Source organism: Nyctereutes procyonoides, unplaced genomic scaffold (assembly GCF_905146905.1).
Source record: "Nyctereutes procyonoides isolate TBG_1078 unplaced genomic scaffold, NYPRO_anot_genome, whole genome shotgun sequence".
In the NCBI taxonomy this organism is placed as follows: Eukaryota; Metazoa; Chordata; class Mammalia; order Carnivora; family Canidae; genus Nyctereutes; species Nyctereutes procyonoides.
The window spans coordinates 5,188,106-5,324,500 of NW_026575124.1; the positions used below are offsets into that span (position 1 = coordinate 5,188,106).

Here is a 136,395-nt window from a genome sequence, read left to right on the forward strand (position 1 = left end):
ACTAGAATGTGTTAGATATAAAAGTATCTAGTTTTTCTCCCTTCTGTTTTCTCTTTTTAACTGAAGGCAAAAAAAAAAAAAAAGACCATTTGAAAAAGGACCTAGGAAATAGGGATAAGACTTCTAAGGGCAGAAGATATCCATTTGATTACAACTTCTACTTTTAATTATAAGTCTAAATATACCTGAACTAATCAGTAAACTAGCAACAAAAACCAAGGTAATAATTTTAAAATTAACTAGCTGAAAAAAAAATTACAGCTTAAAAGGAACAAATTTTGGCTTGTTATAAATTGGGTCTTGGTTCAGTTTAAGCACCAAGTATGTGACTATCTACTAGATGCATAGAACCTGGCTAGTGGTATATGGTTCAGCAAATATAAAGCAGCATGTGATTCTGACTTCTCTTGGGAAGGGTGTGGTATGGTTGAGGTTGGATGCCTGGAAGATTTAAATGTGGTGAGAATTAAGAATTATATTTAAAAAAAAAAGCTAGAAAGGAATTTCAGTGGTTGAAGGGCAAGGGGTGGCATTTTAAAACGAACAGTGAAAAAGAATAAGGTATATTTAAGATGGGAGTAAACTGACTTCTACAGAGTTAAGAAGAGGGATTTGGAGACATGCTCCAAACTCACTTATAAAAACTATAGGTTTTGTGTTTTTTTAAAGTAGGCTCCACACCCAACGTGGGGCTTGAACTCAGATCCTGAGATCAAGAGTTGCAACGCTCTACCCCTGAGCCAGCCAGGCGCCCCCCAAAACCGTATCGTTTAAGCATGAAAGAGTTGTACAAAACCGACTGAAGAAGGATAATCTAATGGTCATATGGTACATGACTTGGGGCAGGAGAAAAATAATTGGAGGATAAAGAATCTGGTTAAGGAATAGCATAGCCCACGTGGTAGCTGTATTTCCTCTATTAATAAGGGAAGTAGGCAAATAAGGCTTCTAGCCTTTGGTTGACAAATGAGGATATGAAAACAAGGGAAAAAAAATCCAATGAAGCTTGTCATAGGAAAAGTATTCTTTATTTAAATAAATAAAAACATGTTAAGATGCCAACAATGACTGGAGTTGTTACCTAAAATATGACAGTTAAGATTTCACCAAAGGGGAAAAAAAATAAAGATTTCACCAACGTTTTTAAAGAAAAATAAATTTTCTGTCTGCTGGCTCTTTTATCCACAGCTTCTCCATCAGTTTTTCTGACCTACAGGTAGAAAGACAACATTAGGGTAGTGTCATTTTGAAAATGTTTTTATGGAAGACCTAAGCTTGATATGCGTTAGTTGCATTTCCAATAGAATTCTGGAGAGCTCTTTCTCTGCCAGTCTGACTTAAAGCCACTGGGACTTTCCCTGCTTTCTGTTATGGGGGAAGAAGGACTTTTTTTTTTTTTTAAGATTTTATTCATTTATTCATGAGAGACACGCAGAGAGAGGCAGGCTGCGAGGAGCCTGATGTGGGACTCGATCTCGGGACTCCAGGATCACCTCGTAGGCTGAAGGCAGGCACCAAACCACTGAGCCACCCAGGGAGAAGGACTTAAAGTAGAAAATATGGTTTACTTTTTTAAAGAATAAAAGTATGTCTAAGCATCTTTGAAGACCTAGAATACATTAGTGATATTAGTTAAAACTATGTGACTATTGTAGAACCATGATTTTAGATTAAAAATGTTACCCTACCTTTTCTCCAGGACTTAACATTGTTAGGATGTTTATCATCCATAGTCTCTTTTTTTATGTCTCTTGAGTCACTGTCGGAGATGACCAAAAAAGGAAAGTTGGGGACCAGAACTAGAAATTTAGTTTAGATAACCAGTTCTAGGAGATTAAAATTACTTTATAAAAAATGGTGGATATTAAATGCCAGGTAGAAATTACTGATTTTGTACAAGTTTCTGTTTTATATAGTTCCTTTGTCTTTTTTCTAATTTTAATTTTATTTAAATTATTATATATATATATTTTTATATATAGTTCCTTTGTACTTCCCTCCCCGCTGTGTGATGGGTTACTCCATTGATGGAGTTACCCTAGATATGCCCTTCAAGCTTGTTAGGTTGGGGATCCTTGTTAGGTTGTTTCATGCATAACTGTACGGATTCTTTTCCCTTCAAAATTTTATGAACTTTATAAAGGGTTTTTTATTCTTTGAAAATCTTACCTAGAATTGAGAACTTTGTGGAATCAAGGCCTTAGTGGATTAAAGTCCTAAGAGAGGAGACTTCGGGAGGGAATGGAAGTACTTAGAGCCCATGAATATAGGTCTTTTAAAATTTATAATGAAATTTAGGCATCTGCCATGCCTATGACTTAGGGACCATCTCACCTTAAGAGTCAACCTTTTTTTTTTTTTTAAAGATTTTATTTATTTATTCATGATAGTCACACAGAGAGAGAGAGAGGCAGAGACACAGGCAGAGGGAGAAGCAGGCTCCATGCAGGGAGCCCGACGTGGGATTCAATCCTGGGTCTCCAGGATCGTGCCCTGGGCCAAAGGCAGGCACTAAACCGCTGTGCCACCCAGGGATCCCTCAACCTTTTTTTTTTAAGAGTCAACCTTAAAGGTGTTTTGGCCTCTATTCCAATAACTTCTGTAAGATGATTTATCTTACCTTTCACAGACCAGCATTTTTGGAGCAAATGTCTTAAGAACAAATGAAGTAGAATGATGTGTGTTATCTAGAAAGAAGAAGAGAGGATGGAGACGTGATACAAGTACTAAGCATTTTTATATTTTTGCAGAGAAACCCATTGGCAGCAGAGATTCGAATCTCCCTTCCATAGTTGTTGCTGGGAATTGGCTGCTTTGCCAGGGGCTGCTTTCCCACCAACCTGACTTTAGGTAGGGTCATATGACAAGTTTTTGCCAATGGAATGTGACTGGAAGTATTTCTTCTGGGCCAAGATGCTTAAGGGACCCCTGTACCTCCATCTCTTTCTGTGGCAGCTTGGGAAGCCAAGTGTGGATTTTTAAAAGATTCAAAAAAAAATCTTTTTTAAAAGGAAAGGGAACAGATATTGCTAAGATTCTTAATTTTTTAAAAATATTTTATTTATTTATTCTTGAGAGAGAGGGAGAGAGAGAGACACAGGCAGAGGGAGAAGCAGGCTCCATGTAGGAAGCCTGATGTGAGACTCGATCCCAGGACTCCAGGATCACGCCCTGGGCCAAAGGCAGACGCTCAACCACTGAGCCACCCAGGTGTCCCAAGATAAGATTCTTTAAATGATTATAAATTATTTTAGGTTTTAATTAGGCTCCTTTTTACTGGGTCGCCTCTCCAGGAACAGATGAAATTCTCAGATTTATTTGATTGTTTTGAATGTTTCTGTGGGAGGAGTATTAAGACTTAATTTATCCAGGACTATAGTACTTAATTAGCTACAAAGGGCTTAGGGTCGAAGCTTTCACTTATGACTGTGTTCACTGATTCACTCTTGCTCACCTATGTTCCAGACACCGGGGTCAAAAATCTGATTGGCAGTATTAGAAAGTTTTTTATTTGGTTCCAGACTTGGAGAAATGAACTTTGGAAGATTAAATGGCTCTGAAATGAAGCAGATCAGAAGTTAGAGAAGCAGGGTAGAAACTTCCTTTTGTTTTTCATTCCTCTCATTTGGCTAAGATTTCCGTAGTTAGGAAATGTGAAGGACAGGGGGCGATAGCACTTGATGCCACTTATCTGCCCCTCAAATAAAAAATAAAAAAAAAAAAAAACAAAAAACACTTACCATCGTCTACAGCAGTTCTGTTGATACAGTTAACCTCATGTTCCTTGAGCCTTTTGATGGGGACCACATGGCAAGCATTATATTTGCAGTTAGCCATATTTTTAGCTATCTTTCGGATTTTTCTAAAAGAAAAAAAGCTCATTAAATGGCTATTATACAATGCCTGTGTTCCACCCTCCATTCCCTTCTGGAAATGCTTAAGACAAACCATTTCCAACATTAAGAACTGCTAAGTGCTATGTATGGTCAGAAGCTTGTTCTTTTTTTTTTTTTTTTAATCTTTAACATTTTCTGAGCTTATTTTTCTCCCTCCAGTGAGTTAACATTTTTTTAAAAAAGATTTTATTTATTTATTTATTCATGAGAGACACAGAGAGAGAGGCAGAGACACAGGCAGAGGGAGAAGCAGGCTCTATGTAAGGAGCCTGATGTGGGACTTGATCCCGGGTCTCCAGGATCACACCCTGGGCCGAAGGCAAGACGCTCAACCGCTGAGCCAACCAGGGACCTCCAACATTTTTTTTTTTATAAGGAAAACTTACCTTTCTACATGATGCCAGGTGGTACTGTAACCTGCTGGCTGGCATCCTGTGGTTTGGGTCATAAGGACATATTTCCAAGGCTTCTGTCTCCATGAGGCCTAAATAGTAGGAACCGTGGGTTGGCAAAGAAAATATTGACATTTAACATCAGGTAGTTTTGACACAGGCCTACTACTGTTTTCAAAAGAAGAGTGAGAGGTGTGGGTATCTCACCATGAAGGTTTTGGATGACTAAAGCAGTAGCCTAGTCAGTTAGATAATAGGAGAACTGCTTATATGCCTTGGAAAACCAAAACTTAACCTTTGTACATATATTTTAGTCTAATAGGTTGTTTTGGATAGAATTCTTTGCCCCCAGATAGAGTATGGAGCAGGCGAGGCTCCTTGGAAAGCTCACAGTACTGGGGCAAGATGAAATTCAACGCTATCAGCTTGAGTGTTGAGAAAGCAAGACTGGGGCAGCTGTTTCCTTCCCCGTTCAGCATTGCTCCTTCTCCTCTCTTTGCCAAATGTGTCTAAATTAAGCTCTTTACTAGACAAGGATGCTCCTTGTCAGATCAGCATAGCCACTTTTGGGGAGAGGGGATCGGAAGAATGAACAGTAGTACCATGTTTGAGTCCAGGCTACCTTATAATTATCTGAGCACGCCAGTCTGAAGTCTCTAAAGTTGTAGGTATTAACATATGAAGACTCCCAGAAGTGAACTAAGAATACACCATCTCGAATCTGCCACATTTTCCTGCCAATAGGAGGCCTACTTTCCCTTATGGCTAGCTGTCTTTAGCTATCCTAGCAGACATTCACTTCAAGGACTCCCAAGTTTCCAGGCAACAGCTACAGCTGAGATTTCTGCCGAGCAGGGACAGCATAGTCTGATGGGGGGGGGGGGGAAGATCAAGGCAGACTGGCATAAGCACTAAGGATAGAAAAGTGCCTAGAATAGCCCATTTCAATTCTGCTTTGCATCATGCCTAGGGCATAGACAAAGGGCACAGAGCTAGACTGTTAAATGTCAGATTTTCCTGAGGGCATTTAGATGATTAAGTCCAGGGATTTAGACTCAGGTATCTTTTAAGAACACAAGCCAGGGTGGCTCTTTAAAGCTCCCACTGCATATTAATGATAATAGTAGAGCCGCAAGTGCTTGTTATTAAAGTGAATTGGCTTTCTGGAAAATAAAGGTTGCCGTATAATCCAATGTTGCGTAGGTATCTTTAGATTCCTAAAGATAATGGAAGAAGAGCTTTCATGCCGAAATGTTGTCATCAAATAACCCCAAACCCCTCTTTTAGCCAGCAGCCGAGGAAAGTATGAAGTGTGGTCAGACTGGTAAGGCTGGGCTTAATAAACAAAGAGCGCTTCAGAACAGGCAGCAAGAATTGACGGCCTTGGGTCACTCACCTAATTATCTGTAGCTGGATGTCCCAGGTGGAAGGCCAAGACTATCACGGAGGCCGTTTGGTTTAATACGTGTTAGAATTATATGGTCTCATTCATTTGGGGAATATGAAAAATAGTGAAAGGGAATAAAGGGGAAAGGAGAAAAAATGAGTGGGAAATATCAGAAAGGGAGACGGAACATGAAGACTCCTAACTCCGGGAAACGAGCTAGGGGTGGTGGAAGGGGAGGAGGGCGGGGGGAGGGTGGGGGTGACTGGGTGACGGGCACTGAGGGGGGCACTTGACGGGATGAGCAGTGGGTGTTATTCTGTATGTTGGCAAATTGAACACCAATAAAAAATAAATTCATAAAAAAATAATACGTGTTAGACTTGGCAAGAGCATCCTAGCCTTGATGCTACCTTGACAGTTGAACCCCGTCTAAAGTCTCTTGAGACCTACCTTATTCTTGAAGCGGCGTCTCTCAAGAATTTAAAAAGAAGTGTCTGGATCTGAAGGGGCAAACCCTTCTGTAGGTCAAAACGAGGCCAACAGCCAACGTTTGGGGAGGGGGCAAGCAGCGTACCTTTGTCAAGTGATGTGAGTCCACTTTCTGCTCAAGCTACTCAATTCCTCTTCTCCCACCATATGGTCTGTGGTTTCTCAGAGGCTTGGAAGTTCCTGATGTCACAGTCAAGTCTTGAAGTGGTGTTTCAGTCTTGGTTGTGGGTGAGAGTCCCGGGGTAGTTTTAAAGTGACTGGTTTTCCGGGACTAGTGGATCAGAATCTTCACAAATGGGGTCTGGCCAACTGTAGCTTTAAAAGAGTTCCACAGGGATCCCTGGGTGGCGCAGCGGTTTGGCGCCTGCCTTTGGCCCGGGGCGCGATCCTGGAGACCCGGGATCGAATCCCACGTCGGGCTCCCGGTGCATGGAGCCTGCTTCTCCCTCTGCCTGTGTCTCTGCCTCTCTCTCTCTCTCTGTGACTATCATAAATAAATAAATGTTAAAAAAAAAATTTAAAAGAGTTCCACAGGGGATTCTGATTTGTGGCCAGGGTTACTAGGCCCCGCTCGCTCGGGGGCAGTTCGGCCGTCCTCGGGAGGTTCCTTCCAGTTTCCGGGAAGAACTGCTGCGTGATCTTTCCAGTGAAGTTTCTCTAAGGACTACCCGTTGGAATGATTAGTCCCGTCTTGAACCTGGCCTTTTCCTTTATGGGGTGCCAAGTAGAATTTCAGAGGAAGTGCATTAGCTCACAACATACTAAAAACAAACAAACAAACAAAAAAAACCCCCAAATTTTACTTTAGTTCTGGCATTCTGAATCCAGTGTACCAGGCCTCGAGCTGAATGTTTATAAACGCCGGATCATGTGACCACTTCTGCAGGTGTACGGGGGATTCCCACTGTTTTAAAGTTTTTTTTTATTATTTATTTATTTATGATAGTCACAGGGAGAGGGAGAGAGAGGCAGAGACACAGGCAGAGGGAGAAGCAGGCTCCATGCACCGGGAGCCCGACGTGGGATTCGATCCCGGGTCTCCAGGATCGCGCCCTGGGCCAAAGGCAGGCGCCAAACCGCTGCGCCACCCAGGGATCCCCCCACTGTTTTATAGGTTAGGAGACCAACTCAGTGGTGATAGACAATCCTACAGTTACAAAGCTAGCACAGGTTTGAGTAGCTTTATTAATATTATTTGATGTAATACATGTAAAGCTCTTAAAGTACCCGGTACATAGTAAATAGGCCATCGCTTCGTATGTAGGTAAGTTATTTAATACAGTAGCTGCATGTGATAGGAACCATTATCAATATCCTCTTCATTTTGCAGGCAGGGAAACTGGATCAGAGCTGCCAAGTGATAGAGTTGGGATGTGGACTCAAGCTTTCTGGCTCCAGACCTGGGCTCTTTGCCTTTAAGTCCTAAGGCCTAGTGCACTGGACTCAACAGTATTCAAGCACAAAATTCTGCCTGATGGCAAAATGTAGGCTCTTCCCACAGAACAAGTATAAGGAAATGAGTGTTTCCAGGCTCCAGCAATCTTACGGTCCAGCTGAGGTGACAGTATAATACGAAACAGGCATGGAAAGGCGGGGCCTAATGGTAGGGACCAAGTCCTGTTGGAGCTCACAAGGGCCAGGCTTTGGACTCTTTGAACCAGATCCAGATGATTGGCTAGGATTTGGGTCAGCAAGAGGGAAAGCATGCACGAGTGAGGAAAGTCTACGTTCACAGTAGACTAGGTTGGTCTCCGCTGGGTTGGGAAGGATGTATTAGGGAACAGGAGAAAACTAGATCAGCTTCGTGGGGAGAGTCTTCAACAAAAGTTTCAGCAGGGGATCCCTGGGTGGCGCAGCGGTTTGGCGCCTGCCTTTGGCCCAGGGCGCGATCCTGGAGACCCGGGATCGAATCCCACGTCGGGCTCCCGGTGCATGGAGCCTGCTTCTCCCTCTGCCTATGTCTCTGCCTCTCTCTCTCTCTCTCTCTCTCTCTCTGTGACTATCATAAATAAATAAGAATTAAAAAAAAATTTAAAAAAAAGTTTCAGCAGGATAAGAAATGCAAGAGAAAACGACCCCGTAGAACTACACTAACCTGCACGAAGGCTGCTGCTGTACTACCGCTCCGCCTCCTACGTGTGGGTTTCTCACCGCCTGCTCCTACTCTCCCCCATCAACGTGGAAGACCAACAGAAACCCCACAGATGCCTCTAGTAGGACCTGAGTTCCTTTGATAACAGCAGGTGATTCAAATCCTTGAGGCCAATACCACCTATGGCAGGCCTCTAGCTTTCTCGGGGCTCTATCCGGTGAATAAACTGGAAGGCAGATTCCATTCTCCAAACGTGTAAAGTTTCCGTTAGAGGTGTTTGAAATTTTTGACTGTTAAGCACTGCCTTCTTCTTGCTTCTGTAAAAGATACGTTCTCTTGGGAACAAACATGAAGTTCTGTGTATAATGACGCTAATCAGCTCCCCCCATCCCTCCACTCCAGGATTTACGGGGACAATGTAAGAGCCCTGGATATGGAAAATGAGGATGGTTGGAAAGCTGAGAAAAGGTATCAGAAAGGAAGTAGATACGAAGACAACTCAATGTAGAATTTTTCTGAGGACCTTCTGCTTTTTGCCTTGAAAGAAGCCTGAAAGTGAGTTTGTTTTCTTAAATTAGGGAGCTAAGGCCCAGTTGGGATGACAGGAATATATTAGTGCTAAAATTCATTCAGTCAAGGGGACGCCTGGGTGGCTCAGCGATTGAGCGTCTGCCTTTGGCCCAGGGCGTGATCCTGGGATCGAGTCCCCCATCGGGCTCCCTGCATGGAGCCTGCTTCTCCCTCTGCCCGTGTCTCTACCTCTCTGTCTGTGTCTCTCATGTATAAATAAATGAAATCTTAAAATAAATAAATAAACTAAGCAGAAGAATTCATTAAAAAAGATTTAAAAAGGAAAAAGATCATGCCCTGAGCCAAAGGCAGACGCTCAACTGCTGAGCCACCCAGGCATCCCTAAATAAAGTCTTAAAAAAAGAATATGATGTTCTATATAATATTTGACATTAGATGGGATGGTGAGGCAAGAGTTGGGGTTTAATCTGGGCTCTGAAAGATGAATAGGCCTAAGGTTCAGCTCCGAATAACAGGTATTCTAGATGGGGATATATAAAAGAGGAAGTAGTTATAAAGGTGTATGGGACCGGGGTGGTCTACACATTTTTGTCTGGTGTTGAGCTTTTTATAGGACACGAGTGAAGGGTTAAGGCCAAAAAGGTTGGTACCAGACTGTGGAAGAGCCTTGAAAGCCTGTCCCTCTCCCCTGCCTCCACCCACTTCACAGTCTTACCAATAGTGCTGCACAGCTAGAAAGAGGAAGTGTCTCCTGCTGAGTGTGCAAGAGGAAGCACAAGAAGATTCTGAAGGCCTGTGAGCCGTAATGACTGCTTTCACCCATGAGCCAATTGTAGAGGCAACAGGAAGACCAGCGCACCAACCAGGCTGGGTCCCTCCGCCCAGGGGGTGTCACCACCCAAGCTGAAAGTGTTTGGGGAGATTAGGCATCGCTGTCCGGATACTCCTCTCTCTCGGTGGCCATCATGTCTTTGACCTCTGCCTACCAGCATAAATTGGCAGAGAAGCTCACCATCCTGAATGATCGAGGTCAGGGGGTTCTCATCCGCATGTATAACATCAAGAAGGTAAGCACGGGCAGCTGGACTGGTACCACTTATTCCAGCAACAGCAGGGCAGGGGACCCTGAGGCCTGCAGTTCCAGGGGTTAGACTCCCCCATCTTTCCCCGATGGTTTAACTGACCTTCTATCACTTGGATTATATGGGCCGTCCGGTGCTGGGAGGCAGAAGGGGAGGGTTTTTTTAAGGGCTTCCCCCTTCTAGTAATGATTCTTGCCCCAGCAAGAGCACCTGCTTTCTGCTGGGTGTGTGGGGGTAGGAAATAATTTTGTTCTGAGGCCCTCAAATAAAGGTCTGGGGTGTAGAATTCTGGGTTTCGTTGTTTATTGCGGATCCTCCATACTCTGAAGATATTCAAAGTTGGGTCTATGGCAAAAAACTTTTCCATGGAAGTACTTCCCTAGAAGGAAAAAATAGATATGATATTTCAATAAAATATGGGTAGGTGCCTTCTGAAGTACTTAGAGTCCGAGAGTTCATGCTGCAGTCCTGTGTGTTTGCTTGGGATGGGAATTGTGGAATTGAGAGAGGCTGGGGGACAAGAGTCGGGCTAGGGGGCGAGGGGCTGGGCCTAGAGAAGTAAAGAGAGAGAGATGGGCAGGAGTGTGGAGTTTCTGGAAGAGAAAATAAGGAGAGGGAACTTTTGTGCATTTTGTAATAAAATAAATCACCAGGAACATGGTTTCACTGGCTCCATGTCCCCCACAAACACCCTTTGGGATGGGATACTTACATATGGACAATAATTGTGACACGCTCACCCGTGAAGTCTAACTCCTAGGCAGCTGCTTTTCTCACTCCTTCCGGCTTCGGCTGAGGGGTGGGGAGAGAGCTTCCTCTTTGCACTGGGGCCGAGCAGACGCTGAACTCTTCTCGGAAAGACAAGATACCCAGGTTGTTCAGCTCTACTGATAGTTGGCTTCGCGTCCTGAAGCTTGTTCCTCACCTACCGCTATGCTTTCATAATGAATTCCCAGACTCCCTTTCTGTAAGAGAGACTATTTGAGAATGGATGCTGCAGGAAGGAGTACGTTTGGAGGGGCAGGAGGAAGGGTTGAAATATCATGTGCTTTATTGGTGCAGACTTGTTCAGACCCCAAATCTAAGCCACCTTTCTTACTGGAAAAGTCCATGGAATCTTCTCTCAAGTACATCAACAAGAAATTTCCCAACATAGATGTCCGAAACAGCACGGTGAGAACATGGTCCCCACTCCCCACCCCCTTTCTCTGAAATAACTCTATGCTTGGGTAGTGTAAACGCTCCCCTTTTGACTGCTTTTCTTTGAGATTGGCAGGGGACAGGGTAGTTTTCTTGGGGTCACCCACGGGGCTTCAGGTCCTTGTAGTCTTGAGAATTCTGAGGTGAGCTGGGATTCTCGCAGGGTAAGCTAGGGCAAAGCATCGCCCCTTTCTCCATTGCAAGATTCTTGAGAACGCTTTGTTCTTGTAGAGGAAGACGGCTTGATCAACCCAGCAGGGTGTGTATATTTTACCATTGTTCCTTTTTCCCATTCAATGTTTCCTTGCTAATTAACTTAGTCATGCATTTCATGGAATATCCCTTGTTTCTCCCCGATTAAATGTTAGCCCTAGATTTCTTACCATTGTACCTGTAGCATCTTCTCACTCTGCTTCCTTTGATGTTAATATAAATGAGAAGCCTCTTTGACTGAAAGGGACCTCGAAATTTCCTCTCATCTAGCACTGATCTAGTCAGAACCACATGCAACATTCTTTCTAGAGAATCTCCTTTGTTTAAGGCCTTCAGAGCATTAGACGTCTTCCAACTTTGTCAGTGTATTTCAAGCCTCTTCGAGAATGTTTTAGGTATAACTCCTGTTCTTCTTGGGTTATTTAGATCGATTGTCTTCTTATTCTGTGTTTTAAAATTTTGGTTTTGTGTTTCTCTCAGCAACATTTAGGACCAGTACATCGGGAAAAAGCCGAGATAATTAGATTCCTCACCAACTACTACCAGTCATTTGTAGATGTCATGGAATTTCGGGTGAGTTCTCTCTAGCCCAGGACCCCAATGTAGGCATTCTCCTTCAGATGCTTCTTTATTAGATGTTAATTTTAAAAAAGATTTTATTTATTTATTTAGAGCACATGAGTTGGAGGGATGGACAGAGGGAGAGGGAGAGAGAACCTCAAGCAAGAGCCCAATGTGGGGTTCTATCTCATGACCCTGAGATCATGACCTGAGTTGAAACTGAGTTGGGTGCTTAACTGATTGAGCCACCCGGGCGCCCTTCTATAGCTACTTTCTTTGTGATTATCATGGGGGTCATGCGTAACATTCTAATGTTATAACAAGAATGTACTCTTAAAAACAAAAATAATATACTCTGTTGCGTTAAGGTAGTGACAAGTTGGGATCCCTGGGTGGCTCAGCGGTTGAGTGTCTGCCTTCGGCTCAGATCATGATACTGGGGTCCTTGGATCGAGTCTCACGTCGGGCTCCCTGCGTGGAGCCAGTTTCTCCCTCTGCTTGTGTCTCTGTCTCTCTCTCTCTCTCTGTCTCTCATGAATAAATAAATAAAACCTTAAAAAAAAAGATAGTGACAAGTTGAGGGGCACCTTGGTGGCACAGTCGTGCACACATATTCTCTCAATAAATAAATACATACATACATACATAAAGTGACAAGTTGATAATTGATGTATCCAATATATAGAGGCTTGGTTACAAGTTCAGAGTACATGCCTATAAATGAATATCGTCACAGCTCTGAAAGATGATAATATTTATGTTAATTGGCATGGAAAATGTTCTTCATATGTTCTTTCATGTAAAAGCAAATTATAATACAGTAAGACATAAGATGTCCCTAATTTGTATATTTACCTGGACAAACATACATTTAAAGAAAATTTGGACTTCTGATTGGTGGGATTTTGAGTGGTTTTAAAAATGAATTAAAATTATGCCTGTTTGTATTTTCTAATTTTCTGCAATGAACATGTATTGTTTATGCATTTAAGAAATAACACAAATTATTAAAAAAAAAGAAATAACACAAATTTTACCCATCTGAGCAATTGAAGCTTGTGATAGTATCATAGTGTTTCTTCAGATGGAGCCAGACTGTGGAGCCCTGGTTTGGGTGCCCTGTGTCTGCCAGAGGGGGCTAACCCAAGCCATTCTGTACACAATGGAAAGAGAAGTGGGGCCATGGAAAAGTGTGAAATCTAAAGGAGGGTCAGGTCAGAAATGATTAATCTTGGAATTGAGGGTAGGGTTTAGGAAGAAGGTAGGCGCTAGTGGAGGTGGTTGAAAGAATGCTGGATGCATATAAAGAAGCGTCTCACTAGTGAGAGTTGGGGTCCAAAGGGGATTTTAGAGACTGCTGGTTGCTGCGTTGGTAAAGTTCTGAGCCCAAGGTGTATCCTATGGTTCATTTAGGGCAAGAGGGATAATAGAGACCCTGAGGTGTTGTACACTGTAAAGTAGGTAGACTCTGAATCAGACACATTTGGTTTCAAATCTCCGCTTTACCACTTACCAGATAAATGACTTTAGACAAGAATCTCTTCGAATCCCTGTTTCTTTATCTATAAAATGGGGAAATAAGATTTACTATGTGAGGTATTTGTGAGAATTAAATGAGATAATACTTGGAAAACAAGCTAGCTCAGTCTTTAGCATATAGTAAGATTAGAGTCCAACAAATGTTAACTCCATTCCCCTCTGATTCTTACCTTTAAGAGGATAAGACTTGTGTAGTGACATTGGGTGAGTGGCTTAAAGCAAACCTCAGCTATGACCTGTGGGAATTGGGTTGCAGGAAGGAGTTCTAGAAAGGCCCTTCTAGCAAATGAGGCAACATAGAACTAGATAGAGGTTTAGAAGTCATGTAGTATAGAGGGAAAAATCATGGTCTCCATGTTCTTTTTTTTTTTTTTTAAGATTTTATTTATTGGGATCCCTGGGTGGCGCAGCGGTTTGGCGCCTGCCTTTGGCCCAGGGCGCGATCCTGGAGACCCGGGATCGAATCTCACGTCGGGCTCCCGGTGCATGGAGCATGCTTCTCCCTCTGCCTGTGTCTCTGCCTCTCTCTCTATCTGTGTGACTGTCATAAAAAAAAAAAGATTTTATTTATTTATTCATGAGAGACACAGAGAGAGGGGCACAGACACAGGGAGAAGCAGGCTCCATGCAGGGAGCCTATGTGGGACTCGATCTGGGGTCTCCAGGATCACGCCCTGGGGGCGCTAAACCACTGGGTCTCCATGTTCTACTTCTGGTACTATCGCTTACTAGTCTGTGATCATGGGCAAGCATCTTAATTGCTCTTATCCTTGGTTTTCCCTTGTGTTAATTTAAATAAGGCCTTTTGGGGAAGTTAATGTGGAAACATTTTTCCCCCATTTTAAAAAGTTTAACAGATGTATGCGCCTGTGTAACAACCGCCACAATGAAAGTATAGAAAATTTCTATCACCCCAAATGTTCCCTGAGCCTTTTTTTCCCTAGTCTTTCCTATCTCCCCAACCTCTGGCCCCAGGCAACCACTAATGTACTTTCCAGATTAAATTTATCTTCTTTTTTCTAGAGGTTCATATAGTTAAAATTTTTACAGTATGCATTCCTTTATGTCTGGCTTCTTTCACTCAGTATAATGTTTTTGATATTTATCTATGCTGTTTCATGTAAATGTGATTCATTTCCTATTTTTGTTGAGTACCATTCCATTGTATGGATATAATTTATCCATTTACCTCTTGATAGACATTGGTTGTGTCCATTATGCATATTTTTGGCCATTATGCACAAGATGCTATAAATATTTGAGTCCAAATAATTGTGGGAACGTATTTTTCATTTCACTTGGGTAAATAATTTAAAGTTGAATTGCTAAATCAAATGGTATGTATATATTTAATTTTATAAGAAACTGCCAAACTTTTTTCCAAAGTCATGGTTCCATTTTCTCCTCCTATCGCCAATATACTAGGGTTCCGGTTGTTGCACATGCTCATCAGCACTTAACTAATACCAGACTTAAATTTTAGCCATTCTCATGGTGTATGGTGGTATCTTATTGTTGTTTTAATTTGCATTTCCCGGGTACTCCGGGTGGCTCAGCAGTTTGCTGCCTGCCTTCAGCCCAGGGCGTGATCCTGGAGACTGGGGATCGAGTCCCGTGTCTGGCTCCCTGCATGGAGCCTGCTTCTCTTCTCCCTCTGCCTGTGTCTCTGCCTCTCTCTCTCTGTGTGTGTCTCTCATTAATAAATAAATTTAAAAAAATTTGCATTTCCCTGATGACTAATCTTGTTAAACATCTTTCCATTTGCCTATTGGCCATTTGTATATCTGTTATTGTAAAATAACTGCTCAAGTCTTTGGCAACATATTTTTAAAATAAAAATGTACGTACTCTCATCTAGCAGCTCTACCTTTGTAGAGATGAAAGTACCAATAATGGTACAAATAGGGAACAAAGGATAGACCAGGAATTTGGAACAAAGCAGATGTCCATCAGTGAGAAAAAAGCTGAATGAATTGGCCATACTATGGGATATAATGTGGCCATTAAAAAGAAGTGCAAAAAAATATATAAATAAATAAATAAAAAGAAATGCATTAGTGTCCTACCAGATGACTTTGAGAACTTTCAGCAGGTAAGGTTGACTGAGAAAAGCAAAATGGCAAGAAGAGCACAGTATTATCTTAATTTTGTAACATGAATGTTGATAAAAAAAAAAACCTGTCTCTCTAGCTCTGTTTTTTTCCCCTTTCTCTATCTGAATAGGATTAGATAAATAGGAGGAAAATTAAGAAAGGCCATACTGGAAAAAAAAAAAAAAAAGAACGAAAGAAAGGCCATACTGGTTTGTTAAACTGGTTTACTTGGGGGTTGGTACAGGATGGAGGGTGGATGCTAATGTCAGAGAGAGGGAGGTGTCCACAATAAAACTGCATATTTGTTTAGGTAAAATTATGTATGAAAAGAAAAAGGCTCCCTATCCCTGGAATGAGGGTTAAATGAAATCTATACAAATTACCTAGTAAGCAGTTAGTATATAGTAGGTGGTCAGTAAATAGAAACATAGAAAGTTGAGTAGTATTGTCATTTGTTAATAATTAATTTTTGAGGGGATCCCTGGGTGGCTCAGCGGTGTAGCACCTGCCTTTGGCCCAGGGCGAGACCCCGGGGTCCCGGGATTGAGTCCCACATTGGGATCCCTGCCTAGAGCCTGCTTCTCCCTCTGCTTGTGTCTCTGCCTCTCTCTGTGTCTCTCATGAATAAATAAATAAAATCTTTAAAAAAATTAATTTTTGAGAATAGGAGATGGAATCCAAGAACAAAATTTGAGATTCATCAATAAAAATGGGTCTGATTTCTGGCATCTTAGAAAGAACCTATGAGAGGATGCAGAGAAGGGGGAACCCCTCTTACACTGCTGGTGGGAACACAGGCTGGTACAGCCACTCTGGAGGACAGTGTGGAGGTTCCTCAAAAAGTTAAAAATAGAGCTGCCCTATGACCCAGCAATTGCGCTACTTGGTATTTATCCCAAAGATACAAATGTAGTTGATTTGAAGGGCCACCTGCACCCTAATGTTTATAGCAGCAATGTCCACCATAGCCAAATTATGGAAAGACCCTGGATGTCCATCGACAGATGAATGGATAAAGAAGATGTGGTGTACGCACACGCACACGCACACACTCACAATGGTATATTACTCAGCCCATCAAAAAATCTTGGTATTTGCAACAATGTGGATGGAACTAAATAAAAAGACAATTATCATATAATTTCACTCCCATGTGGAATTTAAGAAACAGAACAGAAGAGCATGGAGGAAGGGAAGGAAAAATAAAACAAGATGAAATCAGAGAGGGAGACAAACCATGAGACTCTTAACCAGAGAAACGAACTGAGGGTTGTTGGAGAGGAGGGGGTGAAGGGGTGGGGTAAAGAGGGCATGTGGTGTAATGAGCTTGGGGTGTTATATACAGCTGATGAATCACTGAACTCTACCTCTGAAACTAATAGTACACTCTATGTTAATTAATTGAATTTAAATAAAAATGAAATAAAAAGAGCCTATCAGATGATCTTTCGTTTTGTAGCCTTTTTTGTAGAGGAAGGGGACACCGGGATGATAAATCAGAGAGAGCCTGCATAGTATAGTAGTGACTTGTGCCTATGGAAGCATGAGATTTGGTGGGGTCAGCTTGATTGGGGTCCCCTGCTGGCTTTCTGAGAAGGAACTCCCTCTATTCAGCACTGCTTCCCTTCTGTTATTCGGTGGCTTTCTAGGACCTGTAAGGGAGAGAACTCTTCCCCTAAAATTCTGGGAGTACATGTCATTTTCTCTTTATTCTTTATTCATTCTCATTTTCAATTCTTCCCCCAGGATCATGTATATGAACTTCTCAACACCATTGACGCCTGCCAGTGCCATTTTGATATTGTAAGAATCTTTGCGATTCTCTTCTATCCTCGGAGCCATAGCAGAGGTCTTGGTCGGGACAAGTGTGGGTTTGGGAAGGGACTGGAGGAATGGCTATTCCTTCAGGAATATAATATTATATGATAATATAATATACTGTATTATTCATTCTAGGATTGTAATTCTTTTGTATCAAGCACTGAAGTTAAAGTGTATTTATGTGTTGATTTAGCAGTATGATCTGGTATAAAAAATCACACAAAGATGTTCTTATTCCACTTCTAACCTCTAAATGCTACCATATGGGAAATCCCTGGGTGGCTCAGCGGTTCAGCGCCTGCCTTTGGCCCAGGGCGTGATCCTGGAGTCCCGGGATCGAGTCCCAAATCGGGCTCCCTGCATGGAGCCTGCTTCTCCCTCTGCCTGTGTCTCTGCCTCTCTCTCTCCTCTGTGTCTTTCATGAATAAATAAAATATTAAAAAAAATGCTACCAGGGATCCCTGGGTGGCGCAGCGGTTTGGCGCCTGCCTTTGGCCCAGGGCGCGATCCTGGAGACCCCGGATCGAATCCCACGTCGGGCTCCCGGTGCATGGAGCCTGCTTCTCCCTCTGCCTGTGTCTCTGCCTCTCTCTCTCTCTCTCTCTGTGTGACTATCATAAATAAATAAAAAAATAAAAAAATGTTAAAAAATGCTACCATATTTCCTGGGCTTTTTATACCTTGAGCTCACTTTTAACCCCTGACTGTTGTTCCAGTTTTCTCCTTCTAACTTTTCCATCCTGCCAGTTCCTCCTTCTAAAGAGACCGTTTCAGAGTCTATTTGGCTCTATCTGGAATGGTTGGTGAAATAGGGCTTAATTGGCCTTGCTGTTCTTGGGTTCATGTTTTCATATTTTCCTTGTAGAATCTCAACTTTGACTTCACTCAGAGTTACCTGGACTTGATTGTGACTTACACCTCAGTTATTTTACTTCTGTCACGGATCGAGGACCGACGAGTACTCATTGGCATGTACAACTGTGCCCACGAGATGCTGCATGGGCACAGGTGAGTTAAGGGGATATAGGAGATGAAGAATCTCATACGTGGTGGTATGAGGTCCAAGGTGGACACAAAGGAGTTAGAAGTCGTGTTTTCCCATTTGAGAGCCGATCGTCTACATGGTAACCCAGGCAAAATAAAAAACTCAAAATCCTTGCAGTGGCGTACAAACAAGAACGCTGCACTTTTACATACAGTTAACTCTTGAATGTCTGCTGGTGGATTATCCAGTTGGCGTTGTCTCTGATCAGTTTTTAATCCTTGGGCTGGCTTCCACTATGCTTTTCAGGTTATTGCAAAAGGAAAAGAAAGTTTCGTTTGTTTGTTTGTTTTAGTACTGGTAGGAATAATAGTAGCAAGGTAAAGCCGTTAGAGGCAAGTAATGTATGAAAATTCATTTGAAGCCAAATATAAATGGATTTTGGATTATCTGAAATTCTGTATCCCTCCATCAGTGGAAATAAAAGTGTTTAAGGGCTGAAAAAAATGAAGGCCAGGGGGATCGGAGTAAGCTAGGAAACATTGTTGTATGTATGATGTGTATTCCCATGTGTCTGCGTGAACACCTTGGCATTTGCCTTACCCATTAGCTTTGAATGTATATGTATCTTTTTGGGTTGTGTACAAATTTGGGTCTAGCCATATTACTTGAATTACGACTAATCAACATGAATTTATAGAGCACCTATTATGTGTTCAACACTATTTTGGGTGCTCACAAGGAAGAAACGTTCATGGACCTGCCCCAAATAATATTGTTCTATCTCATGGTTTAATGTACTTGGGCCTGGAGTGGGTTATCTATATATGTAGTTCACAGTTCAGTATGCTTATCTTTGGAGGTGGAGGCGAATGCCAGGCCACGCACACGTCTTTATCCTACACGCAAACCTGAGGGTTTACATCATGGTTATGGGAGATCTGTAACTCTTCTTTCCTGTGCTTTCTCCTAGTGACCCCAGTTTTGCGCGTCTGGGGCAGATGATCTTAGAATATGACCACCCTCTGAAGAAGCTGACAGAAGAGTTTGGGCCTCACACAAAGGCAAGTTCCCTGGGAGAGTGGAGAATTCCTCTGGTGGAAGTGTATTGTCCTCATCATTGACACTAAGGATTCATTTGCTTCTCCCCCACAGGCTGTGAGCGAAGCCCTCCTCTCTTTGCATTTCCTTTTCGTCCGGAGGAACCAGGGCGCTGAGCAGTGGCGCAGTGCCCAGCTTCTGAGTCTCATCAGTACCCCTCCGGCTATGATTAACCCTGCTAATTCAGACACAGTACGTTCCCTCTCCTCTTGTCAGTGATGGCGTTCTCTTTGCCAAGGCCATCTCTGTAGATAGAGGGTGCTTCTCTCAGGAAATACCACCTCTAAGAGTGCTTTTAGCTTCCAGGATGTGCCTCTAAGTTGATCACCTCTTGTAGGTAAAAAATCATGGTTGGGTTGGAGCTTTTGTTTGGACCAGGATTAGTGTGTGCCTTCCTATAGAAAGCAATTAATAAATGGTCATGGAGTGAATGGATAGATGAAAGTGAGTCATTAGACACTATTCAGCCTAGCAGGAACGTAAACATACTTGTCGATTAATCAACACATATTTTTGTTCTATGACTATGGGCTCAATATCCATGCTTAAAGAATTTTAGAGTCTCTTAGGGAATACATGCCATATAGGCATAAAAATACAAGGGATGGTACCAGATGAATGAAAAATGCCAAATGAGTGATTTCTACTTTAAGTGGTAAAGGAATCCAAAGGAGGGAGAAATCGTAAAAAAAAAAAAAAAAAAAAAAAAAAAAGGGAGGGAGAAATCGTGAGGATGTTTTGAGTATTGATTTTCTGAACTATTGAAGAGAAGTTACGTTAAGCCTTTTATTTGTCCTGACTTCCAGCCCAAGCTCCTTTTCCTTTTTCTCAGCTGAATTCATTTTTCCTCGCCCCACTTCCAATTGCCTCATCTCCGTTATGGGCAGGTTCCCCAGCTCCTGGCTGATCAAAGTGCCCTGATCCAGCCCAATAAAATAAAAGTTGGTTTGAGTACTTGACTCCCTTGCCTAGACTGCCTTAGTCTTTAGGGGAAGACCAAGTTCAGTAACTGCTTGACCATCTCTGCCTCTCTTCCCCCAGATGGCCTGTGAGTACCTGTCTGTGGAAGTGATGGAGCGCTGGATTATCAGTAAGTTTTATGGGATCAGGGGAAATAGATATAGCAGCATGTCACATGGATAGAAAATTCTAAGTCTTCTTCTGCACTGTTTTGCCCGCCTGCAGTTGGGTTTCTCCTTTGTCACGGGTGCCTCAACTCCAACAGCCAGTGCCAGAAGCTGTGGAAGCTGTGTCTGCAGGGCTCCCTGTACATCACCCTCATCCGAGAGGATGTGCTACAAGTACACAAGGTCACCGAGGACTTGTTTAGCAGCTGGAAAGGGTGAGACACGAGAGCCAACTGATCTTATTTTGAGATTTTTAAGGGGTTTTGAGGTAAGACAGAAATTAAGGGAAGAAAACATTTTCAGGAGGAAGTATCGGTTATTTATGTTAGATGACATTGACAGGTCAAGGAGAATGAGGACTGACAAACGTTCCTTGGGTTCGGCTATAAAGATGGTCTTGTGGGCAGCTTCAGTTGAGTGGTGAGGTTGAAAGCCGGGTTGTGGTGGGTTTGGAAGCAAGTGGGAGATAACGAATTTAATAAATACCTCTTTTAAGAAGTTTGTGATGGGAAGAATAGAGAGACAACTACAAAGAGAGGGAGGTGTCGAGTTGAGGACGGGGTCAGATACTTTTATTATTTTTTTTTATGGTTGTAAACTAAAATCCAAAAATGTACAAAGTGGAAGCTGACTACAGTCTCATCTCCCTGAATAATTTGGTGTGTGTCCTCCAATGCTTGTGTGTATACATAAACATGTAAAGGTGTGCTTGTATTTTCGACTTTATATAAGCGATTAAAACTATTTTATTTACTTATTCATGAGAGACACACACACAGAGGCAGGGACACAGGCAGAGGGAGAAGCAGGCTCTTTGCAGGAGCCTAATGCGGGACTCGATCCCGGGACCCGGGGTCACAACCTGAGCCGAAGGCAGCCGCCCAGCCGCTGAGCAAAACCGCATGATTATTGCTGTTAAGGAGTGGAAGGCCTTGTTTGAAGAGCGTTCAGTTCCCCAACTCTAAGAACAACAACTAGCATGTGAGATGTGTAGTGTAGTGAGTTCTTTGGCAGAAATGATCTAATTTGATCCTCCTCAAGTAACTTCATGTTACTAAGGTATCAGTATATTCTTTTGATAGATGAGAAAATGGGGCTCAATCTCAATGTCACTCAGTTAATATGGAATTAGGAAATAATTCCAGATTTCTTGGCTCTTACTCCTGTTGCTCTCCATCGTACCATGCAGAGGTTGAAATAATTATCCCCCAGGAATGCCATGGAGATGAATCCTGATTTAATTAAGATACTTTCCAAGTCTAGATTTCTTTGATTCTGTGCCAAGTTCAGTAAGGGGGTGGTCTGGAAAAGGGAAAAGACAGGTTATGAAGTTGAACTAATGCAGTGGCAATAGTGATCCTGGGCAGGAGGAGACAGATATAAGCAACATGGGGAGCACGCGGAGCCTAAGGTAATGTGGGAGCTTTGAGCGCGGATCACTAATAGAAGAAAAGAGGTATGGTCAGGACAGTCAACTATTCCAGCCAAACAGAGAACAATGAAAAGGCCATTTGATGATTCAGCCATGCACACTGACCTTAGAGCAGCTTTTGGGGTCAAAGGCCTTGAGGGACTCAGGGGTCAGTGAAAGGTGGGGAAGTAAAAAGAATGAGGTGTCTCTCTGGAGGAGTTTAGTGGTTATAGGAGAATGGGACAGCTCAGTAGATTGTCAGGGTCAAGTGAGGAGGCTTTGAATTCATGTGTTGGGAAAAGAGAATAAACCAATGGAGAGGGAGAGATTAAAGTGACAAAGAGATAACTGATAAAGGAAAATTCTAAGAGGAGATAGGTGGGATCCAAGGTAGAGCTGCAATAACTACTGGGACTTAAGAGCAAGGCCTGTGTCATTTATGCGCTGCCCCTTTTATTTCCCTCAAACCTGGAAGAGTGCTTTGGCCTGACAGTGTCAAGGCAGGAGCACAAGACGACAAGTCCAGTCCCAGTTTTCCCGTCGAGGCCCTGTGTAACCTGGGGCTAGTCGTTTTTCTTCCTCAGATAGTACTTCCGTCATCTGCACAATCGCGAGGAGAACCAGAGAATCTCTAAGCTCTGTGAGTCTCTTCTTAATGGGCCAGCGTGAGAAGTTGGGTTCGTAAAGATCCTGGTAGAGAGGGCTGCTGCCCGTGCTTCCCATACATAGGCTGTAGTGTGGAATCTCTCAGGACTGGGAAAGTGGGACAGAGCCTCTAACGGGTGGTGTGGCCAACCCTGCTGTGCTTGTGTCGATCTCCAGGTATGGCAAGAGAGTGGCAGACATAAAGGAAAGCAAGGAACATGTAATTGCGAACAGGTAAAGGTGGGGAATGGGTTCCCCAAGACGGGATGAAATAGGAATCTCTCCTGACCTTTGTTCTCACCCAAGCCACCCTAGTGTCTGTAGAGCTTTCTTGCTTTTCAACCCAAGAACTTGCTGTTGCCCCACAGATTCTTAGGTTTTCTTACCAAGTCTAATTGCAGCAATGAACCTTCGTCCTCCCTGATGCCCCTTCCTAAATGCCTTAGGAGGATTTTTAAGGATGGGAGAGGCATTGCTCTCTAGTTTTCCCTTTCTTTCCTCAGTGGCCAGTTTCACTGTCAACGGCGCCAGTTCCTGCGGATGGCAGTGAAGGAGCTGGAGACTGTGCTAACTGATGAGCCAGGACTACTGGGTCCCAAGGCAAGAGGAAGATGTGTGGGCTGGGGGCTGGTGACCAGTGATAAAAGACTATGTCGGGGGAGTGACTTGGCATTCATGAGTTTTTGCATTTCTGACTCTTCCGTGATCTCATTGTGTATGGATAAGCGGATTCCCTTGAGTCTCCTTGGAGCACCACAAAACTCGTTGGATATCTTTTTTGGGCACTATCAGGGGGTAGTATATCGTAGCCATTTGTGTCCTCGTCTTATCCTCTATTTGAGCGTGAACTAATTGAAGGGAGAGCTTGCTTTTTTCCTTTCAAACCACATAAATGCCTAGTAAATATTTCTAAGATTTAACAGGCATGAAAAGGTATTGGCTGTGAGCTAATGTGAACATGTATACATGTCTGATTCTGTTTCACATGTTTTTTTTTTTTTTGTGGGTCTCTGTTTATTATCGGACACTATTGCTGGTGTGGCTACACAATTGCATCTCTATGCATATTATCGTGATAGTTCTCTGTGCTTTGAAATCTGCTTTTCAAGTTGAAAATTCTCATAGTCCCCGTCTTCTCCTTAGGCCCTTTATGTTTTCATGGCCCTGTCCTTCATTCGTGATGAGGTCACCTGGCTGGTTCGCCACACAGAAAACGTCACCAAGACAAAGACTCCTGAGGACTATGCTGACTCGTTAGTACTCGACGTGGTTTAGAATCTTGACCTTAGATGGATGGGGGGGAAGGGACAGGGAGACATCAAATGACCTCAGGAGGCTTCCCCGTCAGCTCCGCTGTCACTGCCTTTGTCTCAGTTGGTATTTCTAGCCTCATAATCTCCCTGTTCTCATCCTCTCTTTGCAGGACCATTGCAGAACTGCTTTTCTTGTTGGAGGAAATTAGGGCTCTGGTCCGAAGACACATCAAAGTGATACAGCAGTACCACCTTCAGTACCTGGCTAGATTTGATGCTCTTGTGCTGAGCGACATCATTCAAGTAAGTTCAATGGACCCTTGGGGGCCACTCTGGCTGAGTCTCATACTCTGTAGATTGTGTGTCAAAAAGCATGGTTTTGGGATCCCTGGGTGGCTCAGCGGTTTGGTGCCTGCCTTCGGCCCAGGGCGTGATCCTGGGGTCCCGGGATCGAGTCCCACGTCGGGCTCCCTGCATGGAGCCTGCTTCTCCCTCTGCCTGTGTCTCTGCCTCTCTCTCTGTGTCTCTCATGAATAAATAAATAAAATCTTTAAAAAAAAAGCACAATTTTCCTCTCTACGTTTGCTAAAAGGGAAAAAGAAAGACAATCTCCACAGTCTTTTTAAAAAATTCCTCCTACATGAAGCTACATAGAAATAGAAGAGAAAAAGAAAGAGAAATTGGGTGTTAACACGGCAGGGAAGCCAGGGAGTTCCCTGCATCGCTCGCTTAGCTCTTTCTCTCTGTTTGTGGCACTTGGCAGTTCTTTGTACCTTCATGCGCTGAGTGAGCCATGTGGTCCTCATCTCTACCCGCTTGATGGCGACTCCCAACTCTTTTCTAGAACCTGTCTGTGTGTCCCGAGGAGGAGTCCATTATAATGTCCTCATTCGTCAGTACTCTCTCCTCTCTGAATCTCAAACAAGGTAATTGGAGGGAATGGAGGAGGAAAGGTCTTTTAAGGGTCTATCTAAGGGTGAACATCTCTTGTTCTAGAAATACCGATCTTGAGCCCGGGAATGGGGGAAGGTGACTTTGAAAAGGACCTGCCATTCTGTGAAGCTGGATGTAGGGTGCTGTTTTATTATTTTCTTTTAAACTTCTGCTTTTCTTGCAGTTGATAGTGGAGAGAAATTTGAATTCTCTGGACTGAGGCTGGACTGGTTCCGTCTACAGGTAGGGCTGTTCCTGTTAATGGTCTCCCATTCTGAAGGTTCTTCATCCCCGGCAGTCCCTTCTCTTTTTATTTCCTAATCTCTCCTGATTCAACATGGAAAACTGCTACTTGGCAGGACAAACCCTAGCCGAACTGTAGCTCCAAGGCTCGCAGTCCTTTTCATTTATCTTGCTCTTCTCCACCCTTTTCCTAACTCCAACCATAGGCATATACCAGTGTGGCTAAGGCTCCCCTGCACCTGCACGAGAACCCTGACTTAGCCAAGGTGATGAATCTCATTGTCTTTCACTCCCGAATGCTGGACTCTGTAGAGAAACTACTGGTGGAAACTTCTGACTTGTCTACTTTTTGGTATGTCCTTATTCAGAGCTCTTTATCATTTGACCCAATCTCTTCCCAGGTCTCTGTGGAGAATGGCAGTTCCTTCCTGCAGATGGGAAAATCTTGTTTTCTTTGAGACCTCCGTAGAGGCAGATGCTCCGACTCACTCATTCCACGTTCTACCAAGTGATAGGACTCTGAAGTTGATTTCCTTTCGTTTTGACTTTCTTTAGGATAATTATCTGGGATAATTCATCAGTGTATCTTTTGCCACATTATCATCTTTGGAGCTTTCTTCAGCTTCTTTGTATTCTTGGGACCTTGTGAATTAAGAGAGACACAGAAAATGTGGAGTTTTCGTGGAAAGAGCTGAGAGTAATTGAGAGAGCTGGAGAATAGGGCCTTTGGAGAATGAAGCTTAGTTTGTCTTCCTCAGGTATCATTATCATTCAGCATTTATCAAGTGACCACTGTCGTACATAACTCTATCCTTTGGGAGATCAAACAAACGACACAGCATGTTGGCTCTGCTCTCTGCATTCAGTACAGGTGGGGAAATACAAGATTCATATGTGAAAAGGACACCGACATGTTAATTTCAAGCATAGGAAAGCATATAAAGGGTGCATGGTGTTGAGCAGATACAGGATTAAGGAAAGATTAGTATCATGGGATTAACCTGAGAAAGTTTTCTGGATCCTGAGTGGTTGAATTTTAGGAGAGATATGAATTGATATTACTGAAGGACTTCTTTTTTTTTTTTAATTTTTTTTAATTTATTTATTTATTTATGATAGTCACACAGAATGAGAGAGAGAGAGAGGCAGAGACATAGGCAGAGGGAGAAGCAGGCTCCATGCACCGGGAACCCGACGTGGGATTCGATCCCGGGTCTCCAGGACCGCGCCCTGGGCCAAAGGCAGGCGCCAAACTGCTGCGCCACCCAGGGATCCCTACTGAAGGACTTCTAAATTCGGAAGAATGGCCCAAATCATGCAGAGATTCTGAGGAAAGAACAGCAAATTTTGTACAAGAGAGAGGAAGAAGATTAGCACTAAACTGCTGTGGGGTCCAACATAAAAGTCTAAAAGGGTTAAGTTTCTTGGCTTCCTGTCTACTTTAAGAGTAGAGAAATATGGGGCACTTGGCTGGCTAAGTTGGTAGAGCAGATGACTCTTGATCTGGGGTTCACAAGTTTAAGCCCTGTGTTGGGCATAGAGCTTACTTTAAAAACAAAAAAAAAAAAAACAAACAAACAAAAAAAGGAGTAGGGAAATGAAGAAGGGCAGGGTGAAGAGCAACAAATATTTGTTGAAAGAATGAATATCCTTTCCACCTCAAAGGTACTAGCTCCTAAACCCTGGTTCTGAGTCTCCTTCCCCCTTTTCTTTTTTTCTTTTTCTTTCCCCTTTTCCGCAGCTTCCATCTCCGTACCTTTGAGAAGATGTTTACCATGACCCTGGAGGAGCCTACCATGTTGCGTTATGCCATTGCTTTCCCCCTGATTTGTGCTCATTTTGTCCACTGCACTCATGAGATGTGCCCAGAGGAGGTGGGTACCTTGAACTCTAACCCTGCCATCTGTCTAATCACATCTCGTCCTTGTTCCCCCAAACACAATTCCAAGCGCTGGTTTTGGTCATAAGAAGGATTCATAGATATATGAGATGTGTCCCTGGATGTCATGGCTTGATATAGAATGCGTCCTCTCTCTGGGCCTCCGTTTCTTCTTCTGTAGAAGGAGTGGTAGCTCAGGCCAGGGGATCAGAGCAGAAAATGGGGAAGAAGTGGCTTTCTTGGTGATGACCGTTCCTTCCTTGCTCCCCCTTCCCAAAGTACCCCCACCTGAAAAACCACAGCCTTCATCACTGCAACTCCTTCCTGGAAGAGTTGGCCAAGCAGACCAGCAACTGCGTCCTGGAGATCTGTGCTGAACAACGAAATCTGAGCGAGCAGGTAGGCTCAAAAAAAACCAAAAAACAAAAAACAAAACAAAACAAAAACCACCAAAAGCCTTCGGTCTCTGTTTCTGTTCCCCTCTGTTGACCTTGTCTTCCTCTCAAAAGCCAAGTTCTCTAACCCTTTCTCTCAAGTAGGGCTAGGGCTTTGTGTACTCGAGTTTATGGTAGGTTTTATTTTGTTTTTTCTTGGTGTAGTTCCATCAGTCTTTACTCCCTCGGGACTAGATAGAGGTGTCTAAAAATACTCTTATTTGAACAGCTGCACACCAGCAAAAACAATGCTCTCGTTGGAAGAGTTCTGAGAGATGGGTTAACTTTCTAATTTATTTCTCCTCCTTTCTCTGCCCTGTGTACACATACTTAGGACAGTGGCCCCCTGTGTTACCCGTCTTGTCTCACCTTTCTGCCCATCTGCACGCTAATCTGTGGCTATGTGAACATTTCCAGGCAGCCCCTCTGTAATTTATTTTATTTTATTTTATTTTATTTTATTTTATTTTATTTTATTTTATTTTATTTTATTTTATTTTATTTTATTTTATTTTATTTTATTTATTTATTTATTTATTTTTGGCTGGTATCATAAATTTATTTTTTGTTGGTGTTCAATTTGTCAACATACAGAATAACACCCCATTTTTGAAATTTAAATTCAATTCGCCAACATATAGTACAATACCCAGTGCTCATCCCATCTAGTGCCCTCCTCAGTGCCCGTCACTCCTCTGTGTTTATCCTCAGGGCTGCTTTCTTGTCCGTCGTCTGCGTATTTTCCCCTCTCTCCCTTCCTTCGACTGACTCACGGCCCCTGGTCATGATCAGCTCAATCTAAATCTCAGAAAATTTGAAAACGAGGAGCTATTTCTGCTGTTGCCCTGGAGTCTTTTAGGTTTCCTAGACTACCCACCCTTCCTGGGTTTGAGTCAGGCTTTGTAGCAACTTTGGTAGAAGGATGAGCCAGGTTGTGTGTGTGTTGTGTGTACATATGGACAGTTAATTTTATTACTTATGTAAACTTTCCATCTTCTCATAGGTAATGTGTGGATGAAAATAGTTTCTTCATGGAGGTAGCATAGAGCTGAAATGAAGTCGAGCATGTTAAATATTCAATGCATGATTCTCAAAGATGTTAACTGTTCTATTATTTGGTACTTACTGGGCACTAAGCTCGGGGCTGGGTTTTGGGATGGGCCCCAGAAGGAAATTACAAAATCCCTGCCCTTGGGGAACGCCCTGATTTAAGGGAAAAAATGCAATAAAAATACACGTTAGAAAGAAACTTAAGTAATGGATGCAAAGAAGATAGATAAGCAAGTATGATTATGAGTATAGTCATCACTCAATTTGAATACCTACTATGTGCAAGAGACGCAGTTAAAGAGATTTGCTCAGTGCTGTATCAGGGATGACTAAGATACGCTGTGAGTAATTGTTTTCACACACACCCGAACTTTTGCAACCAAGTGAGTATTACCCCCTCCAAAGTCATCATTTCCAATAAATATTTGGTGATGTTGACATTATTAATGGAGTTACGTCTTTTGGAACTAATTCTAGAATCCACCACAGACATCTTGGCATAATTTCAGGGTTGACATATCATAGTGTCACGTCTTTTAGTGTGATTGTGAAGTAACAAAACCCGTTTTCTCACAGCTCTTAGGCTGTTCTGAGAGTGATTCCCCACGGGGAGTTTCCAGACGTGGCTCTGTACATGCTCAGCAGCACGGGATGAAACGGAGAGAATTCTAAGATGATTACCTTGAAGGAGACACCTGAATACATGATATTCTATTTACATTATCTGTGCAGCTGACCCAGTATCTTGGTGAAGAGAAGGGAGGGAGAATTGGTGTTGAACCTAACTAGCAAGAAATATGCTATCTTATGAAAAAGAAAAGAAGTAGAGAGAGAGAGAGAGAGAGAGAGAGAGAGCTGGCCATATGGTGAGCTTTGAGTCTTTGGAGGGCTGTATGGGCCGCTGACTCTATGGGACACAATAGGTGAGAATGTAGATGGGTGTTCCATAGAAGCAAAAACCAACTGTCTTCCCAGGTTGGAAGACCCTAGAAAGTGCAGTTGAGTGGAGCTCTTAGATCCCAACCTCTACTTGAATGTTTCCATCAGGAAAGACTCTCAGGATGTAGGTAGGGACTTGATGATCTGATCCACAAAAGACACTGCCATTTGGAGACTTTGAGCCCTAACCATGAGGGGTATTTAGTGAAACCTGAAAGAACTGAGTGTAATTCAGATGGGCCCCCATTAGAGAAAGAGATGCTGGGATCCCTGGGTGGCGCAGCGGTTTGGCGCCTGCCTTTGGCCCAGGGCACGATCCTGGGGACCCGGGATCGGATCCCACGTCGGGCTCCCGGTGCATGGAGCCTGCTTCTCCCTCTGCCTGTGTCTCTGCCTCTCTCTCTCTCTCTCTCTCTCTCTCTCTCTCTCTCTCTGTGACTATCATAAATAAATAAAAAAAATTAAATTAAAAAAATAAAAATAGAGAAAGAGATGCTGGAAGGAACGAGAGGGAAAGGTAGGAAAATTAAAGAATGGACAACACTGGAGGGCCTGTTGGGTGGGCTTCTTGTCAGTTTTAGGAATGACTCCCGATTCTCTACTCGCTTGTGTTTGTTCCTAAAGCTTCTACCTAAACACTGTGCCACTACCATCAGCAAGGCCAAGAATAAGAAAATGAAGCAGAAGCAGACTCCCAGGAAAGGAGAGCCCGAGAGGGACAAGCCAGGAGCTGAGAGTCACCGGAAGAACCGCAGCATTGTCACCAAGTGAGGACTGGGGCCCTTGAGGGCCAGGGGGGCAGTCCTCAAAGAAGGGAGAGCAGGGAAGAGGGAAGGTGGTGCACAGCAGGAGGACGTGGAGGTGGTGGTGGGGAACGACAGCTACGGAAAAGCACGTGCAGGTGAATTTTCTCCTTTGCCTTTGAAGGCGGCACAGTGTGTGCTGGCCTAGTAGTCCTAGAAGAGCAAAGGTCTGGGGGCCGTGGGCCTGATGAGTCCCTCCCAGGTACTAGCAGGCAGTGCCAGAACCGTAATCAAGGCTCATTTTACTTTCTCCGCGTCCTAGCATGGACAAGCTACACTTACACTTGACGGAATTGGCGCTGACAATGAGTCACGTGCACAGCTTCTCCGTGTTTGAACACACCATCTTCCCTTCTGAGTATCTCAGCAGCCACCTGGAGGCCAGGCTCAACAGGTATCACCCTTTCCTTGTCTTCGACGTTGGCCTCGGACGTTGGCTCTGAAAGCCGGGTCCTGTTAGGTTCTTCTTGGTGGTCATTCTGATGCGGTCCATCTGGTGTAGGCCTCAAGTGTCTTTATTAAAATCCAATTAGGGGATCCCTGGGTGGCGCAGCAGTTTGGCGCCTGCCTTTGGCCCAGGGCGCGATCCTGGCGACCCGGGATCGAATCCCACGTCGGGCTCCCGGTGCATGGAGCCTGCTTCTCCCTCTGCCTGTGTCTCTGCCTCTCTCTCTCTCTGTGTGACTATCATAAATAAATAAAAAAATTAAAAAAAATCCAATTAGAAAAAGGGTCCCAAGCTTCTACACGGGGTTTAGGTGGGGGACAACCAGAATTGATCACCACCGGCTCAACAGAGTGAGCAGGGCTTTTGCAGTCAGCAGACCTGTGTTGACAGCCTGGCCCTGGGCTAAGACCCTGGAGCAGGGATCGACTTGTCTGAGCCTCAGTTTCTGATCCCGTAAATGAGGATGATGATACGTACCTCACGGTGACAACTACCTGTGGCTGAGAATTGGAATAGAATTAAAGGTGATGAATAACGAGGACAACGTTCCTGGCGTGTGTAGGCTTTGATAAAATAGATTCCCTTCCTTCCACTGTGCCTCTCTTTCCATTGCTCCCAGAAGGAGGAGGAACATCCCTGATATTGGAGTTGGATGCTGTAGTCAGCAATTAGGGGAACGAAGGGAAGAATTGTTTCGAACAATCCCCTAGTCTGCTATGTTTTGTTTTTGCGATATGTAATATATTCACTCGAGCTGCCAGGGAAGGCCTGCTTGAGGAAGCAGACATTTGAATAATGAAGGAAGCGAGGAAGCCAGGTCTGCGACTATCCGGGAAAGAGCATTCTAGGTAGAGGAACTAGCCAGTGCAAAGGTTTCCGAGGTGGGAGCCTGCCTGGAATGCCCAGGGGACACAGGGGAGGCCGGTGAGGCTGGAGCAGAATGAGCCAGGGGCAGATGGGGCGGCTGTGGGGTTAGAGAGGTTGGGGGAGTGGCAGACTGTGCAGGTGTTTCTGTGTCATTGTGAGCACTTTGATTTTTATTCTGAGTGAGATGGGGGGGTGGGGGGTGGGGATGGGGACACCTGCGCAGGAACGGGGAACGCACCTACCTTCTAGGGTTGCTATGAGACTTAAAGGAGATATTGCATGTACTTAAATCCTAGCACAGCGCCGGGAACACAGTGCAGATATGCTGTTACTGTGTCTAATATGATTGTGATTGTGATTTTTTTTTATCACCCAGAGCCATTGTGTGGCTGGCTGGCTACAACGCCGCAACCCAGGAGATTGCAAGGCCTTCTGAGCTGTTGGCAGGAGTCAAGGCGTATATCAGTTTCATACAGTCGCTGGCCCAGTTCGTGGGTGCCGATGTTTCTAGAGTCATCCGCAATGCCCTCCTCCAGCAGACACAGCCACTGGATTCGTGCGGGGAACAGACGATCACCACGCTCTACACAAACTGGTCAGTGTTGCTTGTCCTCTTCCACCGCCTTTGTTAGCACTTTTTCCTTTATATGGTCAGAACTCGGGTCCAGGCGTTTCAGCTCCCAGGGTCACCCCCAAACGGGCTTGTTTCTGCTCGACAACTGGCGCAGTAAGTGGGGGCAAGCCCAGATCCCCTTTATGTCCATGGAGGATCTTCTGTGTAACTCCATTCCTCTTTTATTTATTTTATTTTATTTATTTATTTTTAAAAAATATTTTATTTATTTATTCATGAGAGACACGGAGAGAGGCAGAGACACAGGCAGAGGGAGAAGCAGGCTCCGTGCAGGGAGCCCGACGTGGGACTCGATCCCGAGTCTCCAGGGTCACGCCCTGGGCTGAAGGCGGCGCTAAACCGCTGAGCCACCCGGGCTGCCCTCTTATTTTTTTTTTTTTTAAAGATTTATTTATTTTAGAGAGAGCTGGAGTGCTTGCATGTGAGTGGGGAGGGGCGGAGGGAGGAGAAGGGGAGGGTCCCAGGGACACCCTGCTGAGTGGGAGCCCCGTGCAGGCCTTGCGCCCCCCCCCCCCCCCCCCAGACCAGGACCTGAGCTGGAGCCAGAGTCAGCTTAGCGGCCTGAGCCACCCGGGCGGCCCTGACCTTTGTCCCTGGATCGCTGGTTCTTAGTCGCCCTTTCCTGGATTCTCCGTGTTTAGTTTCAGTGCTCTCTCTTCCTCTCTCTGGAGTTCTCCGATCTCTCATTTTGCCCGGCTCCTCTCCTGAGGACGGTGCCTGTGACCCCTGCGACACCGGATCTGCAGGGCGGCTCACCTGTGACCGCAGCTCGGGGCCAGCAGGGTGGCTCCATGGGCCGGGCCTGCTCTCTGGAGTCCGAGGAGGCGAGGAGGCGGGAGTGGGCAGCCTTGGAGGCCCGAAGGCGGGAGAGGCTGGACTCCTGCCTCCCCGAGCCACTGGGTGGCGTCCTGATCCCGTGTCAGCTCCTCGGTGGCAGCAGCGGCCGAAGGGCCGGTGGGCTGGGGCCTGGGCTGGTTGCAGATGCCCAGGGGGGGAGGTCAGGAGGTCGGAGGTCGGGCCTCGAGGCCTGGCGCTGGGCCTCCGCGGCCTCCGCCACCTCCGCCCCAGTCACTGCCCGCCGACGCCTTCCTTTTAATGTAAAATCTTCCAGTTTCAGAATGTTGACAACAAGTTCAAATTAAAAGAGGAAACCGGCCTGACGTCGGTGGCTGGCTTTGGCCCGTGGGTGGCGGGACTCGTGGGAGGCCGAGGTCGGGGTCGGGCAGTGTCTGGACACCGGGTTGCCTCCCGGGCCTCATCGGGGCCGTCGAGGCTCAGCGGCTCTCAGACGGGCCCGTCAGGAGGGGTGTTTCCTCGGCCGCTTGGGCTCGGCTTCCCTGGCGGGGAGGCCGGGGCGAGGGCCGGGGCGAGGGCCGGGAAGGGTGGGGGCCGGGGCGTGCCCGCTGTGCCCTGCCGCCCGGGGAGGCACCTGCTCGCGGGGCAGCGCCGTCCCGGTCCGCCCGCTGGTGCCGAGCCGGTAGCCCGGGGGTTCATAGGGGGTTTTCCCGTCTCGAGTCCCCCCACCCCCCGCAGCCTTGGCAGAGCGTGTGCCCTGAGCCGGGCGGCCGCTAACGCCGGGGCCGCCCCGGCCCTCCCGCAGGTACCTGGAGGGTCTGCTTAGACAGGCCAGCAGCGGGACCATCACCCTGGCCCCAGCCATGCAGGCCTTCGTCAGCCTGCCCAGAGAGGGGGAGCAGAACTTCAGCGCCGAGGAGTTCTCCGACGTCTCTGGTGAGCCCAGCGCCGGGGCCCTGTCAGGGAGCTGCGCCTTGGCCCTGCCGCGGGCTCTCGGCCGCCAACGCGCCTGAGCTCTCCCGACTGCCCGGGGCTCGTGCCCGCGCCCTCCGCAGCCCTGTGGCAGGCCGTGCTGGGGACGGCGCGGGCTCGGGGGTGACAGCCAAGCTGAGGACTGGCCGGGGGTGGCAGGGGCACTCAGGTCCCGGAAAGGGTTTGTTTTTATTTATTTTATTTTATTTTATTTTTATTTATTTATTTTTTTAGGGTTTGTTTTTAGAAGGGTGGTAAGGAGTTACTTTCTATTTCCACACAGAATAAAGAGTGAGGCATACAATGAAGGATAAAGGATACGTGTGGGCAGCCCCGGTGGTGCAGCGGTTTAGCGCCGCCTGTAGCCCGGGCTGTGACCCCGGGGTCCCGGGATCGAGTCCCGTGTCAGGCTCCCCTCATGGAGCCTACTTCTACCTCTGCTTGTGTCTCTGCCTCTCTCTCTCTCTCTCTAAATAAATAAAATCTTAAAAAAAAATAGGATAAAGGATACATGTAAAGAGAGCATTCTGATATTTGGAATTACTAAGTACTGGTCTAGTATCAGGGCCTCTTCTTTCCTTTTTTTTTTTTTTTGGTCTTTAAAAAATTTTTATTTAAATTCAATTTACCAACATATAGTATGATGCCCCATGATCACCTCCCCATGTGGCATCTTCCTTCTTAGGGATATTTTATTTTATTATTTTATTTTACTATTTTATTTTATTTTATTATTTTATTTTATATTTTATTTTATATTTTATTTTATTATTTTATTATATTATATTATTTTATTTTATTATTTTATTATTTTATTTTATATTTTATTTTTTATTTTATATTTTTTATTTTATTTTATTTTATTTTATTTTATTTTATTTTATTATTTTATATTTTATTTTATTTTATTTTATTTTATTTTATTTTATTTTATTTTATTTTATTTTTTTATTTTATTTTATTTTATTTTAATTTCTTTAAGGCATACATTTTAGGGCTCTTTAGCCAGAGCTTGAATTGCTAATGTGCACCAGTGACGATAAAATAATAGCTGACATTCACTGTGGGCTGAGTTCTGAACGTTCACACGCATTAATTCCTTTAATCTTCACAATGGCTTTGAGATAGGCGCTCCCATTACCCCCGGTTTACAGATGAGGAGGCCGAGACACAGAGTGGTGAAGGAGCTTGCCTGAGGTCACACAGGCCGTAAATGGTGGGACCGGGATTTCAGCTCAAGGTAGTTAAATTCTGGAACCTGGGTGCTTGACCGTATGCATGCGGCTTCCCAGTGTGTACACGGGCTTCCGTGTCTCAAGGCCTGCCGGCAAGGTTCATGGAGAGAATGGGTTGGGGAGTCGTTCTTTTTGTTTTAAAGAGGGCCGGCAGCCATACAGATCCTTTTTATTTATTTATTTTTAAGATTTTATTTATTTATTCACGAGAGACATGCACAGAGAGAGGCAGAGACACAGACAGAGGGAGAAGCAGGCCCCATGCAGGGAGCCCTACTCGGGACTCGATCCCGGGACCCCGGGGTCACGCCCTGGGCTGAAGGCGGCGCTCAACCGCTGAGCCCCCCAGGGATCCCCGAGACCCTTTTTAATGGATTTGTTTCACTGACTGCCGGATGACCTGGGGTACTGCGTCCTCCTTCCTCTCACCTCCATATAAACCAGGGCTTCTGCGTGTGTCTGGGCAGGTGGGGGATGCCTCCACGACCCTGCCGCCTCCGCTCTTCCCCTGCCCTGCTGCCTGCCTGGTGGTGGTGCAGGTGGTGGGCGCTGTTATGAGGGAGCCCACGGCCCTGTGGTCCAGCTCCGTCTCCTTCTTACCCTCCTCATTCCGACTCCCTCCTAAGCTGACCCTACTCTTTGCCTGTTGGAGGTTTCAGATGTCCCCTCTCATCAACTCCACCCACAAACTGTAGGCAGCATCTAAAATCAGCTTTAGGTCTTGCTGACAACTGATTAGCAGCAGGAGGGAAGGCTGGTTCCCCCTGCTACCACCCCCACCCCAATTTCCCTGAGTTACCATGGTGATGGGGCAATGCTACTGTAAAAATAGATAGATGGAAAGAGAAGGATGCCCCAGGGTTACTAGCCTGGATTTGAGAAGACTCGAGCGAGGGGGTTTGGTGGATCCCAACTGGGGGCTCATGTCTCTTCCCTCTGGAGCACGCAGTTCGCCTCCTCCTCTTCTCTGCCGGCCATTTTAGCATCAGCAAGTTGACCCGGTGCAAAGTGTTGTTTCTAGCGCTCAGCTCAGTTGTTCCTACTGTAAATAGGAGAGGCCGAAAATGTGTAGGGTTTCGTCCAGACAGGGCTCTGACCAGTTCCACTTCCTCCGTCCTGGGTGGAGGCAGAGATCCACTGGGCCTGCCTTCAAGGACTAGAGGGTGAACCTTGATTTCTTTCCTCTCTGAACTCTTACTGTGTTTTATTTTTTAAAAATATTTTATTTATTTATTCACGAGACACACACACAGAGAGAGAGAGAGAGAGGCAGAGACACAGGCGGAGGGAGAAGCAGGCTCCATGCAGGGAGCCCGACACAGGACTCGATCCCGGGTCTCCAGGATCACGCCCTCGGCCGAAGGCGGTGCTAGACCGCTGGGCCACCCGGGCTGCCCATGGCTGGTGTTTCTAAGGGGATTTCCCCAGGCAGGTTTCACTCAATTCACACAGGAGCAGAAGCAGGATGGGTAGGGACGGGTCAGGCATCCAGGCGGACCAGAGGAAGAAGGATTCAGAGGAAACAACACCTGGGATTCTGGGGACGCGTGTTGATTATGAAAAAGAAAAGGTAGCTGGAGGAGAGGAAGATTTGGACAGTGAGGAGAGCGGAGGGGGAGCATAGAGGACGCCCGACCTCAGATGAGGGACCAGTTGTGGTATCTACGGTAAGGGGTGGCAGGACCTTGCGCCGGGCAGGGGTCGGGTCCCAGCCCTGGGCTTGGTTAAGTGACCTTGGGCGAGCTTCACTCTCCTGTGTCTGGTGAACCAGAACGATGTGCCTGTGCCGTAGGCCTCGGGGGCTGTTAAGGGTTATCGTACCAATAGCCCTTTCGTCGTAAATACCCCAAGTTTTTAAGGGAGGTACCTTATCTCAGGATGGTACCTTATTTATGTACCAACTCTGAAGAATTCAGGGCAGATCGTACTTTCTTCGCTCTACAGAGAAGTAACTTGAGGCCCAGCAAGGGTCAGCGCCTCCAGGCCCGACCTGTCCTGGAGGTCGCACAGCTAGCCCGCGAGAGCAACACCCAGGCGCCGCCCAAGGGCGCTCGGGGGCGCACAGACGCCGGCAGAGCGCAGAGGAGATGCCGTCTGCAGACGTCTGTGCGCAGCAGCCGGGAGGTCGTCCGGCCCACGGGCGGGCCAGACCCGCCACCCGAGTGGACCCCAGGCCACTTTTGCCCCCCAGCTTCCCAGTTCCTCTCCTTGATGGAGGACACCGCGCGCGTTCGCTTACCCCGCGCCTGTCGCCCCCCGCCCGCCCCGGGACGTCTGTAACTCTCTTGCAGAGATGCGGGCCTTGGCGGAGCTCTTGGGCCCCTATGGCATGAAGTTCCTGAGCGAGAACCTGATGTGGCACGTGACCTCTCAGATTGTGGAGCTGAAGGTACCGTGGGAGCTGGGCCCGGGAGAGGGGTACGGGCAGGAGACGGGGGCAGGCCGGGGTGGGGCCGGGGCGACCGCGACTTGGTCTCTTCCTGCGTCATGTCTCCGGGTGCCGCTGCAGAAGCTGGTGGTGGAAAACATGGACGTGCTCGTTCAGATCCGATCCAACTTCAGCAGGGCGGACCTGATGGCTTCCCTGCTGCCCCAGCTGACAGGTGAGCACCTCCCTGACAGGAGAGGAAGCTGCGGAGCGGCCCTGCGGATGACGGGTGACGGGGGTTCGCGGGAAGAGGGGGGCGGTTAGGCTGGGTCTGCAGGAGCGAACCCATCGCTGTGGCCCTAACGTCTACTTTCCTAATCCTCTTCGTTCTCCTCAGGGGCTGATAACGTGCTGAAGCGCATGACCATCATTGGGGTCATCCTCACGTTCAGGGCCATGGCCCAGGAGGGACTTCGGGAGGTGAGCCGGGGGGTCGGGGCTGCCCCGGGATCAGACGCCTGCGAGGGCAGGCTTGGGATGAGACGTGGTAGAAACACACGGTGAACACTGGGGGGAAAGAAGGAGCTTGGTGTGGTGGAGGTCCTGCAAGGGCTGTGGGGCACGATGAGTGGAGGACCCCGGAGGCATGGCGAGAGGGGCAGTGTGGGAGGCTGGCTGGGTCCCTCTAAGTCCAGGCCCCCCTTTTAAAAAAGATTGTATTTATTTATTCACAAGATACACGCACAGAGAGAGGCAGGGACACAGGCAGAGGGGGAAGCAGGTTGCCTGCAGGGAGCCCGATGCAGGACTCGATCCGGGGACCCCGGGGTCACGCCCTGGGTTGAAGGTGATGCTCAACCGCTGAGCCACCCCGGGCCCCAAGTCCAGGCCCTTTTTATGTCCGTGTCCATCTATCTCTGAAGGTACTGGCACCTCCCTGGGGACCCACGCGTCTTCTCTCTCTTGCAGGTGTTCTCCTCCCACTGCCCGTTCCTTATGGGTCCCATTGAGTGCCTGAAGGAGTTTGTCACCGCGGACACAGACATCAAGGTACGGGGCCGTGTGAAGTACAATCCCCTCGGGAGATCTGTGTCCTCAAAGAGGACGTGGCCAGGATCTTGTAAGGGGAGGGGACGGGGGCTCTGAGGAAGACTGTAGGGAGCTGAGCCAGCCTTTGAATAGGGACGCACCGGCGGAGATTTTGTGGAGCGAGAGCGCTGGTCAGATAATATTCCTGGAGAGCGAGCGAGCGAGGGCCGCGCGGGGGAGACTCGGGGGTGGAGAGCCGGGCACCGGGCTGAGCTGCGGGAGCTGGGGAGCCGCTCCCGGGACAGGCGGAGATCTAGGCTGGTGTCCGTCGGTGTCCACCTCGAGTGGGCACAGGATACCCAACCTCGTGCAAACACGGCCCCTCCTCGAGCAGGAGCTTAGGCCCTTCTTTGTAAAAAGATTTATTGCTTCCGTCCCCAGCCACCCTGCCTGCCCTCAGTTTCCCTTTCCTGGCGTTTCCTTTCTCTTGGTTCTGAAACCTTTGGGCGCCTCCGTGTCGCCCGGCTCAGGCCCCCAGTCGCTGCAGAGATGGAGAACGGACCAGAGGCTTCTGCGGGCTCCCAGGAAAAGGGCCATCTCCCTGCCGCCCACGTCCCGCCCGGGGACGGGGCCTTCCAACGCGAGGGCCGGCCGCTTGTCTTACAGTGGGTCCCTCTCGGGGACAGAGGTCTGAGAGTAGCAGGGAGTCGGCTGGCAGGGGGCATGGAGTTAGATGTCGAGGAAAACGTCCTTCCCCTTGAGATCAGAAGAGTCGTGACATCTCCCCTCTGTCTGCCCGGCGGAGCGGCCCTTGAAGCCGGTGGGTTTGGTGTTGCCCGTGGGGTTGAACCGGGCTTTCTGACAGCCGCTGAGGCTGGGCCGCGCTGCGGGCTGTCGGGGGCTCCCGGCGCCACTGAGTGTTAGGATCAGCTCAGCAGGTGGGAGCAGAGAAGGGAGGATGCGGCCTGTCCGGCCTGTCCGCCTGTCCGGCAGATTCTGTTAGGCCTCAGGGGGTGCGCCGATTAGGGAAACAGAGAATAGGACTCCCTGCAGTCATCCCTCCCTTCCTCCGGAACACCCAGGCTGTGCACGGGTCCCCATCTCCCCCGCCGTGGTTGCCCTGAGCACGGAGACTTAAATAAAGGGCAGAGCAGGGCCCGGCGAGGCTTTGCCGTCTGTGGGTGGACTGGTGCGGCCGTAGGGCACGTGGCATGAGACACCCCACTCGGTTGTCTACTCTTGAAACAACGGTCCTTGTTCTCTCGGAACATTGTTTTTTTTTTTTTTAATAATTTACTTATTTATTTTAGAGGGGCGGGAGGGGCAGAGGGAGTGACCACGCGTCCAGCGGACTGAGCTCCGCGCTGAGCTCGGAGCCCAACTTGGAACTCGATCTCACGACCCTGAGATCACGCCCCGGGCCAAAAGCAAGAGTGGGATGCTCACCTGACTGCACCACCCAGGTGCTCCGTCTCTCAGAACATTTCAAAGTGATTTAAAAAAAAAAAATTTCACGTGAGGTCTAAATGTTTGGCATGGGAGTAGGGGTGCGGGGCTATTTCCCGGGAACCTGATTTTAAGTACGACAAGAGAGTCAAGTATCCGTCAATAAATACTGATCGAATGCCTTCTATGTGCTTAGCCTTGTGTTAGAAACTAAGAGGAGTGGGGCGCCTGGGGGCTCAGTCGGTTAAGCACCTGCCTTCAGCTCAGGTCACGATCCCAGGTCCTGGGATCCAGCCCTGCATGGAGCTCCCTCTCCCTCTGCCCCTCTCCCTGCTCTCGCTCTAACTCTCTCTCAAATAAATAAATAAAATACGTAAAAAAAAAAAAAAAAGAAACATCCAAGAGGAGAAAAAGAAGTACACATGTTCTGGCTTTGAGATAAAGGAAGAGGGTAAAGGCATGACGTCTATTGGTCCGTTACGGACCGAGTGTGTAGGGTACATGTGGTCTAATTTAATCTCCACGACAGCTCTGGGAGGTATTATTATCCCAGTTTTACAGATGAGAAAACTGAGGCTCAAAGAGGCGAAGCAGCTTTTAGCCAAGGCCACACATCTAGAAAGGGGCAGTGCTGGGATTTGAACCCAGATCTTCTCACTCCAAGGCCTTTTTCTCCCCTCAGAAGCCGGGAGGTTTTATTTTATTTTTTATTTTTTATTTTTATTTATTTATTTTTTAAAAAAGATTTTATTTATTTTTTTAAATTTTTATTTATTTATGATAGTCACAGAGAGAGAGAGAGAGAGAGAGAGAGAGGCAGAGACACAGGCAGAGGGAGAAGCAGGCTCCATGCACCGGGAGCCCGACGTGGGATTCGATCCCGGGTCTCCAGGATCTCGCCCTGGGCCAAAGGCAGGCGCTAAACCGCTGCGCCACCCAGGGATCCCTATTTTTTTTATTTTATTTTATTTTATTTTATTTTATTTTATTTTATTTTATTTTATTTTATTTTATTTTATTTTATTTTATTTTATTTATTTTATTTTATTTTATTTTATTTTATTTTATTTTATTTTATTTTATTTTATTTTATTTTATTTTATTTCATTTCATTTCATTTCATTTCATTTCATTTCATATTATTTATTTATTTATTTATTTACTTACTTATTTATTTATTTATTTATTTATTTATTTATGGAGGCTTTAAAGGGTCGTTTTCTAGGCGGTGAGATAAGCTGTAGGTCTCGCCTGCTGTCGGAAAAGAGAGCTGCCAATACCAGGCCTGTGTGTGATCCATGCGAACCCCCCGGTAGAGAGGTAGAGACGGGTTGGGCCCGAGGATTCAAGGAGGGCTTCACAGACGTCCTGAGATTTGAGTTAAGCCTCGAGGGATGGGTGTCCCTATAAGCGGAGGACAGGACGGGAGGAGAGCACATGCCCCGAGGCGTGGAAGTGAGGCCGGAGTCACCGCTGCATGGATTGTAGGAAGCACTTGGGGAAAGGAGATTGAGGAAGTCACTCCGTCCTGTGGAGCATCGAGCGAGCGTCTGACGCCAGACGACAGCACCTGTGCTTTCCCCCGTAGGCAAGGGAGAGCCGGGAAAGGATCCCTAGAACACCAGAGCGCACGCCCGAAGCTTAAGATCTGGGTCCAGGGATCCCAACGCCCAGGCGCCTCTCCGGGGAGCCCTCTCCAGGATGCGGTTTTCCCCTCTCCTAGGTGACCCTGAGTATCTTCGAGCTGGCCTCTGCTGCAGGAGTGGGCTGCGACATTGACCCGGCCCTGGTGGCTGCCATCGCCAACCTGAAAGCCGGTAAAATTGAGGAAAGCGGGCGGGGGAGGGCTCGGGCCGTATTTTCAGGTGGGAAGACGTCGATTTGGGGTCGTCAATTCAGAGGGTACAAGCGGGGAGCTAAAGAAAGACCTAAAGTGTGGTCCCCGAGCCCCAGGCAATTTAGAGTCGCAGCCAGGTCGTGAGGGGCTGACCTGTCAGTCTGCTAAAAAATGCGAACTCTCTGACACGCAACCAGTACCCAGAGGGACGCAGAGTCTAGAAGGGGAAATCAGAGGAATGCAGATGAAGCGGCGGGAGCCCCGCAGCGTGTCCGTGTCCGGGCTCTCCCCTCCCGTAGGTGGGGGCTCGGTCGTTGGGCATCTGTCTGCCTGTGGCTCAGGTGATGGTCCCGGGGTCCTGGGATCGAGCCCCACGCTGGGCTCCGGCGAGGCGGGGAGCCTGCTTCTCCGTCTCCCTTCCCCTCTGCCCTCCCCCCACTCGTGTTCTCACTCTGCTCTCTCTTACGTAAATAAAAAATCTTAACAACAACAGAAAAAGGTAAGAACCACCTTGACACTGTTGGCTTCTTTGTGCGGCCTCCCGTTTTCTCTCACTTTTCCCGTTTTCCTCCCCATACTCGGAGCGGGATGACACCAGGGGCTGGTATTCAGCCCTCTCAACGTGGCCAGACTGGCCCTTCTCTCTTGCTCCGGGGGGACGCCTGCCTCTCCCTGCTGCCTCCCCCCCTTCCCCCCTGCAGGCCGCCTGCCTGTCCTCGGGCCACACGTCGGCTAAGAGCTCTGCTCCAGGGGCCGGAGGAGGCCTCGATGGGCCTCTCGGACACAGGCCGGTCCTGGCCCCTGAGCAGGAAGGGCTCAGGACCCTCGGGCAGTCCTGGGAACGGAGCTGCGCGGGCCCGGGCCTCACTGTCTGTCCTCTCCCGTCCTACCAGATACATCATCCCCCGAGGAGGAGTATAAGGTGGCCTGCCTGCTCTTGGTCTTCCTGGCCGCTTCGCTCCCGCTCCTGGCCACCGACCCCGCTTCCTTCTACAGCATCGAGAAGGACGGTACGTAGGCCGGCAGCGCAGCGCTTGCAGCCCTTGGAGGGACCCGTGTGCTTCTCCCAGGCTCCTGGGGCCGGGGGATGCGATGGAAACCTCTGCCGGGAGGAGCCAGACTTCTGACTCAGGTGTAGTTTTGTTTCAAAAGACACTTGAGAATGAACTATTGGGGATCCCCGGGGGGCTCAGCAGTTTAGCACCTGCCTTGGGTCCAGGGTGTGATCCTGGAGGCCCGGGATCAAGTCCCACATTGGGCTCCCTGCATGGAGCCTGCTTCTCCCTCTGCCTGTGTCTCTGTCTCTGTCTCTGTCTGTCTCTCTCTCTCTCTTTCTCTCTCTCTCTGTGTCTATCATGAATAAATAAATAAAATATTTAAAAAAAAAAGAGAATGAACTATCCGCAAAATTCAATCCCGGTGGAATTTTTTAAGGATCATCCTTCTCCTAATATCCAAATATCGCCTCATATTTCTTAGGGATCTCATTCCCCACATGCCTCCTCGTCCTTTTGGTGTCAAACAGCCGGCGGGGGTGGGCGGGGGGTCTCAGGGGTCTGAGGGTTCCAGCCGGGGCCAGCCCGGCGCGGCTCACGTGTCCCCTTCGCTTCTCCCCGCTTCTGTCAATCATGACCCAGGTTACAACAACAACATTCACTGCTTGACCAAAGCCATCATCCAGGTGTCCGCTGCCCTCTTCACGCTCTACAACAAGAACATCGAGACGCACCTCAAGGAGTTTCTGGTGGTGAGTGTGGCCCCGGGCTACATGACTTAAGTCCCCAGACGCGCGGTTGCTGGGCGCCCCGGAGGCCAACCTGTCACCTAATTCATTCCGTGAGGGAGGGGCCACCCTGTGAAGGGCTGGAGGTGTCAGCCTCCACCTGATCACCTAGAGCGTTGGACTGAGTCCGTGAATCGTGAGTTGTGGTTCTGGATCTGCCAGTAAGAGCTTGTGGGACCTCTGAAGAGCCAAACTTCGGGGGCCTCGTTTTGCCCATTTATTCAATAGGGAGGTGACGCCGAATCTGCGATTCATTACCTTGGGGTGCCGTAGGATATCCTATAGGGAGCTTGTTGAAATACAGACTCCTGGGATCCCTGGGTGGCGCAGTGGTTTGGCGCCTGCCTTTGGCCCAGGGCGCGATCCTGGAGACCCGGGATCGAATCCCACGTCGGGCTCCCGGTGCATGGAGCCTGCTTCTCCCTCTGCCTGTGTCTCTGCCTCTCTCTCTCTCTGTCTCTGTGTGTATGACTATCATAAATAAATAAAAATTAAAAAAAAAAAAAAGAAAAGAAATACAGACTCCTGATCCTTGAGCCAGATGTGCAAGGTTGGAATGTTCCGCGGTGAGCCCAGGCCTCGGTTTTCTTTTTTTTTTATTTTTATTTTTATTTTTTTTATTTATATATGAGAGAGAGAGAGAGAGAGAGAGAGAGGTGCAGAGACACAGGCAGAGGGAGAAGCAGGCTCCATGCACCGGGAGCCCGACGTGGGACTCGATCCCGGGTCTCCAGGATCGCGCCCTGGGCCAAAGGCAGGCGCTAAACCGCTGCGCCACCCAGGGATCCCCTCTGTTTTCTTTTTAAAACAATTAATTTAAAAATAAAAATGAATTATTGTTTATTTTTATTAAGAGACTGAGACCTGAGATCAAGAGTCAGACGCTTAATCGACTGAGCCCCCCAGGCGCCCCCACTCCTCTGTTTTTAATAAGGTCTCCAGGGGATCTGATGCACAGTCAAGTCGGAGACGCCAAGAGCCTATAAGGCCCTTTCCAGCTTTGTCCTTGTTTATTTATTTTAAATATTTTATTTATTTGTCCATGAGAGACACAGAGAGAGACATAGAGGCAGAGACACAGGCAGAGGGAGAAGCAGGCTCCATGCAGGGAACCCGACGCGGGACTCGATCCCAGGACCCCGGGGTCACGCAACCGCTGAGCCACCCGGGCGCCCCCCCCCCCCCCCCGCCCCGCTTTCCGCCTTTAATCCTGACCTAAAAACATCAAACTTTTTTTTTTTTTTCACATTTTTCCAACTTGAGCATAAATCAGAATCACCTGGGGGATTTCTGACTCAGTAGATTTGACGTGCTCGGCTGGAAAATTTGCATTTCCAAGTCCCCAGTGATGTTGCTGCCTCCGTCCTGGGATCTCCCTTTGAGAACACCCGTCTCCGTTCCTAGGACTGGAGCTTGTAACCCACCTACCGTAGGTCACGTCCAATTTGTTTGAGGAAAGGATTGTTTTAGGAGCCATTTTTAGCCAAAGTCTGACTCCCTGGAACTATCACCATTGATCTTAGTTTTGCCTCTGGAAAAACGCAGCGTAAGTAATCTCTTTCCATTGCTGAAAGAGGCCCAGGAGTTTCCGCTCGGGGCCTCCGTGGAGGAGTTCCCACCCTCCCACCCTCCGCTTCTGATACCTGGGCCATCGCCCGCTGCTGCCCGGAGCACCCTCGGCGATGGGGAGCTTATTCCTTCGCAAAGCACGGGCCTGCCCAAGAACTGGGGCCTCGTCTGCTTCCTTGAGGAGGAAACACGCCCGACCCTGTTCTCTTGGGCATCCTACGTTGTCCTGGGAGCGGAGCTAGCGGGCCTGGGTGTAAACTGGGCCAGCCAGCCAACCCGCGGGGCTCTGGGCACCCTCGATAGGAATACTCACACAGATCCCTAGGGGGCTGAGAAGGGCCCCCGCCCCCGACCTTACCCTGTTTGTTTGCACCGAGAGGGACCTGGGCCGGGGCTACAGTTACGACCTGCTGGGGCCTGGAGGTAAACGCAGAGGACGGGCACCCGGGAGGTGACAGGAGGAGCATACGGAGCGCGGCTGCAGCGCCCCAATCAGAGGCCCAGGCGGTCTCCGTGCAGGGGGAGGCCGCTGCGGTGGGAGCCCCGGGCCCAGCCGAGGCCGCTTGCGGGGGCAGATGAGCTCTTGCTCTGGCTTCTGTCCCCAGCCCCGGCGGTCGGGCCACCTCCTGCTCACAGGCCGGCGCCTCTCCAGAGCCGCCCCGCACCCCAGCGCTTCCCAGCCCCCCTCCTTGATCTTTCCTGCTCTTCCTGTGGCCTGAGGCTGTCCTCCTCTGACCTCCCGAAGGCTCCGCTTTCTGACAAACGCTTCCCCCACAGGTGGCCTCCGTCAGCCTCCTGCAGCTGGGCCAAGAGACCGACAAGCTGAAGACCAGGAATCGGGAATCCATTTCTCTGCTCATGCGCTTGGTACGTGGGTGCCTCGGGCTGGTCCGGGCCGAGACAGCAGAGGCCCGGGGCGCCTCCGGGGCGGGGGGACGCGGCGGCCTCTGCGGCTCCCGGGTGCCCCCCGCACATTCCGGTTAAGGTGCCCGACGCGTCCGCTGACCCCGGGGCAGGGTCCTCGGGGCCGAGTCCTCGGGGCCGGCCTGGTCCTGGCGGACGGCGCCCGGTGACCTGCCGTATCAGGTCCGACCCGGAGGGCGGGGGCGCTGTGTCCGCGCCCCGTGGCCAGGTCACGTTGTTTGATTCCGCTTGCGCACGTCCCGCCACCGCGTGCCTTGTCCTTCGGAGGTGGAGGTGCGGCGGGGAGCGGAGGGGGGCTCCGAGGAGGGGCGGTTAGGCAGAGCCCAAGACACAGAGCCGGGTGGGCCATGAGTCAGCGCCTGCCATCTCTTTCTTCCCAAGCTGTGGGCTTTACACTGCTTTTGGCAGAAAGTTCTGGGAACTCTGACTCAGTTAACTTAAAAAAAAAAAAAAAAACACTTTCCCCATGACCCTGTTTTCCTCTTCGACACGCTTACTCACTCCTTCGCTCTCAGTCTGATTCCCAGGTTACTGGCGCCCTGAGATGCGTCGGCAGGGGCTCCCAACCCGGCCCCTCTCTGGCCTCGGGGGGCGGCTGTGCCCGTCGGGAGGGAGCCCGTGCTCCAGCCCCGAGTCCGCACTAAAGCTTCCGCGGCCCGTCAGAGTCTCCAGGTGGCCGCGGCCTACCTGCAGGCCTTGCGCACGGCCTGCTGCCCAGGTGCGTCGGGGCGGCCGCACGGAGAGCTCTAGTGCGGGGTCTGTGGCCGGAGTCCGGATGCGTGTGCCTCCGAAATGCCGCAGCCGGGCCGGTCCGCTCCACGCTGCTCCGTGCGGAACGCTGAGGAGCCCGGGAGTTCTGAATTCAAACCTGGCCTTTCACGGAATTACAAGGGTAGATTGTGAGGGTCAAAGGATACAAGATCCTGCTGGGTCTCTCTAGTCACACGCTGCGGAGCTTTGCATGTGCACGGCCGGCCAGGCCCGCAGACGTCGGGGGGGGCAGGCACGCCGGGGACTCCCCACAGCACCTGGAGGGTCTGCAGCTTAGCTGTGGGCAGCCACAGCCTGGAGGGGCCTCCGTTGGGCTAAGGCTCAGGATGGAGACGAGAGGAGAGGCCGTGCGGGGAGGGGGGGCGCAGGGGGCAGCGAGGCCGCGGGAGGCAGGTGGGGGCGGGTGCCCGGAGCGCGCTCCCCGGGCAAGTGGACGACCCTCCCTGAGACTCCGACCCTCTACCCACGAAAGGCGGCAATAATCCCGCCTCGTGGGAAGGTGCTGGTGACGGTGCCTGGTCTGTGCCACATGCTCAGCGAGTGCCGGGCCGCTCTCTGCCGCTCCTTTTACTTTCCGGGCCATTTCCCGGGGGGTGGGGTTCTCGCCTCCGCAAGATTGCGGGTGGTGCCCTGTTGCCCCTCGGCCGTGCCTCCTCGCCCCTCACGTGTGGGTGGGAGGCCACAGCTAGGACCAGGTGCTTTTTGTTCGAGGGAGAGACCTGGGCACTAGCTGCTGCAAAGCAATTTAAGTGCAAATGTTCCCAGCAGAAATACGGGAAGGAACTGGGCCCGGCCTGGCCAGGCGCCCGCCTCCCGGGGTCTTTCCGTCTTGGCTGCAAGGCTGGGCCGGCCCACCCCCAGCGCTGCAGCCCGTCCGGGGCAGGGGGTTCCCGGGCAGGGGAGGACTCGGGATCATGGAACCCTGGACGTCAGAATCAGCCCAGGTCCGGTCCGTATAATCTGTAGGTGAAGGAGCTGAGGAGAGGGAGGGAAGATGACATTCAAGGTCTCCCCCAAATACGTGGGCGGACTCGGGATGAAAGCCCAGGGGTCTCGGCCTTCGCTGCCGTGAATTTCCTCCAGTGAGGAGCCCCGAGGTGTTCCGTGCTTGATGGAGCGAACAATGGGAAGTCTCGGGCCCGTGGATCCTTCTAGAAGCCGCCACTCATCTCCTTGTACCTGGGGCTCATATCCTAGAGAAGACCCCTTCTCCCCCTCCTGGCTTAAGGTTTGGAAGTCTTGCTCAGCAAGAAAGCCCTTGTGTCCCCCCGGCCTCCGGTGGGGGCTGCGGTGAGCCGTGAGCGGCGGCCTCCCCGGGTGCAGCCTGCGGCGTCCGGCCGTGCGCGCCCGTATCTGAGGACCCAGACTCCTACGCGCTCGGGAACGTGAGAGGACTGCAGACGGGGAGCCGCGGTAGAGCAGATACGCTAAATCCTCTGGGTCGGTGCATTTCCAGGGTCTGAAACCCCAGACGTCCTTGGGGGGCGGGGGCGTGTGTGCGACTCGCCCGAGGACTCGGGACCCTTCTCTCCAGGGTGTTTAGTCCCACAGTCTGCTGGGCGAGGAGCGGGGGGCACTGAAGGACACACACCCTGCTCCTCCCTCGGGGACGGGGACCCCGCAGCCCAACGGCAGGCTGTAGGGCCCTCGGCTAATGTGCCCGCGCCTCCTGCCGCGCCCCACTGCCCGCGTCTTCCCGGGCATCTCGAGCTACCCTCCTGCCATGCTCCGGGGGCTGCTGGGATTGCCACAGCGCACAGGCTTCTAATTAAACTAATTAATCATGCCCGCTCCCTTCTGCAGCATCCTCACTGCTCCCCAAGCGCCGCTCTGAGGGAGGGAGGCTGCTGAGCCCGGCCCGGGAGGCCCCGCGTGGCTTCCAGGCCCTGCTTTCTGGGCCCGCGGTGGTGACTGTCTCCTCGGCCGTGGAGCCGTGTCACCGGCGCTCCTGTGCAGCCGCACCTGCTTCGGTGCTGCCCACGCACGCTGGTGCGGCATCCAGGATGGGAGAGAAGGGCGGCTCCGACGGCTCCTCGCTGCCGCCCGCCGCCGGGCCCTTCGTTGAACGCTGATGAGGGGCCTCGGGGCCGTTAGAACGGAGCCGAAGGGGCCGCCTTGCTCTCCTCGAGTGAGGGGACAAGCGGGGAGTGTGATTGGGAACCGTGTCCACTTGCAGCTCCGAGGGCCTCAAGGCCCATGGACGGGACGGGAGGAACAGGGCATCCCCGAGGCGTGCCCGCCCACCCGCCCGCCCGCCCGCGGTTCTCATCTCTTGGCCTCCTGTCTTCCAGGTGGTGGAGGAGTCCTCCTTCCTGACTCTGGACATGCTGGAGTCCTGTTTCCCTTACGTCCTGCTTCGCAATGCCTACCGGGAGGTGTCCCGGGCCTTCCACCTGAACCGAGTGGCAGCCAGTACCCACTGAGGGGCCCTTCGGACCCACCTAACCCCGTGACGCTCTAGCCGTTTCCTCGAGGGATGGATGGGCCCGGGAGCCGGAGCTGAAGAACAGATGACACGCGGGGGCCAATCCAGGGACGCGGGGACGCGGGGCAGGCTGGCCGGGGGTGCGGGTGGGGGGCGGTCGGCGGGAAAAGTCAGGGAATTGGGGCCACGTGCGTGCAGTTTTGCCGCGAGAAGCACGAGCGACACACGGGTACGTTTGTTCTCTTGCGGTGACTGGCGCCTGAGCTGCGACCCGCACGGGTCCCTCGACCTTCATCACCATTCCGAGGATGGTGCTGGCGGGCAGGGATGATCCGTCATCATATTAAAGCATAATGAGCTTATAATCCTCCCACTGGAGCTGCTATTGTCTCCTGCACATTCATTAGGACGATGATCTCTCTTCCTTTCCCGAACGTGTTCAGCAAACCTCCAGCTGGCTCCTCCTGCAAAGTAGGAGCAAAGGAGCTCCCCTTTCCTTGTGGGGCTCTCCCTCTGCCTCCAGCTCTGCTGCCTCCAGGGGCAACAGGTGTTCTTGAGAGACCGTCCCTGTCCCCCCCCCCCCCCCCCCCCCCCCGCCTTGTAGGGAATGAGCACGAGCACCTTCTCCCATCTGCCTGGCTGTAACCCCTCCCGCTTTTCCTGTGACGTCCCTACAACCCAGAGCAGAGGGTCAGTCTAGCTAATTCTAGGCCACGTGACAACTAACGGGATCCGAGTTAGTGGGTCTCCCTCCCAGATCACTTGGGGGTACTCTGCCTCCTATCTGGAGCCACTACTTTAACCCAAATCCCCTTGTCATCCTGGGTACAGCTGCTGCTCCAGGCAGGGATTTCTCCCCTAGATCTTAAATTTCATAGACCTCATTAGATTATAGGGCCCTGAGAGTGGGTATACTTGAGGGAGTACAAGCTGTTTCAACTCAGCCCTTTTCTGCACTAATTAGAATTTCGAGTGTCACAGTGCCTGGGGCGTTCGGGATAGCACTGAACCGGATTTGGTGAACTCGGCGGCGGCAGGACGCAGCGGCCCCGTCCGTCCCCGTCCGTCCCTTCTGCGCCGCCGTGGCCGGGGAGAACTGGAGCAACAGACCCTGTGTCGCAGGTCGAGAGCGGTTGAGACGGGCATACGCGATTAACCAGCTGATTAGTTAGGGTCACGACCACATTCCCACGATATAAAAAGGAAGCAATTGTTGGTTTTCCACAAAACCATCGGGGGTTTATTTAAAGCCGTGTGACCGCTGTTTTGGCCTTTTGTGTGCATGTTTGATCTTTTTTTTTTTTTTTTTCCCTTAAGACCCAGGCTTAGTCAATACTTTTTTTTTTTTAACTCGGTACTCCTCACCGATATCTCAGTCTTTCTCAACCACGAGTGGTCCTTAGGGCAGAAGCAGCAGAGCATCCAGCTTCCTTGCTGAGGACAGCACATTGAGGAGTGATTCAGGGTCAGGCCTTTGGAGACTGAGGGCAAAGTTGATGAGGATGAAAGGGCTCGGGAGCCTCTTAGCAACTCTTCCTAGGCCCTTATCTCTCCGCTGGGATCTTATCCTTGACGTGGAGACCCTCTTCCACGTCCCTGTAGAGCTCCTTGAGAGGAGTCTCCCGGGGGACCGCAAGACACGTTGCTGCAGGGGAAGGGAGGGTAGACCTGATACATTTTTTTTTAATTAAAATTTTTATTGAGGGGATCGCTGGGTGGCTCAGCGGTTTAGCATCTGCCTTTGGCCCAGGGCACGATCCTGGAGTCCCGGGATGGAGTCCCACGTCGGGCTCCCTGCATGGAGCCTGCTTCTCCCTCTGCCTGTGTCTCTGCCTCTCTCTCTGTGTCTCTCATGAATGAATGAATAAATAAAATCTTTAAAAAATAAAATCTTTAAAAAATAAAATCTTTAAAAAATAAAATCTTTTATTGAGAGAACGGTGCCTGGCTGGGCACCGATCTCAGGGTTGTGAGTTCAGGTCCCATGTTGGGCATAAAGATTACTTATAAAAAATACAAAAAAAATTTTTTTTGAGACAGTTAATCCACATGTACTTATAAGAAACAACAGAGACATGGTGTCAACCAAAAAAAAAAAAAAAAAGTACACAGAGAGAGCTTCTATTCCTTTACCAGTTTCTCCCGTAGGTGACCTCTTGCGTAACCATAATGTACTATCGTTACCGAGATGCCGACCTCCATATATGCCATATATATATATATAATGGAATACTATTCAGCTATCAAAAAACGAAATCTTGTCATTTGCAAAGACATGGATGGAACTAGAGGGTATTATGCTAATAATAGCATGTCATGATCTAATCCAGATTCCCCAGTTTTACTCATCCTCCTTGCTCTGTGTGTATGTATTTAGTTCTGTAACAGCGTTTTCACGTGTCGGTTTGTGCAGCGGCCACCACCACGGTCAAGATACAGAACAGGTCAGTCACCGCAAGGATCCTCACGTTGCTTTTTTTTTTTTTTTTGCAACCATATCCCCTTCCCTTACCCTTGGCAGCAGAAATCTGCTCTTTTTTTCTAAAACGTTGTCATTGCAAAAAAAAAAAAAGTCATTGCAAGCAGCATCTTTTTACAGACCTGCAATTACACGCACGTTTCTCTAAGATGCGTGCTTTTTCCGAGCGCTCTCACATCCTTTATGACAATTCTGCAGGGGAGCCAGGGAAGGCCTCCCTATTTTAGGCCAGCACACAGATTCAGAGATGTTTAATGATTTAACGAGGGTCACACATTTAGCAGTACATCTAGATCCGGGACCACGTCTGATACCAAGCCTTGGATCATTTCTACCTGACCAGACCGCCCGGCCATCTGGGAAGACTTGGCTGTTAGGATCCCGAGGCTCCAGAATGAGCACATAGGAGGAGGTGAGGGCACGATGGCTTTACCACCTGAAACAAGAAGTGAGTGTCTAGAGGTGAAGGGACGGGTGCCGTGACGGACCCATGAGCATCTCATGGACGCGTAGGGACCCTATGCTTCCTTGACCAGGAGGGCCTCCGACCCCTGACAGCTGGGGACGCAACCAGCTGCTCTCACACCCCCGGCTTGTTTTATTTACGCCTTAAAAGGAAGCGAGGAACGGTGCGGGGAGAGAGTCTGACTCCGATTGTTTTGTCTTGCAGGCAGGGAGTAGGTTCCAGCCTCAGCAGTTTCATTAGTGCGGTGGTTTCAGTAGAACCTCCACTAGCTGTGTGCGGCGATGAGGTGGAACGCCCCCTCCCACCAGGCCTGGGGTGACAAGCTGGCAGCCGAGCTCCCTTTCCTCTGGGCGGTGCCACGCAGCTCCTGCGACCCGGGTGGTTCACGGAGCAGCCAGGCCTGGCCCCGGGGCTGTCACCCGCGGGCCTCCGCCTGCGAGGGAGAGAACAGCAGCTGCTGGGCGCCGGGGCCCAGGAGGGAAGGAAGGCCTCTCTCCGTTCTTCTCCAACAAAGTTTGACTCCGAGAAGAAGCTGGCACATGGCTGAAATGCGCTCACGAGGTTGGGGGAAGACTGTGCCTCCCGTACCCCCCTGGGCCTCCTGCTCCTCCTAAGTACCTGTCATCAAAAGAGATGAAGATGAGCCCCCCTCAGCCCCCACACCTCCGTGAGTTGTCAAGTACTCTCCCTCCCACCTGAGCAGGAAGCGGGAGCACAGGCCAGGCTGCAGGGTGAGGAAGCCAGAAGTTAACTTGAGCTGAGTTTGCAGCTCCGGAGAGATTGAGGAGCAGGCTCTTCTCCTGTCACTTTGGAAGGAGAGGATGGTGAGGCCGCCCCTTTAAATAGCATTCCCGTGGGAGGCACATCACATCCATCCGTCACCGCTGCCAAAGCATCATTTTTGGTCTCTATCAAACTGCCAGCTGGTTGGGAGGCTAGTGGGGTTCGGGGAGTGAGGAGGCAGGGGCTCCAAGGGGCAGGGGCAGCTCGGAAGGCACGAAGGAGAGAGACGAGTGAGGCTGGCAGAGGCAGCCTGGAAAAGCGGGGGTGGGGGTGGGGGCAAGAGGACAGGGAGGGAACAGCCGTGGTCTTTAGAGCCTATGGATGGAGCAGGCAAATGGGGTTCCTATCTGTGAGGAGGTGGGGGAGACAGATGGGAGATGACAGCGCCAGAAGGATGGGGTTGAGGTCAAACACCGGGACGGGTGACTAAAGGAGAAAGAGAGCCACAGGATGGAAAAGCGCGGGGAGGAGGAGGAGGGTGGAGGCTTGGCCCGGGCTGGGCGCTGACCCTCTGTGGGACCATCACTTCCCTGGGCTCGGTTTTCCCCTTTGTTGAACGCAGGGGGCTGGGCTAGATGGACTCTAACGTGTCTTTCATGAATAACCTTTGCTTTGCTTTGGTGAATTTTCCTTTTCTTAAAATGGGGCAGGGGCTGGGGGCCCGGGGCAGCAGGGTGGGATCTGCCGCCGCCGCGCTGACGAGGCCCGTCGAGGTCCCCCTGGAGGTACACCTCCCGCCCCTTTTCCGCCTCTCTTAGTTTAAATATCTGCCTAATTTGGGCAGCTCCTTAACGCTGATGCTCATTTGCAATTCTTTTGTAGCTGCCAGCCCATTCTTTTCCAGTTGTTCGGGAAGGTGATTGCTCCAGGTTGGAGAGCTGGGGTGTGTGGGAGTCCGACGGGGTCTCAGCTGCAGCTTTGTCTTGGCGGGGGCTCCTCCCGGGCGAGGAGGGGAGAGCGGCTCCGAGGCACACGCCAGAGGCCCCGCGGGCCAGGTGCCGCAGGCTGTCCGCCTCTCCTCCTGCTGGCCCTGCTGTCCCCTCCGTGGGGGCCTCTGCGGGGAGCGGGTTCTGCGGGTACTGGGCCGTCCCGGGTCTGGGGTCCGAAGGCCTGCCCTGACCCGATCACCTAAGAGGCGATTCTTTTATGTTGGACGTCTTTACCTGCCACTTCGCCTCTGCTCCTTTCTCCCCGGTTGCCTGGGAAGGGGGGACCCTCCCCCCGACATTTGGAATGGAGTGAATACCTTCTCCCGACCACCCCTCCTTCCAGCCTCCAGTCCTCCAAGTTGCAAGTCCCATCCCGGGATTCTGGATCAGAGGCCTGTGTGCGACCAGGACCTAGGGGACCGACACCTCTCGCATCTCCACTCTCCCTTCGCAGAGGATTTCCCCACCCGGCTGAGGTAGGTGGTGATGGAGGCAGGAGAACAAGTGTAAGGGCTCCGGGGGGCGCTTGGGGGCCGAGCCCCGGGGGGACTGGGCCGCTGGGGGAGGCTGTGCGCCCGCCCGCGCCTTGCTGGGTCCTGAGCGGCCGCGTCCCTTAGCGCCCAAGGCGGACTGCGGGGCCCTGGGGCTGGGCGGGCGGCGGCGCGGGAGCCGGGAGCGGGAAGGAGCCTGCCCCCCCCCCCAGCTGTCCTGCCCCGGGGAGCCCGAGGCTGGGAAGACGGTCCCGCCGGCCGGGGCGGGGGCTGGAGGCCCAGGGAGGCCGGCGGGGACCTGCGGGGCCAGCGGGTTCGGGACCCGGGGCGCGGGCGCACCTGGGGCTGCGCTCAGAGGCGGGGGCGCAAGGGGGGCGCGGGGATGCGCTGGGATGCGCGGGGATGCGCGGGCGCACACACACCCAGACGCGCGCACACCCAGACACACACACAGAGACGCGCGCACACACCCGGGCACACGCGCGCACACCCAGACGCGCGGACACCCAGACGCGCGGACACCCAGACGCGCGGACACCCAGACGCGCGGACACCCAGACACGCGCACACCCAGACACACACACAGAGACGCGCGCACACACACCCGGGCACACGCGCGCACCCAGACAGGCGCGCACCCAGGCGCACCCAGGCGCACCCCCTCCCTCCCACCCCTGCGTGCCCGCCCTCGGCGCCGCTCCTGCGTGAGCCCCGCGGCCCTGCGGGAGGCGCGGGGGAGGGGGATCGCCCGCAGGGGGGGAGGGAGAGGAGGGGGGAGGCGGGGCGGGGGGCGGGCCGAGCCGCAGCCGGTGCAGCGCGCGCAGGGGCCGGAGCCGCAGCGGGGCCGCGGCGGAGCGCAGGGGCCCGGGGACGGGGACGGGGACCGGGACGGGGCCGGGGCCGACCTGCTGGCGGCGCCGCGGCGGGGAGGGCGGGGGCGCAGAGGGCGGAGGCTGAGCCGCGGCGCCCTGCCCCGACCCAGGCGAGGCCGAGCATGGAGCTGTCCCCGCGCAGCGCGGCCGCGATGCTGGAGCCCGACTGCCCGTGCCCCCTGGAGCTGAAGTCGGCCCCGGGCAAGAAGATGTGGATCAAGCTGCGGTCGCTGTGAGTCCCGGCGGGGACGGGGGGGGGGGGGGACACCCTCGCACACTCGGGGGCGGGTCACCGCGGGCGCCGCCACCTGTGCGGCCCGGGGCTGCCGCCGACTCACACGCACCCGTGTGCAAGGCCGCGCGGACGCCGGGTGCACACCACACGCGGGTGCGCGAGGGGCCGCGGGGCGCACACAGCTGCAGCGGAGCGCGCGGGGATGCTCGGGCCAACCTGTGGGTCCCCAGTGTCCGCTGGCACCGGGGTTTCTGCCCCCTGCACCGGACGGACGGGGTGGGGACGGGGTGGGGACGGGGCGCCCACACCTGAGCTGCTCTGCTCCGGGGCTGGACACCCGTGGGCAGCTGGGATCTGGACGAGGTCCCCGGGAGCTGGGCGCTGGGAAGGGACCTTGGCTGAGAGGCCGGGCGCCGGCAAAGCCCTTCTGTGGCTGTAGGGTCTCCCAGGGATCTCCAAGCACCTTTAGGCATCTTTTCTTGTTGTTGCAGGAGGAGGGCATGGGGGGGGGGCGGGCAGATGTCGGGTAAACAGGCCACCGAGGGACTCAGGTACCCCATACTCCCGGCCCCGGGGGACGGAAGCAACTTTTCTTTCTGTTCCCCAGAGAGGGAGACGAGTGGGTCAGAGTCAACCCATGCAGCACGTTCATCTCCCGGGGAGCCGCCATCCAGGAACCTCCGCAGTCTGTGGATTCTTAATCAGACAAGGAGGGAAGGTGCCCGTCCCCCTGATGCGACTCCCAGCAGTCCCGGGAAAGAGGCTGCAGGGGTTCAGGGAGGCACTGCAGGAACCATAGCCCCGAAACCCAGTTCCTCCCCGTCACCCTGAAGAGTGAGCCTTGAAGCTCTCCGTGTCTGGGTCCCGGTGGAGGGAGACAGGTGGCAGGAGACGACGCATAGATGCTCACGACTGTTTTGTTTTTAAAATGCTTCGCCCGTGCTAATAAGATGACGCCCGGCCATTGGGCGGGTGGGTCTGCTTAGCGAGGCCTCAGGGACGACCGGGCCCCAGTGGGCAACACGGCTCAGCACCCAAATTGTGCTTCTCGGTTCCTGTCCTTTGCTGCCTCCAGCCAATGCAATTTGCCGGGCTCTGTGAGGCGCAGCCTTGGAATGAGTTCTGGGGTGAAGAAATGGAAAGCCGGATTGAATTGATTTTTGTTGGGAGGAGCACTGAGCGATTCTTGAGGGGAAAACGATGCTCTGTTAATGGTAACGAAGCTTGGGGCGGGTGACAGGTAAGGAAGTGGTGGAAAGGCAAAGAAGGGAGCTCGGGGATTATAAATGAGAGAATTCAAGGTGTCCCAGGGGTGCGCCCCCCACCCCCGGCCCCCGGCCCCCGGCCCCCGGCCTATCCTTTCCTTGCCTCCATTCCAGGTAATGAGTGGGCCCTGCAAGGGCAGGTTTGTGCCTGTTTCACTGCCTCCCATACCTTTCTAACCAAAAGTCTCTCCTGGAAGCAAATTCCCATTTCTTCCTTCAGTATGAGAAGCGCTCAATGGCGAGAGAAGAGGATCCCCAGAGGAGACGTTGAAACCCAGGGAAAAAGAAGGGAGTAGAGGCAGCTGCCCCTACGCAGTGCGTTAGCTGAGATGTCCTTATAGGAGATGGGGCTGGACAGGGGTCACTAGGTTTACGGACTGAATTGTTCCGGCCTTCCCTTACTTTAGCTGTCTGGTCCTTAAGTGCTGGCTGCATGTAATAACTCACGCAGAGAAGTCTCATTTCCATGTTATTAATCCGCAGGAATAGATTCTCAATCTCACTTTCCCAAACTAGACAAAGATTTTGATATCAGGGTAGATCCCTAGTTGATGGATTACTGGATTGGGCCGTTTGAATATTGGGGAGGCCTTAGTGAGGGGATAGGGGGACGGATGCCATTATCTCATGGCTGGGTACTGAGTAGAATGAAGACGTGCACATAAAGGCCTCGATTCCCCTACACGACATCTCCTATCTCCCCGCCCCCCACAACAATCCTTTTAATCTCTAATCTGGGACATCTAATCTAGCTCGTCTTCAGGGAGCCTGGGTCCGGTGCTTTTGCCTCTGGTTAAAAAGCCCATATTAATATGATTTTGTAGGGCAGTTTCTTCTTGGGAAGGGCATCCAGGAATCCTGTTTCCCACAGTAGGACTCGGCCCAAGATTAATTCAGAATCTGGAGCATATGAGCTGAGGAGTCTCTAGCTATGGGATGTCGCCTCTACCTAGCGGGAAAACCTTCCTACCTGAGCAGACTCGTAAGTGGGGGCGTGAGAGAGGCTGGGCTAGGGAGTCTGGAGGTGATGGGGTGAGCAGAACGGGCATTTCGAACCCTCAGATGAAGGATTTAACCGGGCTGCCTACGCTGCTCTGAGACCAGAGGGCTTTGAGGGGCGTAGGGGAGGCTCCGTAGCAAGGGGCTTTCTGTGTCTTCTGTGAATCAAGAAAATCTGCAAACAGAGATTGGCTCGCCGTCCTTAGCTCATTCATTCACTCAACATCTATTCGCTGGGTGCCTCCTGAGGGTCAGGCGGTGAGCTGGAGGCTGGGCTGTGCCGGTGGGCCTCGTAGGCCCCGTCCCCGCTCCTGTGGGCTCTATGGTCTGGTTCAGATCCGGCAAGTGGAGTAGAGAGTGGACAAGGCACCGTGTTCCTCTTTGCTACATCCATCCAAGCGGTAAAACTCTCCCTCTATCATTCCTGCCTAATCTTTTCCTTTGGCGGAGTGGGCCGGGGGCTTCACACGCGCGGGAATCCTTTCTCCCAGGATGCCACAAGCATCACTTTCTTCCCCCTGCCCCGGTTCCTCCTGGAATTTTACAGACAGGACTCCCTTTTCCTTTGGGATGGTGTGCACGCAGTCCCTTCCTCTCCTCCTCTCCTCACATGGTACTGAGGACTCCCGAGGGCTCGGCCACTTGTCCCAAGCTGTGGCTCAAGGTCATTACAGCTGAGCGGGAGCAAGGGCCCAGCTGGGGGTTATTCTGGCTCGTCTTTGTTTTAACCGAGTCTAGTGCGGAACCTGAAACGGAACAGGCACTCGAGAAACGCCGTTTCTCACAAAGGGGTGAGCAAATGACTTCACGGTCACCCGTGTCTGTGACGCCGAGCCCAGGTGTGGCTCTGATTCTGCGGTGCGCGTGCTCCTGTTCGTGGGCGGAGGGGGGCGGGTCGCAGGAGATGGGGGGGAAATGGAAGAAAAGGAGGCCGTGTTGCCTTCTGAGAGGCTGATGTTCAAAAGGCACGGGGGGTGGGGGGGGGGGGGTGGGGGGGTGAGGACTCAGGCCGGAGCCTGGAGCTGAAGGAGTTACAGACGGGACACGCAGCCGTTATGTGGACGTGTGCACGACACGCGTCAGGATGAAGCCGCGGATGCCTGGCACGTACACATACGTGTCTGGGTGAAGGTCGGCGTGCGGGCGGGGGACAGCTTGCGGCCTCGGAGCTCCGTGACGACATCTCTGTGTTCAGGCTTATGAATGGCACAAGTGACGGGAAGTGTGTAGGGGAGGCCTGCGCGCACCCGGGCACCTGAGCCCGTCCCATGCGTGGACGAGAGGATGTGCGTGGCCCTGTGTGTGGACTCCGACTTCGTGTTCCCACGTCTTGGAGCCACGGAGTGTCTCCGAGTCTCAGTTCCTCACTGGATGCCTCGCGTAGGAGAGCGAGTCTTAAATGATAAAGTCTAGAGTGTCTTCCGCCCTGGAGAGCTTGCTCCCTGGGAGGCGGGGGGTGGGGGTGGGGAGGGAATGAGAGGCTCGGAGGGGAGACCGATAAAGACCAAGAGGCAGGGCTGTCGACTGCCCAACAGATTTGAGGCCTGGTGTCTGGGCCACCACTCTGGGGAGTCCCGTTGACCGGGCGCCGTCTGGAGGGGCGGGGCGGGTGTCTGCGCCTGGAGAGCCAAAGGCTGAGGGGGGCTACCTGCAAAGGATGTGCACTGAGGTCGGAGGAAAAAGGAAGGACTTGCCCCTGTCACCCCTTTCCGCGGTGGTCAGACCCCAGGGGAGAGGGCGGCTGCAGCTCTAGGCCCTGGTGGGCGCGGGGAGCCCAGGGGCTGCCACTGGTGAATCTGGGAATGTCGGAGAAACTGTCCCCGGGCATCGATCCAGAGTGTCTGGGCCTTGGGGGGGACATGAGCAGGGATGCCGCGTGCTGCTTTGGAGAATCTCAGAAGTCCCTTAGGACCCAAACCCAAATGTCATTTTGTTGGCCCAGAAGCCCCAGGAGGCCAGTTAGAAAGACCGAGAGAGGAAACTCCACCGTGGAGGTTGCACCTGTTACTTTTGACGGGAGGCAGGTGAGGTGGCTCGGGGTGGGTTGCGCTGGCCCTGGGAGACCCGCGGGAGACCCGCGGGAGAGGGAGAGGCTGGACTTCCCTGGAGCCCTGCACCTGCCCGCGGCCCAGGGAGCTCCTGAAGTCTATGAGGTGAGCGGCCGTCGCCTACCTTCCCCTCCTTTCTGGCCGCTCCCCCACGAGCGGGGACCTTTGAAGCGCATCTTTCCCTCTCCTTTGAGTCTCTCCAGGAATCCAGGGTTTGTTTCCCGCCTCTCTGCTCCCTCTGCTTTCCGGTCTCTGGTTTTTCTTGCACCCTTGCTCCCCGTCCCTCTCCTCTGTTCCCATCTTTCCCTGCTGGGCTGCAGTTGCTCTTCTCTTGTCCCACTTCCTCCCTCCCTATTCCTTTGGACGTGGCCTCTTTGGCCTTCCCTGCTCCCACCCCGCACCCCTTTCTCAGCTTGGCCTGGAGCCAGGAAATGCCTGGGGCCTCCGCGCCCCCCCCCCCCCCCCGTGTGATGCTGGCAGCACAGGGTGAGGCACAGGGTGTCTGCGACCCCCGGAGGATTCCTTCTGCAAGGCCTTTCTTTTGCCTTCTCCGTGACCTCACCTCCCAGCCGCCCTGGGGAGGAAGCCAAGTCATTGCCTTCTGCTCTCTGGGGGCTCGTCTTCTCAGGTGCGGAAGCTGGGTAGCTATTTTCCAGCTCAGGATAGCAGCAGAGGAAAAGGGACAAAACCAGGGCAGCAGGTGGGGTGCAGGTGAGGTCCCCGAGAGACTGGGAGTTGTTAGATAATGAGATGGTCCCCTCCGGGAGGAAGACGTAAGGGTCCTGGGGAACTGGGAGGGCACGGGGGGGGGGGGGGGGGGCTGACTGGGGCAAAGATCGGAATCGAGGGGGAAGGAGGCTCCTGGGAAGGGGAAGGGAAGCGAGTGAGTTGTTGTCCTCCGTACAGGGGGTCCCTGCTGGCCGTGCTCTTGCGGCTCTGTCCCGAGCCCCCCCATCCCGCACCTGCTCCTCTCCCCTGCGCTCCCGCTGCATCTGTGTGGCTCTGGGAAGGAAACATCAGGTTCGGATTCTGCGTCAGCATCCCAGACCTGGCCCGAGTCCACCGAGGGAGCTGTGTCGGGGTCGTGGCGGGGGGGAGGGCAGGGTGGGGCCTGGGGGGCCTGGGGGGCCCTGGGGCTGGAGAAGAGCTGGGAAGGGGTGCTGCAGGTGGTGCTGCTGGGCGCAGCCGGGTTCCTGGGCCGGTGGATTCCGCAGCTGCAGAGAAGTCAGCTTTGCCAACAGCTACTGTGGCTGCAGTGGCAGGATCAGGCTGCCAGCTGGCGTTGGCCCCGTGCGGTGTTGGGAAGGGAGCTCGGCCTCCAGGGGGCTTCGTGGTTCTCCCGCGGGCAGGACCTGGGGCTAGAGCAGCGTCGTCTTCATCAGCCCTTGCGTGTCGGTGCAGCACCATCCCCCTAGCTCTCCATGCCCACCGCCTTTGGAAACTTCTGGGGCCTGGGCTGAGCGAGCACACGTGCCAGCAGTGTTGCCAGGCTCCCTGAACCCTCGCTGTGTCTCTGCTAAGCAGGAGCTTTAGAAATTCCAGTCCTAAAGAAATATCATAAATCACAGTGCACCAGGTTCACCCTAAAGACGTCTTTGTCCTGCTTGTTCTCCTCCTTTCTCGGTTTTTTTTTTTTTTTTGAGTTGCCAAGAAAACTTCCTGTCGTTTTAATTGCAGCAAGGTGGAGTAAAGATAGACATGCGGGAGAACTTCCTGAAAAGTTCACGGAGGTTAGAACGTGACCTTCCTCTGATGAAGGAGAAAGCCGCCCTCCTCCCTTTAGCGTCAGGGTATAGGGGCGAGTTGGGCAGGCAGCGAGCTAGTCAGAGAGGGTGACCTTGCCCCCGGCAGCCGGACCCCGACATCCGACATCCGACAGGCTAGGGCCTCCAACCCGGCGGGAATCCGAGAGCCATAGAATGTTAGCAGAGGGGGAAGGTGCTGCCCAGGGACGGCTGGTCGGGTGGGGCCGGGGCTGGGGCCCGCCTGCTGCCGTGCACACGCTTGTGCGGCTCCCGCCACACCTGCCGCCAGTCCCCCAAGCTTCGCCTCCCTCTCCCGTCCCAGGCCGCCTCCAACATCTGCTGGGCCCCCGGATGCCGGCGTCCGTCCGCTGGAGCATGTGCTGGGTGCGCTTTGGAGGCCGGTCGGCGGTCGGCGGTCGGTGGTTGGCGGTCGGTGGTCGGTGGTGGGGGGTGGCAGTTAAGGAGCAGAGGGGAGCAGAGCAGGGAGGGGGCACGGGGACGCGGGAGCCCGAGGACCCTCTTCTGCGCTGCGTCCAGTCCTGGGGGCCTCCTGTCTCCCCAGCCTCCCCTGGACTTTCTTGCCCCCCCCAGTCCCTCCCTCTCGTAAGGGCTCAGGTCTAAGGCTGAGGGACTCTGGGTGCGGGCCAGGGGCCGGGTATCTGGGGTCCGTAGTCCGGACGAGGCTCAAGCTGTTTGGCCGACCCTGTTCCTCGCTGGGCCGTTGCTAGGCCAGCTTCTGGGCGGGCAGGTTGGGGGGAGCCAGCCACCCCCCCCCCACCTCGCCGCCGTCCTTCCCAGGCCCTCTCCGGGTCTCTCAGGTCTCCCCTCTTTCCCTCTCTGCCCCCTTGTCCCTCCAGCCCCCTCCTCTCCCTCTGCTCTCCCTGTTTCTGTCCTTCCCACCCGTCCTCCATCCCCCGCCGCCCCCCTCTGTCCGGGCCCCCCCCCATGGCGCCCCGGCTCTGCCACCAGGGGGGCTATTTTTAATTCTGGAGCCACCCCCGCCACGGTGCCCAGCCAGCTGCCAGAAGGGAGGCTGCCCGCATAGCAGTGGGAAGCAGGGGGTGAGGGGAGCGGCGGGGCCGGGCAGGGGGAGGGCGTTCCGGGGGCTCTGCGCGTCCCCCCTCCTTCTTCCACTGCCCCGTGGCCGCTGTGGGATAAGGAGCCAGGGACGAGCCCTAGACATCCAGAGAGGTGGCGGCAGGGTCACCGGGGCGCTTCCACCCCAGAGGTCCTGGGTACGAGGGTTCATGGAGGACCCGCCGTTTGCTGAGCGGACTAGTTGGACGAGGAGTCACCTGTGGCATTGACGCATCGCTTCATGGCTCCCAAGGGGCTCTCGTGCGACCTCGGCGGGTCCTTGTGTGCATTCTGTGAAGCACATACTATTTTCCCATTTCATAGACAAGGAAATGGGCTCCGCGCGTCCTGCCCAGGGTCACACATGATGATAGTCTAGGCAGAAGTCTTCTGATTTTATTTGTTTTTTAAAGATTTTATTTATTTATTCATGATAGACATAGGGGGAGAGAGAGAGGCAGAGACACAGGCAGAGGGAGAAGCAGGCTCCATGCAGGGAGCCTGACGCCGGACTCGATCCCGGGACCCCGGGGTCACGCCCTGGACCAAAGGCAGATGCTCAGTCGCTGAGCCCCGCAGGCGTCCCAAGTCTTCTGATTTTAGTTCATGTCCTCTTTCCCCTGGATTTAGGTGATTTCTTTGGTTCTTTCGATTTCTGAGATTTTGGCACCTTGAGATCAGCTGGTGAATCCCTTCCCCAGCCCCTCCCCTCCACCCCACCCCCACCTACACCCCACTGCCACCCCCTGTCCTGCACCGTCCTGCTCTGACCAGAGGCGGGGTCACCTATCCCCACTCCTATTCTTCAGGGCGCTTGGGAATGCTGGGCCTGGGCCTGGGCCTGGGACGGAGGCATTATGGTCGTGCTCCTTGCTATTTTTAAACTAGATTTTTAGGCTAAAGGCAAACCCATGCTGGACTCTGCTGGGGTCACCCCACGTCCGCCCCGCCTCCCACCCCGGCTGGGACACAAGTGTGGTGTGTGTGTGTGTATGCGCGGGTGAGTGGCTGTGAGCGAGATTGTTTTCCCCGGGAAGGGCTAGTGGCCGGCCGGTATCCTTCCTTGTTAGGGACGGTTAATAACGGTCATAGGCTGGGATGAGCTCGTATGGGGTGCATGCGGGGACGATGCAACACGTATTGTGTGGGGTGACGTGGCGAGCCGTCGTTTGTCCAGCCGGCTTTTGGTTCTGTTGGGCAGGAGGGCAGAGGGATGGACAAGGTGTCATCTCCAAGGCTTTTCTAGTCTAAGACGTCTCCGCTTGCGGTGGGTGGGTTGAGGTTAGTGCCTGCTTGAGGTGGGGGGGCCTGGACTGAGGGCCTGGAGTGAGCCGAGGGAGGGGGGCGGCCCTGGCTCGCGATTGTTGGCGTTTCAGGCTGTGCAGGCCGTCGGCAGCTGGCCACCCCCCCCCCACCCCCCGCACTCCTCCCCTCTCCCCAGCCCTCCAGGCAGGCGTGGCCACCAACAGGCCAGGGGCTTGTCCCTCACCCCCCACCCCAGGGCTCTGACTCTGGGCCTAGTCCTTTTTCTCTAAAACCGCTACCGTGTGTGTGTGTGTGTGTGTGTGTGTGTGTGTGTGTGTGTGTGTGTTGGGAGCGCTGAGAAAATGAGAGGGACGCGGGGGGGGGGGGGCTTCCTTTCTTCCTGCTTCGTGGCTACAGGAGTTCACTGGAGAACAACTTGTGGGTGTTTAACCTCCGCTCCTGCCGCTCCTGCCGTTGCTGTCCAAGCCCACTTCCACTTGTCCCGGGTCGCAGGGAGGCTGAGAAACAGCAGGTTCCCGAACTTCATTTGTTTATCATCCTTCACGGCTTTGGCACAGCGACAAGCTTTTTAAATTTCTCTCCGCTTTTCGGGGACGGCAGTGGGGAGGAAGACTTCCCGTCGTAAAATCCTGGCTCTTGGTCTGTTTCTTCTCTTCCCCCTTTCTCCTGTCACCCCCCCCCAACCCCCCGCCCCCCCCACACCCTCCCGTCCACACCCTCCTGTCTGCATTCTCCTGTCTGCACCCTCTTGTCTGTACCCTCCTGGCTGGACCCTCCCAGCCGGACCCTCTGGGACCCTCCCATCTGCACCCTCCTGGCCTAGACCGTCCTGTCTGGACCCTCCTGTCTGCACCATCCTGGCTGGACCCTTCCGTCTGCAACCTCCTGGCCCAGACCCGTCTGCACCCTCCCAGCCCAGACCCTCCCGTCTGCACCCTCCTGTCTGCACCTTCTTGGCTGGACCCTCCTGTCTGCACCCTCCCAGCCCAGACCCTCCCGTCTGCACCCTCCTGTCTGCACCTTCTTGGCTGGACCCTCCTGTCTGCACCCTCCTGGCTGGACCCTCCTGTCTGCACCCTCCCGGCCTGGACCCTCCTGTCTGCACCCTCCTGTCTGGCACCCTCCTGGCCCGGACCCTCCCGTCTGCACCCTCCCGGCCTGGACCCTCCTGTCTGCACCCTCCCGGCCCGGACCCTCCCATCTGCACCCTCCTGTCTGCACCCTCCCAGCCGGACCCTCCCGTCTGCACCCTCCCGTCTGCACTCTCTGGTCTAAACCGTCCTGTCCACACCCTCCCGGGCCTCCTGGGCCCGACCGGGAGGAAGGAGCTTGGTCCACGGGTGTGCAGCTTGCAGCGCTCGCCCCCGCCCACCCGCCCCCTTAGCCCCGCCCCACCCGCCCCCTTAGCCCCGCCCCACCCATTCAGTCCCAGCCCTAGCCCCGCCCCTAGCCCCTCCCCTCCGTAGCCCCGCCCCGCCCCGGCTGACCAATCGCGGGCCCGATGCGCCTGGCTTGGTGACGTCACCCCAGGCCCCTCGGGCCCACCTCGCGGGGAGCCCCTCCCGTCCCCCACCTGGGCGGGGGCAGAGCCTGGAGGCCGAGCCCGGGCGTCCCACCGCGTCCGTCCCCCCAGTAACTCCCAGTCCCCCCCAGTCCTGGTTTTCCAGATGCGGAAAGGGGCGGCTGGCAGTGGGAGCGACCTGCCCAACCTCTGGGCCCAGCAGGGGCGCCCCAGGTTCCTTCACGCGGGGCGGGGCGGGGCGGGGGTGGGGCGGTGGGGGGGTGGGGGGGTGGGGGGGTGGGGGTGGGGACCCGGACCCCCTCCCCGGGTCTGGCCTCTTCCTCGCTTCTGTCCTTCCAGGTGGTGAAGGATGCCTGGGGGGGGGCTGGGGGGGCTGGGGGGACCCTGCTTTGGGCCCAGGGGCTCTGCAGGCCTCACCCTGGGGCGGACTTGCCCTCCCGCAGTTCGGGGAGGCCCTGGCCCCGCACCGCACTAGCCCCCGCTCCCGGGAGGAGCCCCACCTCCTCGGAGCAGGGGGCCGGACTGTGCTATTTCTGTCCTTTCTGGGATTCTTCTGAGAACAGACTCTTGTTTTCGGTCCGATTCCCGATTCCATGTGAAACTTTTCCCGCGGCCTCTCGCCCCGTTGCTGGGCTGCCTGTCTGGTCTCCCTCTCCTTCCCCCGGAGGAGCCAGTAGCTCGGTCCTGCGGAGATCTGCAAGTTGGGCCCTGGAGGGGGCCCTTCCCTGCAGGGGCCCTGGGGCCCCCGGGGCGGATTTGGGTGCTCTGGAGTAGGACGCCTTGATTCCCATGGCAAACCCTGTTCCTGTGCAGAGGAGCCACCTCCAGGGCCCCATCCTCAGGTAGGCACCAGGGCCGAGGAGGGGGAGGGCAGGAGGAGGTCAGGTCGCCTGGGGTCACCGCCGGCAGGAGGAGGGGGATCGAGACCTGGTCCTCACGTGCTGCGTGCACCTGTGCCCACTTCTCCCCTTTCTGTCTTGCCCTTCCCTCTGTCCTCCCATTCCCATCTCCCTTTCCTTTGAGCTGCTCCCTCTTGCCCGTGGCAGGCAGGCGACCTGGCTGTGACCACCCGCCTTCTCTCCTTCCTCACCCCGGCATCCGTGGGACCTCACATTCCTCTGAGATCTCCTCATCGGGGCTAAGAGCCCCAAAGGGAATCAGATCCTTCTCCCAACGCCTAGCCCTGGGCCTTGAGGCTGCTCTGTCCGAAGCCCCCCACTTACCCTGGCCTTCTAGGAGTGTGGGTGCGGGAACTAGTACCGGGGGCTTTGGAAACTGCCAGATCATCAGCCGTGATGATCCAAAGAGACGAACTGGTGGGGGAGCTGAGCTCCCCTGGGGCGCTGGGATCATGCCTACCCCAGCCTCCCCTTCCTGCGTGCTGCCTGGAGCTGGGGCGGACTGATGCTTTCCAGGGGTCAGGGTCTGAGGCTGTTCCCAGGCTGCAGGGGCTGGGGGGGGGGAGGGAAGGGGAAAGAAGTGGGTGTGGTGGGACAGGGCTAGGGCTGCAGGTGGAGGGGTTGTTGCGGAAGCTTCCAGTTTTCCTTCGGCCTGGGTGAGGACCTGCCCCCGGCAGGGGAGTAGCACTTGCTGCAGAAGAAAGTGAGGGGAGGCCGGGCCTGGGTCTGGGGAGCTCCCAACTCTGAAGGACTTGAGAACCGGAGCGGCCACTGCCCGGCGGGAGAGGGAGCAGCTGCAGCTGCCCGGGTCCAGGTCCAGGTCCCCTTCTTGACTCCCCATTTGTCAAACTTATTGTTTAATCTTTCTTCCCCTCCCTCACCGCTCCGTCTGGTGTCTCGGTCACGCTCGGTTCAGATTTCAACAGGAGCCATAGAAGAGCGAGGTCTCGGGGTGGAGGCTGCAGAGACGCAAGGGGGGGGGGAGGCTGTGTGGAAGGAAGACGGCCACGGCCTCTTTCTTCCCCGGGCTCTCCGTTAGGGTTGCGGAGACCCTGCCTCAGAGATCTCTGGTGAGCTCGGGGAGATAGCCGCCCCTCCCCGCCAGTCTCCCTCCCTCCCTTTTATTTATCTAATGAACCTTCCCCGAGCACGTCCTGTACAGCGGCGGTGGGATAAACAAGCCACTGTCCTAGCATAGGCTGCTCAGGTCTCCCGTGGGCTCAGCACTGCTTGGGGGCAGACGATGGAGTAGGGAGCGGCGACCAAGGGGCCCCCGCCTCGCTCCGAGGGACTTACAGCCTCCAGCTCCTCGGCCCCTCACCTGTCGTGTGCAGTTAGGCCCCTCGGCCCCTCACCTGTCGTGTGCAGTTAGGCCCCTCGGCCCCTCACCTGTCGTGTGCAGTTAGGCCCCTCGGCCCCTCACCTGTCGTGTGCAGTTAGGCCCCTCGGCCCCTCACCTGTCGTGTGCAGTTAGGCCCCTCGGCCCCTCACCTGTCGTGTGCAGTTAGGCCCCAGCGGTGTGAGCGCCGGGCTTGCTGGCGACCAACAGCCACGTTGTGTGACCTTGGGCCAGTCCCTTAACCTCCCTCCTCGGGTGGAGGAGAGATCCTGGCCATTTTCATCGTCCCGCTCCGCCGTTCGGGGGCTTCCTCATCTCGAGCCTCCAGCCACGCTAGACTCCCTCTTCTCCCGCCGGACTTGGGACGGAGAAGGCGGGCGCAGGTGTTGGAAGGCCCTGGCCTGTGAGCTGGGTGGGGCCAGCGCCATCCCGGTCGGTTCATTCCCACTCACGTCACCTTTAGAGAGACCCTCTGTAGGCGTCAGGCCTTTTGCATGCGTTACTTCGTGTATAAGTCATAAAGTAAATAATAGTCCTTATTAACAGCCCTTCACAGGTGGTTTATCATCATCTTCACTGTTTACAGAGGAAGGACAGAGGCCCCGAGGGAAAGGTTCTCCACCGTGGGAGTGCGTGAGAATCACCCCGGGTGGTGGTGAGCGTGTGAGCGTGTTCGCGGATCCGTGGGTCATACCCTTAGGAATTCTGTTCCGTGGGTGTGCAGTGAGGCCTGGGATCTCAGTGTTTCACGAGTATCCCAGGTAGTTCTGGGGCCGGTGATTCTTGAGAGATGCTGAGTGAGAGTTAGTGCTTGCCCCAGGGCGCGGGGCCAGGAGGGATTCCTGCCTCCCAGGCCGGTGCCCGGAGCCGCGGTCCCTGCCCGGGAAATAGGGCTGGCGGGTTCCTCCCAACTCCCGCCCTTCGTGAGGCTAATATGAGACAACGTAGGAGAAACGGCTTTTTAAAATTAAAACCCGGGGCTGGCAGCAGTGTCAGCGACTGCGCGGCTGCGTGCAGATGAGCCGCGTGGGCTCGGCCGCCCGCTGGGGCCTGAGCTGGGCGAGCGTCTCAAGATGTGGGGCGAGAGAGCGCAGAGGAGCTGCGCTGGGTCCAGGGAGGGCTGAGCCACGTGGACCACGAGGGCCGGGGCTTTTCCTCCCTTTTGGGTTGTGTGTCCGCAGCCTCCAGGGCCCCTGGCCACGGGATGGATGGGGGGGCGGGGGCGGGGCCTGGAGGTGCAGGAACCTCTTTGCTCTGCGCCCTCCCTCGGGGCAGCTCTCTGCCCTCTAGTGTGTGGCTTCCGTCCCGCCCCCAGTGGGGCTGCAGCTGGGCCAGGCCTTCGGGAAGCAACACGACCCCCCGCCCGCCCGCCCGGCTTTGTGGGTCAGCAGCTGCCACTCGCAGGTGGTGCAGGTGCTGTGGGATGTCCAGGAGGGGGGCGGGAGGGGGGTCGGAGGCTCAGCCGCTGAAGAGGCTGTGGGTTGTCCCCTTGGTCTGCTGTGCCCCCCTCCCCCCCCGCCCACTTGCACGCACACTGCCAGGTGGCGGCCCCTGGGTGCAGGCTGGCTCTTCCCGGCACCCCCAACCCAAGCTGCTGAGACCCCGCACTCGGGAGCTGCTTGTGTTCAGGAGCGCGTCGTCCTCCCTCCCGACACCCCGACACCCCGGGGACTGACGCCGCCGACTCAGCCTCCGTCCCTGACTCATTCTTTCCTCCCTGACTCATAGGGGGACCTGGGGTTTCTGAAGCTCCTCTCAGTGGGGAAGTGTCGCGGTCGTGGCTCCACTTCAGCCCCGCGTGGGTATTGGGTGGGGCAGGGCGGGGCGGGGGAGGGGGCCGCAGGGGACCGCAACCACCATCGAGTCAGGAGAGTCCTGTTTGCTTCGCGTCGCCTGGGCCCGCCCGCCAGCCGTCCTTTAGGGAGTCTCCCCTTGGTCACCGAGCCCCAGGGATCCTGAGCGTGAAAGAGGAGGCCTTGTCCCCTCTGGCAGGGCATCGGTGAGACCCCTGGCCCCGCCGCACCGCCTGGGCCCTGGGGAGCCGCTGCGGGGCAGGGGTACAGTCAGACGCTGGACGGCATCGGGGAGGCAGGGGTTAATCCTGCTTTGTCCCGGTTGACGGATTCTGGAATCATAATCCATTAGCTCTGCCTGAATAGAGGGAGGCCAGGCGAAAGCGCTCAGATTGCTCTTTGTTCTGTGTCTTCGCATCCCCGTGGGACCCAGGGACGGTGGGGCTGGGGCGGCCTGTGGGTGCGTGGACGTGCGCCCCGCCCCTTCCCAGCCGTGACCGGGGATGTAATGGGAGTATCTTGGGGGCTCCCGACTGCGGAGGACCCCGCTGCTCACTGTCCAGGGGCACAGGGCCGTCCCAGCTCCTGGTCACTCGGGCTGTGAAACACATCGTGCGCAAAACACCACGCGCCGGGCCTGTACCTGCCGCATCCTGCCGCCTTCTAAACAGGGTGGTCAGGAAACACGGGCCGAAGGGAGGTGTGGGGCGACAGGCGGGTGGGGCCGGTGGAGAACGGGACCCGGGGTCAGGGATGTGGGGCGACAGGCGGGTGGGGCCGGTGGAGAAGGGGACCCGGGGTCAGGGATGTGGGGCGATAGGCGGGTGGGGACGGTGGAGAAGGGGACCCGGGGTCAGGGATGTGGGGCGACAGGCGGGTGGGGACGGTGGAGAAGGGGACCCGGGGTCAGGGATGTGGGGCGACAGGCGGGTGGGGCCGGTGGAGAAGGGGACCCGGGGTCAGGGATGTGGGGCGACAGGCGGGTGGGGACGGTGGAGAAGGGGACCCGGGGTCAGGGATGTGGGGGACAGAGGCAGGTGGGGCCGGTGGAGAAGGGGACCCGGGGTCAGGGATGTGGGGGACAGAGGCAGGTGGGGCCGGTGGAGAAGGGGACCCGGGGTCAGGGATGTGGGGGACAGAGGCAGGTGGGGCCGGTGGAGTCAGGGGACCCGGGGTCAGGGATGTGGGGGACAGAGGCAGGTGGGGCCGGTGGAGAAGGGGACCCGGGGTCAGGGATGTGGGGGACAGAGGCAGGTGGGGCCGGTGGAGAAGGGGACCCGGGGTCAGGGATGTGGGGGACAGAGGCAGGTGGGGCCGGTGGAGAAGGGGACCTGGGGTCAGGGATGTGGGGCGACAGGCGGGTGGGGACGGTGGAGAACGGGACCCGGGGTCAGGGATGTGGGGCGACAGGCGGGTGGGGCCGGTGGAGAAGGGGACCCGGGGTCAGGGATGTGGGGCGACAGGCGGGTGGGGACGGTGGAGAAGGGGACCTGGGGTCAGGGATGTGGGGGACAGAGGCAGGTGGGGACAGTGGAGTCAGGGGACCCGGGGTCAGGGATGTGGGGGACAGAGGCAGGTGGGGCCGGTGGAGAAGGGGACCCGGGGTCAGGGATGTGGGGGACAGAGGCAGGTGGGGCCGGTGGAGAAGGGGACCTGGGGTCAGGGATGTGGGGCGACAGGCGGGTGGGGACGGTGGAGAACGGGACCCGGGGTCAGGGATGTGGGGTGACAGGCGGGTGGGGACGGTGGAGAAGGGGACCCGGGGTCAGGGATGTGGGGCGACAGGCGGGTGGGGCCGGTGGAGAAGGGGACCCGGGGTCAGGGATGTGGGGCGACAGGCGGGTGGGGACGGTGGAGAACGGGACCCGGGGTCAGGGATGTGGGGTGACAGGCGGGTGGGGACGGTGGAGAAGGGGACCCGGGGTCAGGGATGTGGGGCGACAGGCGGGTGGGGACGGTGGAGAACGGGACCCGGGGTTAGGGATGTGGGGGACAGAGGCAGGTGGGGCCGGTGGAGAACAGGACCCGGGGTCAGGGATGTGGGGGACAGAGGCAGGTGGGGCCGGTGGAGAAGGGGACCCGGGGTCAGGGATGTGGGGCGACAGGCGGGTGGGGACGGTGGAGAAGGGGACCCGGGGTCAGGGATGTGGGGCGACAGGCGGGTGGGGACGGTGGAGAACAGGACCCGGGGTCAGGGATGTGGGGCGACAGGCGGGTGGGGACGGTGGAGAACTGGACCCGGGGTTAGGGATGTGGGGCGACAGGCGGGTGGGGACGGTGGAGAAGGGGACCCGGGGTCAGGGATGTGGGGAGATGGAGGCAGGTGGCTGGGCGGGGTCGGGGGACCCGGGGTTAGACTTGGGGGTCGGCAGTGTCCGACAGGCAGGGGTAAGAGCCCAGCACGAGCCGCGCCAGCTGCTGTTCCTCCTGCTGTCGGGCAGAGAGGATTGTGGGAGACTGAGGCACCTCCAGGGGTCGGGCTCTCGGGCCCAGGTCGTGGCGCCTAAGTGCACCCCCCGTCCCCATCCCCGTCCCCGACCCCGTCCCCATCCCCGTCCCCCGTCCCCGCCCAGGCTGCGCTACATGGTGAAGCAGCTGGAGAACGGGGAGGTCAACATCGAAGAGCTGAAGAAGAACCTGGAGTACACGGCGTCCCTGCTGGAGGCCGTCTACATAGACGAGACGCGGTGAGAGGCGCCCCGGGGGCGGGGATGGGGTCCGGGGTCCGGGGTCCGGGATGGGGGGGACAGGGGGCCCGGAGGGGACACAGGTCAGCGAGGGACGGAGGGACGGGGCACGGGGGGACGGGCTCCGCGGTCTGGCCAGCCCCACGCCCTGCAGCGCCCTGCCCCCGGGGGGTGGGGGGGGCCGTGGCCCGCGTGGCCCGTGAGCTCTCGCGTGAGTCGGGGCCTGTGTCCTCGTGAAACACGGTGCCCCGGCGGATGGTGTGGAGCCTTCGCACTGGGTGTGATGCCTCGCGTGTGTTTGCTAAAGGAAAACGAATCATTCAGAGGAATCCCCCGCCTTCCCTCGGACTTTAACGCGGCCGCTGGACGCGGCCAAATCGCTTTTCCGTGGCGGCGTCCGACCCCCGGGGGCACCTGCGCCAGGGTGTGCCTGGGCCCGGGGTGCGCCGCTCAGGCCGGGCGGCTTCGGTCCTGGAGGCATCAGAGGGACAGAAATAAAGAGAACAACAGGGCCGGGGCCGGGGCTGGGGCCGGGGGGGGGGGGTGCTCCCGAGCTGTGGGTGCGGCCGGGTGCAGCGTCCTTAGGTGGGGGAGCAGCCTAGGGACGCGGGACTCTCCTCGGGGCCTCAGGCAAATCTTGGACACGGAGGACGAGCTGCAGGAGCTGCGGTCGGACGCGGTGCCGTCGGAGGTGCGGGACTGGCTGGCGTCCACCTTCACCCAGCAGGCCCGGGCCAAGGGCCGCCGCGCCGAGGAGAAGCCCAAGTTCCGGAGCATCGTGCACGCCGTGCAGGCCGGGATCTTCGTGGAGCGGTGAGGCTTGCCCGAGCCGGCCTCCCTCTGCCCCGGCCGTGCCCCCGGCCCCGGAGCCCCCCGCAGCCCCGCCGATGAGACCCCGGCTCGCGGACCCTCATGCCCGGCCTCTGCGTCTGCCCCCAGGATGTTCCGGAGAACGTACACGTCCGTGGGCCCCACCTATTCCACTGTGGTCCTCAACTGTCTCAAGGTGACTGATCCCCGGGTTTCTGGGGAAGAGGGGAAGGTTGGGGGAAGGCAGGGGCATTGGGACTTCCCGACTCTATGGGGGCCCGGTTGCCTTCCCCGCCACCCGTCATTCCCGCGTTGCCCCAAACCACGTGTGCGCCCTCCGCGGGAGCTCGCACCGGCCACTGTCTGGGGGGACAGGCCCGCCGCCCAGGGGTCTGCAAACGCCGGGAGTCCTCGTGAAGCCGAGGGCAAGCCTGCTGCCCCGGGAGGCTCCCTCCGTGGGAGGCTCCCCGCCCAGCCCGTCGTGTCTCCCCAGAACCTGGACCGCTGGTGCTTCGACGTCTTCTCCCTGAACCGGGCAGCAGATGAGCACGCCCTGAGGACCATTGTCTTCGAGTTACTGACTCGCCATAACCTCATCAGCCGCTTTAAGGTTGGGCAGCCCCCGGCCCTGTTCCTGGGGGGTCTCCGCTCCCATCACTCCTGTTCCAGAAGGTCCCCGGCACACGGGGCCCCCTGCCCAGCCTTTCCGTCACCCGCTGCATCCCGGGCCTCGGACTTCACCTGCTGCCCTCTAGGACGAGACTCGGGGCCTGCGAGCATCCGGCCTAGGACCTTGCTCTGTCCCGCTTTGCTTCCTTCCCGGACGTGTCCTCTCCGGGCTGCTTGGGGTTCACCTCCCTGCCTGTTGCCTGTGGACGCCCGGGGCCGAGGGTCCAGATGCTGCTCGCCGGTGCCCCTGGGACCCGCATCTCTCCATTTGTTCCCTGCAGCGGGACGGGGTGGGCCCGGGGTGGGCGGAGGGGGTAACGTCGGTCACCCCCCTCCGTCCCCTCCCCTCTAGTCTCCATCCAAGGGGTTCTAGGGAGGGCATCAGCTCTCGGCAAGGCCGGTAGGGCCGAATGAAGGGGCGGAGGCCGTGTGGACCCCACTGGCTCCTCCGCTGGGCCGGCCACGAAGAATACGGGATTAAAGTCCTCTCCAGATTCTGTGCCGGGAGGGAGTGTCTTTCGGGAATAGGGGCTGGGAAAAGCCACTTCCGCATGGAAAAGCCACTCTCGGGAAGTGCAGGGTGACGGGGCCGAGGAGTCGCGGGGGAATGTGTGGTCAGCGCTTAGGTGGGGGCGGACACGGGCGTCGGGGCGGAGGAAACGTGCGTCCCAAGGGGGCCTTTCTCGGGGGCTTGGGCATCCCCCGCCCTCCGCCTCTGCTTCACCACCACGGGCTCTGGGTGCGTGGGAGCCTTTGCTCGACCCTTGACTCCTCCTTCCACGGCTCCCGCGCAGGTTTCCAGAACTTTCCCGAGGTGCTCCGTTGCGGCTGTCCTCAGTGCCTTCCTGAGGCCTCCCCTTCTGCAGCCTCGTTTTCTTCCTCCCCGTCCCGTCCCCGTCCCGTCCCGTCCCCTCCGGGACAGACCACAGCAGGGCCCTCCTTCCCCCAAGGCTTGCCCCGGCTCATGTTTCTCCAAACGATTCTCAGACACTCTGCAGACACCAGCTTCTCCCAAACTCGCTTCCTTACCTGCAAGGCCTGGTTTTGGAGGCGCCCCCCCCCCCACCTGTGTCAGCCTGGGCTTGGCCGCCCAGTTGGCTGCTCCAGGGCAGGGGGGTGGCCCCCGCTTACTGCCGAGCGCGCCCTGGTGGCCGAGAGGGGAGCCGCCCTGCACGCTCCGCGCGTTCCCTTCCGGGGCACCCGGCCCCTCCCCGGCATCCCTTCCCTTCCCTTCCCTCCCCTCCCCTCCCCTCCCTCCAGGGACACCATGGCAACGCAGAAGCAAGGGCAGTTCTCATGGAAACGGCCCTTTAAAATTCCCTGAATGTGGGGCACAGCCCTGGGGTGGGGGACGGCTGGACTGGCTGGACTTCCGCGTCCCTACGGAAGCCTCCCGAGGTCCCAAACCTGGCTCTCCTCGCAGCCTCAGGAGACCTAGGGGTGATGCAGACGCCTGACCTGTACGGAGGCAGGCCTGCTCCCAGGGCGTATACAGGCGGCGGATAATAGCTGCACAGAGCGCTGGCCCTGGTGCGTGTGCGTGTGCGTGTGCGTGTCGGGGTGGGCACAGGGAAAGCCCTCCTGGACGAGGTGGTGACCCCTGCCTGCCCGGAAAGGCCCCTCCAGGCCCTCTTGCTCTTTCCCCGCCTCTGCCCCCTGCTCCGTGTATTGGACTAGGGCCGGGATGGCCGGAAGACAGGAGGGGAGTTTTCTTAAAAGTCTCCAGGGAAACAGCCGTCGGCACAGCTACTGTTTGGAGAGCACTTACCGGAGTGCCTCGTCCTCGTCTCAGTAAATGCAAGGTCGGGGCATGGTCTTCACTCTGCGACCAAGTCTCAGAGGCCCGTGGCCTGCCCAAGGTCGAGGGCCAGCCGGTGGTAGAGCCAGGGTGCGAGCCGGGTTCACCTGAGGGCGGAGCCGGGGCCTTCTCCGCTGCCCCCGTGTCCCTTGTCCCGCAGACCCCCCACGGGCCGCCGGTTCTCTCCCTCCCGCTGCAGATTCCCACTGTGTTTCTGATGACTTTCCTGGACGCGCTGGAGACGGGCTACGGGAAGTACAAGAACCCTTATCACAACCAGATCCACGCAGCTGACGTCACCCAGACGGTGCATTGCTTCTTGCTCCGCACGGGGATGGTGGTAGGTGCCGGGGATCACCCCTCCCTCTTTTAAGGCCTTACGGCTGCAGGACGGGAAAGCCTAGACTATGCTCCCCTTTCCCTTTGCCTCGCTTTGGCCTCGCAAAGGCTCGAGGGTCAAATCCCCCTTACCCTGGGGAATTCCGGGGCGGACCGTGACTTCAGGGGCCGTGCTCCTGCTGGGGTGTGTGCTGGGAGGCGGCGGGCGGGTTTGAGGTTGGCAAGAGGGAGCTGAGGAGCTGCCGGCTTAGCCCAAGAGCGGGCCTAGGCCGAGAGGTGCGGCCCGGGCTGCAGGCCTTCGGGCAGTGGCGGCCCCGGGCAGGCCCCTCACGCCGCCCCTCTGTCCCAGCACTGCCTGTCGGAGATCGAGATCTTAGCCATCATCTTCGCTGCGGCCATCCACGACTACGAGCACACAGGCACCACCAACAGCTTCCACATCCAGACCAAGTGAGGGGGCGGCTGTGGCCGGGGCAAGAGGGGCCGAGCGGGGTGGGCGAGGCGGCTCACGGGGGCCGCTCGGGGGCCTTGGCTCTGCAGGTCCGAGTGCGCCATCCTGTACAACGATCGCTCGGTGCTGGAGAACCACCACATCAGCTCCGTCTTCCGAATGATGCAGGATGATGAGATGAACATTTTCATCAACCTCACCAAGGATGAGTTTGTGTGAGCCGAAGGCGGGAGTGGGCGACCTGGAGGGACCCCGCCGCCCGGGCCTCCTGCCAGCCGGGGCTGAGGGGGCTGACGGCTTCTCTGGTTCTGTCGGTGCAGAGAGCTACGGGCCCTGGTCATCGAGATGGTGTTGGCCACGGACATGTCCTGCCATTTCCAGCAAGTGAAGTGCATGAAGACGGCCTTGCAGCAGCTGGAGAGGTGGCGCCTGGTGGGGTGTGGCCGGGGCAGGGCCGGGGTGCGGGCTGTGTGACTCGGGGGCGCACGCGTGGGGAACTGCTGTGCCAGGTCTTTAGCTGGATGGAGAAGCTCTCCTGGCTCCAGGTGTCTGAGCCCATCTCCGCGCCTCCGCGCGGCCCTGGGGTTACGTGCGGCCCCCTGGAGAGCCGCCGGGCTGGGAGTCGGAGGTGGGCCTTCTCGCTGCTGCTGCTGCTGCGGGGCAGCCTCACCCTGGAATGCCGGGAAAACCCGGCAACCTTTCTGGCCTCCCCCCCGGCTGCAGGGTGGGCACGGTGGGCGTCCCTGCTGCAGCTGGCCGCCGCTCCTCGCTGGGAGGGCTGGGCAGTCATGCGAGGTGAAAGGAAGAAAGCACAGAACGGGTGCCGCGGTCACGCTGAATGTCGCTTAAAAGTGGGTGGGAGTAGAAAAACGCGTGTGACAGCGAAGAGACCGTGCCTGTGGGTCCTGAAGGTGTGTGTTCACGCACACTGACCCGGGGGACAGCGTGCCGCCTGGCATTGTTGGTGAACGATTAATACTCATAATAATATCGTTATTCTAGGGAACACCCACTCAGCGCCGTGCCAGACACGCTAGTAAATGCTTGTGTGTTGTGTGTCATTGAATTTTCAGAACAACCCTGTGTGGTCAGTTCTGTTACTATCTCCAGTTAGGACTAAGGAGGGTGGAATAGGAAATTTTAAGTGACTTGCTCTGATAGGTACACGGGGATTCGAACCCATGCCCTCTGGTTCTAAGAACTTGGGCTGCTTCCTGTATGTACATGTGTGTGTGCGTGCACGTGTGTACCCGTGTGTGTGCATATCTGCGTGTACCAGTGTGTGCCCGTACTTGTGTGTGTGCGTGCATGCACCTGTGTGTGCACGTGTCTGTGTACGTGTACCTGTGCACATGTGTGTGCATGCATGCGTGCTCATACCTGTGTGCGTGCATGTACTTGTGTGCAGGCACGTGTCTGTGTGTGTGTACCTGTGTGTGCATGCGTGCGTGTACCTATGCAGGTTACCTGTGTGTGTGCACATGTGGGTATCTGCATGCGTGTGCGTGTACCAATGTGCATACCTGTGCGCATGCATGTGTGCTCGTACCTGCGTGTGTGTGCGTGCATGCGTGAGTACTTGTGTACATGTGTGCGTGTACGTGTGCGTGCATGTACTTGTGTGCATGTGCGTATCTGTGCGTATACCTGTGCGCGTGTACCAGTGTGTACCTGTGTACCTGTGCACGTGTATCTGTGCGTGCGTCTGCATGCGTGTACCTGTGTGCGTGTACCTGTGCGTGCGTCTGCATGCGTGTACCTGTGTGCGTGTACCTGTGCGTGCGTCTGCATGCGTGTACCTGTGTGTGCATCTGCTTGTGTGTACCCATGTGCGTGCATGTCTGCGTGTGTGTACGTGTGTGCGTGTGTACGTGTGTGCATGTACCTGTGTGTGCGTATCTGCTTGTGTGTACCTGTGTGTGCACACGTCTGCATGCATGTACCTGTGCGCAGGTACCTGGGTGCGTACTTGCATGGATGCATGCGTGCTCATACCTGCGTGTGCATGCATGTGTACTTGTGTACGTGTGTGCGTGTACCTGTGTGCGTATGCGTGCATGTACTTGTGTGTGTGCGTATCTGTGTGTGTACCTGTGTGTGTGCATGTACGTGTGTGCGTGTACCTGGGTGCGTACTTGTATGCATGCATGCGTGCTCATACCTGTGTGTGTGCGTGCATGTGTGAGTACTTGTGTACGTGTGCCTCTGTGCGTGTGCGTGCATGTACTTTTGTGTGCACGCATCTGCGTGTGTGTACGTGTGTACCTGTGTGTGCGTGCACCTGTGTGTACCTGTGTGCGTGCATGTACCTGTGTGTGCGTGCACCTGTGTGCGTGCATGTACCTGTGTGTGCGTGCACCTGTGTGTACCTGTGTGCGTGCATGCGTGTGCATGTACCTGTGTGTGCGTGTACACGTGTGCCTGGGTGCGTGAGCGCATGCCCGTTGCCCAAGGCTGCTAGAAGGGCCCTGCAGGCAGCCGAGGGCGCGCGGCGGAGGGTGCGGCACCATGCGGGGCTCCCTGCCCTGAAGCTCGCGTGTCCCCGCGTGACCTCCCGCCCCGCCCAGGATCGACAAGCCCAAGGCCCTGTCCCTGCTGCTGCACGCGGCCGACATCAGTCACCCGACCAAGCAGTGGGCGGTGCACAGCCGCTGGACCAAGGCGCTCATGGAGGAGTTCTTCCGCCAGGTAGCCACGCAGCCCCCTGCCCCGGCCCCCCTGCCCCAGCCCTGCAGGTCCCCCCCGTTTGCAGGCCTTCCCACCGGATCCCCAACCCCTGGGGCCACAGGCCCCTCTCCTGTGCCCGGGCCCTAGTGGCGCCCCGCTTGCCCGCCTCCGTTTCCAGGTGGGAGGCCCCGAGGCTCCCCCTCTCCCCAGCACCCCCAGCTCCCTGCGCTGCACCCCGGCCTGGCCTGGTAGTCGGAGGCACCCCCTCCAGCTTCCCCGCCCGGCTCCTCCCCAGGGCGACAAGGAGGCCGAGCTGGGCCTGCCCTTCTCTCCGCTGTGTGACCGCACTTCCACTCTGGTGGCACAGTCGCAGATTGGTGAGTGTCCCTTGTCGCGGGAGGAGAGCGCCGGGCAGGGCGAGGAGGCTCCCCGCGTGGCCACCCTCAGGGCCGGCCTCCCTGCGGAGTGGGCCCGCGCTAGGGCCAGGGGTCCCGGGTGGCGGCCGGGGGTGCACACGCGGGGTCCCAGGGCTCAGCTCGGAGGCTGCCCCGCGGGAACTTCCCAGGCCGGGTCGCCGCGCTTGGCCTGCCACCGTGCGGGGGGGACCTCGCCACCGTGTCCCCGCTGCCCTGCAGGGTTCATTGACTTCATCGTGGAGCCCACGTTCTCTGTGTTGACCGACGTGGCCGAGAAGAGCGTCCAGCCCCTGGTGGATGACGACTCCAAGTCTAAGAACCAGCCCAGGTGAGGGGGGCTGGGGCAGGCAGTCCGGGTTCTGGGGACGGGACAGGGACTCGCGGAGAGCAGGCCTCTCTGCCCACGTCACCCACAGGGCTGGCCGGACAGCCCCCCCCGCCCCCCGAGTTCTGTTGCTCCCACGGCTCTGTCTCTCTTGCCTTTCTGCTCATCTTGTTTTTATTTTCCTTCTAGTAGGGGGGAGGGATGGAGGGGAGGGGGCGAAGTGGAGGGTCCAGGGGCTCCCGGCAGAGGGAGAGGGGACAGGAGCCCCCCGGCCTCCCCCCGGCCCCTTGACTCCGAGGGCTGGGAGGGCTCTTCCGAGCGGCCGGGGGCCTGCTGTAGTTTCCAGTGGCGCCAGCCTTCCCTGGACGTGGAGGTGGGAGACCCCAACCCTGACGTGGTCCGCTTCCGCTCCACCTGGACCAAGTACATTCAGGAGAACAAGCAGAAGTGGAAGGAGCGGGCGGCAAGTGGTGGGTGCCGCTGGCCGGGCGGGGGGCGGAGGGGGCTGTGCGGCGGCGCTCGCGTCCTTTCCCTCCAAGCCCTGGAGCCGCCCTTGGCTCCCAGAGGGGGGAACGGGGCTGATCGGACTTAAGATCACAGGACAGACCTGCTGGCTGACTGGCCCGGACTGTTCTAGACGGGGGACGGGAGACGAGCTAGGAACGGCCGAGCCCCGCGGCCCACGGACCCCATACAAGCTGCGGCCTCCAGTGGGGTCCCGGGAGATGTGGGTGACCTGGGGCCTCGGTCGAGAAAGCTCTTCCTTTGCGTGCGAGTTTTCACAAGGGGGGGACGGCCTGAGTGGGCTCGGAGGTGGCTCATCTTGAAGGCGGGGGAGGCACAGGGGCCCCTGCGTCGCTCCTCGTACCCCTGGGCTTCTGGGGATCAGTGCTTCGCGGTCTGGGCGCAACTTCCTAAACGGCCCCGCGCAGGCGTCACCAACCAGATGTCCATCGACGAACTGTCCCCCTGTGAGGAGGAGGCCCTGCCCTCCCCGGCCGAGGACGAGCACAACCAGAACGGGAACCTGGACTAGCCCGGGGCTGGGCGGGTGAGCCTGTGGGGTGCAGCGGGAGGGGGCGGGCGCAGGGGGGCAGAGGGGAGCAGGCCCAGCCGGGCCGCAGGACACCGTGGCTCAGCAGGGCGGGACGTGCACGCAGCCCCCCGCGGGCAGGGTTTGCCCCACTGTACGGGGTGAGTGGGTGGGTGGGGGGCCCTGGAGAGGGGGCCGCTGGGTCAGGCTGGGGAAGGCACAGACGGGAGCACCGAGGCCGCTCCCCTGTCCCAGGTCCTCAGCGAGTCCCACGTGTTCCACGCCATCAGCACCATCCCTCGGGACCGGCTCCCCCATCTGCTCCAAGGGAGCCTGGAGGCCCAGGAACGCACGACCCACCCGAAGGCCGGACGCCAGAGACTGTGGGGGTGGGGGAGGGCCCCTCCCCACCCGACACCCACTGGGGCGCCCTTTAATTTCCCAGCAGCAAGACTGGGGAACTTCAGGCTCCCAGTGGCCACTGTGCCCGTCCCCCGCCCCCGGACTCCCCCCGCCCCGTGGCCTGAGGGCTGGCTGGGAGAGGGGAGCTCCTCGGAGGCCTCTGGGCCCGGGGGGAGGGTCGGAGACGCCAGCCCCTGGGCCCTCCCCCATCCTTTATGCCTCCAAGTTTCTAAGCAATACATTTTGGGGGTCCCCTCAGCCCCCCCCAGATCTCAGCTGGCAGGTCTGGGTCCCCCTTTCCCTCCCCTGGGAGGGGCTGCAGTAGGATAGGGAGCTGGGGGTTGTCAGAGCCCTGAGCGCAGAGGGGGGACTCGGAGGGGCCTGGGAACGCGGGTGTCGTCTTTACCCCAGCCCTACGCTGCCCCTCCCCGCCCCAGCCCAGCCCCAGCCCAGCCTAATCTTCCTTCCCTCCCAATCTGAAGCGTGGACAGGGGAAGAAGGGAGGCCTTTTGGGGTCCTCAAGAGCTTGGGCTTGGCCTGGGGCCTGGGGCTTGTCGCCTGCCCGGTGTCCTGAGCCCTTTGCCCCCTCCGTCCGCCCCGGCGCCAGGAGGCTCCCATCCGACCAATGTCTGTAAAGTGCTCTGAGGTCTCCCCAGCCAAGCACCCTCAGGGTGTGTCTTAGGCGCACAGGCAGGGGGCGGCCGGTGGGGCCCGGGTGCGGGGAGGCTGAGCTGTGATCCGGGCATCCTGCATTGCTCCCCCTGTTCTGGCCCCTCCCCGGGACGAGCGGGGCAGACGGGAGGGACCCGCCAGGCCTGGGCCCCCGCGTCTCCCCAGGCTCTGGAGCGGCCTCGTCCCAGGACAGGCCCCAGTCCGGGCGGCCGCCCTCCCCCTTCCTGTACATACCACCCTGCACTTGTACAGTGGGCCCTGTGGCGTGACCATATCCACGGTCTCCTCGACCCTGCCCCCCGCCCCCACCCCAAGTGGGGCAGAGACGCATGTGACTCACCCCTGCCCCGGTCTCCCGGAACCCTGCTGTAGCCAGAGATCAATAAAGAAGGGAGACCGCCTGGCTGTGACCGTGTCTGCTGGGTGGGGGCCCACCGAGCTTCTGCCCGGCGCGCGCTCTCTTGAAGCCCAGAAACCCCGGCTGCGGTGCTGTCCCTATTGCGCACGAGGGTGGGCGGCCGCGGGGAGAGCTGGGGTCGGGCGGGGGCACGGAGGAGCACCCGGCACCTGGCACGTCCTGCTCCCCCAGGGCTGCTTCTGTGAGGAAGGCCAGCCTCGCCTCCCGCTTCCCCTCCCCACTGCAGCCCCGGAAAAGTCAAAGCAGCGGGTAGGAGAGGCCTGGCTGCCCCGCAAAGTGTCTTCCCCTGGGCTGGTGTCGTCCAGGACGAGGGACACGGCGGGTCCCGGGTCCTTGAGTCCCAGCAAGGGCCTCTGTGTTCCCAACCACGGTGCTCTCGGCCACCTTGGCTACCAGGTGGGACCCCGGGTGGGCTACCGGGTGGTGGCGGCCTCGGAGCCGGACGGGGTCCCGGCCTGGAGTGCGGAATCACGGAGGCGGGGCAAGGAGGGTCCCCGCGGCACTGACAGGTGCCACGGCCACGGCGAGGGCCCGGGCGCAGCTCCCCCTGCCCAGTCCCACAGAACCCACCTGGGTCCCCCCAAGTCTGGCAGCTGCAGGGCAGCCCCCACCCCCCGCCGGAGGCTGCTTATCTTTCCCTCAACTGAGAGAAGAGAAAAGAGAACCCAGGCCCTTCCTTCCTTCCTTCCTTCCTTCCTTCCTTCCTTCCTTCCTTCCTTCCTTCCTTCCTCCTTCCTTCCTTCCTTCCTTCCTCCCTCCCTCCCTCCCTCCCTCCCTCCCTCCCTCCCTCCCTCCCTCCTTCCTCCTTCCTTCCTTCCTTCCTTCCTTCCTTCCTTCCTTCCTTCCTTCCTTCCTTCCTCCCTCCCTCCCTCCCTCCCTCCCTCCCTCCTTCCTTCCTTCCTTCCTTCCTTCCCGGTGCCCTGGGGGTCCTCACACCTGCTCTTGCCACTGCAGGTCGGGGCCGGGTTGCAGGGAGCCCCCCCCCCCAGGGCTCCAGCTTCCCTCTTTCCTCCTCCCTGGCGCAGGAGGCGAGGAGACGGGGCTGAGGGAGGGCAGGGTGCGAAGGGACGGAGCAGGGAGTCTCCAAGCTGGGAAAGAAGGAAAATGCCGAGGACCTAACACCAAATTTATCACTTTTTAAAAACAAGAGGTTTTTTTTTTGTTTTTTTTTGTTTTTGTTTTTTTCCCCAAAAGTGAATAAGAAAGAGATCCAGTGTCTGTGCGTTCCCAGCCGCAGTGCCGATGGCAGGATGCCTCCTTCCGAGTCACACCTGCTGTGGGGCGGGGGCGGAGATGGGGGGGGGGTGAGCCCCGACGTGTCCAGCAGGGGGGAGCCCCGGGCCACGTCGCCAGCCCCGCTGCGGGCACCACTGCTACGCACCCTGCAGCCTGCACCCTACCCCTTCCGCGGAGGCCCTCACACCCGCCTGACCTCATCCTTGCCCCTGCAGCTCGGTCCCTCCTCTGTGCCCGGGTGCCTGACACCCCCAAGTCTTCTTGCCCGGGACAAGAGCTTTTCGGGGACTGAAGCTGGCCCTCGGTTCCCCTAAGCCCGAGTCCAGGTCTGAGCCCTTGCCCTTGTCTACGCAGCCTGTCCCCTGAGCACCGGGCGGCCGGCGGGGGCTCTCACCGGCTTGGCTCCCAGGGAGGCCGGTGGTGGTATATGGGCCGTGGGTTCCTCGCTGCCGGGCTTCTCCCTGCCCCTCTCCTGAGCTTCGCGCGTGGGTTCTGCAGGCCCTGGGGAGGCAAAGGCAGTGCTGGGAAGGCCTGCAGGGGGCTGCTCGGCCCCCGCCCTGAGCCCCGGTGGCCCCGGACCCCGCTGGGGGCGGTCGGACAGTCGGGCTGTTCCCGCTCATCGCCACCATCACTACAGGGCCCTATTCTTAAATTTGCAAAAAAAAAAAAAAACAAAAAAAAACAAAAAAAACAACTTTAAAAAAGTTTGGGTCCACTTTGGCTAAAGCTGACCCCATACGGGCTACGTGTAGGCTCTCCCCATGGACGGGACCCCTCGCTCCGCGCAGAGGCGTTTCTAGTCCGATGACAGGGCCCGCGGGTGTCTCAGTGGGTAAAGCCTGGGCGCCCGTTGTGAAACCCGGAGAGCTCCGGGCTCGGGCCCACGGGGGCTGCGGGGCCTGTGGGGCCTGCGGGGTCTGCAGGGTGGTGGGGTTTGCGGGGCCTGCGGGGTCTGCAGGGCTGTGGGGGTTGCCAAGCTGCAGGGTCTGCAGGGTGGCGGGGTCTGCGGGGCCTGCTGAGCTGCGGGGCCTCCGGGGTCTGTGGGGCCTGCAGGGTCTGTGGGGGCTGCGGGGTCTGCAGGGGCTGTGGGGTCTGCAGGGTGGCGGGGTCTGCGGGGTCTGCAGGGTGCTGGGGTTTGCGGGGCCTGTGGGGTCTGCGGGTCCTGCGGGGTCTGCAGGGTGGTGGGGTTTGCGGGGCCTGCGGGGTCTGCGGGGTCTGCAGGGTGATGGGGTTTGCAGGGCCTGTGGGGTCTGTGGGTCCTGCGGGGTCTGCAGGGTGGCGGGGGCTGCGGGGTCTGCAGGGTGCTGGGGTTTGCGGGGCCTGTGGGGTCTGCGGGTCCTGCGGGGTCTGCAGGGTGGTGGGGTTTGCGGGGCCTGCGGGGTCTGCGGGGTCTGCAGGGTGATGGGGTTTGCAGGGCCTGTGGGGTCTGTGGGTCCTGCGGGGTCTGCAGGGTGGCGGGGGCTGCGGGGTCTGCAGGGTGCTGGGGTTTGCGGGGCCTGTGGGGTCTGTGGGTCCTGCGGGGTCTGCAGGGTGGTGGGGTTTGCGGGGCCTGCGGGGTCTGCGGGGCTGCAGTGTGGCGGGGGCTGCAGGGCCTGCGGGGGCTGCAGGGTGGCAGGGGCTGCGGGGCCTGTGGGGTCTGTGGGGTCTGCGGGGCCTGCAGGCCTGTGGGGGCTGCCAAGCTGCGGGGTCTGCAGGGTGGCGGGGTCTGCGGGGCTGCAGGGCTGCGGACGCCCCTGAGCATCACTCCCCTCCGTCCGGTGCTGCGCCTGCCCCAGTGGCTGGGCCCTCACCCGCCTCCTCCCGCTGTCACCAACACCCCGAGGCCAGGCCATCGTGTGCTGTCACCTCAGGCCGCTCGAGGCCCCGAGGCTGAGGCCCCGAGCCTTCCCGGGCAGCAAGGCAGGCGGAGCGGGGCCAGGCCATGCCCTCCAGCCCTGCGCAGCCCTAGGCCTGGCCGGCTCTGTGCCATCAGACCCCACGCAGGTGAGGCTGCTCCTCCTGCTGTGGCCCCCCAGCCCCCCACGGCCCTCCCCACACACCGGCCCCCCATCCCCCTCCCTCCTCCGCCCAATGTCCCCCCCCTGCATCCCCCTCCCTCCCGCCATCCCGCCTCCCCCCCATGCTCCCCCCCCAGTACCTGCTGCCTTCCCCGCGCCCGGCCTGCAGGCCGCCTCCGTGTCTGGGATCCCAGGCGGGCAGGGCTCCCGGGGCCCCGAGCTCCCCGCGGCTCCCTCAGGCTCGTCTCCCTGCTGCTGTTGCCCCAGGTGATGCTCCACCATCATCTGGAGCTCTGGGGGCACAGAGGGAGGGACGTGGCCGCCACTTGGCGACAGGGGCCGGGCTGGGGCGGGGCATCGCTGGGCAACCGAGGCTACACAGCGAAGCATCTTTCCTTTGTGGGGAGGGAGGGTGGGCGGGGCCTTTAGGAACAAGGATCTTCCCGAGGGGCTGGGATCCCCGTCTTGGCTAGACTCCGAGGAATCCCCGAGTCCCCTCCGCGTGGGGTGCACTCCCCAGGCCACCTACCTGCCCGGCAGGTGAGGCGGGTCCTCCTGGGCCCCCAGCCCCCGGGAGGCGGAGCTGGCACCCGCAGGGCTGGCAACAGGGAGGGTGAAGGACTTCCCGAGGACTCCCTCCAAAGGGGTCAGTAGGTCTAGTGCTCAGCCCCCCGCACGCGGGGGACAAGGGGACGGGAAGTCCTGCTGACCTTTCATCGTGGGTGTGGTCCTTGTCACCTTCTTCCGTTGCCGTGGAGACATGGACAGAGTGGACTGTGAGGGACACAGGGCACAGGTGTAGGCCAGCCCTCCCCCCTTCTGTGCCTGCAGGCTCTTGGGTTGGAGCTGGGGGTGGGTTGTGGGCCTCAGAAGGTGTGTGTGGGTTCCCGGCTTCCCAGCATCCCCGCCCCACCGCGGTGCTGAGCAAGGGGCCTGGGTGTGGGGACAGGGCGCGTCCCCTCATGCTCGTGCAGGCGGCTGCAGAGGACGGGGGTCCAAAGGCCACACCGGTTGGGGGGTCTGGGGAATGATCCCCGACAGGCTGTGGGCTGGGCTGAGCGCCAGCGAGCAGCTCACCTTGAGGAGCGGGTTGGGGATCCGGTCTTCATCTACCTCTGGGGGGAACAGGGAAGGCAGAAAGTGAAGAGGACGGGAGACCCTCCGAGGCTGACGTCCCAAGGGGGAGCCTCGGCCATCGCCTCCTTCCCGAGCCCTGAGCCTCCCGTCTGCCCCTGGGAGGCTGGTCCTGAGGGCCGCCCCTGCCCGCACGCGGTCCTGTCCTTGACTCTGAGGTCAGTGTCTCCGTCCTGGCCTCACACCTGGAGGTTCCTGAGTAGGACCCTTGGCCCCTCTCCTCCCTCTGAGGTGCGCGGGAGTCCTTCTCCTCCCCAGCACTGCCCCCTTCCTCGGGGTCGGGGGTCAGGGGCCCACCCTGCAGGGCAGGGGGCACTAGAGGATGAGCAGGCTCGCCCTGGGCAGGGAGGATCCAGCAGGGTGCAGGCCAGGGTGGCCGGGTGCACGCCGGGGGTGGTCGGGTGCAGGCCACGGTGGCTGGGTGCAGGCCGGGGGGAGTCGGGCACATGCCAGGGGTGGCTGGGTGCAGGCCAGGGTGGCTGAGTGCACTCCAGGGGTGGCCAGGTGCAGGCTGGGGGTGGCCGGGTGCGTGCCAGGGGTGGCTGGGTGGAGGCCAGGGTGGCTGGGTGCAGGCCGGGGGTGGTCGAGTGCAGGCCGGGGTGGCCGGGTGCAGGTCGGGGGTAGTCAGGTGCAGGCCAGGGTGGCTGAGTGCACTCCGGGGGTGGCCAGGTGCAGGCCGGGGTGGCCAGGTGCAGGCTGGGACTCGGGCGTCCTAACCGCAGGCTCACTTACTAGCAGCAGCACCTGCCTCCCGCCGTCCCGTCAGGCTCCCCGAGACCATGTCCCCCTCAGACCTCACGGGGTGCACTGGTGACCACGCCAGCTGCTCCGAGTGCTCCCGACCTTCCCCTTCCCGGAGGGCTGCAGGCTGGCTGACGGCCGCCGTCCCTCCCCTCACAGCTGTCACTGCCCCGGGGGGCTGGGGGGATGGCAGTTGCTGGAGCAACCTGAAGGCTGTTGCCGCAGCAACCGGCACTCAGTGGACCAGCTCGGCTCCTGGGGGCCCGGGAGCCAGGTGTGTCCCCCCAGCACGGCTCCATCTCTCCGGAGCAAAGGCGACCGTCCCGCCAATGTGGCCCCTGCGTCCGGGCTCAGGAGCTGGCCTCCGCCCCTCAGGCCCGCCCTCCTCCCGCACCCCTCCCGCACCTCCTCACTCACTGGCCCCAGCCGCCCCGCAGCCCCTCTGCCTTCAGCGGCCCAGCCCGGGCTTACCTGGGGAGGACTGGTCACTGGTCAGCACTAGGGTGGCAGGGGTGGGGCGGCGCCTCCGAATCTGAGGGAAGAGGTCGAGCGCACGTGGAGGCATCGAAGCCCCGCCCGGTGCCGCCGGGCGGCAGGACCCAGGCTCCTGCTGGACACACCTCGAAAATGCCCCTGCCCTGGCCCTACCGTCCGGGCCGGAGATGCTCGGGCCCATCCCTCTCCCCTGGGGCCCCTGAAGGCCCCACCCGACCCCTCTCTGCGCCTGCATGTCCCCAGCTCTCCGTCTCAGCGCTGCATCTGCTCTAAGGCATCGATCCCTGGCTGCTGTCCTTCCGTCCATCCCGACCAGTGGTCAGAAACCACCTGGGAGGAGGGCACAGGCTTCGTCCCTCGGTGTTCCCGCCCCCCGCCCCCAAGATAGGCTTGAACAGTCTGTGGCCTGGCATCTGTGGAGAGCGCCCCTCAGGCCCCGGCTGCCCGGGGGGCCGCGTGGGGAAGGCAGGTGTGAAGGCGCAGGGGTGCAGGTGCAGGGGTGAAGGCGCAGGGGTGAAGGTGCAGGCATGCAGGTGCAGGTATAGATGTGAAGGTGCAGACGTGAAGGTGCAGGGGTGAGACCGCAAGTGTGAAGGCGCAGGGGTGAAGGTGCAAGTGTGAAGGTGCAGGTATGAAGCTGCAGGTGTGCAGGTGTGCAGGTGTGCAGGTGCAGATGTGAGGGTGCAGGTGTAGATGTGAAGGTGCAGATGTGAGGGTGCAGGGGTGAAGGTGCAGGGGTGCAGGTGCAGATGTGAGGGTGCAGGCGCAGGCGTGAAGGCGCAAGGGTGAGACCGCAAGTGTGAAGGCGCAGGGGTGAAGGTGCAGGGGTGAGGGTGCAGGCGCAGGGGTGAAGCTGCCTTCCCCGGCTCATTCCCCAAAGTCCTCTCTCTCCTTGGACTCACTGCCCTTCCAGTTGGTCAGGAAGCGCGGCGGGGCGAATCCTCGGGGTGGTAAATCCACCAGCAGGAGCCCCCGCGGGACCGCCCCATCCCGCCCGGCTCCGGGGTCCCGTTCTAAGGACTTGAGGCGCAAAGGCCGAGCGTCCCGGGCCTCTGCGTTCCTTTGCCAGGCTGCCCACAAAGGTGACCGCTGTTGAAGGCCGTCCAAGGACTCCTGGGACATGTGGCTTTTCCCCTTTCTCTGGAGGGTTTCGGGGCTGGGCGGTGAGGGGACCGTGGGGCCGGCGTCCCTGCGGTTCCCTCCAGGGCAGAAGAGGGGACGGAGGGCCACATGGCTGGGAAAGGAGCTCACGTGACCCGGGGCTGAGAGCAGCAGGCTGAGGACACCGAGGGATCAAATTTCTACGTGTCTGTGTCCACGATGTGGTGTCACCAGGACTGGGGGTGGGGTAAGACGCCCACCCTTCTCTGTGCCCAGGAGGTGGGCATCGGCCACAGTAGAGGCGCGGTGTTGCCCCGAGAGGGGGACTGTCCCCCGAGAAGTGGGACGCATATGCTGGGGGTATGCTGGGCCGGGTCATTGCTTTCTCTGGAGCGACATCTGTTTGGGGTGACATTCCAAGGTCCCTGGCAGTACTGGTCCTGAATGTGCGCGCACGCGTGTGTGCATGTCCCCCCCCACATTAGCCGTGGGCCCGTGTGGCCAGTCCTGATGCAGATGCGCTGGCACCAGCAGGTGCGCGCGTGTGCTTCACGTGCGGATGAGGGCCACCCCTCCCTAGGAGGGGGCTCCTCTTTGTGGCTGTGGGTGGACGGGGTGCTGGCGGTAGAGGAGTCGCAGGGACGGGCTGGGGGACAGTGGGGGAGGCGGGAGCCTGGGAAGGACCCACGTGTGTCAGCGAGGGCCTCGGGAGCCGTCCGACACCCCTTCCTTAACCAGTTTCCGAGCCCTGGACGGGACTCCTAGGCACCCAGGGTCCCCACAGCGGGGGGCAGGGTGCAGCCGCCTTCCTCGAGCACCTCCCCGCACCCGAACTACTAGGGAACGAATGGACGGTCCCATGGTTTCCTCGCAGTGGGGTCTCGTCCCAGCGCTCGAGGGCACCTGGGGCCTGGCCCTGATCTGCCACCGCGCCCCCGGCCGTGGGTGCCCCGGCAGCCCTGCCATTCTGTGCCACTAACCCACGGTTTCTACCCCTTTTGCCCGCTCGGGTCAGTCTGGGTCAGGGGCTCCGGCCACGCCTGGAGCCCTTAGCATGGGTAACCCTGGGCGGCCCCGCAGGAAGGGTGGAGGCCGGACGGAGGGAGCAGGTGTCTAGTGGACACCAGTTTTGGAAGATTAGAGGAAAGCGGGCGGAAGTCCCAGCTCTCTTTTTGCCGCCGGGCTCCCCCTGTGTCCCCCTGAAGCCGCAGGCCTTCCCTCCCCCCGCACGCTGACACCTGCCTTTCCAGCACCAAACAGGTGCAGGTGTCAGGCAGGGAGACCCGCCCGCGCCGGTGGAGGGCAGTGCTTCCCGGCGCCTCGGCTGGGGCCGCCCGCTCCCCCGCACACCCACGGGCCCTTTCTTGGGGTCTGAGATCATCTCAGGGCCCTGCCTCGGGGTGTGGGGCACAGTGGCCTGGCCCCCGACGCTGGTGGGACACTCCCCGGGCTCCGGCTCTCCACCCTCCTCATCCTCACCAGCTCCAGGGCTCCCCTCGGCCCTCCTACTGCCACCCCCGGCGCCCGGACAGGGGGCCCCGCCAGGGAGAGGAGGGAGGTGTAGGCTCCGACCCCCTCCCACACTTAGGCCCCTGACATCCAGGGACAGTGTGGTCCCCGCCCTTCCCTCACGCCTGACCTGATGCCCCCCACAGCTGGGGCCACGCGGAGGACACAAGCTCCGGCCCACCCCAGGAGGTCCCAGAGGTTTTCCCGGGGGAGGTCGGGCCAGAGCCCTGGCAGCCGGCTGGGGGGCGAGGCAGGACCCACCCGGTGACCCCCGGGGATTCCTTAGGACCGGGATGGCCAGGGCCAGGGGACAGAGATGGAGCAATGAGCAAATATTTGGCAAACGGGCGGTCGTAGTGGCCCCGGGGGGTCACCCTCGCACGCTCCCTCTCCCTGAGACACACGCTTGCTCACACTCATCCACGCCGCCTCTGCCAGGCTGCTCCGAGCTAAAAATAGAGCAGGCCTGGGCCGGGCCAGGGCCTCGGACTCCCACCCCCCACCCCCGGGCGCCAGGCTGCGCGCAGGGCCCGCCCCCCCCCCCCCCCCCGGGGCTCCGAGGGCAGGACTTGGGAGCGGGGACCCACGTGCGCGGGCTTGGGGGGGGCCTCGCCCGCAGACCCAGCGCCCCCGCCCCCGCCCCGGCCCGCCCTGGGGGCTCCTCCGGTTCTCACCGGGCGGGGGCCCCGGGGCCGCTCTAGTCCTGGAACAGCACCCCTGCCTGCACCCCTGCCTGCACCCCTGCCTGCGTCCCGGCCTCGGCCCCAGGCCCCTCCCGCGAGGCTGCCGGGGCCTCGGGAGCCCCCCCCCAGCTCGGGAACTCCGGCGGGGTCGCCTGGGGGGGTGCAGGACGGGGGGGGGAGGGGGCTGGGGGGAGGGGGCTGGGGGAGGGGGTTGGGGGTCCCACCAGGAGAGGGGGCTGGGGGCGGGGGGAGGGGAGCTGGTGGGAGGGGGCTGGAGGAGGGGCTGGGGGAGGGGCTGGGGGAGGGGCTGGGGTCCCACCGGGGGAGGGGGCTGGGGGAGGGGGAGGGGGACGGGGGGCGGGGGCTGGGGTCCCACGGGGCAGCCAGGCTTCTGGGCGCCCGCAGCCCGGTCCCCGCGCCCCGCCCGCCCCGCACCTGCTCGGCCGCCTCGGGGTCAAGGTGCGGCTCCAGCAGCGGGACCGTGAACTGGATCTTCCGCGGGCTGCTGTCGGGCTCCATGGCGGGCTCGGGGGCTCGGGGGCTCGGGGGCTCGGGGGCTCGGGGGCTCGGGGGCTCGGGGGCTCGGGCGCTCCCTCTCCGCTCCGCTCGGCCCCGGCCCCGGCCCTGCGCGCTCGGCTCCCGGCTGCCGGCTCGGTGCTCCCGGCTCCGGCCCCGGGGCCTCGGCGGCCGCCCGGCGGCTCCGCCCCGCCCCCCGCCCCTCCCCTCCCGCCCCTCCCCGCCCCGCCCCGCCCCCAGCCCGAGCCTTAACCCCGTCGTGGCCGCGCCGCGGGCTGCGGGAGGGGCGGCGCCAGGGGTCCCCGAGCTCCGGGCGGGGCGGGGCGGGGCGGGGGTGCGGACGGGGTGCGGGGGTGCGTGCAGGTGGGGCAGGGGTGCGGGCAGGGGTGGAGGCGGAGGTGCGGGTGGGGGTGCACACGGGGTGCGTGCAGGGCGGGGTGCGTGCAGGTGGGGGTGCGGGCGGAGTGCGGGTGCGGGTGGGGCAGGTGGGGTGCAGGTGGGGCAGGTGGGGTGCAGGTGGGGCGGGCGGGAGCTCCCCGGGCGGGGGCAGGTCCTGGGGGCCAAGGCGGAGGGAGCCCCCCCGCGGGGCGTAGAGCGGCGCCTCCCGGGGCGGGGCGGGGCGGGGCGGGGGGGGGGCTGCCCGCGGGGGGACCGTCCCTGGAGGTGGAGGCGGCGACGCTGGAGCGGAGGTGAAAGCCCAGCGGGCGGCGGGCGGCGGAGGGCTCGGGGTCCGGAGGGCTCGGGGTCCGGAGGGCTCGGGGTCCCCGGGGTCCCGGGCCCAGAGTCCCGGCCGGGGTGCGCGGGCGGGGCCGCGTCGGGAGGACCCGGGGCGGGGCCCGCGAGGCTGGGCTCTGCGGCTCAGCCGTGGGGGTGCGCAGGGGAGAGGCGGGGGGTGCGCAGGGGAGAGGCGGGGGTGCGCAGGGGAGAGGCGGGGGGGGGGCGCAGGTGCGCGGTTTCCAGGTGCACTGCGGGGGGCGGGTCCCGAGGTCAGACTCGCAGGTCAGACTCGCGGGGGAACTTCCCGGCCTGGCGGGGCCCAGGCGGGCTCAGGACCAGCGAGGAGGGATGAGGCCAGCGGGGCGTGGCAGGACCGGTGGGCACCGCGCAGGGCCTGGGGCGGGAGGGGCCGGCCCCGGGGGGGGGGTGCACCCCTGGGGGAGGAACCCGGGGAGGCAGGGGCGGGAGGGGCGCGCAAGTGCAGCACCGGCAGGTTCCCCGCAGGTTACTGTGACTTCGGGGCCCTGTGACCCCCGCGACCGTGACCCGGAGGGGGGGGCAGCCTCAGCTCGTGGCCGCCTCCGCTCTCGGGGAACCCTCCCCTGACCTGGAGGTCACCCCCCCTTCCCTTTACCTCCCAAAATAACCTTGGGCCCTCCCCAGCCCGGGGCACCGCAGTCTCCTGGGGCAGGCCTGGGCTCCTGCGTCGAGCCAGGCCTGCTCTGCAGCCACGTGGGCCCTGCGGGTCCCTGGCCCCTGGGACCGACCCCTCCTGCTGCCGGTCAGTGCCCTGGGACCCCAGCAATCCTCTTACAAGCTCCCCCCACCCTGGTTTTTTTTTTAATTTTTTAATTTATTTATGATAGAGAGAGAGAGAGAGGCAGAGACACAGGCAGAGGGAGAAGCAGGCTCCATGCACCGGGAGCCCGACGTGGGACTTGATCCCGGGTCTCCAGGATCGCGCCCTGGGCCAAAGGGAGGCGCCAAACCGCTGCGCCACCCAGAGATCCCCCCACCCTGGTTTTAATGAAAAATCCGTGATGTCCGTCACTGTGTACGTTGGAGGCACAGACCCCAGCTCACACGATGACTGAGGTCTATCGTGGCGCGGTCACCACAACAGGTGCAGCCGGCGTCCGTCTCACATAGGTAACCATAAAAAAAAAAAGGAAAAAAGGAGAGAAAAGGGGAAAATTTTTCTCTTTGTGTAAGGACTCAGGAGTCACTCCGTTTCCAGCTCCCCCCCCCACCCGCACAGCTGTGGTCCGCGCCCTACAGCCCGGCCCCTTCCTCCCTACACCTGCGGGCTGTACCTCTTGGCCACCGTCCTCCATTCCCCGCTGCCCCTCCTCCTGCCTCCGATCGCCCCAAAGCTGACCTCCTTCTCCAGGACTTTGATTTTTGTTTTGTTTTTTTATTTCTTTTAATTTTTGTTCTAGAGTCCGCGTGTGGTGAGGTCATGGCGGGATTCACGTCACGTAGCGCGCTGCTTCCAAGGCCCATCCCTGTTGTAGGATCCCCTCGTTTTCTGTGGCCACATCGTGCTCCTTTACACACGCACACACACCTGCGTCTGCACTTGAACCTGCGCCCGTGTCGCCACCCAATCCACTCGTCCCCCCGCGGATGCTCTGCGGGTTCCTCCGTGGGCGGGGCGGGGCTGCGGGGGGTGCCCTGTCCCTTCCTCTCTCAGCTGGAAGTGGTGGTGGACGAGGGGGAGCGAAGACCCCAGGCCTGGAGGGTAAGGACGGGGTGGGGAGCACGGCCCGTCAGCTCGCAGGCACTTGCTCCGCTCCCAGAGGTCGGAGTCCACAGTGTCCCGGACACAGGGACTCGGCCCTGCCTGGCCCCATTCCACCAGGACCCTGGAACTTGAACCAGGGACTCTGGGACCACAGAATCCCGTCCCCGAGCCTCAGTTTCCTCATTTGCAAAATGGGAGAAGAGTCCGGCCCGAGAGGGTTGAGCATCGCCTGCGGTCGGGCTTTGGCGCCCGGGAGAGCCTCGAGCAGCCCGCAGCGGCCCTGCTTCCTGCCTGGTCCCGCGGGGAGGCACCCCCCCCCCCCCGTGCCTGCCCCCTTCACACTCCCTTCCCCCCAGACTTTGCTCTGGCCACGGGGATCCCCCCGGAGTCCTCGGCCACCGTCGTGTTGCCTCCTCGAGCTCCAGTTCTTGGGGCGGCGAGGAGGGGAGGCGGCTGCTGGGGGCCGTGTGGGAGGAGGGCCCCGAGCAGCCGGTGCTGGGGTGGAGGCGAGGAGGAGGGCGCAGGGAGGGAGGAGCCCGCTGGGTGCTGTGGGGGCAGGGCGGGGAGGGGTGCCGGTGGGGCACAGCGGGCCTGCAAGGGCGTCCTGGCTCCACCTGCACCCGTGCCTGAGCCTGCGGGGTGGGAGCCTGTGCAGCTGCGGGCGGGTGGGCGGGTGGGGGCCTGGGCCGGGGCCGCGTCCCTTCCCGGCGGGGCAGGCAGGTGCGGGCAGGTGCGCCCCTGGGCTGGGCGGGCCTGCTCCGGGTTCGTGGGCTGCTCCTGGCCCTCAGCACGGTCTGCTTTGGTTCATGTCCCCCTCACCCCCAGCGACCCCACACCCCCGGGACGGACGCACGGACTAGGATCTTGCTTTACTTCTCAGGCCTGGGGGTCCTGTAGCCCAGGCTGGGCCGGGCACTTGGGGCATTTGGGGGGTTACACGTCAGTTCCTCCCTCTGCGCCACGTCTCTGGGCCTCCGCGGTGGGGCAGTCGCTCCTCCCGACCCCCAGACACACGCCCGGCTGTTTTCTCATCCCTGACGGGAGGGGGGCCAGGTGACTGTGTGGGTTTCTTCCTATTCTCAGATGTTGTCATCCCGGGGCCCCTGGAGGCTCCGCGGTGGAGCATGTGCCTTGACCCCGGGGTCCCGGGTTCGAGTCCCGCGTGGGGCTCCCTGCATGGAGCTTGCTTCTCCCGCTGCCTGCGTCTCTGCCTCCCTCTCTGGTCTCTCATGAAGAAATAAACCCTTTTAGGAACGTTGCCATCCTGAGTTAGAGCGGCCGCGGCCACAGGCTGGGACGTCTGGACCCAGGGCTGCAGCCAGAGGCAGGGACCTGGGCCTCGGCCTGGCCTCTCCCTCCGACGCGACGGCCGTGGGCGAGCCGAGGCCTGCTGGGTGCACCCTCCTCCCTGGGGCTCTGGGGCCGTGAGGCGGGGGGCTGGTTCGTGGGCGAAGGAGCACCCCCCAACCCAGGTGGACCCCCCCGGGGAGCCATATGTTCACACCAGTTTGCTGTAGCTCTTCGAATGCTTCTGGAGGCTCCTTGAGCGGGCTTGGGGCTGGGGGCTGTGCTTGGAAAATCCTCAGGGAGCAGGAAAGCCTGTCCCTCGAAGTGGCTCTGCTCTTCTGGAAACGCCTGGGAGTCCTGAGGAGGAGGGAGCAGCTGCGCGGCAGGGCTGGGCCTGCAGCCGAGGTGTGGGCACCCTGCCCCCGGGCCTCCGACGCCCACCGGGGACACCTGTCCGCGAGCTGGGCCGCAGCACCGAGGGGGGTGGTGCTCAGGGGGCAGCTGGGAGGCCCCGCCTGCCTGCACTGCGCCCGGCTTGGCTGTGAAAAGCCCGTCGCTGCCAGTGTGCCAGGCTTGGGTACGCCCCCCTGCAGCTGGCACTCTTGGGGACCGAGCCAGAGCTGGTGACTCAAACACAGGGGCTGCTCATTTGCAAAGTGCTCTGTGTCTTCTTGAGCTGCAACCGGGTAGCGGGTGGGGGGGGGGTGGGACTTGCAGCGTGGCCCATGCTCTGGGAGCTGGAGAGGGGAAACTGAGGCCAGAGAGAGGAAGCGGCTCTTCCGAGGCCTGGAACCCAAGCTAGCCCGGCTCCCGACGAGCCCGATGTGGTGGCTTTGGCAGAGCAGCGGCTGAGCCTGAAGCAGGCTCGGGCCCGAGGGCCTCTTGGGACGCATTTGAACCCTTCGGTCATTGACCCTCAACCCCCCCCCACAGTGGGGCACAGGCAGGGGGCTCCTTCCGCATCACCAGGCCTCTGGGCAGTGTCCCCGGGGCACGAAGCCCCGTGACCTTGGGCAGAACTGGCCTCTTTGAGGCTCCGCTCTCCCTGCTGTAAAGCCAGGCATCCCTGATGTCACAGGCCTGGAGGGGACCGGGCGATGTCCCCAGGGTGGAGTCCCCAGGATGTTGAGCTCCGGCCTGGCACCCACTGGGCGCTCGAGGAATGGGCGGGGGTAGCCGGGGCTCATCCCTTGAAACGTTTCCTCGTTGACTCTGGGCGAAGCAGGGATGAAGGCACCGGGAGGTCCGAGCCTTCAGGATTAGGGGTGGGCACCCCCGGGAGGCGCCTCGCCTGATCAGCAACTCATCACCCCCTCCACCCGCTAATTAGCACCCGCCCTGTTAATGATTGAACCTAATGACTTGGACTTGCCGATGTGATGGAAAATTCTGCAGCCGCGGAGCAGGAGGAGGCAGGTCAGCAGGCCTGGGAGGGAAGGGCCTGGGCTCTGGACGATCCGGGGTGTGTGTGTGTGTGTGTGTGGGGGTGGGGTGGGGGTGGGGGGGTGGCTGGCGCTGGCGGAGGTGGGGGCAGGTGCCTGGGCTTCCCCCTGGGCAGCTCACAGGGGAGGGCGGGGGGGCGTCATTTCAAGGTCACAGCCAGCCGTCCTCCCGTCTTCCCAGGCCGGGGCCCACACGCCGGGGAACAGGGTGCCTCCGACTGGGCGGCTTCGAGCAGCGGGGACTTGGGCCGCGGTCCTGGAGCCGGGGCCTGGGATCCAGGGGCCGGCAGGGCTCTAGGGAGGACCCCCTCCTGGCCTCTCCCAGTGCTGGTGGCCCCGGGGGCTCCTGGCGCGGGGCCGGTGCCTCTCTCTGGCCCGTCCTCTCCTTGCTTCGGGGCTCCCCCCGAAATCCAGGACGCTTTCATCTCAAGAGCTGCAACCAAGCACGTCCGCCAAGACCCCATCTCCAGACAAGGCCGCACCTGAGGTTCTGGGTGCACGCGAGGGTTCTGGAGACGCCAGGAGCCGGGCAGCGAGAGCCCCGGGGGGCAGGGGGACAGCCTCACCCCGAGCGCTGCGCGGGGCCCTGCCTCTCCCCGTCTCCCCGTCTCCCTGGGGGGAAGGGCTCAGCATCTCTGGGAGGGGCTGGCCTGGCTCTCAAGAGGCCTGGGGGGCTCTTCCTGGAGAGTGAGGGGTGAAGGGCCCAGGGGGTGAAGCAGGGAAGAAGGGCAGCGATACTTTATTGGGCTGCTCAGTGGGGCTGACTTTTCCCCTTGCCCTTGTGTGTAAAAAATCAGGGAAGACTCTTTTTTTTTTTTTTAAGATTTTATTTATTTATTCATGAGACACACAGAGAGGCCGAGACCCAGGCAGAGGGAGAAGCAGGCTCCACGCGGGGAGCCCGACGTGGGACTCAATCCTGGGACCCTGGGGTCACGCCCTGGGCCGAAGGCGGTTGCTCACCCGCTGAGCCCCCCGGGCGCCCCCAAACCAGGGAAGAATCCTAAGGATTTTGCTCGCTGTCAAGTAAGAGACAGGCATTGAGCCTTGCGCGGGAGCAGGGACAACCTGGCCGCCCCCGAATGAAGACTGGCCACCGTCTGCCGTCACCGCCGCCTGTGGGCCCTGCTTCAGTGGGAGCGGCCGAGGCCCGGGCCGGGGGGCTGGGGGCCGGGGGCTGGGTCGACCACCTGTGTGTCCGGTCCCCCCTCCTCCTTCGCCCCCCAGGCCTGCCCGTCCCCCACAGTGAGCTGCGCCGGGGAGGGGCCGGGGCGCCGGGGGCTGATGGGCAGCGTCGCCCTCCCCCGGCGGGCAGGGTCCCAGCTCCTCCCCTCTATGTCCTCTGGGGCCTCTGCCCCGTCCTCCGCTGGCTCCCCGACTCGAGGAACGTGACCCCCTTTCCCCAGCCGTCAGGGTCCTCTAGTCCCTTGAGGAAGCCCCACAGGGCAGCGTCCGAGGGGCGCGCGGGGCTCGCTTGCTCCTCTCCCACGGCCCAGAGCAGAGTTTCCTGGCCGGGCGGACGGGCCGGGCTCCTCGGCTCCTCCAGGCCCCTCTGCCCTCAACTCCAGAGGCTCCGTACTCGGCTCTTGGGGTGACCCCTGGGCGCCCGCTAGGCCTGCTCTAAGGCGGGGGCCCCTTTCTCCTTCCTCCTATCCCTACTGTGCCTCCCCCCAAATCCTCCTTTCTCTCCATGTTAGGACTTAAAAAAAAATACCCTTCATCTGGCTGAGGCGGCCAGAAACCAGTTCTTAAAGATCCCCCTCGAAATTCGTCTTAGGGTGACTTGGCACTTGGCCTTAAAACTCGGGGTGCCCGGGTGGCCCCGTCGTGTCAGTGCGCGCGTCTCGGTTTCCGCTCAGGCCATGGGTCGCACGTGCACAGCCCCCCAGGCCCTGCGCTCGGAGGGGGGCTGCTGGGCTTCCCTCCGCCCCTTCCCCTGCTCCCGGCGAGGGGGCCTCTCTCAAATACGTAAATAAATACGATTTCATCCGTTGTGTCTTGGTGCTTACCTGCAATTGTATTTTTTTTAAATAACAATTTCTCTTTTAAAAAAGATTTTATTTACTTATTCATGAGACCCAGAGAGAGGCCGAGACCCAGGCAGAGGGAGAAGCAGGCTCCAGGCAGGGAGCCCGACGTGGGACTCGATCCCAGGACCCCGGGGTCACGCTGAAGGCCGACCCCCAGCCGCGAGCCCCCGGGCGTCCCTGAAACCCTGAGCTTAACACCTCGTTATGGAAGCACCTGGGACAGTTAAGCTGGAGCCAGGAGGGGCGGCAGCAGCTTCTGAACCCACAGGGCAGCGTCTGCGCCAGGGGAGGGGGACGTCGGCCATGGCTGGGCCCAGGGGCCAGCAGAGGGCAGCACCTCCCGCTTCAAACCCCCTTTTTCTTGCTTGTACCCATAGGAATGTAGTTTCTCATTCGGGTTCCAGACACCAGGCGGCGCCCAGGGGTCGGCCTCGGGGTGGGCTGGGGTCCTCACTAAGCACCTGCAGGTAGTGGGGCCACAGAAGGGGCGGCACCCTGCGGGGAGGATCCCAGGTGGGGAGGAGGCCCAGGCGGGAGGCCCAGGCCAGGGGGAGGCCCAGGAGGGGAGGCCCAGGAGGGGAGGATCCCAGGTGGGGAGGATCCCAGGTGGGGAGGAGGCCCAGGAGGGGAGGCCCAGGTGGGGAGGATCCCAGGTGGGGAGGAGGCCCAGGCGGGAGGCCCAGGCCAGGGGGAGGCCCAGGAGGGGAGGCCCAGGAGGGGAGGATCCCAGGTGGGGAGGATCCCAGGTGGGTAGGAGGCCCAGGAGGGGAGGCCCAGGTGGGGAGGATCCCAGGTGGGGAGGCCCAGGTGGGGAGGATCCCAGGTGGGGAGGCCCAGGTGGGGAGGATCCCAGGTGGGGAGGAGGCCCAGGAGGGGAGGCCCAGGAGGGGAGGATCCCAGGTGGGGAGGCCCAGGTGGGGAGGATCCCAGGTGGGGAGGAGGCCCAGGAGGGGAGGCCCAGGAGGGGAGGATCCCAGGTGGGGAGGCCCAGGTGGGGAGGATCCCAGGTGGGGAGGAGGCCCAGGAGGGGAGGCCCAGGAGGAGAGGATCCCAGGTGGGGAGGCCCAGGTGGGGAGGATCCCAGGTGGGGAGGAGGCCCAGGAGGGGAGGCCCAGGTGGGGAGGATCCCAGGTGGGGAGGAGGCCCAGGAGGGGAGGCCCAGGAGGGGAGGATCCCAGGTGGGGAGGCCCAGGTGGGGAGGATCCCAGGTGGGGAGGAGGCCCAGGAGGGGAGGCCCAGGCCAGGGGGAGGCCCAGGAGGGGAGGCCCAGGAGGGGAGGATCCCAGGTGGGGAGGAGGCCCAGGAGGGGAGGCCCAGGCCAGGGGGAGGCCCAGGTGGGGAGGATCCCAGGCAGGGAGGAGGCCCAGGCGGGGAGGCCCAGGTGGGGGGAGGTCCAGCACAGGCCGGAAGAGCTGCAAACCAGCCCTGTGGCTGGGGAGGCGGACGGGAGGGCTGCGGTGCTGGATACACAGAAGCGGAGCGCCGCCGGGGGGTGGCCAGAGGTGTCAAAGCTACCAACGCTCAGCTGTGAAGGATGAGTCAGTGTCGGGGAGTGACACTGCGGCCGGTGAGGACGGGGAACCAGGCCGTATGGGGGGGGCGGTGAGAGCGGGCCTGGCCTGGGGAGAGGCGAGTCTGGACTGGGGTCCTGGAGGCTGTGGCCTGGCCCCGGCGCCCTGGGGAACACGGAGCCGACGGGCAGGAGGGACTGGCTGACCCGCCTTCCTCCGGGGCAGGGGGGCAGGTGTAGACCTTAGCACCTGCCTGGGTGGTTGGGCCTCTGGCAACGGACCCCGGTGGTGCCAAGGCCTAAGGGGGCAGCGGGGCTGGTCCCACGGGAGGAGGACCCGGGTGTCCACGAGATCGTGGCCCCAGAGGTGTCCACGTCCCGATCCCCGGAATCTGTAGACCCGTTAGCCTAAATAGGGCCTGGGTTTCAGGTCGCTGATCTGCTGCCTTTACAATAGGGGGTTACCCGGATGCGCTGGGTCCACGTAGTCATGGGGAATCTTGGATGCAGGGAGCGACCCCGGGGGCCGGCTGGACGTGGCCGGCTCTGGAGGTGGGACAGTGGCCCCGAGAGCCCAGGGCCGAGGCGGCCTCCGGAGGCCGGGAGGGGTGCAGACACGGGCCCCCCCTCCAGAAAGGCACGCGGCCCTCCTGGCGCCTCGACTGTAGCCCCGGGGGCTCATGTGAGGTTTCTGACCTCGAAAACCACCGGATGGTGAATGTGTGTTGTTTTCAGCCGGCACATTTGTGGTGACTTGTACTTAGAACAGGGGCTGGTGGAAAGGGAGGTGGGCGGGGGTCGGGGTGACTGGGTGACGGGCACTGGGGGGGACTTGATGGGATGAGCCCGGGGTGATATGCAATTTGCTGGCATCAAACTCCAATAAAAAAAAGTTGTAATTTGAAAACTGATGCGGGTGGAAAGGATCTCCTCTGGGAGGCAGGGGTCCCCCTGCAGGGTGGGGAGCTGGGCAGCCGGGCGACGGGCCCCGAGCAGCGTGGCTTCTGCGTCTGCTGCCCTCCCTGCCGCGACGCACACACGCATTGGGGCCGGGCGCCCCTTCCCTGCTGTCCCCGGGCAGCCGCGGAGGAGGAGAGGCCCCTTTGGCAACGTCTGGGTCGCGTCCTTGGGTGAGCCGGGTGCTCTGCGGGGAGGCCCAGGCGGGGAGGGAGCCCGGGGGGGGGGCGTCCTGCCCTGGAGGAGACCCGGGACGGCCCAGCGCAGGGGCTCCTAAGGGCGAGGGCACCGGAGGCATCGCGGGCCTGCAGCCTCCTGGGCGCCGCTGAAGCGGGGATGAGATTCTGGCTCCAGATCATTTGTGCTAATCTTTGGTAAGTGATGCTTGGTTGGCTGTCCCCGATCCTGATTGTCTTCTTTGTTTAATTTAATTCAATTTAATTAATTTATTTATAAAGATTTTCTGCATTTATTTAAGCGACACAGAGAGAGGCAGAGACACAGGCAGAGGGAGAAGCAGGCTCCATGCAGGGAGCCCGACGTGCGGGACTCGATCCCGGGACCCCGGGGTCATGTCCTGGGCCCAGGGCGGATGCTCACCTGCTGAACTCCCCCCCCCCCCAGTGCCCCAGGTCGTGCTTATTTTGTCACTTGCAGGCGAGTTGCCCTGAGCAGCAGGGACTCAGGTGACCGCAGAGAATCTGCCCTATCTGGACCCAGCTGGGAGGCCTTGGGGGGCAGGCGCATGTGGCCACCCTCCCCCCCAACTGATTCCAGGAGGACCCACCAACAACAGCGGTGAGAACCCGTTACTTCTTGTTCTTCATCTGAAAATGGGGATCGCATCTTTTGGTCCCTTTTTGCAAGGATTGATCGAGTGACTATGCATAAAGCACTGAGAAATGCGTTTCTCCATTTCCTGTTTGGAAACCTATTTCTTTTTTCTTTTTTTTGGAAACCCATTTCTTATTTCCTTCGGCCCCGCAGCAGGGGGTGTAAGGATCAGCCCCTCTGGATAGGATATGGCCTCTCTGTAGGTCACGAATGGCCGAATATCTGCAACTGGGAGGCTGCTGGGAGGCCCAGCTGCACTGACCCCAGGCGCCCTCCTCCCTGCACCCCTGCTCTCCAGACGTACCTGTGGTCGGTGCACATGTAGGCCCACCTGTAGGCCCAGGGTTGAGAGAAGAGGAGGCTACTCCGCCTCGAGGGCTTTCCCTCTTAGCTGTCCCCTCCCCACCACAGCAGCAATGGGGAGGGCGGAGCGGAGGGTGGGGACAGGCAGGCTCCCGGCCCAAGGAGCCGCGATGAGGGCTCGATCCCGCCCCGGCTCATGACCCACCCCGGCGGCGCCCCACGCTTTTCCCTCTTTGAGGTTAATATGCATTTTGTTGGAAGGTCCAGGCCACGCAAATGCCCTGCTCCTCCCCGAACCGTCACCAGTCGGCTCTAGCCCCTCATTGACGCCTCCTGGGAGACTTGCTGGTTCGGTGATGGCTGCCCCATGGTGATCTCCCAGTTCATTCTTCCCTCTACGTTCATGAGCTGTCATTCCGCTGTGAGAAAAATCTTTCTCGAGTCCCCGTCCACTCATTCATTTATGTCATTACGGGCTCACGACTCCCTATTTCGTCAATGGATTATGATTTTGTTACTATTATTATGATCTTTTATGATGTTCTTCTCCATCAAACGTGGTTAGTCTGCGACAAGCCGGCGGTAGTGGGGGGCGCCAGCCTCCCGGTTCGCCCCTGAGTTCTTCTGTCGTGTCTCCACCCGGCTTTGAGCGCTTTTTCCTCTTGCGGCCCAAGAACGCGTCGTCCTACGTTCCCTGCTCTGGCCCTGCCCGCTCTCAGCCGTTTCTCCGAGGAACTCTGCTCCCTTCATGGTATTTAGAACAAAGATTCGGGGCTTTAGGGGCGCCCGGAGGGCTCAGCGGTGGAGCATCTGCCTGCCTTCGGCCCAGGGCGTGACCCCGGGGTCCCGGGATCGAATCCCACGTCGGGCTCCCTGCATGGAGCCTGCTTCTCCCTCTGCCTGTGTCTCTGCCTCTCTCTCTCTCTCTGTCTCTCATGAATAAATAAATAAAATATAAAAAAAAAAAAAAAAGATATGGGTCCAGGTGTGCTCCATGTTCTTGAGACGTCGGTGCTTCCAGGCCCTTCCGTGGTCACAGCGGGGGACGAGGCGCGTGTATGGATCTACCTACCTGTGTACGTGTCTGTAGGTGCGTTCGTACAACACGTGCCCGTTTACATCGACGTGGATTTCTACATCTATTTGTATATATACTGAAAACTGAGTTCTTTTTCTCTTTTAACCAACATTGATTTATTTGGGAGAGACAGAGAGTGGGAGCATGCACGAGTGGGGGAAGGGGCAGAGGCAGAGCGTCCCGAGCAGACCCCCGCTGAGTGCGGAGCCCACGGGGCGGGGGGGGGGGGCTGCCTCTCATGACCCATGAGATCGCGAGCTGAGCCCAAGCTGGGAGTCAGGGGCTCTGCACACTGGGTCACCCGGGTGCCCCTGAAAACCGTGGCTCCTGTTGCGTCCAGCTTCAGTGTGTCACCCCGAGCGTCCGGGCCCACTCACCCGCAGCAGGTGGACTCCCCTCTGCGCCCCCTTGGGCTCTGATCCCCACGCCAGGCCCTTGCCCCCCCTTCCCCCTGCCTTCCGGGGGCAGGCCCCCTCCTCATCTCTTTGCACTTGCACCACCCAGCTCGGCTCTCGGGCAATCCCCGGTCCCCCCGGCCCACGGCCCACGCGGGCACCTGTCTGGCCCGCCTCTGCCTGCCACTGGCTTTTGCACTGAATTATTCAGGGAGGAAGCCAGGAATGCGGCCAGGTGGCGGGGAAGACGAAACGAAACAGGGGCTTCGTCACGGATCTGTCCCTTAATCCACCGTTCGTAGCTCAGGGTTGCCTTGGGGTCCGGCCTGAGGCCCTTCTGCATTTAACGCGTGACCTCGTGCAGTTCCCACCCATCCGTAGCACAGGTGCGTCCGGTAGCGCTCTCACCTCAGCGCTGTCCTTCCCTCACGTTCCGCGGTGCGACCTGTGCTGCTTTCTTCCCTCTCACGAGTGGCTCTTCGGACAGAACGTAAGACATCCATCGCTTGTCCATAGTCCTGTAGGGGTGATCTTTGCAAAGATCATGGTTCTATGGTCGTAACCGTATCTTCAAATGACGTCCCCAATTCTGTGTGGATTCCCTCTGCGGGCGACGGTTAAAATCCCGGGCTGCTTCCACCTCCCGCCCGTCTCTCTACCCTCTGGCTTTCATGGATCATTATTACTCCTTGCAGTGATTCCCTTCGCACTTCTGTTACTTGCTTCAGCAGGTTAAAAATAGTTCTTGATGCTCCGACTATGAAGGTCATGCGTGTCAGCTTATTTATATTGAGTCCCGCCTGCTTTCCCATCCCCGTCTTCCCCACGCTGACCTCTGGTTACGTCCTCCTAGTTCGTAGCACTTGCCTTCTGCCCTGTGACCCTGAGTCCTGGACGTCTTCAGCTTCCTTCTTGCGCTGAAATGGATGTAGCCCTCACAGCTGATCCTTTTACCTCATTTTCTCCGTTTATCTCTTGGCTGGCTGGGGTTCGTGTCTGAGAGTGTGTCTGCAAAGGGTTCCCAGGAGGGAAATTCCCTGAATTTGGCATCCTGGAAATATTTGTTGCCTTTAGCCTGGGGCAATAGTTAGATTCAGTACAAAGTGCTTGGGTCTCACTTTTCTCCCCCCGCCCCCCACCCAAGGGCTTTAAGGATTTCTTTTTTTTTCTTTTAAAGATTTTATTTATTTATTCACAGAGACACACACAGAGAGAGAGAGAGAGAGAGGCAGAGACCCAGGCAGAGGGAGAAGCAGGCTCCATGCAGGGAGCCCGACGCGGGACTCGATCCCAGGACCCCGGGTCACGCCCTGGGCTGCAGGCGGCCCTAAACCACTGAGCCACCGGGGCTGCCTGCTTTTGGGATTTCTTCACTGTCTTTTGCTGGTGTGCTCTGGAGGCAACTGGAATGTGTTCTTCCCCTCAGTGAATGTGTCGGTAGTTTTGCCCGAATGCCCACCGACCCTTTCTTTATCTTCAAAGATAAAGAATTGTATTAGGCCAGCTCTCAGCATTGGTCTTTTTAAAAGTTTAATTTGGGGATCCCTGGGTGGCGCAGCGGTTTGGCGCCTGCCTTTGGCCCAGGGCGCGATCCTGGAGACCCAGGATCGAATCCCACATCGGGCTCCCGGTGCATGGAGCCTGCTTCTCCCTCTGTCTATGTCTCTGCCTCATTCTCTCTCTCTCTGGGGGACTATCATAAATAAATAAAAATTAAAAATTAAAAAAAAAAGATTTAAAAAAAAATAAAAGTTTAATTTGATTTATTTATTTGAGAGAAGAGTGAGCGAGCGAGAGAGAAAGCGAGCGGGAGCAGGGGTGCGGGGAGGGGATGTGCTCCGAGGGAGAGGGAGAAGCGGGCTCCCCGCAGAGCAAGGAGCCGACGTGGGGCCCCATCCCAGGACCCCGAGATCCTGGAGTGAACCCAAAGCAGATGCTTAACCGACTGAGCCACCCAGCTTTGGTCTTTTTGAACCATTTTTTTTCCGTTCAACCTACAGATTAAAGTTTTCTATTTTTAATTTTAATTTTTTGACTGCGGTAAAATACACATATCATAGAATTACCATAGAAACCACTTTTTAAAGACTTTTTATTTATTCATGAGACCCAGAGAGAGGCGGAGACACAGGCAGAGGGAGAAGCAGGCTCCATGCAGGGAGCCCGACGTGGGACTCGATCCCGGGACCCCGGGGTCACGTCCTGAGCGGAAGGCAGGTGCTCGACTGCTGAGCCACCCAGGCGTCCCATTTAAAAAAAAAAAACATTTTATTTAGAAACCACTTTCACTGTAAGATCACTGGTGTTACTTTCACGTAGTTGCGAAAGGCATCTGCAGAGCTTGTTCATCTTGCACAACCGCAACTCTACACCCAGCGCCCGGCTCCTGGGGCGCCCTCCCCCAGCGAGACTCCAGTTTTCTTCTATTTTTAAGGAGCGCCGCCTTCACTTGTCTTCCTTTGCTGGGTGTTCTGTGTCTCGGGAGCGAAAGCGTACACACGGCGGATCTGGTTACCAACAGGGCTCTCGAGCTCGCTGCTCCCAGTGCTCGTGTCCCTTAGAGAAGCGCCTGGTCAGCTGCGCGGGGCCGGCCCTCCGGGGGCTGCGCCAGCATCCTCCCGCGGCTCGGTTCCAGTTTCAGGGAACTTGGCAGGATTTCTTCACCGAAAGCGTTCTTTGGGGTTGTAGTGCCTTCTGTTTTCATCCAAAATGGAACTTCTGTATCTGTGCTTATTGTTTTTGTGGTGATCGAGTCAGCTGGCTTCAGGGATGAGACGTTGGCAGAGGAGTCTTTACATTTACATTTGGAATTATGTTACTAAGCGTTCCCCCCCCCCATTAATTTGTATATGATTTATTTAGAATATGATCCCTATCTGCACACGAGCCCTCCGTAACCCCAGAAAGCGGGAACACAACCGCAAACCTGGAAATGAGCCTGTTTTAATTAAACAATTATTATTATTATTATTAGTTATTTTGGTCGTTTCACGAGAGTGGGGGGGGAGGTATAAAGCTGTGGTTAGCCTTCCACCTGGACGCAGATGGGTCTGCATGCACCTTGGCTGGTTTCCCTGCAGTGACCCTGCGGGCCCAGCCCCCAAGCCAGGTGGCCCACCCCCACCAAGCCAGGTGGCCCACTCCCCCAAGCCAGGTGGCCCACTTCCCCCAAGCCAGGTGACCCACCACCCCCAAGCCAGGTGACCCACCCCCCCAAGCCAGGTGACCCACCCCCCCAAGCCAGGTGGCCCACCCCCCCCAAGCCAGGTGGCCCACCCCCACCAAGCCAGGTGACCCACCCCCCCAAGCCAGGTGACCCACCCCCCCAAGCCAGGTGACCTACCACCCCCAAGCCAGGTGACCGTGCTGGGGTGGACAGGCCCCTGCCACGAGGGGTGGCTGCCTGCCCACATCCCTCTGCCGGGCCACTGTCTCTGGGGCTGAGGAGGCTCCATCCGGGCTGCAGGTTCTCTGAAACGGCGTCTGAGGAAGCTGGTCCCTTGCATCAGGCTTGTCATGATCACTGCGCTTCCAAACGCACCTCGGGTGGGATGTGTGGTCCTTGAGATTTCTTCCCCTGTGGGGCCAGAGGACCTGGGCTGGGTGGGGGTGCTGGAAGGCAGGTGCCCCCAGAGTCCGGGGAGCGGGTATTAGTGCAGAAGATGGGAGGAGTGTTGTGTGTGGGTCCGGGTCTCCGGGGTTGGCTCCTACACGACTCCCCGTTTGCTACACGGACCCCCCTGCTAAGCGTCTCTTACCTCCAGAGTATTGGAGACACCGGGATGGCTCCTGTATCCAGACCTGCCTCCCCCAGCTTCCTGTCTGGTGAAGACGTAGCACAGGTGCCAAAAGTGGCCTGAGACTAGGGACGTATAGTGTAAACCCCCAATGGTTGGGTTTTCTCTTTCTCGTCGTGCAAGTGCCCGACGTAAGCTTTGACAGGCGCAGCATCACCTCCAGGAGGCATCCGCTTCCAAGAGGATTGTCTCCAACACGCACGTTGCCAGGCGCCGGGCTACAGGAGAGCCAGCCTGCTATCTCGCTCCCCGGGCTCCTGATTCAGAGCTCTCAGTGGGTTCCATGACGGACCATTTGCGCTGCTGGTGTTTTCTCTCCCAGGACTTTAAATTCCCGCTCTTACATTTTACGTTCACCAATGAAGAGTGAGCCTGTGAAGCCCTAGGTCCCCACCCTTGACCCCAATAAAAGCAGACCCCCAGGCCTGCATGCTCTTTCTTCCCCACGGCCTTGCTGGGTGGCCCAGCATTCTCAGGTTTCATAAGTCATAAAGCTTTGATTCGTCTTCCAAGTTTCATGATGTTATTGCCGAAGGGCATCTTGCAATCATAATAAGAAGCACAAGGGTGCCGCGTGGGTTACCGATAGCCTGAGACCTGCACAAAACAAGAGTATGGACAAATAGATTTCACAGGATGAGAATGGAGAGGCAGGTGAAAGTGGCGATTCATTCAATTTTTCGGCTAATATGTATTGAGAGCCTGTTATGTTCTGGAAACTGTTTTAGGCACTGGGGCTATATCAGTGAGAAGAACGGGAACCCCTGTCCTCACAGTGCTTACATTCTGGTGAAGAAAACAGGCAGGTGAGTAAAGTATATAGGATACAAGAGGGTGAGAAGGGCTGCAAGGTGAACAGACTCTAGGGACCTGCATTACAGCCTGGTGCCTGTAGTGAACAGTGCCGTGCCATGCGTTTAGCTTGTGAAGAGGGTGGATCCAGTGCTAAGATGCTAAGTGCTCTTAACACACACATGCACGCATACACACACACGGCAAGTGGACACAAAAACCTTTTGCAGAGGTTGAGCATCTGCCTTCAGCCCAGGGCGTGACCCTGGAGTCCCGGGACCGAGTCCCGCGTCAGGCTCCCTGCAAGGAGCCTGCTTCTCCCTCTGCCTGTGTCTCTGCCTCTCTCTCTCTGTGCCTCTCATGAATAAATAAATAAAATCTTAAAAAAAAAAGAAATCCTTTGGAGATATGTTTATTACCTTGATTGTGGGATGGTATCATGGGTGTATGCATATGTCCAAACTCACCAAAATGTTTACATTGAATATGTGCCATTTTTTTTGTGCAATAAATAATACCTCAAAAAAAAGCTGACAAGAAGAAAAAGATGTGCTAAGGACAAAAATAAAGTTGGGAACATATGGGAGGAAAGTGGCAATTTCTTTTCTTTCTTTCTTTTTTTTTTCTTTTAAAGATTTTATTTATTTATATGAAAGGGAGAGAGAGTGAGCCAACGAGCACAGGAGCGAGGGGAGGGGCAGAGGGAGAAGCAGACTCTCCCCGCTGAGCAGGGAGGCCAATGTCGGGCTTGATCCCAGGACCCCGGGATCATGACCTGAGCTGAAGGCAGATGCTTAACTGACTGAGCCACCCCAGTCGCCCCAAGAAAGTGGCAATTTTAGACGGGCTGGCCAGGAAAGGCTTCTCTGAAAAAGTGGTATTTGAACAAAGACCTGAAGTTTGTGAGGTAGTGAGCCATGCGGATTGTATGATAGACGTTACTATATATCGTTTTCAATTATTTAAACCTTGAATAAAAAGTTCTAGATGCCAAACTTATTCTATGAGATCAGCATTACCTTGATTCCAAAACCAAAGACTGCACTAAAAAGGAGCATTAAAGGCCAACATTCCTGATGAATGTGGATACAGAAATTCTCAACAAGACACTAGCTAATTGAATCCAATAGTACGTTAAAGGGATTATTCACCATGATCAGGAATTCATTCCTGAGGATCCCTGGGTGACTCAGTGTTTTAGCACCGCCTTCAGCCCAGGGCATGACCCCCAGATCCCGGCATCAAGTCCCACATCAGGCTTCCTGCATGGAGCCTGCTTCTCCCTCTGCCTGTGTTTCTGCCCCCCCCCCCGTGTCTCTCATGAATAAATAAATAAAATCTTTAAAAAAAATAGGAATTCATTCTTGGGCTGCAGGGGTGGTTCAACATCTGCAAATCAATCAATGTGATGCACCACATTAATAAAAGGAAGGACAAGAACCATCTGAGCCTCTCAATATAGATACAGGAAAAAAAAAAAACATTTGACAAAATGCAGCATCCTTTCCTGATAAAAACCTTCAGGAAAGTAGGGATAGATGGAACATACCTCAACATCATAAAGACCATATATGAAAGACCCACAGCTAACATCATCTTCAATGGGGAAAAACTGAGAGCTTTTCCCCTAAGGTCAGGAACACGCCAGGGATGTCCACTCACTACCGTTGTTCCGCACGGCCCTGTAAGTCCTGGCCTCAGCAGTCAGACAACAAAAAGAAATAAAAGGCATCCAAATGGGCAACGACGAAGTCAAACATTCACTTTTTGCAGACAACATGATTCTCTATATAGAAAACCCGAAAGATGCCACCAAACGTTGCTAGAACTGGTACGTGAACTCATCAAAGTCACAGCACATAAAGTCAACATGCAGAAGTCTGTTACATTTCTATACACCAACAATGAAGTGGCAGAAAGAGAAAGCAAGGAATTGACCTCATTTACAATTGCACCAAAACCCGTAAGATACCTGGGAATAAACCTAATCAAAGAGGTAAAAGATCTGTACACTGAAAACTATAGAACACTCATGAAAAAAATGGAAGACACAAAGAAATGGAAAAACATTCCGTGCTCATGGATGGAGAGAACAAATATCGTTAAAATGTCTCTACTAACTCGAAACAATCTATACACTTAATGCAATCCCTGTCGAAATGCCACCAGCCTTTCCCACAGAGCTAGAACACATGCTCCTAAAATTTGTATGGAAACTAGAAAAGACCCTGATTAGCCAAAATGATGTTGAAAAAGAATAGCAAAGCAGGAGGCATCGCAATTCCAGACCTCAAACTCTATTACAAAACTGGAGTCATCAGGACGGTGCGGTCCTGGCACAAAAACAGGCACACAGAGCAGTTGGACAGAACAGAGAACCCAGAAATGGGCCCCCAACTCTAAGGTCCACTAATCGTCAACAAAGTCTGAAAGAACATCCAGTGGGAAAAAGACAGTCTCTTCAACAAATGGTGTTGGGAAAACTGGACAACCACACGCAGAAACTGGACCAGGTTCTTACACCGTATACAAAAATAAATAAAAAAAAAACAAAAATAAATTCAAAATAGATGAAAGACCTCTGTGTAAGAAAGGAAGGCGTCAGAACCCTAGAGGAGAACTGAGGCAGCAACCTCCTTGACCTCAGCCTCAGCAACTTCTTACTAGACGCGTCTCCCGAGGCAAGGAAAACAAGAGTAAAAATGAACTATTGGGGCGTTGTCAAGAAAAAAAAAAAGCTTCTGCACGGGGAAGGAGACAGTCAACAAAGCTAAAAGGCAACCTATGAAATGAGAGAAGATATTTGCAGATGACATCAGATGATCTAAAATCTATAAGGAACTAATGGATAAAGAAGACGTGTGATATACGATGGAATATTCCGCAGCCGTTAGAAAGGACGGGTGCCCACCACTTGCTTTGACGTGGATGGAACTGGAGGGGATTAGCTGAGTGAAGGGAGTCAGTGGGAGAAGGACAATCGTCATATGGTTTCACTCATACGGGGAATAGAAGAAATAGAGGGATGATAGGAGAAAGGAGGGAAAATGAGTGGGAAAAATTAGAGGGAGACAAGCCACGAGCGACACCTAACTCTGAAAAACAAAGGGTTGTGGAAGGGGAGGTGGGCGGGGGGACGGGGTGACTGGGGGACGGGCACTGAGGGGGGCGCTGGACGGGATGAGCACTGGGGGTTATGCTATATGCTCGCAAATTGAATTTAAATTAAAAAATGTAGGAAAACAAAACAAAACAAAAAAAACAAAATCCATGAAGAATTTATCAAACTCAACACACATAATAATCCAGTTAAGAAATGGGCAGAAGACGTGAGTAGACCCTTTTCCAGAGAAGAGATCCAGATGGCTACGGGCACACGACGGGATGCTCAGCATCTCTCATCACCAGGGAAATACGGCTCGAAACCACGAGGAGGTGGCACCGCGTGCTTGTCCGAAAGCCTGAGATGAGCGACTCGGGGAACAGCAGGTGGCGGCGGGGACCTGGAGGGGAGGGGCTGTTGCTGGGAACGCAGGCTCGCGTGTGGCCACTCTGGAAAGCAGACGGGAGGTTCCTCAAAAAAATTAGAAATAGAGCTACCGTGTGACCTACCAAGTGTACCATTAGGTGTTTATGCAAAGGATACAGAAGTGCTGACTGCAAGGGGCACGCGCACCCGCACCTGTAGCAGCGCGGTCGCAGCTGCCAAGTCACGGGAGAAGCCCAAAGTCCTTGGAGCGGTGATGCCCGGACGGAGATGGGCTGTGCGTGTGCGTGTGTGTGCGTGTGCGGTGGAACAGTGCTCGGCCGCCCCGAGGGATGAGATCTTGCCGTTTGCAACAATGTGGGTGAGACTAGAGGGTACGATGCCAAGTGAAATAAGTCAAAGCAAGACAAATACCGTGGGATTTCACTCGTATGTGGAATTTAAGAAACAGAACAGGAGAACATAGGAGGAGGGAAGGAAAAATCAAATAAGATAAAGACGGAGAGGGAGACAAACCATAGGGTCGCTGAAGGGGAGGTGGGTGAGGGGACGGGCTGAGTGGGTGACGGGCACCAAGAGGCATGAGCACCGGGTGTCGGATGTGGGTGACGAATCATTGGATTCTGATCCCAAAACCAGTGCTGCGCTGTATGTTAAATAACTTTAAATCGAAAAAAATTATATATGGGGCCCCTGGGTGGCTCAGTGGTTGAGCATCTGCCTTGGGCTCAGGGCGTGACCCCAGGGTCCTGGGATCAAGTCCCACGTTGGGCTCCCTGCATGGAGCCTGCTTCTCCCTCTGCCCGTGTCTCTGCCTTTCTCTTTCATAAATAAACAAAATCTTTTTTTTTTAAATAAACAAAATCTTAAAAAAAAATCATATATCTCGGTGTGCCTGGCTGGCTCAGTCAGTGGACCTTGTGACTCTTGGTATCAGAGTCGTGAGTTTGAGCCCCATGTTGGGTGCAGAGCCTACTTAAAAAAAATAAAATAAATTAAAATAAAAAAAATGTCTAGATGCTAGCCTTAAGATGTGTGAAAGGGTAATTGGTTAAACAATTTTCTTGTTGTTTGTTTTTAGAACAAACTATCAGAAAGAGAAATTAAGAAAACAATGCCGTTTACGATAGCATCAGAAGGAACAAAAATAAAAAAAAAAATAAAGAAAAAAAACAAAAAAACACCAGAACAAAAAAAGAAGGAACAAAAATACTCAGGAATACATGTACAAAAAAAAAAAAATAAATAAATAAAATAAGAGGAACACATGTACCGAAGGTGGTGAAAGGTTTGTGCCGTGAAAGCTCTAGGACACGCGTGTCAACGTGGCGGATGTTACTCAGCCACAAGGAAAAGGGAAATCCTGCCTTTTGCGTCCGCGTGGGTGGAGCCTGAGGGCCTCACGCTAAGGGAGAGGAGTCGGAGAAAGACAAAGACTGTAGGATTCCGCTTAGGTGGGATCCGAAACCTCCGGCTTGTAGGAACAGAGCGGGGATGGGGGTTGCCAGGGCCCGGGAGGCGGGGGGCAATGAGGCCCGGGGTCACAGACTCTGAGCTTCTGGTTATAGGATGAAGCCGGGAGCTGACGGGAGGATGGGTTTGGGGATGGGAGCGTGTGTTAGCTGCCCAGGGTTTCCCGCCGTGAGGCCGGATGGACGATTCTGAATCGTGCTGCCCCCTTCTAGGGTCTGCTGGCCACCCTCGGTCCTGGCCCACTGTCTCGTGGCCGTCGGCTCTCGGGCGACTCGGGGTCCAAGCTTCTCTCGTAGAAGGACGATGGCCACATTGGACTAGGGGCCCCGCACCGCCCGGTAGGACTTCGCTCCTTACAGCTGCAAGGACCCGATTTCCAATAAGGTCACCTCCCGAGGTGCCGGGGGTTCGGGCTTCCACAGAATCATTTTTGGGGACACAGAAAGAGGGTGGCAGTCTACGGGGGTGGGGAGTGGCTGACCCAGTGGCGATTAGAATCGGCACTTGGGGGGCCTCCGACTGGAGGGTGTGCGGTCGTGGAGGGGCCACGGAGAAGGGACATGTGTTCCTTTTCTCATTTAAAACTGGGTCTAGGGACTCCCTGTAGGGCTCAGCGGTTTGGCACCTGCCTTTGGCCCAGGGTGTGACCCTGGAGACCCGGGATCGAGTCCGGCATCGGGTTCCCTGCATGGAGCCTGCTGCTCCCTCTGCTTGTGTCTCTGCCTCTCCCTCTCTGTGTCTCTCATGAATAAATAAATAAAAAAATCTTAAAAAAAAATAATAAAACAGGGTCCAGGTCGGATGCGCTCGCCTCCAGGGCCGCGGGAGGGGTGTCGGGCAGGGTGGGGAAGGGCCATGCGGGGCCGGGCTGCGGGATCTGGGGCGCCAACTTGGGCAGAGGCCCGGGGGCAGGTGGCCGGGCTCCTCCGCAGCTCGCGGGGTGCAGCGCGTGAGGGGCGGCCCTGGCTCGGGGGAGGGAAGCAGGGGTGCAGGAGGAGCCCGTGCATCCCTGTCCCGGGTCCAGCTGGCCTCTCTAGGCGAGGGCCCGCCGTCGCTGCAGCGGCTCCTTAGTTCCTGACCCGACCCTACGGGCGTGGCCGTGGCGGTGGAGAAGGTGTGAGTGGAGGGCAAGGGGGCACCAGATCGTGGTTTTAATAGGATGACTCAGGCTTTGACCATCTTCCCCAGGACAAATCCTGCTGCTTTGGAGACTGGTTTGATTTCTGGAAACACCCGAATGTCACTGGGCGCCGCAGTGAGGGGTTGGACCGGGGAGGAGGCCCGGCGCGTGTGGCCGTGGCTCTGCGTGGGCTAAAGGGCTCGTGGGAGGCTGTGACCTCACGGTCGCCGCCCGGCCTCTGGGCTTTGGGGAGGGCTCCGCTCTCCGTCTCCCCGGGGCCCACCCCACAGAGCACAGACACAGGCGAGTGGGATGCTTCAGTTTAATCACGCGGGGCTGCGGCGACTGGGGCCTGGAGTCCCGGGACCCCTCCTCTTTGGCGTCTCAGACTCAATCTAATTGAATTGTGGAACAAGGTTTTTCAGATTTCGTCCAAATTCGGCTCCACCTAGGAGGATGCAGAGGTTGGGATGCAGCCTGGGGGCCCCCCGGCCCCGGCTCCACCCTGTGCATCCCCCTCAGCCCTGTCTTCTGCTTTCCAACCTCACGCGGCCCCCGGGACCCCCCTTCCCCACCTGGGCAGGATCTCAGGCTGCGGCTCAGACCCCAGGTGCAACCTGGCGTCATGCAACCGCATGGCTCGAGTGCGGATGAGAAACTGGAGACGTTTGAAAGAGGGAAGTTTCCAGGGGGCTGCAGGGGCCCCGATGCTGGGTGCCGGGTGCTCCTGTTCCCACAAGGCTTTGCCCTGGGAAGCACTCACGGTCATAAAGACTTTTCCCGAATTGACGTCCCTTATCCAGCCTTTTTTCTGCTCCTTCTAGGCCTTGTCCTGCGAGCGTGAGACCTCTGCTTAGCAGGGATTCTAATTGGGGAGCAGAACAATGACTTTAGCAGGAAAGTCACGTTATTTCAAGAAAACTCCCGCTTTCCCCTCCCACCCCTCACGAGACGTGGTCGCTCTTCCCCGCGGGGAAGTGGGGGGGGGCCGGGGGGAGAAACCACACAGGCCGCAAGCCACCCCGCAGAGCTCCGGGTTGGGGTGCACACGTGCCCCCCGCTGTGCTTGTCCCCAGGCTCGTCTCCATGGGCCAAGCGCCAGCAGCCCCCCGACACCCCTCTGGGTTGTCGCCCGCCCTCAGACGGAGAAGCTCACTCAGTGGGCTCTGGTCCTCTCCATGCGGGGCAGCGCCCTCGGGCTCCTGGGCCGCCTTTTGGGGCACAGCGGGGTCCGCGGCGAGTGTCGAGCCTCCGGGGTCGGCTACAGACAGTGCAATTTGTTGATTTTAGCAAAGTCAGAGCGTGTCCTAGCTTGGAAGGAGCGGCAGGGCCCCGGGACACCGACGCTGCACCGGCCCCAGGTCCGGTAAGGTCTCTACCCTCGAGGCCTTGCTGGGGCTGAGTGCCCCCGCCTCCAACCCCAGCAGGGAGCCCCTAACTCTCAGCAGGACGGTCCCAGGAGGTGCGGCCTGCACGGGAAGAGGTCACGGGGGTGGGGGTGGGGGTGGGGGTGGGGGTAGGGGTGGGGGGAGCTCTCTCGGTGGGGCCGGTGCCCCCGTGAAAGCCTCCAGGGCTCCTCCTGCCTGTGAGGGCGGACGACCATGAGCTAGCAGTGTGCACCCTGCAGGGGCCCTTCCCTCGCCTCCGGCCTCCACCCCATCCCGGTGCCGGCCTCTCCCCTTGAAGGCAGAGCCCGAAGGGAGGGAAGGACTCACCGGCCGCAGCCCCTGGGGCGGGATCCGAGGAGTCACCTTCTGCAGCGGGAGAAAGAGGCGGCGGTGAGGACTGAACCTGACCCACGCGAGTCCATCCCGCCTCCCGCGCCTTATCCTCGGCCCTTGGGAGAGTTCGTGGGCTCAAGGAGACACGCTTCCCCCTTGGTCCTACTGGCCCATCGGCGGATCCCCCGGGGCGGACTTTCTGGTGTTTAACCCGTCCTACGGCTGTTGGAAGCCGGTTCTCCCCATTGCCTCTGGCCTGTGAGGATGCCCTGAGATCCCCGCGGGGAACCGGCGGTGCTTGGAGGCGCTCAGGGCCCCCCGTGGCAGACGGGGACAGCGCAGGGGCCGTGGGTCATGCCTGAATGGTTTCTGGGCTCGGACCCAAGCCCTCATTGTCTTTATCCTTTCAGCACGATGTTCACGCCAAGCTCTCTGCTAAGTGGAGGGGGGTTCAGTGCCCAGGACGTGGGAAGACCCCGCCCTGACCCAGCTCCCACTCCAGGACATAGTCACGGGGTCACAGCGTGATGGCGCCGGAAGGGCAAGCACAGAGGGGTGTGATAAGGGGTCTAAGTTTTCCTACATTTGCATGGAAGGCTTTTCTTGAGGAATTGCCATCTACACTGACATGTGACGGATGAGACAGCATCGGGCCAGTGACACTCGGGGTTGGCTGCGGGGAGGGGACAGGGACGGGAAAGGACTTCTAGGCAGAGGCAAGAGCAAGAAGGAAGGTCCCCGGGTTCGAGGAGCAGCAGGGCCGTCCCGGCCTGAATAGTGCTTTTCGGACTTTCTCCGAAAGAGGCATCCTGAGACCCAAGGCCACGGGCACACGGAGTATGGGCTGGATTCCGGTCCCCGCTGCTCCCTGCCTGGTGCTCTTGTGCAAGGGGACAACCCGCCCAGCTGTGTGCGTGGCCCGGAAGCCCCGCAGGAAGGCCAGGGCCGGAGCACAGTGGGCAAAGGACGGCGTGTGAAGAGATGAACCGGGAGACTAGGCACAGCCAGGGGGCTCCTGGGTCCCCACCCGGGAGTAAAGGGCCTGCGGGTAGAAAGCTGGGGGCAGGGGTCAGTCCCTCGCTGGGGCAGGGGGAGCCAGCACCCCGCTGGGAGAAACAGAGAGGAACGAAGCCTGGAGGTAAGCCCCGGGGGGTCGGGGCTCCGGGGCGCTGCAGGGGGAGGGTCGTACTCACCGGCAGAGACCAGGGCCCCCGCCAGAGCCGCCAGCCAGAGGAGAGCCGAGAACCTCATGCTGTGGGACGACGCGGGAGCTGCACCCACAGAATCCTCAGAGGGTCCGAGAATGCCAGTGCTGGTGCTGCCGGGCCCTTTTAAGGATCCCAAGGGCCAATGGGAACCCAGTTGGGAGGCGTGTGACTTCCGTGTCCTCCTCCTCCCCTTCTTCCCCAAACTGTCACGCGCTGAGCCAACACGGGCTAGGTGGGGCCGGTGGCCCCCGGGAGGTCCTTCCGCTGCCGACTTCCAGCCGTCCTTTTCCTCCTTCCTTTCTTCTTCATCCCACTTGCCCTATGGGTCCGGTCTCTGAGGTCTCAGGGACCCGGTGCAGAGCCAGTTTTCTTTTGGGGGAGATTCTGGAATGTGTCTGTCGGGGGTTTCGGGAGGACAGGCAGCTTCCCAGGAGGAGGGTGGGTGGGTCTGGAAGGTCACGTTGTCTACGTCTTGCCTTGATGCGCACAGGACTCAGTGGGGGCCTTGAGGGTTTCCCCAACACCTCCTTCCCCAGGAGCCCACACTATTTGGGGACTGAGTCCATGGCTCCTTCCTCCTCGTGAGGGGACAGCTTTGGAGGCACAAGTGACTTCTCTAGACTTGTCCCCTGCTCTCGGAGCCATTATCTACCTGCCAGGGGGATCTCCCCAAACTCCACGTGGGTCCCGTCAACCTCCATCTTCGGGCCCAACTGATGGGAGCCCACATTTCTGACGGGATCTTGTGATTCCAGGACCGTGGCGGTTCCCCCAATTTGGAACTTGGTTCTCCCTTCAAGTGGGGAGCTGACCCATGGTGTGAACAGTCCAGAAAAGCAGATAATTCTCTTCGGCTTGGGATTTCTTCCTTCCTTGAGCTGGGATTCGAGAGGCCGGGGTTTCAAGTTCTGGCTTTGTCCTTAGACATAGGGCAGTACGTGGTTCTGTCCTGAAGGACTTTAGGGTTTTCCTTTGCCGTCCAGGAGTTACACAGCTCCTAGGTGGAGGACGGCGATGGAGATTGGGTAGGATAATGCACGGCTAAGCATTTTTTGAGACGATACGTTTCTAGGCAGATGGGTGGGATACTCGTAGTTTGCAGAGGGCTCCTCTTTCTGGGTGGGTTTGGCTCAGGCTGGTGCTAAGTGCTAAGTAGAATGAGGTCAAGCAGGAACAGGAGCCCATTGAGGCGCCGGTGGGTGGAGAATTGGGTCCCGGATACCAGTCTGTGGTTCTACATTTGCTTGGTGTTGGCTTTCCCTAGGCCCCGAGTGGTCCTGCAGGCTTCTCCGCCTCAAGGCTGCTCTGGAGGTTGGTGTGGAAAGGGGGTATCAGGAGGTTTATAACATGAGGGCACGTAGGTGCCGGGGTTCAGGGCATTAGTCTCCTCTTGAGATAGAGGAAGAGAAAACTGATAGGGTGGGACACCACAGGCATGAGGACCCGCTGGTCCTTTTCGGGCCCTCCTTAGCCCTGCTTCATCCATCCTTGACTTCCAGGTAAGACGACAGTCACTTCGGGCAGCTGGTCGACTCCCAACGTGGTGAGTGGGAACCGGTTAATGTAACTGGTCGCCCACTACCTCCCTGTGTGATTTGATCGTTAAGATTTATGTGGCATCTGATGGTGGCCTGTAGGTGAAGAAGAGGGGTGCATTGAATCACCCCAGGGATAGGACTCAGCGTTGACCGCCCGCCTAAGGGTTCGGGCCTGGGAGCCTTGGGGGTGGTGGTGTTGGCCCGGGCGTGATGGGGAGACCCTGAAGGTCAGCAGAGAGTTTTGACTGTATCAGTGCCCTGGGATGTGTGTGCATGCGTGCTTGGGTCCGTGTATACACGATAGTAGGACAGGCTCGGAGTCTAGAGCCCAGTTTCCACGAGCACATCGAAAAAATCCAGCAGGAGCAAACTGGTTATTTACACAAGTCCTTTCCAAGAGGAAATGAGAGCTTTGGCATCGACACCAGAGCTGTCACGGAGCAGGGTCTTTTCAAATGTCACTGCTCCGCCCTTTTCCTCTTCTAATCCTCCGCGTGGCCTCCTGAGTTAACGAAGCAGGTATTGACATACGTGGGCGTGAGATGGAGGGCGCGGACATCTGTTCTATAGGAGAATGTCAGTATTTCATAACGGGGGCCCAGAGGAGGTGTGACCCCAGGCTTTACGGCCTAGCCGAGAATTGGGTATGGAGAGTAAAGAAAAGGGCTGCAGCTCATGTCCGTGGGTGAAAAGCTACCTTCTGTGATGATGTCTCATCTTCTAGGGCAGCTGACGTCCACGCTGACTCTGTCGCCAGTGGCTCTTTTCTCGTGTCCTGCTTGTTGTCCACGCAAGGCAGGCAACAGTGCAAGGACAAGCGACGCGTCCCCGACCTCAGGGGTAGGAGCGGAGCTGGAGCGCTCGGCTGCCCCCCTCGAGCTGACCCTGCCAGGCATCCCACCCCTCCCAGGGAGAAGGGGATCCGGATTTCCATGTGAAGTCGCCTCGTTTATTTATTTCTCCTCCTCCTCCTCCTCCGTCTTTACATTTTACGTGGTATTTTTACTTTCTATTTTGACATGACTTCAGACTTACAGGGAATTTGCAAAAAATAGTGCAGAGTCTTTGCAGCTGCCCCCCGGGAGCTGGAGGCCTCAGATGCTCGCTCTGTCGCTCCCGCGTCCCTTTGTCTGTGTTTTCCTGAGCTTTTGGAGCGTTGAGCCGGGCGTCCAGCCCTTGACTATTTCCGTGACGGCAGATCCCGGTCCTAGTGGGTTAGTCTTGTCTTTGGGAACAGCAGTTAAGTCACCCGCCAGGATCCGGTGGCGTTTTCTTCTTCTGCAAACAGCGCTTCCTTCCAAGCCTCCCTTTCCCACGTTGTAGGGACCTATTGAGCCGATTCGACGTGTTTCAGTGTCTTTCGGTTGCCAAGAGTCCTTCCAGTTCAAGACGTTCCCTCCTGCTCTTTCCCCAGCAGACGCTTAGCTGGAGCGACACGAGAGGGGGAGGCGGCGGCCCTGAGTCTCAGGAGCTGGGGCAGGGCGGGCCGAGATCTTCTGAGGTAACTGGTCGACCTCAGCGCAGGGCAGGGTCCTCAGCTTCCGGCGTGGCCTCCATTCCTCTTCTCCTCTGCTCCTCTAGGGACTTCCGTGGATGCAGGGGGTGACGGTCCCCAAGGGGATGGTGTCCAGCCTCCCCCTGGCTCCTGCCGTGGCCGTGGGACCCGTCAACAAGCGGCGTTCCCGGGGGTCCTGCTGGGGACCCACGGCCCAGCTCCCTCCCAGGTGCTGCCCCCTGCCTCCTGGCCTGGGACCCTCCAGGAGACTCTTGGGCCTCGACCGCTGCTCCAAGTGTGTCCACGAGCTCACCGGGACGTTCCCAGTTCTCTTCCCTGCCCTCCCAAGGCTCCGGAGGCTGAGGCGGGAGTGTCCTCTTGCATCTCCTCCAGAGCCTCCCAGGGGAAACCTCCTGCCCCGACAAGTCTCAGGTGAGAAGCAGGCACTTCTGTTGTTCACGCTGCCCCACGGCAGAAGTTGCCACAGGGACACCGACTGTCATCTGATCGTCTTCCCGCGAGACGTTTCCCAACCCTCGTGGGTAAGGGCGGCCACGACACTGAGTTCTTGCCGACGACACGTATCGTTTGCTAGTGTCGCCCAGACAAACCTGCAAGCAATCAGTTGCACGCTCCTTCTAGTTTTCTGCAGTTGGAATGATGATGGAGATGACAGGATGGCCTTGATGCCAGGTCTTGAAGTTGGCAGGACAGTTGCCAGCCCGAGTCCCTAAATGACGACACGGAAAAGACTGACCACTGCCCTCTTCCCTCAAATCTGATAACGTAATCGAACACCAATAAAAAATAAATTTATATATATAAAAAAATATGATACGTGAGAAAGATGCAAACGTATGTGTTTGAGACTTTACGCTTTGGGTGGTTGTTTATAGTAGTGTAGCCTCCCCCACTCCCTGGGGACACAGGCTGTCCCCCGAGCTGTCCTTCTGTGCTCCAGCCCGGGCAGCTCCAGGTCAGTTTGGAGCAAAAACCCATCCAGAGAAGGTCCCCTTAGACTAGAACCTCCGGTCTATGAGCGATTCCTATAGCCCCTTACTTGACTTGGAGGATGGTGAGAGCATCTCCCCCGCTTCAAGGGGGCATTCGAGAAAAATCCCTTTGGTAGGCGCACTGAATTCCCCACAGAGCCAGTGACCTCGATGACTCGATTTTTCTCCTACTCCACGTGAGAGAATGCTAGTCCTGGGGCTGGTTGGGGTTGGGTGGCTTTTCCAACTCTTGGTAAGTCCCAAGGGTGGGGAGCAGGGGGGTGTAATGCTCCAGGTGTCAGGAGTCCCCCATGGAATGTAGGGACAAGTGGCCTGCGGGTTCCAGCAGGGCACCCTAGTGCCAGCTCCGGGGCTGTGGACAAAGTCTCGCTCAACATTCTGGCCCGCAGTAGAATGTCAGTGGGCAGGGAAAATGGGGAATACGACGGCAGCCAGCTTGGAAACTGAGGCTCAGCCCCTGCGGACATGGGTGAGGGGGTGGGTGTGAGTCAAAGAACTTTCTGGGAGCTCTCTGCGGAAGGTGCAGTCTGGAAGTTCAGGGTGAAGGACCAGGGTGCCCTCATGGGGGGGCTCCTCCAGCCGGTGGGGGCCCGACTGTGCTTTTCACTTGACTTCTCCTTAAGGACGACACACACATTTACTCTAAGTTTGGTGCTTTCAGTTTAATAATGGTTTTGTTTGTATTTTTAAAATTTTATTTATTTATTTATTTACTTATTTATTTATTTATATTTATTATTTATTTATTTATTTATTTATTATTTATTTATTTTTAAGGATTTTATTTATTTATTCATGACAGACACAGAGAGAGGCAGAGACACAGGCAGAGGGAGAAGAAGCTCCCTGATGTAAGACTCAATCCCAGGACCCCGGGATCACGCTCTGGGCCAAAGACAGACACTCAACCATTGAGCCACCCAGGCATCCCGATGGTTTTTTTATTTTATTTTATTTTATTTTATTTTATTTTATTTTATTTTATTTTATTTTATTTTATTATTTTATTTTATTTTATTTTATTTTATTATTTTATTTTATTTTATTATTTTATTTTATTTTTTTGATGGTTTTGTTTTTAAATTAAATTATTATTATTATTATTATCATTATTATTGTTAATTTTAGGTTTTAATGCTACTGTGCTAAAGCCTGGTGCTTCTGGGCATCATTTTGCAGTTTCCCATTATAGTTTTGGCCCCAAGTTAGTTTCATCTTTAATATGATGGATGTCATCGTATAGGTTCGCTGTAGGAAAATGAGAAAAGGAGGTTGAAAGACAGGAGGAGAGAGAGTTGAAGCTGGAGAGGGAAGGGTGAGAGGGAAGGGAATGTGAGTGCTGCCTGGGGCCCGGCTCCACCCTGTCCATCCCCCTCAACCCTGCCTTCAGCTTTCCAGCCTCACCAACCCCTGGAGGGCCTTGCACGGAAGTTGGGACAGAGGCTGAGATTCGCCAGAGGCTGAAGGAGCTCCTCTTTCCCACTGGGCAGGCTTTGCAGTGGGAGGGCTGGGGCTGAGACCCGGGCGATCTGGCATCAGGCAACCGTGGTAGTTGGAATATAGAGGAGAAATCAGAGATATTTGAAGACGCGGCAGGAGGGAAGGCCAGTGGGGAGGGGCGGTGGGGGTCCCAGGTCTTCTGTGTGGGGTTGACTTAGGGACGTGGCCTTGGGGGAGGGGTGGGGATGTTTCTGCTGAGGCCAATGCCCCACTCACCTCGGGACACACTCACCTTCATCCTTGATTTTTAGAGCTTGAATTGTAGGTAATGTTGGCTTTGTGAGTCCCTTAATAACATCTTCTGCTCCATTTTGGCCATTTTCTGGAACGTGTATGCTGATTGAGGACAGAAGGGTTGTCTACCCATCATCTATCTATCTATCATCTATCTATCTATCTATCTATCTATCTATCTATCTATCTATCTATCATCTATCTATCATCTCCCTATCTTTTATAATATTTATCTATTTATTAAAGGGGTGGGCAGAGAGAGACAATCCCAAGCAGCCTTCATGCTAAACGTGGAGCGTGACCCAGGGCCTGACCTCAGGCCCTTGAGCTCACAACCGGAGCCAAAACTAAGAGTCAGACGTGCAACTGGCTGAGCCACCCAGGCACCTCAAGGGTTGTTTTATTTGTAAGAGAACCTCCAGCCCCCTCCCCAGGCACCACGGAGACCCCTAAAGTGAAGTGGCTTTGCTGAGGGGACCAACTGCTCTCTCACGGGAAGGTTGGGAGGCCTTGGGATACGCACAGCAAATTTCACTCTCCCAGCAACCCTGCGTGTGGAGCAGGTGTGCACCAACCCTCCCGCTCCCTGCCCGAGGTTGGATCTAGAACATCCTTGATGGCTTTGATGTCTTTTTTTGCCCTAACCCTGGGGCTTCTGCATTGGTCGTGTTGGCTGCTTCGAGAGGTGAGAGGGTGCAAGGGACAAGAGCTCCCTCCTCACCCCTAGTCATGGTGCTTACCCTCTCCAGGCCTTGCTTTAGGGGACACTCACTCTTTCCTACGCCTTTTGAGTTTTAGCATCTCCCAGGTCTTTCCCTGGTGCCTCAAAGATGGTTCCTTCTTTTTAGGGACTTATCCTGAGTAGATGATAATTGAGGGTGAAGAAAAGACAAGAGAGAATGCCTGCCCCTGTCCTGCACCCCCCACCCTCCGTTTTTTTCATCCCCTAAACCAATCTCCTAGCGTGGCGAGGTTTTGTTCAGGGGACTAGCTCCTCCCTCGTGGGAATGTGAGTGGGGCACAGCAGAAACCGTGGAGCGGAGCAAGGTCCTCTGAGAGGCTGGAGTGTGAGCACAGGTGTGGGAGGGATGGAGCTCAGCCGGAAAGGGGACGCTTGCCTCGCAGAGAGGCGGGACACGGAGAAACTCAGGCTCTGGCCAGAGCGGGGGCAGGGGGCAGGCTTTGGAGAGCCCCTGGGGCTGGAAGCACGCTAGGCCTGGACCGGTGAGGGGTTAGACAGGTATCCAGAAGGGAAGTTGGGAGCAGGAAGTCATTGATTTTGCCTGATGTGAAGGATGCAGGAAGTGGGGTCCGGGGAAATTAGATCTGAGAGGTAGGCTTGATCCAGATCACGGGCGCCCTGAGCGTCAGGCCAGGAAGTGGAGCCATGTGGTGGGATACGGGGAGCCACAGGGAAGCTTTCGAATGGAGTGTTGGGGAGGGTGGGACGTGATGGAAACCTTTGATGAAAAATGAGCGGGAAATATCAGAAAGGGAGACAGACCGTGAGAGCCTCCTAACTCTGGGGAACGAACTAGGGGTGGGGGAAGGGGAGGAGGGCGGGGGGTGGGGGTGACTGGGTGACGGGCACTGAGGGGGGCACTTGACGGGATGAGCACTGGGTGTTATTCTGTATGTTGGCAAATTGAACACCAATAAAAAATAAATTTATTAAAAAAAAAAGAAGCCTTTGACGAACCCTTCCCCTCCATGCTTCTTCCTTCTGCTATTCCAGACAAACTTTCCTATCTTTCCAGGTCGCCCAGTTCCATTCCAGATAGGGATTCCCTTTTCTCTCCTAGGCTTTATCTTGCTCTGGCACATGGTTTTTTTTTTTTCTTTTCTTTTCTAGGAAGTCTCTTTTGCCCCTGCCTCCTGGAGGTGTGTATCCCAACCCTCCTTGCCCTGGATCCCTCTTCCACTTCCTCCTTCCCTTCCTTCACGCTCCATCATTAAGCCTCCCCCCCAGGGCTGGGGCAGGGAGGGGAGGTGGGGCTCATGGTTCCCTGATCCCGGGGCAGAGGCAGCCCCTGGGGCATCGGCAAAGGAGGAAAGGGTGGCCACGTCAGGTAGGGTGCAGTGGGTGAGCCAAATCCAACTGGGGCCGCCTGAAGCTCCTAGAGCTCTGTCACAAGAGTGTGTGGGTGTGGACAACGGGAGAGAAATGTCTGCTACACGGGACCCGCCATGAAGGCCTTGCAATATCTACACCAGAGCCCCCTCTCCCTTAGCCAACCCACGGACCTGCGCTACTCCTAACATCCCTATGGGAGAGGAATCATTCTCTGGCTTTCCTCCATGCCTTGTTCGATGCCTAAGTTTCTTTTTTTTTTTTTTAATTTTTATTTATTTATTTATTTATGATAGTCACAGAGAGAGAGAGAGAGGCAGAGACACAGGCAGAGGGAGAAGCAGGCTCCATGCACCGGGAGCCCGACGTGGGATCCGATCCCGGGTCTCCAGGATCGTGCCCTGGGCCAAAGGCAGGCGCCAAACCGCTGCGCCACCCAGGGGTCCCGATGCCTAAGTTTCATACCTAAGATGGAAGGGGCGTGACCTGGCTTCAGCCATGGGACAGGATGGGTGCTGACCATTGCGTGCTGTGAGGCCCCCAGCCCTCCATCCTTTCATTCTTTCCGCAATATAAACGAGGCACCTGTAAGCACCAGATACGGCGTCAGAGGTTGAGCATATAGCTTCGAGGAAGATTTTGCTTGGGGAAGCTGGCGGTCTGCGGGGGAATTTGGAAGAATTAACATAATTCCATGAACAAGGATTTAATTGCATTGTGATGGTGGTGGGAAGGGGGCGTACAGGAGGCAGTGGGAGGGATGATTGGGACCGAACCGTTCTGGGGCCTCAGCGAGGCTGCTCTGAGGATATCAACCACGGGTGGAGGGTGGAGACGTAAAGGGTCAAGCATCTGAAGACCGGGGGTGGGTAAAAGAATGGGGTGAGGAAGGGCAGGGAGATGTGCAAGAGTCCAGGCAGGTGGGAAATGTTGGCTTATTGGAGGAGAAGAAGGATGCCACAGGGGCCGGAGCAGCGTGGGCAAACCAGACCAGGCTGTAGGGCCAGGCGGGTGCCAGAGGGTGCCAGAGGTCGATCCGAGGGCTCCTGCGTGGAGAACTTGGTGGGAGGCAGGAGCGGGTCTCAGGACACACCTGGGAGAGCTGCCTCTGTCGAGGAGGGAGGAGGGAAGGGGAGGGATGAGGGGAGGGCCTGTCGCATGCAGAGTGTAAGGACGGGGGCGGGGGAAGGCTCATGTTCACAGGCACGGGGTCCTAGCCCGAGCTGCCGGGAGGAGGAGAAGCCATGAACCCCATGCTTCCGTGTACAGAGGCAGGTACACGCCAGGTCCTCAGACGTCCGGGATCTCGTGTGTTCCACTGTCTTTCTGGGCCTATTTTATTTTATTATTTTATTTTATTTTTTAAATTTATTTAATTTATTTTTTTTTCTGGGCCTCCTTTAATGGTGACCAGTCTACCAGTAGTGTGCTCTCTCCCTCCCCTCCTCTCCCGCCCCAGGGCCACCTGTTAAGTTCCACGAGGGCTGGCCGGTGCCCACCTTCACCGCGGGTCACTCCTGGGCAGCAGCTCTGGGGCCAGTGTGAACCCGACTCACATCCGGGCATCCTCTGCCTACCTCTCCCTTCCCCTTCCCACCTGTCCCCTGGGCTATCATCTCTGGTGACACCTTTCTGGGGAGGGGGATTTGGCGGGAGGGGACGTGGTCCTGTGACCCAGGAAGTCAGACTCCGCTCCTCGGGAGGCCGTGGGGTGGCTGGGGCTTCCCCACGGGTGGGCCAAGTCTGTCTCAGCAGATTGCCCTCGGGCGTACGGGGACGCGGGGACCTTCTCTGGGGCTCCCCACACCATGAGCTGCAGATGTGACCAAGGAGTCTTCGCCCGATCACAGCCGGAAGGCCGAGGAGCGATGCTTAAGGCGTCTTCGGCCCCGGCTGACCACGCTCAACTCCAGGACGGTCTCCCTGTAAGTTAGCAGGAGGGCGGCACGCGGCGAAGGGGCAGAGGTGGGGGGCACCGCGGCCCAGGGGAGGAAGGCCGTCCCTCCTATCCCCGGGCTCAGGGGTGGAGAGCTCGTCTACCATTTAGGAGCCAACTGGCTTTGGACGCGTCACATCGCCTCTGACCCTGTCTCAGGTTCTGGGTGTAGGATCCTTGGGGCACTTGCCAAGTCCCACGGGGACGGCTCACAGGCGTAGCCAGGGCGGGGCTCCCCCTTTCTCCCCTTCCCTCCCAACCTCTCTTTCTGGCCACCCCTCACCCCTCCGCCCTTGACTCAGCTTCCCCTGCCCCTTCCCTGTCCTCCAGTCCTCCAGTGTTCTATTCTCTCTCTCTATAAATTTAAATTCAATTAATGAACATATAATGTATTATTAATTTCAGCGGTAGAGGTCAGTGACTCATCAGCCTTATCTACCTCCGGGCTCCCTACATCACATGCGCTCCTCAATCCATCACCCCCGTGCCCATCCCCCGCCCCTTCCCCCCTGCACCCTTCAGTCCGTTTCCGTGATTAAGAGTCTCTCATGCTTTGTCTCCGTCTCTGATTTCATCTTGTTTTATTTTTCCCTCCCTTCCTCCATGATCCTCTGTTTTGTTTCTTGGAGTCCACATGCTGAGTGAGATTCATGTGATAATCGTCTTTTTCTGGTTGAGGTATCTTGCTTAGCGTGATGCCCTCTAGTTCCAGCCACATCATTGCAAATGGCAAGATTTCATTTTTTTGGCGGCTGAGTGGTATTCTGTTGTGCGCACCCCACATCTTCTCTATCCATCACCTGTCGAGGGACATGTGGGCTCTTTCCGGAGTTTAGCCACTGTGGACATTGCTGCTATAAACATCGGAGTGGGAGTGCCCCTTCGGATCACTACATTTGTGTCTTTGGAGTAAATACCTAGAAGTGCAATTGCTGGGTCATAGGGCAGCTCTATTTTTTAGCTTTTTGGGGACCCTCCACACTGTTCTCCAGAGCGGCTGCAGCAGCCTGCGTTCCCACCAGCCGTGTAAGAGGTGCCCCTTTCTCCGCATCCCCACCGACACCTGTCATTTCCGGACTTGTTGATTTTGTGCCTCATTGTGGATTTGCAGATATCTTTTTTTTTAAAGATTTTATTTATTTATTCATGAGAAACACACAGAGAGAGGCAGAGACACAGGCAGAGGGAGAAGCGGGCTCCATGCAGGGAGCCCGACGTGGGACTCGATCCCGGGTCTCCAGGATCACACTCCGGGGCAAAAGTGGTGCTAAACCGCTACGCCCCCCAGGCTGCCCTGGATTTGCAAATATCCTTTTCAGCTAAAGGGCAATTCGAAATCTTTAAGGAACTTATCAAACGCAACAACCAAAGAACAGACAATCCAATTAAAAAAAAAATAGGCAGAGGACGCGAACAGACAGAGGAGACGTACCCAGGGCCGCCAGGCACATGAAGAGACACCCAGGACCACTGCGGTGCTCTAGTCTTAGCCTTTCCTCCTTTTCTCTTACACACACTCTGACGCCTCCTGGGACCCACACTTACGACTTCCACGTCTCCGCCGCAGCCCGATCCATTGCCTGGACGTTAGTCCCCAGCAGCTGATGGGCCGTCACAGGAGGCAGGGAAACCTCTCAAACCCTCCAAGCTGCAGAGGGTCTCATCCGGCTCCCGTCCTCCCCGCCGCCCCCTGCTCATCATCCCTCCCTATTTTCTGCTCTGACAGCACCGCCTTTCACCGAGCAATCTAAATAGAGACCTAAGGGGAATTTTGCATTTTTCCTTCTCCCTGGCCACCTAGGTTACAAGGACATGGACGCCCATCAAGTCTCCCTCGTTACAGCTGCCCCTTTGTCGTTCCTAGGCCTTCACCATTTATCTCCACTAAGGAAACAACCTCTTCCCGGACTTTCCCTCCACAAGTCTTGGCAAGTCTTCCGTCTACCAGCCGTCTAGTGATTTTGAATTCTCGAGGTGGGGCGAGCTCACACGTTCTTTCATGAGGGGCTCCTGTCTCCCTTCCACGTCGACTCCCCCCATTCCATCATCGGGACTCTGGGTTAGTCATCTCAAATTTCTTTCAATCTCTTGCATAAATTTTGTTTTGTCTGCCTCTTCATGCATTCTCCTCTGCCTGCTGTCTTTAATGCCCTCCTAGGTCTAGGTGGGTCTTGGCGTGGCGTCTTTCTACTCATCCTCCAAGACTCAGATCAGGAGGACCTTCTTCCCAGATGTCTCTGTGGGGTTCCTGTCCTCCTTCCCGTCCCCACCCAGCTGGGCGGAGTGCCCCTGTGGGTTCCTTGTGCTTCCCCCTCTCAGCATCGCTGGCCTTTCCCCGGGTGGCCTGCACAGGGCTGAGTCTCCTGCACCATGCTGAGCTGTGGGGTCAGAGACCCTGTTTGTCTATGTATCCCCAGCTCAAACCAAGATGCCTAACACACACACAAAAATAAATAAATAAAAAAAATGCCTAACACAGTACGAAGGCCCTATTTTTTTTTTTTTTTGATAAAGTGAGAATACCTTCAGAATTTGGGCTGAAGGCATGTGGAACTGGTGAACTATGTTTAGCTTGATCTATTGGAAACTTGGAATTTCACTGATACACTCAGTCACTTGATTTTCACTTTGCTGGAGTATCTGTGGGATTTACTAAGTGAACCTCCCAAGAGGGAGCCCGATAACTCCCTCTGGCTTGCAAGGTGGGCTTTGTGCCTGTGGTGTAGAAATCTGGTGACTTAGGCCATGGAAGATTCCTTGAGCTTCCCATAAAGAGAGCTTCCATGTTCTCAAAGGTGTGGAGAGTCTCTTTGGGGCTCCACGGTGAAGAGGGCTGGCACTGGGCTCTGGATTCCTAGGTGGTCCATGGTGGGACTCCCCAGGAAGGGCCCTTGGGACAGGTTGAGATACGGGGAATATTTTGCTTGAGAGAGAATCATGCTACTGTGTTAAAGTAATGGCTTCCAGCAGGATCCTCAGGAGGAAAAGCCAGCTAGTTCCTGTAGTCTATGGTGGAAATAAAGTTGGGAGTCAGGGGGTGAATCAAGTCTCATAGCAAAGGTCGGGTGGAGGCCGTTGTGGGGACGAGCATGGAGAAATCAGAGGAAGGTAGGGGTGGGGGGTGGCCCCAGTCCTTCTGCAGATACTGGACACTGGCATCGAAGAGGTCAGCGTGACAGGGCTGCCATGGAGCCGTGGAGCTCACAGTCCAGGCTTGGAGTTAATAGAGTTAAACTAAAGCCTTTGGTATTCATATGGCCTAGAGTGAGGAGTACCAGGAAGAGGGGAGAAAATGAGGGTCTAAGGTAGCGTAGGGCTCGTAGGAGGAGGAGGGCAGCAACGTCAGATGAAATGTCCAGAGGCCTTATGGGCAGGAGAATGGGCGGTGGGCGCTGCTCCAGTCCTGGAGATCTGGAACCAAGTGCAGGGGAGGGTCAGAGGTGGGAGGAGAGCACGGTGTGCGTGCACGTGGTGCGTGTGGGGTCTGGCATGCGTGTGGCGGGTGCTGGAGTGGAAGGGATGTGTAGGCGGAGGAGGACACTTCCTGATTCAAAAGGCATCCTGACACATCATTGCACAGCCAACAGGAACAGTTCTTGGCTATTTGCACAAGTCCTTTCCAGGAGGAAATTGGCCCTGGGGGTGCTGGAGTCAGCGGTGCAGCAGCCTCTGCACCCCCCCGCCCCCCCACCCCCCACCCTCCCCGGCCGGGGACTCCATCCACTTTCTGGGCTTCAGGGATAAAAGGGGTGGGTGCTCCCAGGAACGGTGGTAAGGGGTAAGGGGTCAGACGTCTGCGCGGTAAAGACTTTTTTTTCCATCAATTTAAAACAAGATGTTTTTTATTGACTTAAAACAGCTGTGTAATGACCCATGTGCACGCTGAGGCTGTTACCCAAACTGGAGAGGGAGGGGGCAGGGGAGGGAGCAGGGACAGGGGGACGCCCTGAAGACTGTAAGTCCCCTTTCCCTGGATGTGGTTAAAGAAAAGGGCCCCCCAGTCCTCTGGGTTATTCGAGCGGGTGACTGTTCCTGGGTGCCTGGTTAAACACCCAGGTGATTGTCGGGGGGCCGATCGGGACCTCCCCGTGTCCTGGGGGTTCCTTCACATTCCTCTCCGCCTGGATGCGGAGTCCGGCCCTCAGCAGTAGGCCGGGGCTGCCGAGTGCGGAGGGAGGAGCGGCCCTTCTAGGAGGATGGGAACGATGGTCCCTGCACCTAAGACACGGCCAGAAGGTGCCTTTGCTGGGTCACCTCCCGCCGACCACTCTGTGACTTCACTGGTCTTTCTGGCGAGCACCTCCGGCCGCTGCACGCGCGAGGTTTCCCCTGAGCTGTTAGAAGCCAACCAGTTACCGGGTCAGGTGCGTCAGGTGTGACCAGCAGGTAAACCGACTGGATCTTGTACAAGCTTGTCAGCAAACCGTTCTCCGGGTCAACGTCCCAGGCCTTGAACATCCCAAAGGGACACATCGTGTCCTTCCGGAAGGTGAGCTGATATTTACTGCTGGAGTCACTGGTGAGGAAGGAGGTGGACAGAGGTCTGGGCTGAAGCTCCATCTGGTTGCTTCACCACAAGGCTCCCTTCTTGTCTCCCCGACTGCTTCTGAAAAGTCGTTTCCAAAGGGCGACCGACTGTTTGGGAGCAGCGGGGTCCACTGGCATGAGGGTGGCCTTCCAGAGCGATGACTTCTTTTTTTTGAAATTTTATTTATTTATTCATGAGAGACAGGCAGAGACCCAGGCAGAGGGAGAAGCAGGCTCCATGCAGGGAGCCCGACGCGGGACTCCATCCCGGGACACCGGGGTCCCGCCCTGGGCTGAAGGCAGATGCTCCACCGCTGAGCCCCCCGGGCGCCCCAAGATACTCTGTTTTAAGTGTTCAGCTTTACTTCTGAGTTTTCTAGTTTTCTCTTGATGACCTTTCTTCTGACATCGCCCAAAACTCACTGAAAAATTTCCTTCTGCACAAAAAATGTGCAGCTGGATAAGTCAAGCCATTATTTCTCAGGGCATGAGCTCTGCAACCGCCTGTTTCTGCTAGAAACGGTCCTATAATGCGAGTGCAGGGGGGCGTGTGGGGGGCGCCGCTGGTGAAGCACCCACGTCCTGGCCGCGGCCCAGGTCGCCGTCCGGGGCTGTGACCTCGGGCCCGGGTGGGCGTGGAGTCGGCTTGGGCTTCTGGCTCCGTCCCCCTGGGTGCCACCCCACGAGCACACACGCTCGCTCGTTCTCTCAAAAAGAGAAAAAAGCGAATGACGTAGCTCGGTTTGCGTGTCTGAGGAGGCCCGGGGAGGAGGGGACGGTCTGGCTGGAGGCTGGGGTGGCCCCGGGACCCCGCTGTGTGAGGCGCTGAGTGTGGGGCCCGAGCCCGCGCGCCCGCCACCTCCCCTGCGGCGCCGCACCCGCCTTCTGGTGACGACTGGCCCCGACTGCAGGCCGTGGGCTGAGGCCGCGGTGCTGGCTGGGCCTGGGCCTCCGGCGGGGGCTGAACCGAGCTCCTAGGCCAGGCCGGGGGGACTGGGACGCGGGGCCTCGCGTTTCTGGCCAGTTGTCCGGGAGCCCCAGCAGGCCTGGGGGCAGGACGCAGAGGCCCCCCTTGGGCCACCAGGGCCGGCTCCCCGGTGCCCACGCGGCCCCCCGTGCAGTCACCCTGAATGCTGCGCGCCGCCGGCGCTGGGCCAGGAGGATGGAGCCCAGGGTGGCCGGGCCGACGCGACACGGTGGCCCCTGCAGAGCCGTTGGGGCCGCAGCTCTGGCCTGGCTGCCCCTTGTCCCCGCGCAGGCTCTTGCTCAGCTCCCGGGCCCAGAGTCAGGAAAGGTGCATGTTAGGTCGGGGGGTAATTTAGGGCTGAGGTTTCAGGGAGGCTCGGGGCTCGGGGCCATCACGTTGGAGTCCAGCGGTGCCCAGGGACCCACCGAGGGATGGTTTTGGTCGGTGGGACATGTCCAGGCCCCAACGTCGCCTCCGATCAGTGACGTGGAGTCGCCTGCTTCTGCGTCCTCAGGCTGATTTCCCCTCTGCCGCAGTCACTGCTTGCAGACGGCGACCGCTGGCCCTGGTGTGTCACCCTGGGGTGTCACCCGGGCATGCCCAGGGCCCTCGTGCTGGGTGGCTCTGAGGGCCTGCTCAAATCTTGCAGCCTCGCCCGTGGCCCCTTGGGCCTCCTCGGAGAGCCACCGGCCCTCTGCTGGCCTCTGTCCCTGCTGCTGTCCTGAGGCCCCGCGGCCGTCGGGGCCGACCGTCCGCGGCCTCCCGGGGCCTGGGGCTGATGCCGGGCTGCCTGCCTGGGCCAGGAGCTCCCAGCAGGGAGGATTCCGAGTCCATGCTCCCGCCTCTCCTCCCCGCCGCTCTGCCCCTGGCCCCACGCACGCTGGCCCCGGAGAAACACTGGTGTGAGGACAGTTTTCTATCCGGCTCCTGTGCTCCCTGCATCTCCCAGGCCCACGGGCCGTTCTGAAGACGTGCAGGAGGAGGAGGCCGGAGGGTGTCAGGGAGGCAGCCGTGTCCTCCATCTGTGGCCTCCGTCCCCCCAGAAGTGCTCTCAGGCCATCCCTGCCTCCGTCAGACCTCTTGTCCCCCCCAGTCCAGCCCGTTTCATTTTTGGTAATCCCACGGCGCTCGTCCATGGAAGGTGCTTGATGTGTGTTTGCCGAATGAGTGAATGCTGCAAAGAAATAGAGATCTCTTCCTGCTTCCCACCTCCTGCGGGCAAAGGAGGGATGCCCTGCGCCCTGCGGCTCAGCTGTGCCTCCTGGCCCGTCGGGGGACGGGGGTCTCACTCTAAACCTGCTGCCTCCCTGAAGCCAGAGACCTCGAAAGTGGGGGCTGTGGGGTCCTGAGCAGCAGCCGCGAGTCACTGCTCCGACTGTGCGTGGCTTCCGTCTTTGACCCAATCCCGGGAGGCTCGTCCAACTCCAAGGATACCCCCGAGAAGGAGGAAGGAGGAGGAGAAGGAGGACACTATGGGACCGGGGTCGGCAACCTCAGACCAGGACCATGCCCTGGAAGGAAGGTGGGGATGCCCTCCTGCAGCCTCTGCTGGGGGACAACCAAGAGACACGACTGTGAGACTTGGGGGACCTGAGCAGCACGCCGTTGCCCCTCCGGGTGGGTCAGGCGCAGTGTTGGGGAGAGGCCTGATGTGAAGGACACCGGGGTTACGGCCTGGGCGCTGTAGCCTGGCTCCTTGGGGGAGGCAGCCAGACTGCGGGAAATGAAAGGGTATGTAGTTCCTAGTACGGAACGTGTGCGGGCAACGTGCATGTCAGGTGTCAGGGGCACCGGCGAGTTCCCTAATCCGATCGCTCCTATCCATCCTAAGTCCAGAATGCCCGAGCTCCCGTTTGTACTAGGACAGTCACCTCCCGGTTGGTCTCCTTGCCTCCATCCTTTCTGCCCCTGGTTGGCCAGAATGAGCTTTAAGTCACATTAAAGAGCATTAAGAGCACATTTAAGAGCACATCGAGTCACGTCCGCTTTTACTTTCAAAACCTCTGTCAACCCTTTGCCTGCAGGGTGAATTCTAGACACCTTAGCATGGCGTTAAGGTCTTTGGAAAACTAGCTTTTGTTGGTGGTAGCGGAGGGAGCGGGATTCTAAGAGAACGGAGCGGAGGCAGCATACATCTAATTTTTTTTTCTTTTCTGAATCTCCACTTAAAGGTAGAGTCACTGGAGAGCAAAACCCGAAAGTCACGTACGGCATTTACAACAAAATCAGGTGACCGGCGCCTCACCAGCCCCAAACACGAGGGGAGGAGAGCAAGTCACCGGCTTACAGGAGAGCGTGTAATTCCTGCCTGGAAGGAAGAGGGCAGCGGCAAGCCGTGGGAAACCTTGCAAACTCCAGAACAGAAACCCCCTAAGGACCCCAAAGATCTTCCCTGGAAGGTATTGCAGACCAGTCTGAGAAGAGTAGCTGGAAATGAGAAGGGTTTTTCTCGCTCCATGAGCGGGCAGGCCTGCGTGAAGTGTGAAGGGCGCGGGCTGGGGCCCTAGGGATGGATGGTGCAAGACCACAATGGAAGGGAGGAGAAGGTTCTGAGAGTCGAATAAAAATTGAGTAAGGTAGGGACAAGAGAGACACAAGGTAGGGAAGAAAATATAAAGCTGGGGTAGGGGAACAAAGCCAGAAAGCGTCCCAGAGTTAAGCTGCCATATAAATACTGTTATTTTAACACGGTGAGAGCATCAGGAGTGGGAGCTCGGGAATGTTAGAAAAGCCATGTTCCTTCTGAAAGTCCAGTGGTACTAATTTCATTTAAAAATGAGCAAGACGAAAGTATCATCAAATGTAAATTATTTTTTTCTTTTTTTTTTTAAAGATTTTATTTATTTATGATAGACATAGAGAGAGAGAGAGGCAGAGACACAGGCAGAGGGAGAAGCAGGCTCCATGCAGGGAGCCCGATGTGGAACTCAAACCCGGGTCTCCAGGATCACGCCCTGGGCCAAAGGCAGGCACTAAACTGCTGAGCCACCCAGGGATCCCCTAATTTTTTTTTTAATAAAAAAGAAAAAGCAAGATAACATCCCTACAGACAAGGAAAGCAAGTCGAGGAAATGTATCCACAGGAAAGATCCAACCTTGTAATCATTAATTTCAAAACGAGCCAAAAGGCATTGAGAAAACGATGTGAGATATAAAAGAATATGATGTAAATCAGAATTGTGAACTCAGAAACAAAGTGGTCAAGCTCAGGAAAGAATGAGAAGCAGAAGGGGAAAAAAACGATCCCCTCGGAGTGGACTTCGTGAGCCAGAATGGGAAGATGAATTCACAAAACAGAAAATGCCAGGAAAATCGAAGTGGAAAGTAGGAACAGTTTGAAACGAAACGAAAACAAACAAAAATGGAAGACAGAAAATTCGAGAGGAAGTGACAGACATTGAAGAGAAGCAAAGGAGACCCACAGACCCGGGAGGTACAAGTCCCCAAAGGAGAAAAATCAAGGAGAAGGAACTGAACCAACTAAAATCTGTATTTCAAGAACTTTCCTGAAATTGGACAGATTTGAAGCTGCAAATGGAAGCGCGTGGCTTCGGCTCTGGGCACCAGCCCACGTAAGCAGCACTAAGGCCAAGTGTCGTCGAGTCCTGGGCTCGAAAGGCAGCAGGAGCCCGCGGGCCTTGTTGGGTGTTACGGGCTTGCAGAGGCGAAGCTGTGCAAGAGCGAGACGGAGGTGCACGGCCGGCTCAGGCCAG

At 56.8% G+C, this 136,395-nt stretch overlaps 4 protein-coding genes and 1 long non-coding RNA gene across 13 annotated transcripts; 3 read left to right on the top strand and 2 right to left on the bottom strand.

Moving 5' to 3' along the window:
• The first annotated feature begins 9,721 nt into the window (after window positions 1–9,721).
• NCKAP1L (NCK associated protein 1 like) lies at window positions 9,722–49,705 on the top strand. Of its 3 annotated transcripts, none has more exons than XM_055337079.1 (31): window positions 9,722–9,854; window positions 10,932–11,042; window positions 11,763–11,855; window positions 17,222–17,278; window positions 18,162–18,304; window positions 19,252–19,342; window positions 19,434–19,571; window positions 20,421–20,469; window positions 20,565–20,721; window positions 22,740–22,796; window positions 23,066–23,162; window positions 23,706–23,815; window positions 23,986–24,118; window positions 24,660–24,741; window positions 24,933–24,991; window positions 25,198–25,343; window positions 26,733–26,865; window positions 27,150–27,269; window positions 29,918–30,060; window positions 30,359–30,490; window positions 31,788–32,006; window positions 33,646–33,776; window positions 37,339–37,436; window positions 37,557–37,650; window positions 37,813–37,895; window positions 38,385–38,465; window positions 41,614–41,707; window positions 42,621–42,737; window positions 43,365–43,474; window positions 45,857–45,946; window positions 49,066–49,705. In XM_055337079.1, exons 1-31 carry the CDS (start codon window positions 9,753–9,755, stop codon window positions 49,195–49,197), a joined length of 3,402 nt encoding a protein of 1,133 aa, XP_055193054.1. In that variant the 5' UTR covers window positions 9,722–9,752; the 3' UTR covers window positions 49,198–49,705. The 3 variants fall into 3 exon arrangements, with proteins under 3 accessions (XP_055193054.1, XP_055193055.1, XP_055193056.1); XM_055337080.1 differs by having other exon boundaries at window positions 37,560–37,650; XM_055337081.1 differs by lacking the exons at window positions 41,614–41,707; window positions 42,621–42,737; window positions 43,365–43,474; window positions 45,857–45,946; window positions 49,066–49,705 and adding an exon at window positions 41,479–41,595.
• Window positions 49,706–53,615: 3,910 nt separating this feature from the next.
• Window positions 53,616–82,607, top strand: PDE1B (phosphodiesterase 1B). Of its 5 annotated transcripts, none has more exons than XM_055337213.1 (16): window positions 53,616–54,332; window positions 55,330–55,451; window positions 71,981–72,094; window positions 72,725–72,907; window positions 73,034–73,100; window positions 73,398–73,514; window positions 75,571–75,711; window positions 76,060–76,160; window positions 76,251–76,376; window positions 76,482–76,583; window positions 78,729–78,849; window positions 79,124–79,205; window positions 79,464–79,572; window positions 79,909–80,039; window positions 80,502–80,620; window positions 80,893–82,607. In XM_055337213.1, the coding sequence occupies exons 2-15, from the start codon at window positions 55,342–55,344 to the stop codon at window positions 80,603–80,605; spliced, it is 1,608 nt and encodes a 535-aa protein (XP_055193188.1). In that variant the 5' UTR covers window positions 53,616–54,332; window positions 55,330–55,341; the 3' UTR covers window positions 80,606–80,620; window positions 80,893–82,607. The 5 variants fall into 5 exon arrangements, with proteins under 5 accessions (XP_055193188.1, XP_055193187.1, XP_055193190.1 ...); XM_055337212.1 differs by having other exon boundaries at window positions 53,619–54,332; window positions 80,858–82,225; XM_055337215.1 differs by lacking the exons at window positions 53,616–54,332; window positions 55,330–55,451 and adding an exon at window positions 57,680–57,701 and having other exon boundaries at window positions 80,858–82,202.
• A 599-nt stretch (window positions 82,608–83,206) lies between these two features.
• Window positions 83,207–91,678, bottom strand: PPP1R1A (protein phosphatase 1 regulatory inhibitor subunit 1A). 3 transcript variants are annotated; one of them, XM_055337232.1, is made up of 8 exons: window positions 91,426–91,678; window positions 87,674–87,734; window positions 87,194–87,415; window positions 86,405–86,442; window positions 86,038–86,101; window positions 85,468–85,620; window positions 83,725–83,831; window positions 83,207–83,365 (listed from the first exon to the last, which is right to left on the bottom strand). In XM_055337232.1, exons 1-8 carry the CDS (start codon window positions 91,507–91,509, stop codon window positions 83,360–83,362), a joined length of 735 nt encoding a protein of 244 aa, XP_055193207.1. In that variant the 5' UTR covers window positions 91,510–91,678; the 3' UTR covers window positions 83,207–83,359. The 3 variants fall into 3 exon arrangements, with proteins under 3 accessions (XP_055193207.1, XP_055193206.1, XP_055193208.1); XM_055337231.1 differs by having other exon boundaries at window positions 83,207–83,368; XM_055337233.1 differs by lacking the exon at window positions 87,194–87,415 and having other exon boundaries at window positions 83,207–83,368; window positions 91,426–91,670.
• Window positions 91,679–93,093: 1,415 nt separating this feature from the next.
• Window positions 93,094–98,695, top strand: LOC129517197 (uncharacterized). The gene is made up of 4 exons (XR_008665970.1): window positions 93,094–93,372; window positions 93,663–93,964; window positions 96,585–96,670; window positions 96,878–98,695. It is a non-coding gene; the product is annotated as an uncharacterized LOC129517197 (long non-coding RNA).
• Window positions 98,696–114,824: 16,129 nt separating this feature from the next.
• Window positions 114,825–118,102, bottom strand: LACRT (lacritin). Its single transcript, XM_055336932.1, has 6 exons — window positions 118,054–118,102; window positions 117,387–117,464; window positions 116,188–116,355; window positions 115,629–115,733; window positions 115,236–115,337; window positions 114,825–114,920 (listed from the first exon to the last, which is right to left on the bottom strand). Exons 1-6 carry the CDS (start codon window positions 118,100–118,102, stop codon window positions 114,868–114,870), a joined length of 555 nt encoding a protein of 184 aa, XP_055192907.1. The 3' UTR covers window positions 114,825–114,867.
• Window positions 118,103–136,395: the final 18,293 nt, after the last annotated feature.

What these genes read in the sequence shown, in the direction of transcription:
- NCKAP1L (XM_055337079.1), top strand. Translation starts at nt 9,753, where the DNA reads ATGTCTTTGACCTCTGCCTACCAGCATAAATTGGCAGAGAAGCTCACC. An exon ending in TTGTTTAGCAGCTGGAAAGG is followed by an intron (nt 20,722 to 22,739) that starts GTGAGACACGAG and finishes GTCGATCTCCAG; the next exon opens with GTATGGCAAGAGAGTGGCAG. An exon ending in ACCACGCTCTACACAAACTG is followed by an intron (nt 32,007 to 33,645) that starts GTCAGTGTTGCT and finishes GCCCTCCCGCAG; the next exon opens with GTACCTGGAGGGTCTGCTTA.
- PDE1B (XM_055337213.1), top strand. Translation starts at nt 55,342, where the DNA reads ATGGAGCTGTCCCCGCGCAGCGCGGCCGCGATGCTGGAGCCCGACTGC. An exon ending in AGCTTCCACATCCAGACCAA is followed by an intron (nt 76,161 to 76,250) that starts GTGAGGGGGCGG and finishes TTGGCTCTGCAG; the next exon opens with GTCCGAGTGCGCCATCCTGT. An exon ending in CTCACCAAGGATGAGTTTGT is followed by an intron (nt 76,377 to 76,481) that starts GTGAGCCGAAGG and finishes CTGTCGGTGCAG; the next exon opens with AGAGCTACGGGCCCTGGTCA.
- PPP1R1A (XM_055337231.1), bottom strand. Translation starts at nt 91,509, where the DNA reads ATGGAGCCCGACAGCAGCCCGCGGAAGATCCAGTTCACGGTCCCGCTG. An exon ending in TCCCCAACCCGCTCCTCAAG is followed by an intron (nt 86,102 to 86,404) that starts GTGAGCTGCTCG and finishes TGTCCCTCACAG; the next exon opens with TCCACTCTGTCCATGTCTCC. An exon ending in GGGCGCGGGGAAGGCAGCAG is followed by an intron (nt 83,832 to 85,467) that starts GTACTGGGGGGG and finishes TTGCCTCCCCAG; the next exon opens with GGCCTGCAGAACCCACGCGC.
- LACRT (XM_055336932.1), bottom strand. Translation starts at nt 118,102, where the DNA reads ATGGAGGTTGACGGGACCCACGTGGAGTTTGGGGAGATCCCCCTGGCA. An exon ending in TGGGGAGATCCCCCTGGCAG is followed by an intron (nt 117,465 to 118,053) that starts GTAGATAATGGC and finishes CTGTGGGTGCAG; the next exon opens with CTCCCGCGTCGTCCCACAGC. An exon ending in CGCCCCAGGGGCTGCGGCCG is followed by an intron (nt 115,734 to 116,187) that starts GTGAGTCCTTCC and finishes CACTGTCTGTAG; the next exon opens with CCGACCCCGGAGGCTCGACA.